Source organism: Lontra canadensis, unplaced genomic scaffold, assembly GCF_010015895.1.
Source record: "Lontra canadensis isolate GAN:19392208 unplaced genomic scaffold, GSC_riverotter_1.0 scaffold47, whole genome shotgun sequence".
Lineage (NCBI taxonomy): Eukaryota > Metazoa > Chordata > Mammalia > Carnivora > Mustelidae > Lontra > Lontra canadensis.
Genome location: NW_022631041.1, coordinates 14875948 through 15020126, shown reverse-complemented (window position 1 = coordinate 15020126; position 144179 = coordinate 14875948). Strand labels below are relative to the sequence as shown.

Below are 144179 nucleotides of genomic sequence, written 5' to 3'. Positions count from 1 at the left end.
TCTGTTTTTACACCATTTAAAGTATATCTGTATGGGTAAACTGATTTGGTTTATTTCAGCCATGCATCGATTTTAAACATTTCCTATTTGTGTGTGTGTGTGTGTGTGTGTGCATATTTTATGTGAGTATGAATATATGTATATATGAGTTATATGTTGCCTAAATTAATGAATGGTCTCAGCTCAGAGATAATTTGACCAAGAGATTAGCTGGCTTGGTAGATAACCCATAAACATTTTTAACTATTTTTGTGCTATGATAGTCTGTTTAAGTTGTGGGTCCCTTTCCAGAATAGTGCATTGGAATGAATAAAATAAATTGTGTAAGATTATAAAAGAAACCCCATTATATTGAAATGTAGTTACAAATTATCTTTTTTTCAAAGATTTTGTTTATTTATTTGACAGATAGAGGTTACAAGTAGACAGGCAGGCAGAGAGAGGAAGGGAAGCAGGCTCCCCGCTGAGCAGAGAGCCCGATATGGGGCTCGATTCCAGGACCCTGGGATCATGACCTGAGCTGAAGGCAGAGGCTTTAACCCACTGAGCCACCCAGGTGCCCCTGTAGTTACAAATTATTAAAGTAAATGAATTTGTGGCATATTAGTACCTGTGTCTTAATTAAGGCATTGAACAATAAGATATATGTACCGCAGATAAAATAACTCATAATTTGCAAGTAGTGGCATCAAAGTCACAAATAATGCTTATACTATTATGGTTTGCTGTCCAAGTTCACAGTTAAAGGAAATGCTAAATTTCAGTCAGATGTTAGTCTACAGATCAAGGTCAAGACTATGATGAGGTGAGTGAACCAATCACATTTAGTGGAGAACTTAACAAGCACCAAATCCCTCATCTATCAATATATTTTAAAGCAATATTTTAAAAATTCAAATTAAGGCAAAAAAAAAAAAAAGATGAACAAAAATACCAAGCTTGTTAAATAAAGAGAGGTCAGTTAGAGATGCTCTGAATTCTATCCACAGACCCAAAAGATTCTACCCAAAAAATCCCTCTGCACTTTTTCCACTTTTCTACCACTTTTTGATATTGTTTGGGTAGATCTATCAAAATCTTCCAAATTTCATTTTGGCATCAATAATCTTTACATGTGACAATAGATACCAATTGTTTTTTTCTGTTTATGTGCTGCTTAAATTCCTTATAATAAAATTAAGTTTCAAAATCTAAAAAGTCTCTCTTGATTTTTTGGCAATGGTGGCAAAGATAAAAACAACAACAGGAAAAGTACTTTTGACATCTTATGGTTCCTGCTTTTAATCTAATAAAGGCAAATCATTTAAGAAATAATTCTGATTATTTCTTATAATGTGAGATTTTCTACTATAAAAATCAATAAGTCAGTGGTAGTGTCTTTATAAGGAGGGCAATGAGAAATGGTCAGGAGGGTGTGCTAACAGGTTAAGGACGCGTCTCCCTGATCACAACCCCAACAGAGAGAGAACACTGGCTGATGTACTTTCGTTTTATTAGGGAACACGCTCTTTTGAGAGTTATTCTTAAACAGAACACACGTTTCTATATTCAGCTGTTTCCTATGCTAGAAGAACAACAACAGCAACATACACTATAAAATGCTATAATCCTCCCTGGTATTTCTGGAGGGCTTTGGTTTATTATATTTCCCATTTGCTCCTCCATTTGCCGCCACCAGTACTGAGGCTCCACCTAGGGCCCTTTTCTATAATTACATTCATAGTCATTAAAACTAATCTCTCTTATGACGGCAATATGGAAAACAGTTATGCAAATAAGAAAGTGCGGTTGAGTCTTTGTTTTATTCTGGGCATGTGTCTAACACGTACAGATTATATTCGGTCACTCCTAGGAACCGATCGCTGAGGCAGCAAACCTTCGCGGGCTACTGGCCAGGCAAGGACGTGGTTAACATCTCCTCTCTGGCCTTGGACCGGTGCCCTCCAGGAATGCAGCCGGCTAACCTTTGTAACGGGTGATCCTAGTCCAAGCGGGGACCATGAAGCCGAGAAACAATAAACTTGTGCATCACAGGGCAGGCCAGCTAGGAAAGGTGGGAAAGGCTTAAGTCAGAGAAAGGCAGAAAGGCGGAGGCGGAGAAAGATCAATGAATCTGGTTTGTGAAGTTACAAAACAACACCTAAACCCGACTCCCCCATCTTTTACATTTCCATTAGTTGGGTTTTCAGCATTTTCCTCCTAGTCCAATGGGCGATTTGGTTTTTGATTCCGTCTCTCTCCAGCAGTGAGTAATATAGAGTGATTTGAGTTAACACCCCAGAGTGTTTTGACTCACACCTGCCATCTGTCTGCTTAGTCACTGTGCAACCATCCCTCCCCCAAGTGATGATTTCTATTTGATATAAGAACTGGCAGGCAACAGTGGTTGTGTTAGGAGATCGCTGGATTCCCAGTTTTCTTCATTCTTGTGATGATAGCAGCATAGCGCATTAATGTCTCAGATATTCATTTGGCTTTTTCTGGGAACTACCATATGTTCCCAAGTTGTAAAAATGGAGGGGGACAGGGAATTATTTTTGAAAATGTTATTTTAAAATTGTAGACATATAGACCATTACCACTCAAGACAGGGCAAAGTAGAACTCTCCCAATTTATTCATATGCAGAGCTAATGTAAATACCGCCCTCAATTTCAGCCAAATTACCCCTATTTTCTGCGTATTCCCACTGATAGTATCACTCTGTAGAGTTCGGGTGTAAGTTCTCTATGAAGGAATATAGAGCTGTAAAGAAGGAGTTCTGTCTATATACAGTCATTAGGACCATGAGTAGGAAGCAGAAATTATGCTTAAGGTGACCATTGTAGGTATACATCCAGACTACTTAAACAAATCCACATTAGAATCATAAAACAACCAGAAGTCCAGTTATTTAGCTGAACACCTGTTACATGGTAACCAAAGATTCATTTTGAATTATTTCCATATATGCAAAGAATACATGATATACACATATAGGGTATGACTAAGAGAAATTTAATAAATATGCCCACCACTCAGCATAACAATGAAAACTGTAACACTGCCTAGGATCACCATTCTTCTCAACTTACTCCATTCTTTGCTTTCTAGGTAACCATTATCTTGATTTGTGGGTTATTATTTCTTTATTTTTCTTCATAGTTTAAAAAATATGTGTCCCTAAATAGCATGTTTGTTCAGTTTTGCATGTGGTTGAATTTTATATGAATGGAACTGCAATCTATGTATTCTTGTCACCTTTTTCATCAGCATTATGTTTCTTTCATGCAGATGCATGAAACTGTAGCCCATTTGTCTTCATGGCCGTATATTAAGTATTCCGTTATGTATATCTACTACGACTTACTTATCCAGTCTCTTGTCATTGGTCCTTTGGGTTGGTTGGTTTTTCACTGGTAAAAACAGTGCTGTGATGAATACTTTAACACCTGCCCCCCCTTGTACAAACATGAAGGTTTCTTTAGGGTAGATATCTAGGGTTAATTTGTTGGGTGTGAGGCAGAAGCAACTTCAATGTTACTGGTTAATGTCAAATTGTTCTCAAAGGGTGTTTAACAAATTCACTCTCTCATTAGCAGTTCCTGTTGTCCCTCATCTTCACAAACATGTTGATTGCTCAGGCCTTTAACATTTTTGCCAACATTTGGGGTATAGAAAGGTATTTCAGCCTTTTCTTGATGATGAGTGGAATTGGACATCTTTATATGTTTACTAATCATTGGTTTTTTTCTCTTCTGTAAAATAGGCATCTACTTTTTTTGCCCATTTTTTTATTAGTTTGAATGTGTTTTTTTTGGAGAGTGTTTTTATATATGGAGAAAGAGAATACTAATACTTTGTTCTAACTAATTTGTGTTGGAAATATATTCTCCTGACTTGTGTATTGTCTTTTCACATTTTTAAAATAGTCTTTTTCAATAAATGGTCGTTCTCATTTTAATAGACTTGTTATAGATTCTGCCCCTTTTATGATCTTAAATCCTTTTTGTAACACAAGTTTGCAAAGATAATCTCCTATGTTTTCTTCAGAAGTTAAAAATTTAAATATATTTATATCCATCAGGAATTTATTCTTTTTTTTTTTTAAAGATTTTATTTATTTATTTGACAGAGAGATCACAAGCAGGCAGAGAGGCAGGCAGAGAGAGAGGAGGAAGCAGGCTCCCTGCTGAGCAGAGAGCCCGATACGGGGCTCGATCCCAGGACTCCGAGATCATGACCTGAGCCGAAGGCAGCAGCTTAACCCACTGAGCCACCCAGGTGCCCCATCAGGAATTTATTCTTTGGGTGAGATGTGGTCCATATAGGAAAAGATTGCCCAGGCATTAATAAGGTGTCCATTCCTCCAACACTACTCTAAAATTGTAGCTCTAACTTCTTTCATGTATGTGAAGATCTGCTTCTGAGGTTCCAATTTTTGTTTTATCACTATATTTGTCTGTTTCTGCACCAGTAACACATTAGTGAAACTTTAAATAATCCTGGAAATCTGGTAGGGCAAATTCTCTCTCTCCCCATATGCACATTTTTTCTCCAATAGTGTATTGATCATTCTTCTTCCTACTTGGCTATTCTTGCTCTTTTGCTGTTTTGTATAAATTTTGCCATTAGCTTATCAGATTTCACAAAAACAATTCAATAAACTTTTTGCAGGTTTACTTTCTTTCCTTATAACTTCTCTATAACATGGGCTGAGTCTGCACAAATTAGTGTTAAACCATTTCAAAGGAATGATGAGAGACTAAGGAATGAATTTACTCAGTAGCATCAATCCCGAAATATTTATTTAGTGAGATTTCATTCTGTGTAAAAGACATGGAACATCATAGCCTATAGGAAACCATCCAAGATCAATGAATAGAGATATATACTCTATTTCAGCTAATTCATTTTTGAATCAGGTCTATCTTGGGAGAATCTAAGCTTTTAATAAAATCAGCAAACAAGTATTTATTCATAAGCAATTATAATGTACCCAGCCCGGTTCTAGATACTATAGAAAACATATAAATAGAGTAAAATTTGATTTAGGTCTTCTAAGGACTTAAAATTTATTGTGGAAACAATAGATAAAAAATAAAATTCCAAACTTTAGTTCTGACTATGAGCTTTAATGGAGTAAGTTCAGAGAAAAGAGAGAACAGTGTGGATTAAAGTAATCGGCATAAATTTCATACTAAATAAGTAGGATTTTTTTTTAAAGATTTTATTTATTTATTTATTTATTTATTTTATTTATTTATATATACAGAGATTACAGTAGGCAGAAAGGCGGTGGGGGGGGCGGGGAGCAGGCTCCCTGCCGAGCAGAGAGCCCCATGTGGGGCTCGATTCCAGGTCCCTGAGATGACCTGAGCCAAAGGCAGAGGCTTAACCCACTGAGCCACCCAGGCACCCCAATAAGTAGGATTTTTTAAAAATAGGAAAGGAAGAGCAGTTTGGGCACAGACTAGACATCCAGTAAATATTTGTCAAATGAGTGACATCAAGGATTATTTGGCCAAATTGGTACAGAAGGTATATATGGCACTCCAGGGGAAAGTCCATTTGATAGATTAGAGGGCAGAGTGAACAGAGGAGAAACTGAACTACAAGGTAGTGAATTCATCCAGTTTTAAGGCAACGAAGTTCTGAAAAACACATCCTGGCAAAGTGAATAGAACATAACTTGACAAATAAAGAAAAATTTATCAAATAATCAATGAAATTAGTGACATATTAGGTCACTAAAAAGGAATTATTATGTTAATTAGTATCTAATAAGAAAGGGAAGAGTCAAAGATTACCTCAGATTTTCTCACCTAGGATCCATAAGTATGATTAAACTGCTGATTTCCTCTCCCCTCCCCCACAAATTAAGAAGTTAGAAAGACTTTCTAGCAGGTTTGTGGGGGTTGTTAATATTTTTATTCTGGGTATATTGAGTTTGGAACAATAGAAAAATGTAAGCAATTGGAAGCATGAGATGAGAATATAGTTGAGATGTCAGCTAAGGTTTTAAAAACTAAAATTATAGTGGGATCTCTCAACCCAAGGCTTTGAATAGGGCTCTGTTTGGATGGGGCACTTCCGAATTACTTAGAGATTGATAGAGGCTGTGGCTCAATTCCAGAGGTTTGTTGGATGAATTCAATATGATTCCAAGCCTCAAATATTTGGGACCAGCAAGCAGCTTGATATTATTCCAGAGGTCCTTCCTGTCATGGAATCCAAAATATGGTAGGCACTGAGATGCTTTTGGGAAGTAACTCATTCAGAGGGAGGAGAGTGTTGAACACAAATTCTGGGATGAAAGGAGAAAGCCCTCAGGTTCACTGCTCCTCTACCTTTCTCCTCACCCCAAAACTCACCATGGCCATACCACTCATCTCGCTTAATACTAACTATAGGAATGTCAAGGAAACATGCAAGTTTCAAGAAGCAAGTTGTACCAGGATCTATCTGGAAAGAGCTAGAGCAGGAAAAATCACCAGCAATGATGAACCGGATGTCATTGCAGAAAGTTAAAGCAGGAAGAAGGCAAATAGGTGCAGGCAGGTGGGAGTGCAGAAGACTATTTCATGATAGCAAGATGACCCCTACAGGTTCCATAATTAGTTGGTAGAAATCTAGAAGGGAGAAGGAGAGAGTTTTGGCTTTATCAAATTTGCCTATACCAATGAATCTCACACAGTTAGGGACGATATCATACCCCCAGAGTATCTGTAATGGGTGTAGGCATTTTTGCTCATCATGATGATTCTGGGGCCCCGCAGGCATTTAGTGTGTTGGGACCAGGGTTGGCAAGCCAATGCAATGCTCAGAATAATCTCACACAAGGAATTATTTTTCTGCCCCAAATGCAAATAAATACTGCCTCTATTGAGAAATCATATATTGTAACGATACCGAATATAAGCTATGAGGCTGTATTCTAATTATCTTTGTTCCACAATATTTAAGATACTTTGGTAAATGATGAAACATCAAGTACATTTAATGACCTTTTTTTTTTTCTAAAGAGTTGCCAATTTCACTTTGCATTTCAGTGTATTTTATTTTTTTTAATTTAATTTAATTTTTTTTTCAGTGTTCCAAAATTCATTGTTTATGCACCATACCCAGTGCTCCATGCAATACGTGCCTCCTTAATACCCATCACTGGGCTCACCCAAACCCCAACCCCTCTCTCCTCCAAAACCCTCAGATTGTTTCTCAGAGTCCGCAGTCTCTCGTGGTTTGTCTCCCCCTCTGATTTCCCCCAACTCACTTCTCCTCTCCATCTTCCATTCATTTTTTTTTAACAAAACAACATGGCACAAGTGGTAAAAGATGTAATTTGTGAAATCAAGGAAAATACAAACAAATGTTGAATTAAAAAAAATGTAATACGGAATAAAATACAGTGCAGTTTTATATTCTTGAAGTTTCTTCTGCCACACATAATGGTCATTGTAGTAGGCCTGATTATTATTGTATTCATGTTTTAAATAGAGAATTTTCTTTTTTCCAAATCCCAAGAGAATGAAGATTATGAGGAAATTGAGCCAATGAGGGCTTAAAGAAATTTATCATCTGTGTTCTCTAATTCCAGGGAAAATAACATATAAATTGTTCCAAGAATAGAGTTTTCTTCCCTTTGTGGAAGGGAAAAAGAAAGAGCAATTATCTTAACTGAATGTATTCCTCCCTTCCTAAGTAAGTTTCATGTTATATCCTCCTGTTGTTGAAAATCCATTTCTTCCTTGTTCTCCTGCCAAGGAAAATTTCATTTCATTAATCTAAATGGGAATGTTCCAAATAAAAAGGGAGAGAAAGCTTATCCAGAAAAAGAGGACGACGCTAAGCCAGAAGCAGCAGGAGATCCACCAGGAGAGCGTCACGGGTCACATATCAAAGAGAGTCCACCTTCAGCCGGGCACACTGCTGGGACACCATCATTTCCTCTCTATTATAATTACAAAAGTGGAAAACATAGTCTAGCCCTTCATACATAATGTATCATTCTATTGCCCATCTTGAATATTAAAAGGATTCACTTCTCTGAAATTTGGGTATTTTTTGAAAATCCTTATAAATGAAAACAGAGTAGACATTTTATTTTAAGTTAAATAACGTACATTGGAACGTTCTCCTTTTGGAAAAAATTTGGAAAATAAGGAGGAAGAAAAGGTGTTCTGAAGAAAATACTAATTTGGGATCCAGATAGCTTGAGATCAGATCACAGCCTTATTACTTGCTGTGCAACTGAGCAAATTTCTCAGCTTGGAGCTCATCAGAAGCCTCAGAGATTCACATTTTCTAATAAAACGTCATGACAAAATTAGTAAAAAAACCAGAATTTACAAACTCAAGAAAAGCACAAATTAATACTAGATTTAAAAATCTAAAAAACTGAGGGGCACCTGGCTGGTCAGTCGGAGGAATGTGTGACTTGACTTAGGGGTTGTGAGTTCGACCCGAACTTGGGTGTAGAGATTACCTAAAAAAACAATCTTCAAAAAAAAAAAAAAAAATCTAAAAATTGAATAAAATATAGTATAGTTTTACATTCAAGGTTTCTCCTTAAGGTCATTATCTTCTAAATTCTATTTATAAACTGAACAGTTCCTACTTGACCTCATCTCTCTTTGATATACAGTGACCAGAAACTAGTTGGCACTGCCTAGAAGTCTCTTTAGTCAGATTCAAAGGGTTTGTGAGACATATTTTCTATTTTCCAAGGTACCACAGGTGACAGTAGTAAAAATGGTTTCACTGATACCTCGCAAGGGTCACCTTTTTTTTCAGCCTGCCATAGCAGTTTACTTACAGTTGTTCCAACCTTTACTCTGCTCAACATTTACTTACCGTTGTTCCAACCTTTACTCTGCTCAACATTTTTCCAGCCTCTGCTAATACTTTTCTTGCTACTATTCCTGTCTTTGCTAACAGCCTTGGTCCACAGCTTTCCCAACTTCCACTTGCTGCTACTGTTGTACATTTTAGAAATTTGCTCTGGCAACACCCCACTTATAGATACAAATTTTTAGATCAGTTAATTTTTGCTTATAACAGCCCACCCACAAAATAGTCCTTCAATAACATAATTAGTTATTAGCTCACAAGTCGTAGATTAGTAATTTTGGCTGGCTATATCCAGATGTTCATGTCTGGATGGTCTCTCCCAGATTCACTCATGAGTCTACATTCACCCAGTGTATCACTGGGATCTGGTTGTTTATGAACGTCCTCACTCACATATATGGTAGGTGAATGGTAGGTCTCCCACATGGTGCGAGCTAGCCTAGGCTTTTTCACATGGTTTCTGAGTTCCAAAAGCAAAAAGAGAAAGTAAGTTTCAATGCGTAATCACTTTACAAGTCTCTGTTTGTGTCACATTTGCTATTTTCTCATTGGACAAGCAAGACATTTCGGCCAAGGCAAAAGTCAGTGGTCAATATGGGACTTCTTTTGAAGGTCATGGGTGTAAGGGAGGAAATTAAAAACAAAAAATCTATAACAGGTAGTGATGTCTGAGCTTGGTTTTAAAGGATATATAGGATATTGCAAATAGTCAAGTGGGAAAGAAATTCATTGCAAGAAGAGGGAAAAATAGGGGTGCCTGGGTGGCTCAGTGTGTTAAGCCTCTGCCTTCAGCTCGGGTCATGATCTCAGGGTCCTAGGATCAAGACCTGCATCGGGCTCTGCTCAGCGGGGAACTTGCTTCCCCCTCTCTCTCTGTCTGCCTACCTCTCTGCTTCCTTGTGAGTTCTCTCTCTGTCAAATAAATAAATAAAATCTTAAAAAAAAAAAAAAGAAGAGGGAAAATTTTATTGAAAGCCACGGAGGAACAAACATCATAACCTTTTCTGAAAATATGTGTTTCTACCCTTTCTTCATTTTGCTACCATTCAACCTTGCATATTTCAATCTTCAAAAAAAGAACCTAGACAATTTTAATGTAAAATTTGAATTCCCACCCCAAATTTGCTCACCCCCATGAAGAGAACAGTAAAAAAATGCAATTTGTATTGTTGAACCAACTTGCCTATCAAACTTCAAACTGTCACTGTTTTCTAAATATGCTAATATTTCAAGTCCGCTCACTAACAACAATTAATGAGTCATTAATATTTCTTCCATTCAAAGTCAAGTCAGATTGGGAGTGGTGGTGGGCAGGGTATGAAAACAATAAGCGCACCTGTGGAATCCCTTGAAAAAACCAGACTGTTGGCTATGATGGATTTTACAACTATAACTAGGTAGAAGGGATGAGTGAGTAAATTTAGTTTATGACTAAGTAAAGTTTATTAGTGATGGTCATTTTTATGCAGAAAATGACTTAACCAGTTATAATAGTTGACCTTTTGTGTCACATACGCTACTATGTGCTTAAGTGACATTATACAACTCTCCCTATTCTGATGTTCTGAGTTGAAAGAAGCATCTGCATGGAGATGCATTTCACCTTTAGCTGCAGGAGCCAGAATGTTTTGCTACCAAATCTCTTTCATGCCACTGCCAAAGTGTCTCTTTTTTAACATTTTACCTCTGTGATCTTGATGTTGGAAATTCTTGCTCAGAGCACTTGTAACCCAAATTTATGTCTTGACTCTCCCTCATGACCTATGTGATATAGTGAGAGTTCTCAGATGAATGCCATACATTTGGGAATCAGTGAATTACTAAGCTATTATATCTGGAGTCTTGCAAAATTACTAATTTTTTTGGCAAAGGTATGGGGAAATTAATCTTAGAGTTAAACTGGAGATTGGAAATATGGTTCAAACTTTCATTTTGGCACTGCCCAGAGAACTGAAGGATATTATCCACAGCTCCACAGCCAGTTAATTGCAGAATTGAGAACTTAACCTAGACTACCTGTCTTGGTCTAGTGCTCTTGGTCTCCACATCATGCTGCCTCTGATCAAAATTAAATTTGTGGCACAAATAAATGACCTTGTATAAATATTTCAAAAAAGTGCTTAACCACTGATGAGACCAAGTGATAAGTGCTTAAGGTAGAACAGTGAACAAAACAGTACCTGCCATTGTATAGCCTGGTTAAAATAATCACAGAGCTGACGATTATGACATCTTGTAATTGTTTGCTCCTGTATTCATTCATTCAACAAATATTTCATAAGCACCTAGTATTATGTCATCATTTTTCCAAGCACTGGGAAAGTGTCAGTGGGTTGGAAAAAAAAAATTCCTGTTCCCATGGAACTTATAAATATTCATTTAAAAATGTATTTTTTTTTATAAATAAATATAAAATAGTCTAAGTTAAAATATTAAATTAAATATAAAATGGAGGGGCACCTGGGTGGTTCCGTGGGTTAAGCCTCTGCCTTCAGCTTAGGTCATGATTTCAGGGTCCTGGGATCAAGCCCTGCATCGGGCTCTCTGCTCGGCGGGGAGTCTGCTTCCCCTTCTCTCTCTGCCTGCCTCTCTGCCTACTTGTGATCTCTCTCTGTGTCAAATAAATAAATAAAATCTCCAAAAAAATATAAAATGGAATATGAAGTAAACAAAATAAATACTGTATAACTAAAAATGTATATATAAGTAATATGGCATAGAGCAAAGGAAATTTTCTAGTAATCAGGAGATGTGAAATATATATATATATATATAACATATATATATCTGTATATATGTGTGTGTGTGTATGTGTGTGTATATATATGTGTGTGTGTGTATATATATATATATATATATATATATATACATATTTTTTTTTTAATTAGAAAGAGAGAGCATGAGCATGCGGGGTAGGGGCAGAAGGAGATGGGGAGAGAATCCCAAACTGAGCACAGAGCCCGATGCAGGGCTCGATCTCACCATCCGAGATCATGACCTGAGCAGAAATGAAGAGTCCAACACTTAACTGACTGAGCCACCCAGGCATCCCAGAAGATGTGAATTTTAATTTTGATTTTTGCTTGTAAACAGTGTGACTTTTAGCAAATTTGCATAACTTTGCTGGGTCCCTGGAAACAAGGGGAATAGACTAATCCCACACTATCTTCTATGGTAGCCACATGCCAGGCCCTGGAATCTACTAATCCTTTGGGAAGCCCTGGTTCCTTTCAGCAGAGTATGACATTAAAGACCAAGATCTGGGCACCAGGTTTACTTGTGGTTACTGGAAAGTACTGTTTCCAGGCTTTTTCACAGGACAGATCTGCTCCTGTTTCTTTTCCTCCCGTCTTCCCCTATTTACCTCAGTTATCCCTAACTCTTTCTGCATCTTTCAGCCTAGTTGCCTTACTTTTGCACCTGCAATACACTGTTATTCTACCAATCAACCCTCATTCCTGATTTGCCTTTCTTTTACAGATCCAAATAGATACATGTTGACTTATTTCTTTTTTTTTTCCTTTCATTCTGCCTTGGAAATAGAATCAATCTACCTTTTTATATGGGTGTAAGTGTATAGTTGGATTGTGATTTTTATTTTACACTTCTTTTTAAAAAGATTTTAATTAATTGAGAAAAAGAGCACAAGCTATGGGGGGGGGGGTTGGGGCAGGGAAACAACAGAGGAAGAGGGGGAAGCAGGCCCTCTGCTGAGCAGGGGAGCCTGAAGCAGGGCTGGATCCTAGAAACCTGGGATCATGACCTGAGCTTAAGGCAGCTGCTTAACTGACTGAGCCACCCAGGCATCCCTCATTTTACACTTCCATTTTAATAGTTCTTACATCATTGTAAGAACTCATTGTACTCTCAGAGTACAATATTCTTCCAGCAGCTTCCTTAGTCCTTTTCTCCTGTTAAAACTTTCTGGACTAAATCCTTTTATTTCTTTTAATTTGAACTTTGTTCATTAAATCGTTCATTTGTATGTGAGTCGTGACTATGCTTGGTATTCCAGATAATGAGATGAAAGAGTCACACATCCCCTGCAGTAGTAATTCTAATCAAAGTCTATGCCACCAAAACATTGTTTTTACTTGGTGATAGCTACATGGAGATTCATTATATTAATCTATTTTTGCATACGCTTGAACATTTTTACAATAATGAGTTAAATTAAAATACACTCCAAGTGCCAAGACTGCATCTTACAGGTTCACCTCAGTTTATTATCAGAATCTTTTGCTGAGCAACCACTATCTCACCATCAGTCAGAAGGTCAATTAGGGATATTTCTTATATCATGGAAAACTCATGTGGGGTTTTCATTTTTTAAAGTAAATGTATCACTGTATTTAGTTCATAGATTCTGTGGTTTAAATACCTTCACGTAGGGGTGCCTGGGTGGCTCAGTGGGTTTAAGCCTCTGCCTTCCACTCAGGTCATGATCCCAGGATTCGGGGATCAAGCCCCGCATTGGGCTCTCTGCTCAGCATGGAGCCTGCTTCCCCCTCTCTTTCTGCCTGCCTTTCTGCCTACTTGTGATCTCTGTCAAATAAAAAAAATAAATAAAAATAAATAAATAAATAAATACCTTCACATAAATTGCTTCCCTCTTTCCAAAGGGACTCTATAAATCAGGTTTATTCTATATATTTATGCAACTATGGAAAGATCCGTCCTGATACCAGGATGTAATTCTATCTTTATATGAGCAAAATCCTAAACCATTGCTCATTTTACTGTGGTTGACACTTTTGTGTATAGATGACCTGTGCCCAAACTGCCAATTTAGAGTCTATCCATCTCTGGAGCCAAGCTGACTGCAGGACCAGCAGCAGCAGGCTCTACACACACCCTCTCTCCTGTTATTTGCCTCTCTTGCATGTGTCACTCATTCACGTGAAACTCGTTTGACACTCATAGCAAGACAATGTGTTGATGTGTTTAAATTAGTTTCCTCTCTTAGGAGAGTCTCATTTAAGGTATTAATTTGCATCATCAGTGTTTTCTTTCTTGATGATTTCAAGAAACACAAGACCCCAGTTAGATCTGAAAGATCACAAGTCCTAAATCACAGGGGTTCAAAACAATAAACTGTAATATACATAATAGTCTTTCCATTCCAACCTGGTTAATTCCAAATTCCCCGCAGTCAGGGTAACTTTTCTGGATGCACTTTGGGAAAAGTTTTGCATGCCAAATGAGACACATAGCTGAATAATTGTCTCATAAAATATTAAAATTTACTTAGAAAAAAGACATGCTCTGGACATCTAATGTTTTCTGGCTGAAGCAAGGTTGTGTCCTAGCAAGCTTATTTGCTGCTAATTACGATGCTCTTTCCTCCAGTGCGCATTTAGTCCAAATGTAAATATTCCAAACATAATTACTCTTGGAAGGCTATTGCATGGTAATGGTTGTGACAATCTGGGAACATTCCCAGTGGAATAGCTCCAGTTTTCTCATTTATCTATTAATAGTTCCACCCATTTTTTTTTATGTACAGATGTTCTTTGAAAACCTTGCTGGATGTTTTCTGTTGCTAATAAGAATTTAAATCTTTAATATTTTGATAACTTGGATAATTCAGTATCTTCTCCTTAGTCACAAATTTTAATTTTTCTTGTCCTGAACCACTAAAATAATCATGACATTAATAGGCAAAAAGATTACGGGTAGGGATTCATTTTAATAAAAATTAAAGCATAACCCACAGTTGTAATCTTTATTTCTTCTTTTTTCCCCAATCATCTTATTTATCATCAGTTAGTTTTGCAATGCTCTATAGGGTATTATAAAAAATATTAATTGCAGATATTGTATATCTGTTGATTAAACTAAAGAGACTTTCTTTTTTTTAGTCAAAGTTTGTTGAAATGTATATATCCTTCTACTTAGACACCCAGGAATGTGGTTAGGGAAGAAAAAAACCTGACAATCGTTATTTTGTATATTTCTCACATAGGCAGAAACGTATGAGTTATTATAAAGTAAACATGCTACTTTCAGTTTTCAAAAGTACTTTGTCTCTTTCTAATCATAAAAGTTAAACATGTTCATGATAGACAAATCAGAACATACATTTAAAAAATAAGTAAAAAAGTTATTGTAGTTCCACTACCCAAAGACAAAGGTATATTTTTGCACATTTATGATACTTCTGTATAGAAGTGTATTTCTTTTGAAAAAATTACTATATTTCTTCTCATCATTATAAATTTTATAAACATTTTAAATGTTTTCCAAAGTTTAATCATATACTGTAATATATGTAATCACATTGCTATCTATGGTATGTTCAATTTTCTTTTATAAATGAATTTGTGATAATTATATATACATTACAATTTTTGTATTTAGGAATTTCTTTAAGGAAAGTAATTTTAAAAGTAAAATTACTGGGTAAGAAAATACAGTCATTTTAAGACTTTTATATATTACTAACAGAAAGGTTTAAACCAGTTTATACTCCTACCCAGTATGAGTGTGCCTTTTTAAATTATTATTATTCAAGTATAATCAGTGTACAGAGTTCTATTAGTTTCAGGTGTACAATATGATGATTCAACAAGTCTATATATTTCTCAGCACTCATCAAGATAAGTGTATTCTTAATTCCTTTAGTCTATTTCACTCATTCCCTACCCCCTCCCCTTTAGCAACCACCAGCTTGTTCTATTTAAGAGTCTGTTTTTTTAATTTGTCTCTTTTTTACTTTGTTCATCTGTTTTGTTTCTTAAATTCCACATATGAGTGAAATCATATGGCATTTGTCTTTCTCTGACTTATTTCACTTAGTATCATATCCTCTAAGTCCATCTATGTTGTTGCAAATGGCAAGAGTTCATTCTTTTTTTTATAGATTCTATGATGTGAAAAACAACATCTTTATCCATTCATCTATGGATGGACACAGGTTGTTTCCGTATCTTGGCTATTGTAAATAAAGTTGCAATAAACATAAGGGTGCATTTGTCTTTCTGAATTACTATTTTCATTTTCTTTGTGTAAAAACCCAGTAATAGGATTAGTGAATCATATGGTAATTCTATTTTTAATTTTTTGAGGAACCTCCATAGTGCCTACAAGACTTTGCACTCCCACCAACAGGGCACAAGGGCTCCTTTTTCTCCATATCTTTGCCAACATTTCTTATTTCTTGTGTTTTTGATTTTAGCCATTATGACATGCATAAAGTGATATCTCATTGTGTTTTTAATTTGCATTTCCTTGATGACTAGTGATATTGAGCATCTTTCTATGTATCTGTTGGCCATCTGTACGTATTCTTTGGAAGAATGTCTCCTTAAGTCCTTTGCCCATTTTTTAATTTTTTTTTTTTTTTTTTTTTTTTTTTTGGTGTTGACTTATACAAGTTCTTTATATACCTTGGATATTAACCTTTTATCAGATACATCATTTGCTAATTTCTTTTCCCATTCAATAGGTTGCCTTGTTGGTTTATTTGTGATTTCCTTCACTGTGCAAAAGCTTTTTATTCTGGTGTAGCCCCAATAGTTTAACTTTGCTTTTGTTTCCCTTGCCAGAGGTGGTAGAAAAATGTTTCTGTGGCCAATGTCAAAAAAATTACTGCTTATGTTTTCTTTTGGAATTTCATGGTTTCAGGTTTAACATTTAGGTCTTTAATCAATTTTGAGTTTATTTTTATGGGTGGTATAGATAGTGGTTTAATTTTGTTTGTATGCATGCAGCTGTCCAATTCTCCCAACACCGTTTATTGAAAAGACTGTCTTTTTCCCATTGCATATTTTTGCCTCCTTTGTCATCTATTAATTGATCATAAAAGCATGGGTTTATTTCTGGACTCTCTATTCTGTTTCATTGATCTATGTTTCTATTTTTGTGCCAGTACCATACTATTTTAATTACTACAGATTTGTAGTGTATCTTGAAATCTGGGATTGTGATATCTCCAGCTTTGTTCTGAGCATGGCTTTTGTCATCTTCTTACAAGCATTCGGTATTTTTATTTTTGAAATGTGAAATAAGTGGTGAAATGAAAATGGAACCTACCTGGATCTAATTTTAAAGGCTTCTAATAATGTTAGACTTTTTCACATTTGTTAACATGTATTAATTTCTCTTTAGGCAATTATCTATTCATACCCTTTGTTTTTTTGTGCTTAGTGGAGACTTTCTTTCCCTATTTTTAATCTTAAGAAGTTTCCTCTTTGGAGAAATTTGATAAGTATTTACTTTAGTTTTATGCTTGCTTTTTATATTTTGAATTTCAAATTTAATTCTTAAATTCGTTGATATGTATTTAATGAAATGGTATAAAATTCTGATTAGAAATAAAGATCTCTAAGCCTACAACTTTTCCCAGAATCACTTAATGAATAATTCTTTGTTTTTTTTTCCTTTGACTTGGGACATTTAGTTTATCATATATTTTAATTTTGTGTTAGTACTATCTTAATATCTGGACATTTTATATCTCTCCTCATAATTATTATTTTTCATTTTTAAAAACTCATTTTGTGTGTTTTTTCATCTAAAAAAATTTAAGGTTATTTTGAATAACTTAAATTGTTTTGAAATGTCAGTGAGTCTATAATTCAATTTGGGATGATTCAACACCTTTAAATTATTCAGTTTCCTTTTCTAGGGGCATGGTGTATTTTTAGTTTTTTTCCTTATGTAGGTCACAGAATGTGACTACTGTGAATGAAATATCTTGTCTTTTACATTACCTAGCCAGATATTGGCAGATATATAATGACAATATCTGTATTAGTTATATTTGTCTATATAAGAATATCTATCTCTTTCATTATCTACCTTGTTATTACCAGGTATATAATAATAATATAATTATACCTACATTCATTAGTCTTGGGCTTTACTAAGCAATTGTCTTATTTAACTTTCAAAACAATCTGAGGAAGTGGGCATCATGTTTTCCACTTTATAGGCAAGGAAAGTAAAACAGAGAATTGAGTAACCTGCCTCCATTTGCATCTTCTGAATGACAAAGTCAAGTCTCTCTGACCTCTGACTTGATAGTCTTTGCTCTTAACCACACCACTTTATAATATGAAAGCTATTAAATTTTATATTTTTCACTTATATTCTGACTGACTGAATTTCAGGATTTAGAGAAAAGTGTATTTGAATAACAAATTTCAAGTCAGCATTCTTTATTCCCTATTGCAGACTCCTCAATAAATCCTCTATTGAATTTCAAAGACTACTCCAGAAACAAGAACTCTCAAATGACTGTCAGTAGAATGTCAAAAGAAGATTAGAAAAGCTCTATTAATATTTTTGCATATATTATGTCCTAAGCACAAACTTTGCAATTTAAAAATTATGTCTCCCTCCCACCCTGGAATTAAAAGCCTTCTGGACACTTCTAGAAACTCTTATTTAATTTTTGCATACATTAGAAAACCATTATAATGATACAGTATTAATACAACAACTGTAGGTACAACAGGAAAAATAAGAGGGAGAGATAGGTCATTTCCTCTCCAAAGTCCATTGAAGAATTGTAGTTATGAGCTGGAGGTTCTCAGCACAGCTCAAGTGACCACCTAACTAAAATGACCATTAAAAAATGGATGATAACATATCAAATAGTAGCTTGTGAACAACAACTATAGTATTTCCTCAGAATGGAAAAAGACCAGACCATATAATTTTCTCAGAAAACTAGGTATTATCAAAGATACTCAGTGGAAGAAGAAAGAAAATGACTCTGTCTTACAAGATTAAGTCACCCAAGTTCTTTGGTATTCTGATGATATTGATAGGGTTTTGGAATATAGGTGAGGTTCAGTGGGGTAGAGTCCAGAGCCTACAACCAAGAGAGAATTCTTGAGACGTTTTTGGTGCAAAAAAAGGTGATTTTACTAAAGCACAGGGACAGGACCCGTGGGCAGGAAGAGCTGCTGCACCAAGCTTGTGAGGGGTGGCTGATTATATACTCTAGGGTTAGGGGAGGTAAGGAAAAAGGGAGGTTTTGAAAGAACTTTCAGGTATTAAAGAAGACCTACAAGATACAAAGGGGTGGTGGAGCTTGCCCCTGTCAAGTTAAGGTTGTTTACCCCTCTAGTAAGGCATTAACATTAAGATAGTTGGGAGCTTCCTGGAGTAATGTTACATTCCTCCTATCCTGCATCCTTATCAATAGGCTGCAGGCTTAAAAGAAATTCAATTTTGTTTACATTTCCTTCTGCCTCAGCCTCCCTCAATTTAATGGAGGAGAGGGTGATGGTAGGGCTTCAGGAAACGGAGTTATAGGTCTCTGGAAGTTAGGCTATTGACAAGAAAGTTTCTTCCTTATAAGTCACTAGGAAATTTGTAAACTGAGGGAGACTCAGGTCTTGCAGGATTGTGATTCCCATTAATTATTTGTTTTTCCTTTAGGGCATCCAGGAGTCCCTGAGGAATATCGCTTATATCCCATGGTGGGGGTGGGGGTGGTATCAGCTTCTGCTTTGTCCTCAGGTAGCTTTCAGTTCCCTCATCAGTTTCTATCCATCATGGCTACAAACATCACCCTTGTTTTGATACATCATGTTTGCATGTCCATCCAAATGGTAAAACAAAACAAAACAAACAAACAAACAAACAAACAAAAAACAATAACCCCCCCCCCCACACACACACACATACACAAATCAAAACCAAAACACACATTGAATTTTTAGGTTCCTTCTATACAACGGAGTCACAGCATGGATTATTTTCATTTAGATGATGAAATTCTTCATGAAACTCATTTGAACATGTGAGTATCTTATCCAAAACTGAGTTTTTGTTGTGATTTTGAAGGGGTTCATCAGAATTCAGACTTGCAAAGTATTTCCACATGTAAGAAAACATACAAACACCATATTCTTTCCTTTATATTTTTGATCAGAGTAATATCAGGACTGGCTGGTATAAACTCAGAGGCAAGGCAGATAAGAGGCTGAGATGAGAAATTTGTTCCTTGACTTGCTTCAGCTGTGAACTCTGTTTTTTCTTTCTTCATTTGGTTGTGTAAAACATGTAAATGCTTCTCAAAGGAAAATTCCAACCAAGAACTGGAAAGCAGCTTCCATATGAAAAACTCTTTGGGAGTTGGAATCCTCTCTGGGTTAGGCAATCCCAATTAAAAGGGTGTGAATCACTAAGACAATGAAGGGGTTGATTCCATACCCCAGGGCAGAGCATCCTATGCTTAGAGTAACTGCTATTTGAAATAAATACTACTGTCATTATGAGAAGCATCCAATCTATTTTAAATATCAAATAATCAGTATAGCATGTCCAGAAGTTAATTGTGAAATTTGTAAGATATAAAGTCTCTGTTTTGACAGCTGTGAATATTCCTAAAACAACCATGAATTTTCCCAAACCAGTACCTTTCAAACTTTATTGTGCAGACAAATCACCTGTGATGAAGATTCTTACTCTGTAGGTCTGGTTTGGGACCTGAGATCCTGACTGATTCTCAGCAATGCTGACATTGTTTGTTCATGGACCCCACTTTGAGAAGCAAGACTGAGGCCAAAAAAAGATCCTAGCTGACTTTTGGACATCCCACTGGGAAGACAGCCATGGCCTCTAACTGCTCCATTATAGTAAAGAATTAGGGATGAGGCTTTGTAATTCCAACGAACTTTTACATAGTTTAATCATTACAGCCTGCAATGAAAAAAGCCCACCAGAAGAATCAGTAGAAAGGTGTTTCAAAAAGTAAAAATCTGGGGTACCTGGGTGGCTCAGTCTGTTAAGCGGCTGCCTTTGCCTCAAGTCATGATCCCAGGGTCCTGTGATGGAGTCCAGCATCAGGCTCCCTGCTCAGTGGAGAGCCTGCTTCTCCCTCTCCCTCTGCCTGCCGCTCTGCCTACTTGGGCTCTCTCTCTGTTTCTCTGTCAATTAATTAATTAATTCTTTTAAAAAAGTGAAAATCCTTCAAATTTTGGAAACATTGCACAAAACTCTCAAATGGTCTTTATTAGTGGTCCTTGAAATGTGGCTCCTTCCTTCCTTCCTTCCTTCCTTCCTTCCTTCCTTCCTTCCTTCCTTCCTTCCTTCCTTTCTTTCTTTCTTTCTTTCTTTCTTTCTTTCTTTCTTTCCTTTCTTCCTTGATTGTATTTATTTGACAGAGAGCAAGCGAGCACAACCAGGGGGAGCAGTAGGCAGAGGAAGAAGCAGGCTTCTCGCTGAGGAGGGAGCCTGATGTGGGGTTCCATCCCAGGACTGCGGGATCATGACCTGAACCGAAGGCAGACGCTTAACCAACTAAGCCATCCAGGTGTCCTGGAATGTGGATATTTCTGAAGGAACTCTTTTCATGTAGTAGGCTGGCGTGCTACCCTTTTGACGTTCCATTAACACTGCATCCTTGACCACTGACTTTTGTAGCAAATCTTTGTTGGATGTTGCATAAAAGAATATGCTCTTCTGAGACACTGGCAGAAAAAGTATAAAAAGAAAGGCACAGAGACAGATGCCATGGTCATGACCTTGAAGTACAAGTACCAGAGATTTGCTGAAGGCACAAGCGTTGTGGCTGCATGAAGGCTGCTATGCAGATGTACCTTCCACAGTAACCAGGTTCTCTCTGGTCACACTCTATTAACCGCACCGTATGTGACAAGCTCTTCTTGTGGAAGAACTCAACAGCCTGCATGGTCCTGACTCCCTGACCAAGTAAGAACAGTGTAAGGTCATGTCTGATTTGTAGGGACATGATCAGCAAGTATATGATCAGGAAGCAACAGCATCAGGTGGAGTGGTGGAGTGGAACCTAATGGAAAAGGTCTCATCTGTGATCTCTGCAGTAGTTGGATTTGTATGTGGTTGTAATAAATAGGAGAGGGAAAATGGATATGCATGCTCCTCATCATACAGAAAAATCTAGATAAATAGGATCACAGTGGACCAAAATTCAGGAGTGGCTCCGTAAGCTCCATGGCTGGTCAAACTTTCCATTCTAGTGTACATTCCGAATTTATTCCTTTCTGAAAGTGGTGCCAGCTTCCTCTCTTCAATCCCAACTTTTGCTTCTTCCAATTACCAGTGATTGTAAAGTCAAGCCTTCCTTCTTGGCCTCCTTTATTCTCTTTTATTCAGTAAATATTGTTCTAAATTCTTTATTTGTTTGTATAATACTTTAGAGCAACCCCATGGCCGTGACATTTAATGATTTTTTTCTACTATAGAAATAATGAAGATAGGAAACTTGGAAAATGTACAATTGTAGAATCCACCCGCCACCATTGTCCATAATTCTTATCATCCCAAAATAACCACTATTAACATTTTAAAGTAACATTTTACACTTTCTAATTACTACCATTTAAAAATTAGTTTGTTTTTAATTAAAGCAATATCAAAACTTAGAAGCCCTTTAAAATTATACAAATGTGTCTGATACTCACAGCCCCTCCTCCCACTTCTTATGCCAAGTCTCATACCCCAGACAAAATTATTTTCATCAAATAATCATGCCCATTGAATATTTTTAAGGGATTTTTGTTTGTTCCTTTGTTTGAGGCAGCTATTCTTTAAAAGAATATATTTTACTTCTATTTCTTGACTTACTGATTTTAGTAGTATTCATCAACTTGTTATGAAAGATGAGGAAATTAGGATACTTCCACCTCTGTTCTTCCCAACTTTTGTTATACTTCTTAAATTGTTGATGTTTACATTTATTGTCTCATTGTTTTCATTTTCAAAAATAGCTCTTCTCTGCTATGTTTATAGATTGAGTTCAAAAATGTAAACCCGGGGGAAAAATAGAGAAAGAGAGGGAAAGGGGAAAGGGAAAATGGTCTCAGCACTTCTTTATTGATTGTTCTGATGAGACCCCCTAACTGAACTGACTTTTGCAAATGATGCCTCTGAACTTGGAATTCCTCTGGACCTCCTTCAGAAAGGAGTTTTGAGGCTATAGTGTTTCACTCCTCTATGTGTTCCTTTAGTCAGAGCCTGTTTATGTTTTTGTTTATTTATTTGTTTTTTCCCCATTAAAAAAATTTGAATTCAAGTAATTAACATATAATACATTATTCATGTCAGTGACACGTCAATATTATATAATACCCAGTGCTTATTACATCACAAGCCCTCCTTAATCTCCATCACCCAGTTACTCCATCACCCTACCTCTCTCCCCTCCAGCAACCCTCAGTTTGTTTCCTATGATTAGGAGTCTCTTATGATTTGTCTCCCTCTCTAGGTTTCGTCTTGTTTTATTGTTTCCTCTTTTCCCCTATGATCCTCTGTTTTGTTTCTTAAATTCCACAAATCAGTGAGAGCATATGATAATTGTCTTTCTCTGACTGACTTATTTTGCTTAATATAATACCCTCTAGTTCCACCCACGTTGTTGCAAATGGCAAGATTTCATTTTTTTTATGGCTGAGTAACATATATATATATATGCACATACACACACACACACACACACAGAAGAATAGGTAAAGATTCCATATATATATGGAATCTTTACCTATTCTTCTGTTGATAGATATCTGGGCTCTTTCCATAATTTGGCTATTGTGGACATTGCTACTATAAACATTAGGGTGCGGGTGCCCCTTCTGATCAGTATATTTGTATCTTTGGGGTAAATACCCAGTAGTGAAGTTACTGGGCTGAAGGGTAGCTCAATTTTCAACTATTTGAGGAACATCCATATTGTTTTCCAGAGTGGCTGCACCACACTAGAAAACAGTGTAAGAAAATTCCCCTTTCTCTGCACCCTCGCCAACATTTGTTGTTTCCTGACTTATTAATTTTAGGCATTCGGACAGATGTGAGGTGGTATCTCATTGTGGTTTTGATTTGTATTTCCCTGAAGATAAGTGATATGGAGCATTTTTTCATGTGTCTGTTGGCCATTTGTATGTCTTCTTTGTAGAAATGTCTGTTTATGTCTTCTGCCCATTTCTTTGATTGAATTATTTGTTCTTTGCCTGTTGAGATTGGTAAGTTCTTAATAGATTTTTGGATACTACCCTTTATCTCATAAGACATTTGCAACTATCTTCTCCCATTCCGTCGGTTGTCTTTTGGTTTTGTTAACTGTTTCTTTTGCTGTGCAAAAGCTTTTTATCTTGATGAAGTTCCAATAGTTCATTTTTGCCTTTGTTTCCCTTGCCTTTAGAGACATGTCTAGCCAGAAGTTGCTGTGACCGAGGTCTAAGAGGTTGCTGCCTATGTTCTCTTCAAGGATTTTGACGCGTGCATTCTTTTTTCACATTTAGGTCTTTCATCTATTTGAGTCTATTTTTGTGTATGGTGTAAGGAAATGGTCCAGTTTCATTCTTCTGGATGTAGCTGTCCAATTTTCCCAACGCCATTTTTGAAGAGAATGTCTTTTTTCCATTAGATATTCCTTCCTGCTTTGTTGAACATTAGTTGGCCATAGCATTGAGGGTCCATTTCTAGGTTCTCTATTCTGTTCCACTGATCTATGTGTCTGTTTTTGTGCCATTACTATACTGTCTTGATGGTTACAGCCCTGTAATAGAGCTTGAAGTCTGGAATTGTGATGCCACCAGCTTTGACTTTCTTTTTCAACATTCCTTTGGATGCTCGGGGTCTTTTCTGATTCCATACAAATTTTAGGATTATTTGGTCAGCTCTGTGAAAAAAGTCGATGGTATTTTGATAGGGATTGGACTGAATGTATAGATTGCTCTAGGTAGCATAGACATTTTCACAGTATTTGTTCTTTCAATCCATGAGCATGGAACATTTTTCCATTTCTTTGTGTCTTCCTCAATTCCTTTCCTGGGTGTTCTATGGTTTTCAGAGTACAGACCCTTTGCCTCTTTGGTTAGGTTTATTTAGGTATGTTATGGTTTTTGGTGAAACTGTAAATGGGATTAACTCCATAATTTCTCTTTCTTCTGTATCATCGTCTGTGTATAGAAATGCAACTGATTTCTGCATATTCATTTTATATCCTGCCACTTTACTGAATTCCTGTATGAGTTCTAGCTATTTTAGGATGGAATCTTTTGGGTTTTCCACATTGAGTATCCTGTAATCTGCAAATAGTGAGAGTTCAACTTCTTTGCTGATTCAGATGTCTTTTATTTCTTTTTGTTGTCTGATTGCTGAGGCTAGGACTTCTAGTACTATGTTGAATAGCAGTGCTGATAGTGGACATCCCTGCCATGTTCCTGACCTTAGGGGAGAAGCTCTCAGTATTTCCTCACGGAGAATGGATTCACTGTGGGCTTTTTCATATATGGCTGTTATGATATTGAGGTATATTCCCTCTATTCCTACACTGGGAAGAAAGGATGCTATACTTTGTCATATGCTTTTTTTGCCTCTATTCAGAGGATCAGATAGTTCTTGCATTTTCTTTTATTAATGTAGTGTATCACATAGATTGATTTGAGTATGTTAAATCACGCTTGCAACCCAGGAATAAATCCCACTTGGTTGTGGTGAATAATTCTTTTAATGTACTGTCAGATCTTATTGGCTAGTGTTTTAATGAGAAATTTTGCGTCCATATTCATCAGGGATATTGGTCTGTAATTCTCATTTTTGGTGGGGGTCTTTGGTTTTAGGATCAAGGTAATGTTGGCCTCATAGAAAGAGTTTGGAAATTTTCCTTCCATTTCTATTTTTTGAAATAGCTTCAGAAGAATAGGTATTAACTCATCTTTAAATGTCTGGTAGAATTCACTGGTGAATCCATTTGGCCCTGGCCTTTTGTTTGTTGTGAGTTTTTTTATTACTGCTTCAATTTCCTGGCTGGTTATGGATTTGTTCATGTTTCTCTTTCTTCTTATTTCAGTTTTGATAGATTGTATGTCTCTAGGAATGTATCCATTTCTTCCAGATTGCCCAATTTGTTGGCATATAGTTGCTCATAATATGTTTTTATAATTGTATTTCTTCAGTGTTGGTTGTGATCTCTCCTCTTTCATTCATAATTTCATCTATTTGGGACCTTTCTCTTTTCTTTTTGGTAAATCTGGCCAGGGGTTTATTAATCTTATTAATTCTTTCAAAGAACCAGCTCTTAGTTTCATTGATCTGTTCTACTGTTCTTTTGGTTTCCAGTTCATTGGTTTCTGCTCTAATCTTTATTATTTCTTTGCTCCTGCTGGGTTTAGGCTTTATTTGTTGTTCTTCCTCCAGCTCTTTTAGGTGTAGAGTTAGGTTGTGTATTTGAGAACTTTCTTCCTTTCTTGAGAAAGGTTTGTATTGCTATATACTTCCCTCTTAAATACCACCTTTGCTGCATCCCAAAGGTTTTGAACATTTGTGTTTTCATTTACATTTATTTCCATGAATTTTTAAAAATTCTTCTTTAATTTCCTAGTTGACCCATTCATTCCTTAATAGAATGCTCTTTAGCCTCCTATGTATTTGAGTTCTTTCCAAATTTCCTCTTGTGATTGAGTTCTAGGTTCAAAGCATTGTGGTCTAAAAATATGCAGGAAATGATCCCAATCTTTTGGTACCAGTTGAGACCCAATTTGTAATCCAAAATATGATCTATTCTAGAGAAGGTTCCATGTGCACTTAAGAAGAATATGTATTCTGTTGCTTTATGATGGAAAGTTCTGAATATATCTGTGAAGTCCATCTGGTCCAATGTGTCATTCAAAGTCCTTGTTTCCTTGTTGATGTTCTGCTTAGATGATCTGTCCATTGCAGCAAGTGGGGTGTTAAAGTCCCCTACTATTATTGTATTATTATCAATTTGTTTTTAATTTTAGTATTAATTGGCTTATATAACTGGCTGTTCCCAGGTTAGGGTCATCAATATTTACAATTGTTAGATCTTCTTGTTGGATAGACCCTTTAATCATGAAATAGTGTCCTTTCTCATCTCTTAATACAGACTTTGGTTTAAAATCTAATTTGCCTGATAAGAGGATTGCAACCCCAGCTTTCTTTTGATGTCCATTACCTTGATAAATGGTTTTCCACCTCCTTGCCTTAAATCTGGAAGTGTCTTTGGGTATAAAAAGAGTCTCTTGCAGAGAGCATATTGTTGTGTCCTATTGTTTTATTCAATCTGATAACTTGCATCTTTTGATTGGGGCATTTAGCCCTTTTACATTCAGAGTATCTACTGAAAGATATGAATTTAGTGCTGTTGTATTACCTGTAAAGTGACTGTTTCAGTATATATTGTCTCTGGTCCTTTCTGGTCTATGTTACTTTTGGGCTCTCTCTTTGCTAAGAGGATCTCTTTTAATATTTCTTATAGGGCTGGTTTGGTGATCACAACTTTAAGTTTCTGTTCATCCTAGAAGCTTTTTATCACTCCTTCTATTTTGAATGACATCCTAGCTGAATAAAGTATTCTTGGCTGCATATTTTTCTCATTTAGCACCCTGAGTATATCACGCCAGTCTTTTCTGGCCTGCCAGATCTCTGTGGATAGGTCTGCTGCCAATCTAATATTTCTACTTTTGTAGGTTACAGACCTCTTGTCCCCAGCTGCTTTCAGGATTTCCTCTTTGTCTCTGAGACTTGTAAGTTTCACTATTATATGTAGAGGTGTTGACCTATTTTTATTGATTTTTGATAGGGGTTCTGTGTACCTCCTGGACTTGGATGCCTGTTTCTTTCCCCAGATTAGGGAGTTCTCGGCTATAATTTGTTGCAATATACCTTCTCCGCCCCCCCCGCCTTTCCTCTTCTTCTGGGATCCCAATTATTCTAATATTGTTTCACTTTATGATGTCACTTATCTTTTAAATTCTCCCCTCATGATGCAGTAGTTATTTCTCTCTTTTTCTCAGCTTCTTTATTCTCCATCATTTGTCTTCTATATTACTAATTATCTCTTTGCTCATTTATCCTAGCAGTTAGAGCCTCCATTTTTTTACTGCATCTCATTAATAACCTTTTTGATTTTTGACTTTAGTCAAATTCATTTTAGATGAATTTTAGTTCTTTCATTTCTTTAGAAAGGGATTCTTTAGTGTCTTCTATGCTTTTTTCAAGCCTGGCTAGTATTTTTATAATTGTTATTCTGCACTCTAATTCTGACATCTTATTATGTCCATAATTGTTAGGTCCCTGGAAGTCAGTCTGTCCTCTTGTTCTCTTTTTTGAGGTGAGTTTTTCTGTCTTGTCATTCTGTCCAGAAAAGAAAAGATACATAAGAGAACAAAATACTAAAATGGCAACAATGACCCCAGAGAAATGTGCACTAAGCCAATCAGAAGAGACCAGAAAGCAAATATAAATAAATAAATAAATAAATAAATAATAAAAATTGTTAAAAAAAGAAAGAAAAAAGAGTGTATTCAGACAGGTGAACTGAAAAGAGCAATACACTAGATCCTGTGTGTATTTTGGTCCTTTTGTTAGAAAACTAGATCCCAAAATTGTAAAGTAAGAAAAACATATATGTACAAAAATAAAATTAAATACAATGAAGGCATGGAATGTAACTGTAAAAGTGAAAATTAAAAGACAAGAAAAAACAGAAGAGAAAAACAACAACAACAACAACAACAACGAAAGGGATATAAACAGACAGGTGAACAAAACAGAACAATACACTGTATCCTGTGTGTATTTTGGTTGGTTTGTTAGAAGAAAATACATCTCCAAATTGTAAAGAAAGAAAAACTTATATTTACAAAAATAAAATTAAATACATTGAAATGATCGAATGTAATTGTAGAGGTGAAAATTAAAAAAGACTTTAATAAAACAAAACCAAAAAAAAAAAAGGAAGAAAGAAAAAAAAAGCAAATATGATGAAACAGATGAATTGAACAGAACCATATACTAGATTTTGGGTATATTTCCATCTGTTAGAAGACACTGCATCCCAAAATTATAGAGAAAGAAAATATATGTGCGTGTGTGTGTGTGTGTGGGTGTGTATAAAAATTAAATATAATGAAGAGATTGAAAGTTACTGCAAAAATAAAAATGAAAAAAGATTAAAAAATAGTAATAAAATAAGAAATTGGTTGAAAGTAAAGATAAATAAATTAAAAATTAAAATTGAAAGACTAAAGAATCTTGGTAAAAAAGTCATGAATTCTGTATATGCTGTGTTACCCACCACTGCACTTTTGCAGCTCTCATTGATCAGTAAACTTGGTCTTGGCTGGATGTCCTTGCTGATCTTCTGGGGGAGGGGCTTGTTGCTTTGATTCTCAAGTGTATTCCCCAGTGGAATTGTCAGGGAGCCAGGCTATGTCATCTGCTCAGGTTTGCTCTCTGTGATCTTTTTTCCGTGAAGGCTTTCCACATAGCTTTAGAGGATGAGAATAAATATGGCAGCCTCCCAATCTCCAACCCCAGAGTCAAAACCTCAGGGCCCCACTCCTCAGTGTGCTCTCAGAGAAAAGCAGTCAGTTGCTTCTGTCTCCTTGGTCTCTGTCCACACTCCATGCTCACCTGGCCTGTGACCCAGAGTTTCTATCATCTGTTTAGACCCTGTTTAGAGTCTCCAAACCCTGCAGACCCCTGTGGTGCACTCCTACACTGCTCCTCCAGGGGGAGATAGGAGAGTCTTGTGGTTCTGCTGCTTGTTGGTCCCTTGCTCAGAGAGCAGTTGCCTGACTGTGCCATGGTTTGCAATTTATGGCAACCCCAAGCTAAGGGCCCTCTCCTGGGCTTGCTGATTGGAGCTGGCTTCCCCACTCTGATGTCTGGGAGCTCTGCCACACTCAGGCACCCCTGTCTTCCTGTGATCCCAAGGATCTTGAGACCACATTGTTCAAGCAAGGGTTCTGATCCCACTTAGTCACCTGAGCAATTTCCTCACCAGAGCAGACTTCTAAAAGTTCAGATTGTACTTCCTGCTGCTATATAACTTTCTGGTAGCTGGCTTAAAGAGGGTCCCTCCCCCCTCTAGTTTATCTTCCTGTCTATCACCTAGGATTCACTTCTTAGATCTCTGGTTGAGTTCACAGTTGTTTGGAATGATTTGATAGCTATCTAGCTGAATGCCTGTGACCAGATGCGACTACGGTCTCCTACTCCTCTACCATCTTGGACTCCTTCTCATGTTTAGGTTTTATCTTCCAGGATTTCTTCAAATTTGTGGTCCATGGCTATGTCTATTCTGTGCCTCCTCCCTTAATGGTATGTTCTTAATCTTTAAAAAAACTTTTAAAAATGTATTTAATGGCTCTTCCATTATTTTATTGAGACTGAGAGTCCAGGGGTTAGAGAGGTATGTGCAATCCACCACTTAGCAACAGTAGAAATAATTTCTCCCATATATCCATTGCTTGATTTCAACCATCTTATTATGAGCCTGATGTCTTATGAATTGTATTAATCAATTTAAATCTTAATGAAAACAAAGACATAGGATTCCATTAATATATATTTAGATGCCAGGGACCCAGAGCTCCCTTTTCCTCTTTGTCCCTATCTTCTGCTATATGCCTTGCATTCTTCATTATTTGTTTTGTATCCATTCTTGCCCTAATCACCTACTTATGTGATTCCCATAAACCCACTCTGCAAAAACCAAAGGGAAATTGAGGAGTAATTATGTCCCACTCCTACTCAAAATTGTTTTCATTTTTTTCTTAATTATTTTTTTAGTGCCTACTCTGTTCTGGGTCCTATTCTAGGTGTTAGGCATACAGCAGAGAATGAAACAGAGATGAACTCCCACCCTTGGTGATTATATTCTAGAAGGCAGGGATATGTTACATCCTGTAGAATTATAGTCATGGGCTCCACACAAACTGGCAAACACTAGCAGGATAAAATGTGTAATGCTGCCAAGTTAAACATATCATCAAAACTCCTGGCTGTCTTCTAACAAATTACTCGGTAATTAGAATTACTTTGGTCTACAGATCAGTGGATATTTAATAATGATAATAATAATCACATAAAGGAACAAATAAATATTAAAATTCAATTCTTAACATTTGAAAACAACATCACTGTCTTAGAGTAATGGTTGAATAAATTATGACATATCTGTAAAGTGGAAATATGAGACTATTATAAGTGATACTAATGAAGACTTTTTAAGATAGATGACAAAATTGTTACTATTAAGCAAAAAATCATGTTATAAAATTATGTATATAGTTTGACTCTGTATGTTAATGGGGCAGCCTCAGCTCAGTGGGTTATTAATAAAAATAGTATCACTCCCACCCATCACTGTTTTCAACTATGTTCTACTGCAGTCCAGATTAACATATTTGATGAGTTGGACTCCAAGCGCATGAAGTGTGCCTCCCTTGGGATAATGCTCAGTTTTATCTAGCTCCTTTTAGTTGTGAGGAAGAGAGGGCAAAGTAGACTTCCCTCAGTTTGACTAGGAGTTCATCCTCTCAGCTTCCTCTCTGGGTTGTACATCTACTGCCCAGCAACCTCCTAGGCAGCCCTGTGCTCTTCTGCCTCTCCTCTCACTTGTCACTCCTTTATATGGAATCACGAAACTCGGACATCTTTGCCATGGCCTTTAAGGTGATGAAGAACCAGGAAGCCAGGAGCCCTCATTTTCTCAGCTATACTGCATCTTTAAACGTTACTTGCAGTGGTTTTTTGACTCCAATTTTTGGACATTTCTAGAGCAGGAATGGAGATTAGCGTCTTAGAGATGCCACCATGAACAATGGAAAACTCTCCTAAGAACTGTTTCAAATGCTTTACTCCAATGGCAGCACAGAGTTTCAAAGAAGCTGCAACAAAGGAGCAGATACAAGTCAGGAATCTAGATGCTAGTCTCTCCTTCTTCATGGCACCTTATGAATCTCTATGAATTCTTCTCTTGGAGTTCCTCCCCTCACCCTGACCCACTAGGCCATTCCGTTGGTGAGGTGAAGGTGAAGAGAAGAGTTTTCTAGGGGTGTGTTTGACGATAGGAAGGTTAATTCTACACTTTTTAGTAAGATTTGGTAGATTTTGAGTCCTAATTATTTATGGCTTTTAAGAGAATGATCTAAGCTTCAGACAGTAGCCACAGTTTTAGGGCAACAAGAAAAACTCCAAGCAAGATTCCATTTGGCAGGAAGTGGGGTGGGAGAGACTAAAGACACTTTCAAATTTAGCAATTTTTTACTTCATTATTTATATAATTTAATTTGTATTATCTGAATATCTTAATTCACTCAACTGTTATGATTTTCCTAAATATCTTGGATTGTATCATGTTGTTAGAGTCTACTTGGCTTCTGTTCCCATTTATTAATTTTGGTGTCATAAACCAGATCAAAACACACAAAATTGCTACCCTGTTCTCCCTACCTTGCCACTGATTCCAGAAACCATGACCTTGACCTCACCTCTTTTCCATCATTACAAGCAGGGAATTGGTCACTATGCCCTTGATGAGAAGAAAACAGAGTTCAGTGATATCAAACAGGCCAAGTGGGATCATGCTTCCCGTGGTCTGATTTCTTACCTGAGTCTACATAGCCAGGTCCCTTGCTCTTGTCTCAGGATCCAATATAGTGAATCACTAGGTTATTGATACTCAACCACAGCCTAGACTTGTCAAAGATCCGTTGTTGCATCTGAGTATTCAAAGAGGATATCCTGTGTATCAGCTTCACTAAACTCTAATGGCAGAGTGTGACCCGTGACCCATCACTAGTTTCTGCCTAGGTCAATTCACTAAGATTTCTTTCAGCAAGAATAACGACAGCTATAAATTGCAATAGTTTAAGCTTGTGGTAAAACACACATAAAAATGCAGAAAAGCTACTGTTTTAACCATTTTTAAGCATACATTTCAGTGGTATTAAGTATATTCTAAGTATGTATATCCAGCACTACTCTCCATTTCTAGAATTTTTTTTACCATCCCAAACAAAATTTCTGTAACCATTAGATGGTAACTTCCATTCCCTCCTCTCCCCAGTTCCTGGTTACCTCTACTTTCTGTCTCTAGGAGACTGGATATCCTAGATATTTTATATAATATTAATGTTTTTCCCAAGGCTAATCACCTCTGGTTACACTGAACGTTGCGGGTCCAGACTTCTGAAGCAGGAAGATGAGAGGTTATAGTTAACTTAAGAAAAGTGTATGAATGCATGTTTCCCTTTGTCCCACAGAAAGAGAGGCAGGATCTTGGCTGTTAATACAGCACAACTGTAGACAACTGAATTTCCTTGCTATTTGTTTGTATTGATTGATCATTTTTTAATAGAAAGGAACTTTGTATCACTAGAAAGTCAGTGTTATTTATAAATGGAAGACACTATAAAAATTGTTAGAGTTTAAACATAATTCTTACATTTCAGCTAGAAACTACTGCATGCAGTTTGCATGCAAAAAGCAGTTCTCATTTTTCATAAAAAAGTGATTAACAAGTATTAGCAAGGTGCTAAAGACTACTGACAGATTGAGATGTTTTCTGAATTCAAAAAAAAATCAAAGCCAGTTACTTAATACTGTATCAATAGATCACTAAAGTGATTTCAAGTACTGCTAGTGTTAAGTGATCAACATTTTGGGCAACACCACTTAGTAAATGTTTTATAGCTTTCGTTATGTTTCCCTTGTGTTATGTAAGCCCTCCACACTTTACTCAGCCTAATAAAAATTCCTTATAAGTGTGTAGGGAGAAGGAACTTCAAATAATATCTTTTATAATTTCTTTTCCTTTGGAATCATATTTCTAAAATTGTTTTCCTATTGGCTTAATTATCAAGAAAAAAATTTCAGGTGCTGACATCAAAGAAGATTATTTAAATTTACCAAGGCATAAAAGGTTAAAAAAAAAAAAACAAAGAAAGAGAAGGCATGTTAATTCCTCTTTAATAATTCAAGATTTCAGTGATCTGAAAGTATTGGGGGGAAAAATCACCTGAGTAATAAAGCATGCATCATTTGAATGGATTAAAGTTCAAATCACTGCAAAGCAGCTTATTTTTCATCCATCACCATGGATACGAAAGGACAGCTGAAATGCAGGCATCTGACATCACAAGCATGCCCAAACAGGCCCAGGAGGAGAGCTGCTGCTTGCAAAGCCAGCGCCACAAGGGACAGAAGAAAAGCAGTGAAGGGCGGGGAGAGAGAGGCAGAGGGAGAGGGTCATTGTTAAGGCGATGAATCAGAAGTTCAGTTGGGAGGATTAAATGCGGGGAGGTTCAAGGCCATCGGAGAAGCTTGGAGACCAGCAGTTGTTTACCCCGACCTTTTAATACCTTCTTAGCCAGAAATAGAACCGGAGGGGACTGAGAGAGAAGGTATATCAGATAATTCGCAACTCAAACGGCAGTTTCGATAATTTCTTTTAGGTTTTTCTTCTGTTTAGGGATTAATTTAACTAATGTTCTTTGAACTGCCTGGCTCACTTAATACTAAAAACCAATCCCCAAAGTGACGGAGGACTCCAAATAACAGCTTGAAAGACAATGGAACCCGTACCCACAGGACAATAGAAAGTGGTAAATATGGAGAAAAATGGCTATTTTTGGTATTAAGTCATTTTTTCATAAACAGACACTTTTTTAAAAACTTTATTTTAAATTTTTTATTAACTTAAAATTGTGTTTCCTATCAAAAGACAGTGCATCTATTCCCAGTTTGCTATGTAGGGTATAAAGACTTGGGCCCAGGAACCCTGGATACCAGTGTACTGGGAAAAGGCTTTAACAGCAAGTTCTCTGGGGAAAACCCTGATTTATAGCATTTGCTGATGTCTGTGGTGTCAATATTCTCTCTATGGCTGATTTCCAGCCACCAATATGATGTCAGCTGGCTTGCAAAATTTCTGAAGATCTAATAATGGGCCCTTGTGAGCCAGTTGCCAGCTAGCTCTAGCATATCAATGACTTGGGTTCTGGGTCAGCTCTGCCAGGAGGTTGGGGTGAGATTTTGAACACCTCCCTGGCCCTCTGTTTCCCCATCAGATGAAAGGGTTGGAGCTAGGGTTAAACTCTAGCTGTTCAAAGTCTCCACAAGTTTGGCCTGGCGGTTGGAAGGAGGATTCTTGGGGCTTCTTTTGGGAAACGGTATTTGAGCGATGCTCTTCCATTAGGGTTGTACCTCCTCACATCCTCTTCAACTTTGCGGACCCATGCTGACTCTCTCAGAGAGGATTTTAGATTTCTATGTCAGGTACCGTTTGAAGAGAAGCTTCAGAAAGCCATTTGAATAATTGATCTCAAAGTGTAGCTTCCATTTATGAAAATCAATACTATGAAACTTAAATTGTGAGTCAAACACCAACATAAGGATGTCTGTGGATAGTACTGGACTTTCTCTTACCTCTCAGTTAAGTGTTAAACTAAACGCTGGTTGAAAGAGTCAACCATGCCTGAGTGGAATTATATGCATGGAATCATAGACTTTTTACAATAAGTATCTTAGAGAAGACTTGTTCCAAGCGTTTTCAAATGTGCCCAAAGTGTTCATTAGAACCCCCTCAGAAAAATGCCTCTGTGTGTACGCATGTGTGTGTGTGTACAAACGGGTGTGCATTAACATGGTAATCCACTTCCCTCCCCACTACCATGTCTCTTTAGATGGAGAAGCAGCCCTTCCTATACATCCTATGAAATCATGCTTTTGTTTTTTGTTTTTAAAATACTGGGTTTCCATACAAAGTTTCTTTAGAAGAATCCGTTCTGCTGGAGGGTGAAAGGGGAAGTAAAGGCATAGGATTAGTGCTGTTTGCTTTGTTTAACAAACCAGAAACCAAGCTTTAAAGAAAACAAATATCTTGTCACTATCCCACAACCAGTAACAGGCAGAGGCATGTCTGGAATTCAGGTCTGTGAATTTAGGTTTCCAGACTGGTCATTCCCTTTTCAGAAGCTGGCTACCGAGGAACACTACTTCCCATTATATGTCTCTGGGTAAATAATCTAATCATGTGTTGTCCCAGTAGGGTAGTCACAACCCAAATGTGACTGCTGAGGTACATGAAATGTGGCTCGTCTGAATTGAGATGTGTTGTAACTGCAAAATACATACCAAGTGTCAAATTCTTGGCACAAAACAACAGTGTGAAATAGCTCATTGATAATTTTAAAATATTGATTACATGTTGAAATAATACTTTGGATATATTGTGTTACATAAAATATATGGTAAATTTAATTTCATTTCTTAAAACTTACATTAATGTGACTGGCTACTAGACAATTTAAAATGAAATATGTGGCTCACATATTGTGTTTCTGTTAGGCAAATCTAATCTAACCAAAAGGTCAGTTTGCACACTAAGTACCGTGGGAAATATCTGCCCTTCCTATTTTTCAGGGTTTTAAAAAAATTTTTATTAAAAACTTCTATTTTACTCATCTCTATACCCAGCGTAGGGCTCAAACTCACTACCCTGAGATCAAGAGTCGCACACACTTCTAACTGAGCCAGCTAGAGGCATCCCTCTCAAGGTTGTTTTAAAATCAAATGAAGTAATCTTTGTGAGTGCTATGCAAAACACTGCTCAAATATGATCATATTCTGAAGCATTTTAAACATTTAAGTTTGCTGTGTTAATTGCTCCCTGGAAGGCAAGAAAAGTTTTGTGGAGTTTTTTCTTTGTTGTTGTTTGTATGTTTTGGGGGGAAGGAGGTAGATCATAGTGTAGGCTGCAAACATTATAAAGAACACATTCATTCAGACTTATTTATATGCTGTGTATGTGCTGAGCCCATCTACTCATTAGCCTCAGTGCAGAGCCATATAGATTGTAGATGCTACTTACATGCAGTGAGAATCTCAGTTTGAGTGATAGGCCTTAGAATCCTCCCAAAAAAGAACTTTTCTAAGGGGAAGAATCAAGCATGGTTATCTTGATCAAGAGCTATCAAAGAAGGTAGTGTCTGACTATATAACACAGTGACTTATTCAAAGATATACCAGATCATCTCTCTACTGGTTTGTGTCATAATGCATGAGAAATGAAAGCACTGTTTCACTAACTTACATGAAACATCTGGGCATAACAAATGTCTTAGTTCAGGCTACTCTAACAAAGTATGATAATGAAGCCTCGGTGGATTAAACAACAGAAATTTATTCCTCACAGTTCTAGAGGCTGGGAGGTTCAAGATCATGATGCTAGCAGCTCTTTTGTGTGGTGAGAACCCAGCTCCTGGGTTGCAGATGGTTGTCGTGTTGTACCCTTACATGACAGAGAGCAGAGAGCAGAGAGCTAGCTTTCTGGTGTCTTCTTTAAGGGTACTAATCCCATTCGTGAGGGCTTCTTCCTCATGGTGTCATTACCTCTCAAAGGCCCCATCTCTTAATACTATCTCACTGGGGATCTGATTTCAACATATAAATGTTTTTGAGGGGGAAAGCACAAACATTTAGTCTATAATAACAAGTAACACTTTACTGGGATCCATTTAATAGAGAATAATACATAGGAAAGGGGCATTTCACATTCACCTCCAAAACTTGGTTCTAGAACACTAGATCAGTCAGGCTACTGTCAGGAAAAGAGAAACCACACTAGGTTTGAACAGAGGTTATTTAATACAGGGAATTAGAACATAGGTGGTGAAAGGCTAAAATATCACAAAGGGAACACTGAGATAACCTGGATATCTGTATTGTAGAAAGCAGTTAATTTGTTAAGGGAACAAAATAATTGAGATTGGGGGTCACTGGAGCCTAGGTACTCAGAGGAGAGGCCCTACAGAGCTGATGTCTACACCCCTAGGGGACAGTTCCAGGTATGTAGACCTAAGAACAGCAAAAGACATGTTAGAATAGAGCCAGCTGCTGGTGTCATAGTCACACTGATAGAAGCAGGGACATGAAAAAGGAACTTTGCTCTCACCAACTCCCACCTTGCCACCTTTTCCTAATGTGTTCTATCAGCAGAACCTAACAATGAACCAACTAGCAAAGAGACTGGGAAATGTAGTTTGTTGAGTCCTCAGCACTACATAACAGAATATAGAAAGGCAGGTTTGGATCTGAGAAACAATAGGTATACTTCTGGCATAATTCCAATTCAACTGTGGCCCTGACATGGTGGTGGCACTCAGAGAGCTAGTGATAGCCACCAGTGGAAACTGCTGGCTTCTGGAAAGAAATGGGATAGACTGTTGCATGATATAGCAGTGGTCCTGGTGTCTTTCCTAGGAAGGACTACCAATGAAGGTTGGTGTGTTTGTAAGTATGAGACACTCTCTGGGAGGTCCCAGAAATTACTGTGGGAAAGTCTTTTGACAATATAAGTATTATAAATTAGAAGGGGTCAAAAGACAGCCATATATGGTTGCTATTATCTATATTTACAGCCTACATAATTACATACGTTTTTCTTAAATGAACTTTAAATTAAGTATGCCAGACTGGTTTACAAACCTATTTGAATAAAATTGTCATTGTCACTTTTGGGGACTTTTTAAAGTTTTGTCTGGTATTCTTTTTTCTAGTAACAACATTCCAGTTTTCCTTTGGGGAACCATTTCTCTCAGCTCTTCTGGAAGAACATGAAAATTCAGGAGACTTGATCTTACCCTTTCTACTTCCCCTACCGCAAGCAACCCCTTGGCCGCAGTAATTAGCTCATGTCCTGGTATGAGAAGTCAGAATGAATACCAGGATTTCTGTTGGACCAATCAGAAAAGAGGTGTTCTTTTCTCCATGGGGTTGTTAGGTGAATAGAGTATAAGTCTGGAGCTTAGGTGTTAATACCTAGCATTTCCTATAGCCTACCTGGTATAAAACCAACACATAGGGGAGTATGTGCAAGATAAAGAGATCATTTTTTTAAAGAGAAAACAATTTTAATAACATTGAATGTATGGATCTAACCATATTTGGAAATAGGTCACCTTCTAGATTTTTCTATTTATATAAGTCAATGCAATTTTTTAAAATGAAGTCATTGAAAACGTTGAAATAACACACAGTGAAAAACACCTATTGTAAGTTTACATTTTGATGAGTTTTGATAGAGGAAACACTCATTTAAGTCCACCTCAGTCAAGATACAACCTGTTTACAACACTCTAAAAAATCTCTCATTTTTTCCCAGTCAATTGCTACCCTGTTCCCGTAGTCAAATGTTCTGATTTTCACCAGTATAAATGAACTCTGCCTGCTTTTGAGCTGATTATTGGGGGTAATATACAGAATATATTCTTTTGTGGTTGACTTCTGCTTAACATACCTTGGAAATTTATCATGTTGATCAGTTAATTTTCTTGATACCCAGCATTACATTGTAAGGATATACATTTTTGTTTTTTTAAAGTTTTTATTTAAATTCCAGTTAGTTAACATACAGTGTAATATTGGTTTCAGGAGTACAATTTAGTGATTCAACAGTTCCATATAACACCTAAGTGCTCATCACCTATTTCACCCATCCCCCACTCACCTCCCCTCTGGTAATCATCATTTTGTTCTCTATAGCTGAGTCTGTTTCTTGGTTTGCCTGTCTCTCTTTTCCCCATGATCATTTGTTTTGTTTCTTAAATTCCACATGAGTGAAAAAAATAAACACATTTTTTTAACATGACCTAAAGATATAATCACTTATTGTGTATAAAAAAAAAAAAAGAAAAACCCCAAAGTTAAAATCATGTGTAGTAATCACTGTTCAATATTCAGCCTTACAAATGTTTTAGGTATCAAAAGATGATTCATTAATTAACTTGATGTACTATCAATCCAAGTTCTTAAGTTTCCTAAGGATTTTGGAAATTATGTTTAAACTGAACTACTATAAAACATAATTACTGTTATAAAACATTAGTTGAAATTATGATTCAATTTAGTTGAACACAAAGGGATATACATTTTAGCAATTTATGCTCATGTTGATGGATAATTAGGTTGTTTCCTATTTCATAATATTAACAAATCAATACTGTTGATTAAGTATTTTTGGATATCTGCTTTTGTTTCTCCTGTTTTACCTTGGAGTAAAATTACTAGGATATGCTGGAGATGTGTGCTTGTCTACATAAGAAACACCATCTGCATTCTTACTTGGATGTCCTGTAGATATCTCAAACAAATTACTCCTTACTGTTCTTTACCTCTCACTTGCATTCTGTACTCACTGTCTTGGTGAAGGGTGCCACGTGTCTTACTCAGGAATCTGGGCTCAACCTAGCTTCCTTCTTCCCTCTACACCCTCCTACATGCAATCAGTCTGGTAACACAGGTAGTACATACCCATTTTCTTTCTCTCTTTGTTATGATTGCAATATGGTGATTTTTCAAACTTTTTTTTTTACCTTTGAGATATAGTAAAAAAATACACATTACATGTATATAAAAGTAACTGAAACAAAAACTTCACGGTACTTATCTGTTCCACTCTATATCTATTTAAAAAATGTGATCATAAACCATAAATTGATTTGATGATTCATTAATGAGTTACAAACACAGTTTGGAAAAAAGATGGATGAAAGCTCAGGTCCCAGAGTCAGACAAGAGTTTAAATCCCTACTCCTCTATTTAACTGTAACCTTGGGCCAAGTTCTTAACTGCCATCCCCACCCCAACCATGGCTTCACTTGCAACAACAACAACAAAATAATAAAAATAATATGGTATCATAGAATTGTAACAAGGGTTAAAATGGGTTGTAGCAAGGATAAAGGGAGTTTATAAAACTTTAAGCTCAGGTCCAGGAATAGAAGGTGCTCAACTGATACTAGCTGATGCAGGCCTCCTCATTTCTTGCCTATATTACTCACCCCTTTCTGAAGTTTTAAAGCCCTTAGCTGACTTTCTGCTTCTGGTCTCACCCTGCATGATGCCACTGAGATAATCTTTCTCCAATGCAGATCAAATCGTATCAATCCTCTCTGTTCAAAAGCTCATTTGTCACTCCTTGGCTTTTGGTATTAAATATATGCTTCTTAAAAAGGCATTTAAACATTCAGCCTTTGCTCCCTCTCAGGTCATATCTTGGGCCGTTCCCTTTCTAAGTGTTCCCCATCGTGTCTTCCTCAGTGATTTGTCCTGCCCCTCTAATGCTGTATACTGATTTGTTTCTATCTTATCAATCTTCCCACCTCCAGTTAGCTTTTATGTAACATAAGCTACAATTCGAGAGTTAGTTTTTCTGGGAAGCATATCTGGGCCACCAGGCTGAGCTAAGAGTCACTCTTGCAAGTCCCCTTAACACCCTAAAGATACCTTTATAATAGCCCTTAATACACAGTAACTGCAATTTGAGAAACTTATTTTTCTTGTTCATTAGACAGTAATCAGCTAGAAGACAAGGACTTTATTTTTCATATCTGTATTCTCTAACAGTGTGTAGTAAGTACTCAATATGTATTTAGTGAATGAATGAAAGTGTTTAACTTAGTTTTCCACTGTGATTCTGCCATTTTCCTGTCTTTACTGGAGAAATAACTGGCTGTTTTATGCTAGAATCCTGAAGTAGTAAAAACACTTTTTTCAATAAATAATATTGATTTACCTAACATATCTGTCAATTAAAATTAAAAATCACCTAGCACATTAACTAAATTATTACTTAGCAATAATTTAATATTAATTAAAATTACCTAGCATACTTATTGTAAATTAAAAATATAGTCACTGATATTAACAGAATTTCCTATGGATTATTTTCAGTTAAGAACAGGCAATTGCCTACTAAGAAAATTGTACTGACATTCTCCCTTTCAAATCTAACAATGTGAATACAAATAGAATTATGTTTTCCTTCAGTGCTATTTCTACTGCTTTGGAGATAGCACTTAGTCTGTAGGTCAAATTACTTAAAGATGTAGTTGTGGAGTAATGAAACCCAAAAACATGTATTAAAAACTAACTTAAACCAATTTTTGGCTTAACTCTTTTTATGCAAAACAAAAGTAAAAGATCCTCACGTTCAAATAAATTCCATGAAATTGAGAAACTATCAATGATTTACTCACCGGTTATGAAAGAAGAAAAATCCTAGTAAACATCTCAATGGTTTTATTTCTTTCTCCACTAATAAAATAATAAACTTGCAAATTTCATATAGCGATCAAAAAAGATTTATCCTTTAAACAAAGCAATAATCAAAGGGTATCAGCCTTCTGTACTGCAAGGGCAAATAATAATAATCAACTAGACTAAATTTGTTTCTGGAAGATCAAATCACCGTATGTGTCTCCAATTTTACTATTATTTACACCTGGCTCAAGTTTTCTTAAGCCATTCAATTTCTTTTGAACACCTAGCATATAAGATGCTGTTTAAAAGTTAGTATTATATGCTGACAATCTATTTACCTGTAATTTCTTTTTTTAAGAAGATTTTACTTATTTATTAGAGAGAGAGAGCACATGCACATGTACCCATGAGCATAACTGGGGTGTGGGGAGGGAGGGCAGAGGGAGAGGGAGAAGCAGACTCCCTGCTTTAAAGCAGGGAGTCCACTAAGCCCTGGATCCCGGGACCCTGAAATGGTGACCTGAGCTGAAGATAGACGCTTAAACCAACTGAACCACCCAGGAGCCCCAACCTGTAATTTCTTAATAAGTTTAAAATTTTTTAGCAATATGGACACCAGAAGTTTGATTTAAAAGTTTTAAATTTTTTATTTTTATTTTTTAAGAACATCTTTTATTATTTTTTAAAGATTTTATTTATTTATTCGAGATCGAGAGATAGTGAGAGAGTGCAAGATAAAGCACAAGTGGGAGGGAGGAGCCCCATATGGGGCTCAATGCCAGGACCCTGGGATCCTGACCTGAGCCAAAGGCAGACACTTAATCGACAGAGCCCCCCAGGCCCCCAATTTTTTTTATTATCACCTATCTAGGTAAGATATGTAAAATTGTGACAATGCTTTTTTTTTTTTTTTCCAAAGAATGGTGCTAAATGGACAACTAAACTTTATTTTTTAATTTAATTTTTTAAAAACGATTTTATTTATTTATTTGAGAGAAAGAGAGAGAGTATGGGGGGGGAGGGTCAGAGGGAGAAGCAGATTCCCCACTGAACGGGGAACCCTATGTAGGACTTGATCCTGGGACTCCAGGATCATGACATAAGCTAAAGGCAGTCGCTCATCCAACTGAGCCACCCAGGCACTCACAACCAAACTTTAGCTAAGGATGATTATACTGGTGTGCTTTCTAAGATATGATTTCTTATAGTATGTTCCTTTTAAAATGCAGTCATTGTAATTTCTGGATTGTCTACAGAAGGAAGTCTACCTATTAATTTTATGAAACTTCTGATTTATTGCTCAAACTTCTTAGTTTCTTCACATGGAAAATGGGAATAATTTCATTGGTAAGCACTCTAGGAAGAGTTTAATTAACAATATCTGTATCATCACATGGTATTAATTAAGGCAATCAAAATCTTGCAGAAAGGGAACATTCAGCTAGCAAAATGATTAATCTGGAGATATTGCAATATTGTGTAAGGCCAAAATACTAAAAATAAAACTACAGTGTTATATGAAAATATATTAAAAATATATTTAATATATTTTAAAAATAAAACTCCAATCATACTGATTATTATAATATATATAGTATAATTCCTTTCATAAATATAATCTTAAATAATAAGAAGGCTTATTCCTATTAAATATAATTTCAAGTGTCATAATATAGAAATATACTTTTGTTGGCTTTCTCTTTTTCTGAAAAGCAGAATAGAAATTATTTCATGTTTTGGGATAGATTTTAAAGAATTAGTTCAATAAGCTGGTTTTTAGTCCTGGAGATTTAGAAATCCTTTGGGTCTTTATTCAATGTCAAGTAAATTGATAGTCACTGTTACTCCAAATATGATAGAATGAATAAAAGTGCACATTGTAAACATCTTGAAAATGTGTTATATACAATTAGATAATTTTTTGGAGACGACTAACCTTTTAAGTACTTTCTTGCTTTCTAGCAACTCTATTAACCTGTAGGTGAAACATATTAAAGGCATTCAATTTGAATCCTGGAATTTAGCTGACCTAGACTTCATTCTTGCCTCTACCACTTACTACTTTCGTATTTCCTAGTGGATTCTTTCATTTCTCTGAATCTGATTCCTCAGGTATAACAATGAATAACACCCGTCTAGAATCAGCAATGAAGATGGAATGAGATTACATTGCCTAGCACATTGCTAGTGCAGAATGAATGTTAGTTTCATTCTCAGCTGTCCTTGAAAGCTAGCAACCTTCATTTGACTCCTTGGAGAGAGAAGTTTGTTCTTTCACCTAAACACAGCATGTTTCTTCACCCTTTATAGCTATTTCCTTTAAAAGTACTCTACCAATGCGCTTATTAAACTACGTAATATTAACTCTAATGGAGTCAGTAATAACCAGTGAGCTATTTTAACGAAGAGTATTAGCAGATTTAAACTGATGAAATGTTATTTAAGTGCACTTTAGGTATTACTCATCTTTATTTTTCACTAACAGACGATTCCTATCTTCTACTTTCTATACAGAAAATTGCATTTAATTACAGTATTGTTTAGGTGGGTTAGTCTGTAACTTGAAGTGAAAGATATTGACAGGATAAAATGAAAGCTTTGAAATAGGACAAAATTGGGAAAACGAGGTCAGGCAAGAAACAGAATTACCATAATTCATGGTGAGAGGATTGACTACAATGCATTTGCCTTCAAGATTTAGACACTGCAGAATGGAGGTAAAGCCCAGTTTTGAAGAAATTACCAATGGCGAAAAAAGCGGGGTGCGGTGTTAAGCCATCTTGGTAATCAGAACCTTTAGAATTGCTTAAAATAACCTTCACCGAAGAGAGCATTTTCTTTTTACTTTCCCTGCCTCCCGCAATTAATGCCGTTTAACGCACTGTCAGTTTTTTAAAAAGGGAAAATGCCATACTGCAATTCTCAATAGGTTACTGACTGCACCACGACATTTACTTTTTTTTTTTTTAATGTGCAAATCTCTCAAATGTCATTCCGCCTCGAACCCTTTCCAAAACCTTAAAAAAACCCACTTTCAAGCCAAACTTGCTGCGCGTTCGTGAATTACAAAGGTCAGGACCTCAAGGAAGGATCCTTAGTACACTAGCTCCACCAACTCCTGAAAACAAGCAATCTCGGTGCTAACCAAGAAGTAACTAGCTATTTGTTTATAATTAATTTCTTCCTAATTTAAAATCAATTGATTTCCAAGAAGGACTCAAAACAGTTTCCAACGTTTTCCATCACGCATTTGCCAATTTCTACAACTCATTACACCAATCCCCTTTCCCCTCCGCCCACATCCTCCCCGAACCATCCAAGGCCCTTGAAGCTGTGCGGTCGCGTAAAGCCCTGCACTGCCCACCGAGGCCCGCCGCACCCCGCAGAGCTTGGGCGGGAACCACTTCCCCACTCCCGGCTGCCGCTACAACTGAAGCGGTCAACCAATGGCTGCCTTCTCCCGTACTCATTGTCCCGCCTTCCAGTTCCACTGACCCCAATAGGAATGGTCGTCTGGTGCCGGAGGCCAATGGGAGATTGGGGGCGGGAATCATTGGCTGCAGTCTTGCCGCAGTGCAGTATGGTCCTCCGTCTCGGTTACCCTGGTGCCGAAGTCGCCGCGTCGCCGCCGCCAGGGAACTACGGTCCCCGCCCCTAACCTGGCCCTGTGTTCAAACTTCCCGCACCCCGGCAACCTTGGCTCCCGCCCCTCAATCTTCGCAGCAACCCGGCACCCACTCTTGGGCGGCTAGACGGGGAGTTTGTTCCGCTGAGAGAAGGCAAGGAGGCGGGACGCCGCGTCGAATCTGAGGAGGGGCCGGGGCGGGTTGGGGGGTGGGCTTTTGGCGTGGGCGTGGAAACTGGGGTTCGGGGTGCGAAGTGAGATTGGGACTGAAGCGTGGGGGGCTGGCTATTCTTGGATGGAGGTATGAGAGTGGAGTTGTTAAAGCAGGGAGGATGAGCGGATTAGGGATAGGGAGTGTTTGGGGACGCGGGGAGAACAGAGTCCTAAGCAAATAAGTGAGGAGCACGGCAGCCGGGAAAGGACAGGGAGGAAGGGAGGTTGGCTACAGGTGGGGGATTGGGAATTTAGGAGGAGACGAAGTTATAGAAGGTTTAGTTATTTGTTGGAATCGAGAAAAGGAGGAAGGGAGCTCATTGCAGGAGAATCTAGAGATAGGGTTAGGAATTATTAGGAAACCGTAGAGGCCTGTGGAGACTGAAGATGGGAAAGGAGGGACAGAGGCAAGAAGGGGAAGGAGACTGCGAAACTTTCGGTATCTCTGGGATAATAATTGGAGATTAAAGACAGTTTGGTTAAAGCGGAAAGGCTCATTTATCCTGGCTGTGAAATTTTTACATGTCCATCAAGGCTGGGATGAGAGGAAAGATGTTTGGCAAAAAATGCGCCAGGTGAGTCGGAGTGCTCTGGCTGGTGTTCTGCGTGGGCAGGACCAAAAGGATACCGGTTTTGTGGTGGTGAAGACCATGGGCCAGGTTCACCTTAGTTTAAACCCCCTCTCATTCACTTTGTGACCTTGGACAAATTACTAATATCAACTAGTAACAAATTGTTGGCTAGTAACAAGGGGCATATATATTTTTTTCCATTTGGGAATGGGAATAGTAGATACTGTTGTGAGGATTAATTTCGTGTGATGTTCCTACCTATAGTGAGATAACTGAAGAAAAAATTGGATGGTTCTGTTAAAGTGGATTTGTTCTTGAAATTTTGTGTGAGCAGTTCGATGGGCTGCAATTACTGGAGATTTTCTTAATCTTTTGCTTGTTGGATCCTCCTCTGAAAGTCTGAAGAACGTTTTGGCTCCTCTCCATAGGAAAGTACACTTGGGCACAAACATTTTTATGCTGGTCCTTTACCATCAACTTGGATTAAAAATATCTTTGAGATCAAAAGTCACCATTTAAATGATTTTTATGTATTTATCTTTTTTGGCGGGAGGGGTCTACATGCAGATTTGAAAAAAGGGTACAGTTCTGGAGATTATTATGTTATTTTAATTAATATTTTTTCAAGTTATAGTTCCACGTTTGAATTTTATATTACAAATATATACAGAGAATCATTTTATTTTTTTTATAATTTTATTTATTTATTTGACAGAGAGAGAGAGAGAGAGATCACAAGTAGGCAGAGAGACAGGCAGAGAGAGGAGGAAGCAGGCTCCCCGCTGAGCAGAGAGCCGGAAGCGGGCCTTGATCCCAGGATCCTGAGATCATGACCTGAGCCCAAGGCAGAGGCTTTAACCCACTGAGCCACCCAGGCGCCCGAGAATCATTTTAAATATCAAAAAGAGTTGGTGATTTTTGGAAAAGATTTTTCTTTTTTTTTGTCAGCATCACATTTTTTCTATTAAGCAGTCATGGAATAGCAGACACAGAAGTCCATTAGAAGATGCTACTTTTGGGATGCCTGGGTGGCTCAGTTGGTTAAGCTTCTGATTTCAGCTCAGGTCATGATCTCCAGATGGGGAGATCAAGCCCTGCATCAAGCTCTGGCCTGGGCATGGAGCCTGCTTGATTCTGTCTCTCCCTCTGCCCACAACACCCCCCCCCCCCCCCGCCACGCCCCAAAGAAGATTCTGCTCTTTCACCTGGTTCTTCTTCTGCCTGTTGTTATTGATCTTCTTTGCTTCTTTGTGGGATGATGCTCCTCCTCTGCTCACCAGTATTGCGTTTCCTCTTAATTTAGTCTTCTGCCTTCTCTTCACTCTGTTCTTTTTTTGGCTGAGTTCATCTTCAGGCTTCTGGTCATCTTGGCTTTCACCATCTATATTTTATTAATGCACAATCAGTTTTTGTCTCTGTCCTGGAACTCTTGAATTAGTTCTAAATTTATATAGCTAATTTTTGATGTTTCCACATAGATTTCTTACAGGCATCCTAAACTCGATGTATCTAATATGAAACCATCACCTTTCTCCACCAGACCTGTCCTATTGAATGGTGCCATATTTACCCAATTTTGTAAGCCCAAAACTTTGAAATTCATTTTCTGAATTTGGAAGAATTTGGAATTCTCTGTTCTCATAGTCCACATATAATGTCATCAAGTCCAATTTGTTTTATTTGATAAACATTTCTTAATTCTGTACTCTACATCTCTAGTTACCCTCTGTTAGTTCAAAGCACTATCACTTGTCACCTGATTTCAAGACCAGCTGTTTTTCTGCCTTAAGCCTTATTGGGCCTCCAGTTCTTGGGCTGAAGATGGATCTTTGTAAATGTGGATCTGATCATTTTAATCCTACTGAAGATCCTTTTTTTTCTAACCAACTTCTTTGTATGATATAAAGATCCTTCTTGTAACAGTCTCTTCCACTTGATCCAGTCTCCTTTGTTACTTTATCACTGCCCTCCAGCCAGTGCAGTCATTCTAAACCAGCATTGTCTAAAAGAAATATAATGTGAACCATGTACATAATTTAAAACATTTTTTCAGTAGTCACAGGAAAATACAAACAGGTGAAATTAATTTTAATAGTATATCTTATTTAAACCAGTACATCCAAAATAATATTTTAATGTGATGTATATTTATTTTTTTTTACTTTTTAAAGATTTTATTTATTCACTTGACAGAGATCACAAGCAGGCAGACAGGCAAGCAGAGAGAGAGGAGGAAGCAGGCTCCCTGCTAAGCAGAGAGCCCAATGCGGGGCTCGATCCCACGACCCAGAGATCATGACCCGAGCTGAAGGCAGAGGCCCAGCCCACTGAGCCACCCAGGCAACCCTAACGTGATGAATATTTAAAAATATATTCAAGTAGATAGTTTATGTTCTTTTTTATGTAGTAAGTTTTCAAAATGCCATGTGTATTTTACACTTACAGCATATCTCATTTCTGACTAGTACATTTCACGTTTTCAGTAGCCGCTGTTTGAATAGCACAATTGCATACTTTTTTGCGGTTTGATGATATGCCTCACCTATCTCATGCCTTTTACGTTTGCACATGCTGCTCTCTTTTCCTGAAATAGACTCTTCTGTCATGAACTGTGTTCTTTTAGTAACCTCACCTACCATTATCCACCCCCTGCGCCAAAAAAAAAAAAACCCCAAAACACCCATACTTGTGTTTAGCCTCAGGTAATACCTAAAGACTTAATTTAGGCATTATTTCCTCTGGAAGTCTTTCCAAATTCCCTCTGTCCTCTCAATCTTAGTTTTAAGTGTACTTAGCCTACTTTATTTTTTTTGTCATTAGTACTCATACTCTTGCATTATCTTTTTCTTCCTGTGTTGGAGTTTCTAAATGGTAAGGTGTCAGTTGTATCTTATTTTTTGTATCTCCATTCATAGTTTAGTGCCTCACATAGTAGGTGTTCAGTAAATGCCTTATACATGTATGAATGAATATTCTGTGATGTTTTCATTTGACTGACTACACTTTGGGAATGCATATTGTAGTTAAGATGCTTTAATTTGAACCACTGTTTCAAAATGCTGTTTAAATGAAGCTGATTATGCCTTAAATTTTAAGTCTAGCATATGCTGTGCTCTGCCCTAGAGTCCAGAAAACCATATTTAAAATCTAAACATAGTTTGATTTTAAAGCAGGAGTAGGTGTTGTGTAAATAAAGGTAGGCTAAAAAAATGCTTAGGAATATAGCGGAACATATCGGTAGAAGGGTAGAAAAATGACTTGGCTTTATCTGTTTCTAATAATTTTTTCTCCTTTGTAAGAGAGTAGTAGTTGCAGTTTTAAATGCAACAAAATTGTTTTTAACTTTGTCTCATCTTCAGTTATTTATATTCCTTTTTGAGGAGAGAAATCTTATTTATACCTTTCTCTCTTAGTTTATTTTTATTTTACTTATCTAGTTGCTTGTTTTGAGTTCTTTTGCTGGCAGCAGAGGTGGCCAGGCAGCAATGTTTTTATACAAAGAAGCTGAACACAAGATATGAACAGTTCTTTGATTTTATATAGTTTTTTCCTTAAAACCAAGAACCTTTATTCAAGTCTTGTAAATCAGATAATTATTATGCTATTCCATATATAGTAAGCTTTTTTAGCTTAGACCTAGTTTTGATTCATTTGAAATGATATAAAGGGGGCATTCTGGTACTGAAGTGGCTTATGGTCATCTTTTTTCTGACCTGTTACATGCGAACTATACTATTTGGGACTTTTTAGAAGTTTATTTTTGGATGAAAAATGACATGTTAGATTTGCTAGTTTTCTAGCATTGCCATGGTAGCACTCCTGGCTATTTTTAGAAAATAAACAATTCTTAGGAATTGAAATTGGGCAAGACTTGTAGTTTTTCTTTTTTGCTTTTATGTAGTTACCTTCTTACAGATAGGGGTGACAGATGAACCAAGTGTTAGTTGATTTACTCTCCATCACAAAGAATTAGCTTAAATTAGCTGGAGAACTGTACATGGAATATAAATCTTCAGTGTTCTGTTAATCTAGGTAACTTTTTTCTTTTAAGAGAAAATAATATTTATTCATTTAGTAATGTTGTGACCATATTAGTCAAATGGAAAATATTATTGTAAGTATAGGTGAAATTTATTTTGTCTGGAGTCATATTAGTTCATCTCAGTTATTTAAAATTAACTGAGTTAGAATATTCCAACTTTACTGTGGTAATGGCTCTGAGCAGACCTTTTTGATTTGCTAACTTTTCTCCCTTCTAAGGAATTTTAGAGATTTAAGTAAGTCTTGCTTAGTTATCTAAAAGAGGGAAAATTTAACACTTCCTTTGAAACAGAAAGACAAACTTTATAGAATGAAATTATTAATGTTCTATTTGGAATAGCTTTATAGAATAATCATTCAGTCCATAAAAAATTAGTGAGTGGTGGTGTTACCATGGTGAACTAGGCAGACAAGATTTCTGGTCTTACAGGCTTTCTATTTAGTAGGAAGAGAAAGATGAATGTAAGATTATTTCTAATAGTAACAAGGTCTATGAAGAAAATAAAACAGTAATTAAGATAGAGTGACTGGGCTTACTTTAATAAAAATGTTAGGAGAGCTATCTTTGAGAAGTTGACATTTGTGCTGAGAGCAGGAGGAAGAGAAGGAGCAAAGTTCTAAGAAGGACCTCTTAGGGTTAAAGGATGAAGCAAGTTCAAAGTCTGTGAGTTGGCAGAAGGTTGGCATGTTGGAGGCAACAAAGAAGGCCACTTTAGCTGAAAAAGTATATGAGTGGCATGAGATAAGGATGGAGAAGTAGGCTGAGGGGTTAGATCTTGTATGAGTTTGCAGGTCTGGTTGTGGAATCTGATGGCTGTAAAAAGCCATTGAAGAGTATTAAGCAGGAGCAATGCTACCTGCTTCTGTGTCATAGCTTTCTCTGTGGAAGCAAGGATAAAAGCAGGTATCACTAGGAGACAATTGCAGAAGTTGAAGTGAAAAAAGATGGTGGCTTGGTCTAGGGCAGTAGCAGTGGGAATGATAAAAAATAATGTGGAATGTATTTTGGGAGATAAAACCATCTGATTTCATAGATGGCTTGGATGTGGGATGTGAGGTTAAGAAGGAATCCAGGATGATCCTTAGGTTTGCGACAGGAGTAATTTAGTAGATGGAAGTGGCATTTAATGAAATTAGAAAAATAGGAAAGAGTGGGGATAGAAAAAGGACAAATTATAATTTTGGCTTTGGACATATAAGTTTGAAATGATTTTTGGATACCCAGATAGAGTTGTCACATATGAAGGTGGATATGTGAATCTGAAAGAGTAAATGAAGCCTAGATGAGACCACCTAAGGAGAGAGTGTAGATGAAGAAAAGAGAACCAATATGTGGTGCCTTGGGTTTTCCAACATTTAGATAAGGAAGAGGAGGCAGATTCAACAAAGTAGAGATAACATTCTAGATTCTAGATTACTCTTCAAAAGAGATTTATTGGAAAATTAGAATAGAGCAACTGGGTCATAGATGTATTAGGACATGGAGTCAAGCAACAGCTTTATTAGAGCCTCTTTGTTGGTAGGAATGATCCTGTGCAGAGTACAGTAGCAGGGGCACAGTCCTGAGATGGAGAGAAGATATGGGAAAGGAGACAGGTGAAAGGTTTAGCTCTGAAAAGGAACAGAAATGCTTCTTAAGTTTTAGTGGCAGGAAGGCAACAATATTGATAGATGCAAATGGAGATGATTTCAAAGATGAGGTAGTTTTCATCTGATTGTTGATACTGAAATACCTAATGGGATACTCAACCAAGAGAAAACTTGTACAGGGATACCTTGTTTAATTGGACTTTGATTTATTGTGCTTTGCAGAAATTGCTTTTTTTTTTTTTTAACAATTTGAGTGGTGGCAATCCTGCATTGAGCAAGTCTCTTGGCGCCATTTTTGTCTAATAGCATTTGTTCACTTTCTGTCTGTGTCACATTTTCTAAATTCTCATAATATTTCAGACTTTTTTGATATAGTATTTCTTACGGTAATCTCTGATTAGTTGGTTATCTTTGATGTTACTGTTGTAATTGTTTTGGGGTGCCATGAACTGCATCCATTTAAGACAGTGGACTTAATTGATAAATGTGTGCATTCTGACTCCTCCACCAAGCAGCCGTTCTCCCTCTCTCTCTCTGTCCTTGGGCCTTTCTATTCCCTGAGAAACAGGATGGAAATTAGGCCAATTAATAACCCTGTGATGGCCTGTAAGAGTTCAAGTGAAAGTCAGACATTTCTCACTTTAAATCAAAGCTAGAAATGATGTAAGCTTAATAAGGAAAGCATGTTGAAAGCCAAGAAAAGCCAAAAGTAGACCTGTGCATCAAACAGCCAAGTTGCAAGTGCAAAGGCAAAGTTCTTTAAGGAAATTAAAAGTGCTACTGAAATGAACACATAAAGTAAGATAAGAAAAAGAAAACAGCTTTATTGCTGATGTGGATAAAGTTTTGGTGGTCTGGGTAGAAGATCAAACCAGCCCCAACAGTCTCGTAAGCCAAAGCCTATTCCAGAGTATAGCCCAAGCTCCCTTCAGTTGTATGAAGGCTGAGAGAAGTGAGGAAGCTGCAAAAGAAAACTTTTGCAGCCTTGGAAGCTGCAAGAACTTGGTTTATGAGGTTTAAGGACAGAAACCATCCCAGTAACGTCAAAGTACAAAGTGAAGCAGTAGGTGCTGTTGTAGAAGCTACATCAAGTTATCCAGAAGATCTATCTCAGATAATAAAGATGGTTCCTTCTCCAAACAACAGATTTTCAATGTAGACACAGCAGCCTTCTAGTGGAAGAAGATGTCATCTAGGACTTTCATAGCTACAAAGGAGAAGTCAGTGCTTGTCATCAAAGCTTCAAAGGCAGACTGATTCTCGTGCAGGCTAATGTAGCTGGTGACTTTTAGTTGAACCGGTGTTCATTTACCATTTCAAAAATTCTAGAGCCATTTGAAGCATTATGCTGAATCTATTCTGCCTGTGCTCTATAAATACAACAACAAAGCCTGGATGACAGCACATGTGTTTACAACATGGTTTACTGAATTTAAATTTTAAGCCCACTGTTGAGGCCTACTACTCAGGAAAGAGAAAAAAAAAATCATTTCAAAATACTACTGCTCATTGACAACGCACCAGATCACCCAAAAGCTGATGGAGATATACAGTGAGATTCATGTTGTCGTCATGCCTGCTAACACAGCATCTATTCTGCAGCTTGTAGATCAAGGAGTAATTTTGACTTTCAAGTTCTCTTATTTAAGAAATATGTAGCTGCCATAGGTAATGATTCCTTTGATGGATCTGGGCAAAGTAAATTGAAAACATTCTAGAAAAGATTCACCATTCTAGATGCCTTTAAGAACATTTGTGATTTGTGGGAAGAGGTGAATATATTCATATTAATGGCAGTTTAGAAGAAGTTGATTCCATCACTCATGGGATGACTTTGAGGGTTTCAAGACTTCAGTGGGGGAGGTAACCATAAGTGTGGTGGCAATAGCAAGAGAACTAGAAGTAGAGCCTGAAGATATGACTGCATTACTGTAATCTCATGATCAAACTTGAACAGAAGAGTTGTTGTTTCTTATGGATGCACAAAGAAAGTGGTTTCTTGGGATGGATTCTCCTGGTAAAGATGCTGTGAAGATTGTTGAAGTGACAAGAAAGGATTTAGAATACTATAGAAACTTAATTGACAAAGCAGTGGCAGGATTTTAGAGGACTGACCCCAATTCTGAAAGTTCTTCTGTGAGTAAGTGCTTTCAAACAGCTTTGCATGCTCCAGAAAAATTGTTTGTGGAAGGAAGAATCAATCAATGAAACAAACTTTATTGTCTTATTTTAAGAAATAACCACAGCCACCCAGCTTTCAGCAATCATCACCCTGATCAGTTAGCAGCCATCAACACTGTGGCAAGGCTCCACCAGCAAGAAGATTACAACTCACTGAGAGCTCAGATGATGATTAACATTTCTTAATTCTTAGCAATGAAACATTTTTAAATTAAGGTATGTACATTTTTTTAAAACAATGCTCTTGCACAGTTAGTAGACTCATATGGTATGGTTCAAACATTCATATGCATTGGGAAACCAAAAAATTCATTTGACTATTTTTATTGTAGTCTGCTTTATTGCAATATTAACTTTGTTTTGGTGGTCTGGAACTAAACCTGCAATATCTCTGAGGTGTGCCTGGATCCATTTCAAGGCTTATTAACTTAATTCTGTCACCTTAGGTAAATTGTACTCTTGGGTAAGTCAGTTTGTTTTTCTAGGTATTAGTTTCCTTATTCTATTCAGAGAAAAAAGTGATTCCTCAGGGTTCCTTCCAGTGCAAAGTTGGTATGTTAAGCTACAGTACTTATTTTTATTTGCATACACACACACACACACACACACACACACACACACACACACATTTTTTAATTGAGGTCCAAATGACACACTTTACATTAGTTTTAAGCATACAGCGTAGAGATTTAACTCTATAGGTTATGCTATGCTTATTATAAGTGAGTCTGTTACTAACCAATGCACCAATTTACATTCCTGCCACCAGTGTGTGGTGGTGTGTGCCTCACCAGTGTGAGGTATTCCTCCACATCCTCTCCAGCATTTGTAATTTACTCTTTTTTTGATACTAACTGTTCTGAATGGTGTGAGTTGATAACCTTATTGTGGTTTTGATTTGCATTTCCATGATGATTAGTGATGTTGAGCATCTTTTCTTTTGTCAGTTGGCTATCTATATGTCTTCTTTGGAAAAACGTCTATTAAGGTTTTCTGCTTACTTTTTAAATTGGATTTTTTTTTTTTTTTTTTTTTTGTGTTGAGTTAGATAAGTTCTTTATATATTTTTGATAGTAACCCTTTAACAGATGTACTAGGTTGCCTTTTTGTTTATGGTTTCTTTTGCTGGGCAAAAATTTTAATTTTGGCGGAATCCCAATAGTTTAGTTTTGCTTTTTTGTTTTCCTAGCCAAGGAGAAATATCTAAAAAACGTTCTTAAGGTCTATATCAAAGAGATTACTGCCTATATTCTTTAGGAGTTTTATGGTTTCAGGTCTCACATTTAGGTCTTTAATTATTGTGAGTTTATTTTTTTGTGTAGTTTAAGAAAGTGGTACAGTTTCATTCTTTTGCATGTTGCTGTTCAGTTTTCCCAGCACCATTTATTGAGAAGGATATCTTTCCCATTATATATTCTTATCTTCTTTGTCATAGATTAATTGACCACACAAGGGTGGGTTTATTTCTGGGCTCTCTGTACTGTTCCATTGATTTATGGGTCTATTTTTGTACCAGTACTCTCTGGGATTGTGATACGCCCATCTTTTTTCTTCTTTCTCAAAATTGTTTTGGCTGTTCAGGGTCTTTGTATTTCTATACAAATTTTAGGATTACTTGTACTAGTTATGTAAAAAATATTACTGGTATTTTGATAGGGTTTGCATTGAATCTGTAGACTGCTCTGAGTAGTATGGACATTTAAACAATATTGGGGCGCCTGGGTGGCTCAGTGGATTAAGCCTCTGCCTTCGGCTCAGGTCATGATCCCTGGGTCCTGGGATTGAGCCCCACATCGGGCTCTCTGCTCAGTAGGGAGCTTGCTTCCCCTTCTCTGTCTGCCTGCCTCTCTGCCTATTTGTGATCTCTCTCTCTCTCTGTCAAATGAATAAATAAAATCTTTAAGAAAACCAATATTAATTCTTCTAACCCATGAGCATGGTATATCTTTCCATTTGTTTGTGTCATCTTCAATTTTTTTCCTCAGAGTTTAATAGTTTTGAGAGTACAGTTCTTTCACGTTCTTGGTTAAGTTTATTCCTAAGCATTTTGTTATTTGTGGAACAATTGTAAATGGAATTTAAAAGAATTTCTCTTTCTGCTGCTTTGTTATTAATGTATAGAAATGCAACAGATTTCTGTGTATTCATTTTGTATCCTGCACCTTTATTGAATTAATGTATTCTAATGGTGTTTTGGTGGCGTCTCTAGGGTTTTCTATATATAGTATCATTATCTACAGTTATTGACTGTTTTACTTTTTCCTTTACCAGTTTGGATGCCTTTTCTTTAATTTTTTTGTCTGATTGAGGTGGCTAGGACTTCCAGTGTCATTTTCAGTAAGAATGGCAAGAGTGGACATCCTTGTCATGTTCCTGATCTTGGAGGAAAAGTTTTCAATTTTTCATCATTGAATGTACTGTTAGCTGTGGGTTTATATTATATTGCCTTAATTATGTTGCAGTATGTTTTCTGCCAGCCCACTTTGTTGACAGTTTCGTTCAGTAGATGGATTGAATGGATTTTGAATTTTGTCAGATGTTTTTTCTGCATCTAATGAGATGATCATATGATTTTTATCCCTCTGTTATGTGGTGTGTCATGTTGATGGTTTGTAGTTGTTGAACTGTTCTGGTGTTCCTGCAGTAAATCCCACTTAATGGTACTAAATTATTCTTTTAATGTATTATTGAATGTAGTTTGCTAATATTTTGTTGACATTTTGCATCTATGTTCATTAGGTATATCGGCTTATAGTTTTCTTTTTTTGGTATTGTCTTTGCTTTTAGTATCAACATAATGCTGACCTTGTAGAATGTATCTGGAAGCTTTCCCTCCTTGGTTTTATTTAAATTCCAGTTAGTTAACATACAGTGTAATATTAGTTTAGTTGTACAGTATAGTGATTCAGCACTTCCATACAACACCTAGTGCTTAATCACAACAGGTACACTTCTTAGTCCCCATCACCTGTTTAACCCATTCCCCCACCCACCTCTCCTTTGGTAACCATTAGTTTGTTCTTTATAGTTAAGAGTTTATTTCCTGATTTGTCTCTCTTTTCCCCCCGCTAAGCTCGTTTGTTTTGTTTCTGAAATTCCACATTTGAGTGAAATCATATGGTATTTGTCTTTATCTGACTTATTTTGTTTAGTATAATACTCTCTTGTTCCATTCACATCATGGCAAACAGCAAGACTTCTCTTTTATAGCTGAGTAATATTACATTATACACCCCCCCCCCCCACATCTTTTCCCATTCATCGGTCAATGAATATTTGGGCTGTTTCCATAGTTTGGCTATAGTAGATAATGCAGCTATAAATATCAGGGTGCATGTATTCCTTTGAGTTAGTTGGTTTTTTTTTTTTTTTTTTTTTGTATTCTTTGGTAAATACCTAGTAGTACAATGTCTGGATCATAAGGTAGATTTTTTTGTTTTTCATTTTTTGTTTTGAGAGAGAGTGGGGATAGGGAGGTGCAAAGGGAGAGGGGGAGAGAGAATTTTAAGCAGGCTCCAGTGTCTTAACACAGAGCCCAACATAGGGCTCAGCCTCATGACCCTGAGATCATGACCTGTGCCAAAATCAAGAGTCAGACACTTAACTGACTGAGTCATCCAGGTGCCCCAGGTAGTTCTATTTTTAGCTTTTTGAGGAATGTCCATAGTGTTTTCCACAGTGGCTGTACCAGCTTGCATTCCCACTAGTAGAGCAAGAATGTTCCCTTTTTTCTACCACCTCACCAACATCTGTTGTTTCTTGTGCTTTTGATTTTAGCCATTCTGACAGGTGTGAGGTGACATCTCATTGTAGTTTTGATTTATATTTCTCTAATGATTAGTGATATTGAGCATCTTTTCATGTGTCTGTTGGCCATCTATATGTCTTTGGAAAAATGTCGAGAATAGGTATTCTTTAAATGTTTGGTAGAATTCACCTGTGAATTTATATGATCCCAGATTTTTGTTCTTGGGAGTTTCTTGAGTACCAATTCAATTTCTTACTAGTAATGAGGTGTTTAGGGTACTGTCTGTAGATAAGACATCACAGCACATTTCTGAAAGAGGAAAAGAGTAATGATAGATGAAACACATTGAAACAGAGAAAGCTGTGTCTGAAAATATTCAGGAGGGAACTACAGCAAAGAAAGATTCAAGTATATCTAAAAGAATCTCAGAGGATCTTAGAATTTGAAAAGTCAGGGAGAAAGGATAATTGAAAATGGGAAGGAAGAATAGTTGAAAAACTGTGTAATAGTTATGCCTCCTTTCCTACCCAGTCCCATACACAGTGACTCAGTGTAATAGTCCTTGCCCTTCACCATTCCCTTTCTTTCCCATCAAAAAATATAGAAGCAATTTCTTCAGAAAATCAAAATAAAGACAACCCTAAAAGAGAAGTAGAGTTGCCATGGTGGATATTTGTATCTGAAGATTATCCCTTGTAATTCTAGCTTTTTAGGAGCCCCCTGGAAAATGGCTGATTCTCTGCTATTCATCCTAAAGCAAAGTGTGCATATCAGGAAGCCTTATTTATAAATACCTGCTTTCCATTTATTCTTTTTCTTTCTTTTTCCTTTTTAAAATATCAATGGACAACCAAAAATTACTTTCAAAGAAATAAAATCGTATATAAATGAGAAAAACTGTCACCATGTGAGACGGGAGGTCCTGGATCAGGAGAGACTTTAAAGCAAACAAAATGTCTATTTAGTGTTCTCAGAGGAATGAAAATATATTGCATCAGTAAATCAGGAACAGGATAGTTATTTAAAAAACCAGAACGAGAAAGAATTCTTGGGAATTAAGGTGTTTGCACAAAGTAAATAAAAACACAACAATCCTGGATAGTTAAAAGATAAGTTGAGTGAAAATAGAAATACAGAGAGAACAGTTTGTTTTAGCCAGTAGAAATCTCAAAAAGAATAAATAGGAAAGCCAGTTATCAGAAAAGTAACATAAAAACATTTCTAGTGCTCAAAGGTACTTGTTTCAATATTAAAAGGAAGAGGAAGGTAAAGGGGCGACACAATCAGTGAAAAAAGACTCGCACCTATGCATGTTGTGGGATTGCAGTATAAGAGGAGTTAAAATCCTAAAAACTCCTAGGAAGGAAAAGAAAAAGATAATCTATAAGGGAATGAGAATCAGATACAGATACACATAACTAGAGTGTAAACTCCGTAATGGCAGGGATTTTTGAGGTTGTTGTTTTCATTATGGTTGCATGGTGAGAGCTTAGAAGAAGTATATGTTGGATAAAAGAGAGAGTATAACATCTTCTAAGAACCTCTGAGGGTTTAGAAGACAGTGGAGTAGTGTCTTTAAAGTTCTGAGAGAAAATAACTTAGATGGCAGAACTTAAAAAAACTACCAGATTGGAGGGCAAAATAAAGACCTTCTCAGGCATACAAAGACTCAGAACATTTTTCTCAACCTATTTACCCTTTTTTTTTTGTAATTTAGTTTTATTTTTTCAGTGTTCCAATATTCATTGTTTATACACCACACCCAGTGCTCCATTCAATACATGCCCTCCTTAATACCCACACTAGGCTCACCATCCCGCCACCCCCTCTTCTCCAAAACCCTCAGTTTGTTTTTCAGAGTCACAGTCTCTGATGTCAACCTACTTACCCTTTCTGTAGGAGTTACTTGAGAATATAGACCAGAAAAGTGATGATCAAAACTAATAAAGATGATGACATGAGCTGTTAGAAATGGTGGATTATCCCAGAAGTACTACAAAAATGATTCCAGAATGACAGTGGTACCACAGAGCTACAGAATAATTGGTTTAAATTAGAATTGGAAATAATTGATCTCCAAGAAAAATGTTTTTAAGAGGAGGAAAGAAGTGGAATTCAGGCTACAGATAGAATGACTAGCAAGCTAGGTAAATATTAGTGATATAGGAAGGTTGTTTTTTCTTTTCAGTAAGAAAAAAGGACTATTAGGAATCTGAAGGAAAAAAACTTCCAAACAAGTCATTACATGTTGTAACCATTTAAAAATGAGTCACAAGTTAAATCCTCATCTTACATAGTCTTAAGTTGCTAATTCAAGAAATAGCATAAGCATAAAAGTATAAGCCACTAAAATAGCTATCCCAGGGAGAGGGACTCGAGTAATGGGGCAGTGGATGGTTCCTTTTTTTTTTTTTTTTTTTAAATAAACTATATGCATATATTTGAGGCGTGGATGGGGAAGGGTAATTGCTGGTGCATAGAAGATGAATGGCTGGTAATGTTTTGTGGGATATATCTTTTGCAGTGAACGGTTAGGTGGCACCACTGATTAAGATGGGACAGGTCATAGGGAGCTACTTCTGCTATAGGCATATAAACAAATAATCCTCATTTATACCATATGATCAGCTTTTAATTATATTGTAATTAAAACTGAGTCTTTGACAAGGAATATCAATTTACTGAGCATCTTGTATGTTTGAATTGTAAATGTAATTGATTTTTACTGAATGCTTATGGTGTCATAGTTCTTGAATTAACCTAGTTAACTTGTCCCAGCAGTTCTCCAAGGAAATTACTATTACTATTCCCTTTAAAAATGAGATCATTGAAATTCAGAGAGCCAAACACCATTATGTATAGCTTTTAAAACTTAAGTTAATTAAAATACAACAAAATTAAAAATTAGTCACATTTGCCACATTTCAGGTGCTCAGGTGCTCATATGTGGCCAGTTACCATGCCAGATAGCACAGATTATAAAACATTTCCATTCTCTTTTTTTTTTTTTTTTTTGTCATGATGCAGTCGAAGTTTATGTAAATAAGGACACTATGTGAAGGAAAATACAGAAACCTTGAAATCAGTGCTTATTCTTCTACTTGGGTCAGAGTTTCAGAACGCTGGGCTGTAGATCTTGTCATTATCAATTCAGAGCATACGCTGCTTTCATAAAAGTTCTCCTTTGAGTGCAGCAGGCGCTGACGCCCCATGAAAAAACATTTCCATTCTTGCTGGAAGTTTTATTGGGCAGCCTTGCCCTACAGAACCCCTCCCCCCCTTTTTTTTTTCATTAAGTGTTTAGTTTGTCCTTTTACTTTTTAAAAACATGAAACATTATGTATGTATACAAGTTTGTAATCTTTTTTTTGATAAATGGTAATATACTATAATGTTTTGTCCATATTCCTTAATATTTTGTGGAGATCGCTCTAGACTGCAGAAAGTAAACAGAGGTAGTGCTCATTCCTTTAGTAGCTTCATAGTACAGTACTTCATTATGTGGTTATATTATGTCGCCAGTACCTTATTTATGGTCCTTCTAATTGTTTTAGTCCTCTACCACTATAATACTGCAGTGAACATTAGTACCACTGCCTTGTCTGCATATCTTTTTCCATATAGTACTAGAACCACTATACTTGAAATAATTAATTTTGTCAGTGGGACTTTTTTTCTGAATATTAAATACAATTATTCCAATTAAAAAGATAATCCAGTTTTATTTTATTATAAAATAAAAATTTATAAAGAGAGGAAAAAAACCATCTAAAATTCTTGTGGGCCAAACACTATTTTGGTGTTTATGTATCTCGCACTTCACAAATTTTTTTCAGTTTCTGAGGGAAGAATACTCAGTATTTTCAGTATTTTCTTTTCAATGAATATGTATAGTTGAGACCATATTGTATTCACTAGTTTGAATTTTGTCTTTACCATAGTACTATAAACATCTCCTCTAGTAATAAACTTTTTGTGTTTCTAATAATAGCATGATATTATGCTGTATTGATTTTTACAATATTCTTTTTTTTTTTTTTTTAAGATTTTATTTATTTGTCAGAGAGAGAGGGAAAGAGAGCGAGCACAGGCAGACAGAATGGCAGGCAGAGGCAGAGAGAGAAGCAGGCTCCCCGCCGAGCAAGGAGCCCGATGTGGGACTCGATCCCAGGACGCTGGGATCATGACCTGAGCTGAAGGCAGCCGCTTAACCAACTGAGCCACCCAGGCGTCCCGATTTTTACAATATTCTTAATTATTCTGCAGTTAGACATTTACATTGCTTCCCTTTTTAAAAAAAAATTGTACTGTAGGGGCACCTGGGTGCCACAGTTGGTTGCATGCTCTCTCTTTCTCAAATAAATAAATAAATCTTTAAAAAAGTTGTTCTCTATAACCATTTGTACATAACTTTTCCTCTACTTTTAGGATTCTTTTCTTGTTATTTTAGGCATAGAATTACCGGATCAAAGGTTAAAAGTGCAATTAAAGTTTTAATATATCTTGCCAACTTTCCAAAAATCTTGTGGATCTTTTCTTGATAGGCATTCTAGCAGCATTGAGTGTTATTTTGAAAAAAACTTAGGTAATTGGTAAGTTTAAAAATGGTATCTGAAGTTGAATATTTTTATGTGCCTATCATTTGTATTGCCCACTGTGGGTCTTAATATGTAATTGCCCTTTTAACTTTTGGCCTCTTATTTTTCATATGGGATGGTATGAGTTATTTATATGTAAAGGATGGTAACCATTTTTCTGTCATGTTGCAAATGTTTTTCATTAGGTATTTTAATTTGATTTTTTCCCCATACTTTAGTTTTACACTTTTATGTAGGTTGGTTTTTGTTGTTAGTGTTCCTGTTAGGCTTGCCTTAACCACCACTGCCCCCCCAGAAAAAAAAAATGGTGATTTGGTCATTATACGCCTGTAAAAAATAAGCATTTGTCTTTATTATAAATCTTAAGATTCAGGGGAGTCAAATTCAGTTAACTTTTATTCAAAAAGAATTATATGTTAGGCATTTTACATGTTCTCTGTCTAAGCTCATTCTGTCTTTTCCCCAACAATGTGAAAAATATAGGTGAATCGAATTATAGCTTCTTTTAGAAATTATAAATAGTATACTATTTACTTTTAGTATCTTTAATTGTAATTAACTATAAAACCTATTTCACGAAATATAATGAGTTTCCTTTCCTCTTCCTTAATTGTAGGGGCAAAAGTGTATCTTCTGTTTGCTAATGTTCTAATCTCTACTACAGATACCTAGAGAAAACAAAGTGCAGACATGAATATTATCACCAGGATCTGAAGACTCTAAACACTGCTATTCAGGCTTGTCATGGAGTTTTTGGAGAAAGGAGTTTGTGAAATTATGTGAATAGAGACTATTTTACAAAACCATGGGGGAAAGAGAAAGAAGTCCAGATAATGATCAAGAAAGTAAGGCAGGAAAACACCGTTATTCTTCATCTGATTTTGAAACTACCCCACAGTCTTCTGGCCGGTCTTCGCTGGTCAATTCTTCACCCACAAGTATTAAGGGAAAAAATCCTAAAAGACAAATTTCAGATAGCCAAGTGCATCATCAAGGTAAGCATTCTTTAAGAGTCCGGTGGACCTTGAAGACTCATTTTAAGTGTTTAGGCAAGTTGTATGAATGAAATTTCCATTGCTATATATATATTGATATACACATGGAAATGGGCTGATCGTCGTTTTGAATAAGATGTATTTTTGTATGTATAGTTGTTATATATATAGTTGTATATATAGTGTTATATATAGTTGTTGCCTTTGGTGCTGTGTATTATCCTTTGTTATAATTAAAATCATACTATATACAGAAGAAGGAACTATTAATAAACCTTATTTTGTTCTCTTCTTCCTAAATGAATGTCTTGCTGTTTCTGAGGTACTGTAAAGGCAAAAAAAAAAAAAAAGTCAGAAAATGTTTATCCCTTTTTAAATCTTCACCTCTAAAAAGCAGCAAAAGACATTGCTACAAGGTAGTTAAGGGACATTTTTATAAAACTACTTCCTCTAGGATACACAATGCTTACTGCAAAAGCTCAAATTAAATCTAGAAATGGAATTTGGAACTTGGGACTACCACTTGGTTTTCTGTAAAATTATGTTATAATGGAAACAAGGTTAATTATTAGAAATGATTTGTTTTATTAAAATTTTCCTAGTTTGGATCTACATATTAATACATATTTGACAAGGCAGTGTTCTAGAAATCTCTTCTTCATCTTAATGAATTTTCGGTCAAAAAGCCCCAGATGTACTTAGTAACAAAATATCTAAGGACAACCGTAGAAAAATACACCATAGAAAATTAAGCCAAGGTAAATGAGGTCATTATAGTATGCATTAATGAATGCAGCATTAGGTTAGAATGCTTATATAGAGGTTTTTTAAAAAAAGATTTTATTTATTTATTTATTTGACACAGAGAGAGAGAGAGAGAGAGAGAACGAGAACACAAGCAGGGGGAGTGAGAGAGGGAGAAGCAGGCTTCCCGCTGAGTAGGGAGCCTGATGGGGGGGCTTGATCCCAGAACCCTGGGATCAGGTCCTGAGCCGAAGGCAGATGCTTAATAACTGAGCCACCCAGGCATCCTGCTTATATAGAGATTAGATTGCATGGCAGGGAGGGGTAAAATCGGAAGCCAAAAAGGAAAACGGGACCTTGAAACCTATAATAATATATTGGCTCTCTTTTTCAGGAAATAGTTGGCTATTGAACAGATTTAAGCAGGGGTATAATTAAATTTGCCTTTATAAATTTTTACTTTGGAAAGTAATATTTGCTTTAAATAAATCTGCAAAGAATGTGTTACTTTTGAAAGCAGCCCTCTCGTGGACCTCTGATCTAACTTCCCAGAGATGTCCGTTCTTATAACAATTGGGTGCTTTTTCTTTTTCTTTCTTTTGCCTATGTAGTGCTCAGGGTTTTTGGTCTTTTGCTCCAAATCTGTCTCAGCAAGAACCTCTTGTTTTGATTTTGTGGTTGAATGCATGATCTGATACTAAACTTTTGCTATCTAATTAAGAAAAAACAGACCGTAGGGTTGAACCTTAGAAAGTGCTTGTTTGTTCCTAAGAAATAACATACATATTTGAGGAATTATTGGTATTATTGGTAGGAATACTTTAATTTTTCACTACTTCCCCAGAAGCAGTTTAGGAGGCCACCTAATCAAGGAGTCAGAAATTCTTAAACCTTACATTCTTAAGGAAAATAATTGAGAAAAAGCTTTGAAAAACATTTCCAACATCACCCAGAAAATTTCAGTTATTAATCTTTAATCTGACTTGTTTGTTTTGTCTTCTGAATTAAAATCTGTGGTAATTTGTCTGCCTTAGATCAATCAACAGGACCACACCAGCTATAGTTAAACACTTTAGTGTTTCCTTAAACACTGAATTAGTTTCTTGTTAGGCTGGCAACCACCAGTGTTCTAAGGACAGAACAAATGTGATTAAAATAGCATCTTAAACACTTGAATTCGTGTATTTGCATGTTTGATACCATATTTTTCCTTTTTAATTTTCAGCATATTAAATATTTTTAAAAATAAAATTGTTGCTTTATCAAAAATTATATGCACAATAAAATTTAATAGTTTCATTTATACATGTTTATATATTACATGTTATGTATTGTATTTCATGTTTTGTCAATAGTATAACATCTTAAGTCTTTTATAGATGCATAATTCATCTTTACTACGTGTTTTTTAAAGGAGTCATATTTTAGTTTTATCACCCGAAGCTAGAAACAAAGCAATATTTTCTCACCCTCTTTTTCATAATGACTTAACAAGAAGTAGATGAAGAGTGATACACATGATAGTCAGTCATCTTTTCTCACTCTTACTAGCACTATATTTCATCTTGATAGTTTTAAAAATGAAAATAAAAAAGTAAATGGCAGCTAGGAAATCTTTTTGAGTTCAGGTTAAGTGTACTTTTTATGATCAGTTTGTAGTCATGCTAATAGAATATGCTAAAAATAAATGTTCAGATTTTTAGGATGTGAAAAAGTTGGTTTTGGAAGCCCTTCCTATCTGACTGAACAATCGAAGTAAGGTATTAGTGGAAAATTCTATCCTGATTCTTATATAGGCTTTAACTTTTCAAATAAAATAAGTTTCTATTTGTATTTTGTAATTTGTAATTTTGTTTGCTGAGAAATACAATTTTATACATAAAAATTAGAGATTTGGAATAATTAACATTTGTCTTTATGTATAATCATTTTTATGTGTAAAGTTTCTGTCATTCCAAGAATTGAATACATGGTCTATAAAAGTATATGGGTACCAAAACTGTTAACTCAGTATGTTGGGAAGGAATGAAAATTGAAATGATGGATGCCCCAATTTAAAATTGGAGCAGTGCCGTCCAGGGGAAATATAATGCAAGTCTCAAACACAAGCCACACATGTAATTTTATATTGTCTGATAACCACGTTAAAAAAAGAAAAATAGGTATAATTAATTTTAATAGTATATTTTATTTGACCCAAAATATTCAAAATATTATCTTTTTAAAATGTAGTTAATATAAAACACTGTGTTTAAAACATTACACATTTTTTTGAACAAGTGTTTGAAATTCAGTATGTATTTCAGTTATGGCATATCTCAGTTTGGACTGTCCACATTTCGAATCTCTCGAGCCACATGTGGCTAGTGACTACTACTGTATTGGAAAGTGTAGCTCAAAGTTGTAGGCCTTTCCCCATTTCTTAGTATTACTGCTTCCTTTTGTGTATTCAAACAATTATAGAACTGAAATCCCAAATCAGTACACAGTCAAAACACATTCTTTAGAGTTGTCCATTTTTTAAATGAACTTGTATAATGTAAACTGTAAATATTACCTGTTACTCTTTACTTGGTTTACATAATGGAGTCAAGGTATCCACAGCTGGAGGGAGGATAAGGAAGGGTTGAATTTTCTAGTTTTTCTTTTTTTTTTTTCCCCCCTCTGGAATGCATTTCCTTCTTGGAAAAAAATGCGTCACCTTGGAGATTAAAGTTCATTATTCTCAACTGTGGCAGACTTCCAGATGTCTCTTTTTAAAGGGCAGGTGCTTTGTGTATTGGGGCCTAAGTTTAATGAACTTTTAGTAAAAATAATGACATTCCACAGTCTTATGAAATGTTATTTAATATGTACAATTTAAAGATTTCATATGCCTATATTTTTTAGGGTGTAGGTTTTTGTTTTTATCTTGTTCTCAAATTACTTCAAATGTTTTTGTTTTGAACCTCACACAAAAAGCTCCTGAGCAAGCATTTGAAATAATGCAGTAACATCTGTATTGCTAAAAGTGTTTTTCATTTTCAGTCACTGATAAATGGGATTAAGTTCTTATTACTGACAGAGAATATGTGTGGAGAACTTCCTGTTTTATGTGCATTCTTTGTTTAATCCTCACAACAACCTAGTTATATAGGTGGTGTTATGCTCATTATACGGGTGGGGAAAATAGACCTGGAAAGGTTTAGCTGAATTGCCCAAGGAGTTATTAAGTGGTAAATCAAAGTCCCAAACTCAGATCTTCTCACTGTACAATGTGGTATTGTCTTGTTTCCCCAAATAAAGAAAAAAGAGTTCTAATTAATTTAGAGAAAACATATGTTTCACATTCCAAATTATAATCCCAAATATCTTGGCATAAATTATTTGAATATCCCATTATTTTGTCCAGTGTTTATTACACCCCCTGCTAATGCTCATAATGTCGTGCTTGAATTCTGGCTTGCCATCTTATCTATAAGGTTAAAAATGGTAAAGCCTGATGCTGTTATTTTTTTTAAAGCAATGTAAAAATAATTTCCTATAAGGTTAAAAATGGTAAAGCCTGATGCTGTTATTTTTTTTAAAGCAATGTAAAAATAATTTCCTATAAACTATTGGGGTATCATTTTGATAAGTCCGAATGTTCCCGACCTTTCTTAAGAAAAGATTCTGGACCTGTCTTAATAAAAACATACTGAAACCTCTAAATAAAACCTGATACTTAAATATTGTAAGATCGTTTTTTAAGGAAGAAACTAAAGAATGTTATAGATTCATTTATATTAGAATGAATAAGTAATATTACATTAGTACAGCTTTCACTTTACATCATTACTGTTTCTTTTTTAGCCCCTAGGAAGCCAAGCCCTAAGGGTCCACCAAACAGAAAGGGAGTACGAGTGGGATTTCGCTCCCAGAGCCTCAATAGGGAGCCACTCCGGAAAGATACTGATCTTGTTACAAAACGGGTTCTTTCTGCAAGACTGCTAAAAATCAATGAATTGCAGAATGAAGTAACTGAACTCCAGGTCAAGTTAGCTGAGCTGCTAAAAGAAAATAAGGCTTTGAAAAGGCTTCAGTACAGACAGGAGAAAGCCCTGAATAAGTTTGAAGATACAGAAAATGAAATCTCACAACTTATTGCTCGTCATAACAATGAGATTACAGCACTCAAAGAACGCTTAAGAAAATCTCAAGAGAAAGAACGGGCAACTGAAAAAAGGGTGAAAGATACAGAAGGTGAACTATTTAGGACAAAATTTTCCTTACAGAAACTGAAAAAGATCTCTGAAGCTAGACACCTACCTGAGCGAGATGATTTGGCAAAGAAACTAGTTTCAGCAGAGTTAAAATTAGATGACACCGAGAGAAGAATTAAGGTAAAACTAATACAGCCTCTCATTGTGCTGTTTTGTGTTGGTTTTTCATTGGGTATTTAATGTGCTCTGGTAAGATTGCTTATTGTAGTTCAGTGTATTCTTGGAAATGAAAACTATTTCTTTTAATATTTGTAAAATTATCTTTGAGTAAGATTAGGAAAAAATTAAAATTGTATACTTAAGAGCAAGATAAAAAAAATGTACACGTTAATGGGCCACCTGTTAATGAATGAGTGTTTAATTCCATGAATCTTCATGATTTTGGGGAAATACATTATTTGATTATCTGTTTCTCTAAAATTGAAAATGATACACTAAGAGATATAGTTTATAAAACTGACATTTGGGGGCGTTGTGTAAGAAATGTCACATAAAAAATTCTTTGTTTTTATTTCTTTGAACATTTGTAAAAGACTTTTTGGGGACAGGGCTTACCCTTATTCCTCCAGATAGAAACTAATACGCGAGGTAGGTATAAGAAGAGTCACTAGTCTGAGAATATAGCAGAGTTTTTAAAAAGATACTTTTCTTGGAACAAGTTGAAAAAAAGAGTACTACCCCATGATATTTGCACAAAGAATTTGTATTAGATGCTACCTTATACTTGTGTGTGTGAGTATGTATGTATATATATATATCACATACACGTGGTAAAATTGCATAAAACTAAATACAAAATCAGTGTATATATATATATGTGTGTGTGTGTGTGTGTGTGTGTGTGTGTGTGTACATATGTATATCAAAGAGAAGCCCTGAGTCAGGGCTTATGAAAATCAATGAGTAGTTTGGAAAACAAAGCTGAGGAAAAGTATAGGAATAATGCCTGCTGTGAGAGCTCTCTGAACAAGTGCAAGTCAGAACTACAAATAAATTAACTTTCTGCAAAGTATTAATTAGGTGTTTTTAATATATGGTATGTTATAGTGCTTCTTTGTATAGGATACCATGTTTAGTACACCAGTGCTAAGCCCAGGGGCAGTGGCTTACTAATACTGTGTACATCAATGATTAGAAAAAGTAGCTAACTTACTCTATACAATTAACAATCATTATTCTGTTTCAGTGCACAGAAGGTACCCTATTGTGTAGGCTTTACCAGTAATCAACCCAAACTGCAGAGAAAGCATATGGAAACTTTTTTTTTTAAAGGGCTACTTACCTTGAGGTGGAGTGGGAGTAGGATCTGAAAGCAATTATTGTCACAAAAAACAAAACATTTTAATTAATTTTTATTTTTTATTTTTATTTTATTTCTATTTGTTGTTGTTTTTTAAGGATTTTATTTATTTATGACAGAGATAGCGAGAGAGGGAACACAAGCAGGGGGAACAGCAGGCAAAGGGAGAAGCAGGCCTCCTACTGGGCAGGGAGCCTGAAGGATGCTGGGATCATGACCTGAGCCGAAGGCAGATGCTTAATGACTGAGCCACCCAAGCACCCCATTTCAATTATTTTTAAAGGGGAAATGGAAAATATTCCATATCATGGATTTTTAAAATTGGGAACCACGAGCACAGAATGCTAATAATGATTTTAAAGAAAAAAATACCTCTGTGTATGTATAAAACTAGAGAGAACATGGTGTCGCAGTCTAGACACACACACATATACTGTGGTTCTCTATTATAGCCAATTATGAAGGAGGTTTATGAGTGTTGAGGGGAAGAGGAGAAAAAAGAAAGAGAGGAAAAACAGAAGTCGTTGGATTCTGAGTAATAGATTGAGGTTGATTATGTAGCTGCTCACTTAGCAAGAAAATCATCTGTAGTAAAGTCTTTGAAATAGTTGGTAACTGAATAGTGTCCTCAATTTTTTTTTTTTCTTACTGGGTGTAAAAAAAGTTTTTAACTTTTTATTTTGAGTTAATTATAGATTCATATGCTGTTGTATAAAAATTATATGTAGAGATCCCATATATGCTTCATTCAGTTTCTGCAGTGGTAACATACTGCATAACTGCAATATAATACTGCAACCAGGAAATTGTTTTTGATATAATGATTCAATCCATGAACCTTACTCAGGTTTCACTGGTTTTACATGCATTCATTTGTGTTTGCATGTGTGTATGTGTTTAGTTCTCTGCAGTTTTATCCCATGTGTGGAAAAATTTATGTGACCACCACCAGAATCAAGATGCAGAACAGTTCCATCACAAGGATCCCGAGTTACCAGCTTTTATAGGCACAACTGCCTTATTGCCTTCTCTCTCACCTGTGGCATCCACTAATTTGTTCACTATTTGTATAATTTTGTCATTTTAAGAATGTTATATAAGTGGAATCATGTAGTATTTACCTTTTGAGATGAATAGATTTCATTTTTTTTTTTTCCTTGAGCTCCATCCAAGCTGTATATATCAATAGTGTGTTCCTTTTTTATTCCTGAGTAATATGCTATGGTATGGATATATCATGGAATGTTATGGTACATCCCATTGAAGGACATCAGGGTTGTTATCCAGTTTTTAACTATTAACTAATAATGCTGCTATGACCCTTCATACACAGTTTTTTGTGTGAACATATATATTCATTTTTCTGGGATATATGTCTAAAAGTGCTTGATGGGTTGTATGATAAATGCATTTTTGGTTTTTTAAGAAACACCATTCTCTTTCTTTCTTTCTTTATTTTAAAAGATCTTATTTATTTATTTGACAGAGGGAGAACACAAGTAGGCAGAGAGGCAGGCAGAGAGAAGGGGAAGCAGGCTCCCTGCTGAGCAGAGAGCCCCATGCGGGGCATGATCCCAGGACCCTGAGACTGACCTGAGCCGGAGGCAGAGGCTTAACCCGCTGAACCACCCAGGTGCCCCCACCGTTCTCTTTCTAGAGTGGCATTGCTATTTTACATTTCTACCAGCAATGTATAATTGATCCAGTATCTCTACATCCTTGCCAGCTTTTGATGTTACTATTCTTTTATATTGTAGCCATTCTGGTAGGTGTTTAGTGCTATCTCATGGTTTTAATTTGTATCATTCCTAACGGCTAATGATGTATATCTTTTTGTGTGCTTATTTGCCAACTGTTGATTCTATTCATGTTCATTTAAAAAAATTTTTTTTGGCCCATTTCCTTATTGGCTTGTTGGTGTATTTACTAATTTTTAAAGTTCTTTATATATTCTGATTACAAGTCCTTTGTCAGATATGTGGTTTGCAAATATCTTCTCCCAGTCTGTAGTTGTCTTTTCATCTTCATCACAGGGGCTTTCAGAGGGAAAGTTTTAAATTTTGATGTAATGTAGTTTATCAGATTTTTCTTTTTTGGATAAAGTCTCAGAATTCTTTGTCTATTTCTATCACCCTTTGCCTATAGCCCCCGAGATTTTCTACTGTACTTTTATCCAAAGGTCTTATGGTTTTGTGTTTTACTTTCATGTCCATTTTGAGTTTTTGTATCTGATGTGAGATTCAGGTTGAGGTGTTTTTGTTTTGTTTTGTTTTGTTTTGTTTTGTTTTGTTTTTTTGTCCTTGTTTTGTTTTTTTTTTTTTTCGCCTGTTGTGCCCAGTTACTCCAGTAACCATTTGTTGAAAAGGTACCCTTCTTCTGTTGAATTTGGCACCTTTTTCAAAAATCAGTTGGGCATATTTTTATTGGTCTATTTCTGCATTCTTCAGTCTGTTCTGTTGATCTGTGTGTCTGTCCCCCTGACAATACACACATTCTTCATTATAGGCAAAATAATAAGGTTTAACATTAGGTAGATTGATTTGTCTCGTTATGCTTTATTTTTTAAAAGTTTGGCTATTTTAACTAATCTGGGTCCTCTGCCTTTCCATGTAAACTTTAAGACAAGCTTGTCTTTGTCTACAAACACTTTCCTGGGATTTTAATGGGAAATGCATTAAACATGGATCATTTGTGGAGAATTCCTACTCGAACACAGTATATTCTTCCATTTATTTAGGTCATCTTTCATTTCTTCCATCATCAATTTGTCATTCTTGGGATATAATCCATATAGGTTTTGTTAGATTATACAGAAACATTTTATTTTCTTTAGAACAGTTGTAAATAATCTCAGTTCTTTCTGGATGAGAAAATTATATTTGAACTTGTATTTTCAAATTTCAAAGCTTATTTTTTTGGTAATTATTTTTCACAAGGGGTTATAAATGTTTTATGTACATGAAGGAGTAACTTTTTTTAGAAGTTTATTCTCAGATTTTAGGAGTATTGAGTTAATTACCTACAGGCCTCAGAGTTTGGTTGGGAGATCTAAACTACTTCATTTCTGTTGTGTTTGAAGTTTTATTAGAATTGACATTTAATATGTTATTATGAACCTCCTTTTCTCAAATCAATCTCATTTCAGCTGTCACACGATATACTAGCTCTCTTCTAAATGGAGGAGCCTCGGCAACCCACCTGAGGGTAATTCTCTACTTTCTAGCTTACCTTTTCATACTTCCTAAAGTCTTTGGCCCATTATGTCTAATTTTATCTTTCATAATCTCAGTAATCAACCCAGAATTTGAAATATTTACCATTGAGTTTCTTAATTCAGTGTGAAATTCAGCTTTTGTTTTTGTGCCTCATTCATTTACTCAATTTTATTACTTTATCCAACACTAAAGTTGATCTTTTTTCTTCAAACTCAGTAGGTTATAGTCACTACCATTTATTAGGCAAAGGAGAAATCAAAAAGAAATCTAGAAGCGTAATTGCAGTGTTTCATTTTGCACATTAACTAAAACCCAGGACAGTCCCAAGTATCCCTTAAAATTGCAGTGAAATATTAGTAGTGCTATCTTTTAGTTCTGTGCCACTCTGCTAAGAATGGTGTTTTTTCTTTATCTCATTTGGTGTAGCTTTTTCTTTTAAGAGTCTGCCCTTAAGCTGAAACTTGGAGCAGCTTTGTTAGTTTACAGATTGTCTCATTCCAGGAAGGATTTCCAGCTACTCTCTTACTCCCTTTTTGAGTTACCTTTTCTTCTTAGGGGAGGGACAGAAAGCAGTTTTCAAGGTTACCTATAAATAATTTAGCTGTGAAAAAACTTCCCTCTGAATATTATCCTCTAAGTTGGGTGCAGGCTTAGTTTGTAGGTTGATGGAACTGAGTGAATGCAGTGTCTCTGTGATTTAAGAGCGGGTAGTTCAGAAATGGATACATGATTACTGAAACAAACAGCCCAAGGTATGAACGGAGAAAAGGACCCATGACTGCTGTTTTTCTCTTGTGTGATATGGTCTGCCCATCCTGGACTGGACACCAGGGATGAAGAACTGCTTGATGAGGTTAAATTTGTTGAATTCTATACTAGGGGTAGGCAGCTAAATCAGACTACATATTTCTTTACTTATAGTTGTTTTTGTACTGTTATTTTGACTTTTACATCAGTAAATTTATTGAATAGAGTTTTGTCATGGTAGCAGCCTTGTTTTAATATATTTATTTACTTTAATATTAATAGTTAAATGTATTTTAATGTTTAAATAAAATTATGACAAAGTATAAAGCTGCAAAAAAATGTAGAGGTGTGCTAACTTTTACAGCAAAAAAACATTTTTAGTTCTATAATTCAGTGATTCCCAAAGTTTGTGGTCTTAAGACCTGTTAAATGTTTAAAAATTATTGCAGACCCCCCCCGACCCGGCCTAGGAGCTTTTGTTTATGTGGGTAGGTCTCTTGATATTTACCATTTCAGAAATAAAAACAGAACATTTAAAAATATTTCTTAATCTGCCTAAAAATAATAACTCCTATATGTTATCATAAAATTTTTTCAAGAAAAGTATTTTCTAAACCAGAAATAAATTGGGAGAAGAGTGGCATCGTTCTATATATTTGCAAATTTCTTTAATATCAGGCTTAATAGAGGACAGCTGGGTACTTAGAACTGTTTCTGCATTCAATCTGTTGCAATATGTTATTATGGTTGATAAATATTTTAAAAATGCAGCCTTACACAGATGTCTGTAGGGGTTAGAAATGGAAGAATATTTTAATAGACTTTCCAGATAACTAGATATGCCTCTTTAATACTACATCAAAACTTAGTAAGTGGTATTTATTTCTTAATAGGTTTTTTACAGTGTGATATCTGAAGCCGTAATCAAGGAACTTTTTGTACTGTGTCACATCACTTTTGTACTTGTTCGTTGTGTTAGGCAGATTTTCTGGATGTTGACACTTTTCTTTATATAATATCATAGCCTTTGGAAAATTCCACTTTATGTTCATGACAATGACTGAAAATAGCAAATAATACTGCATTATAAATGTGTTCTGAATTTTCAGACTCCTGAAGGTGTCTAAGGGACCTTTAGGTGACCCTTGTACCACCCTTTGAGAATCGCTGATTTAACATAAGCAGTTCTGGAGTGCCAGGGTGGCTCAGTCGATTAAGCATTCAACTCTTGTTTTTGGCTTAGGTCATGATCTCAGGGTTGTGAGATGGAGCCCTACACACTCTGCACTTAGCAGGGAGTCTGCTTGAGATTCTCTCTCTCCCTCTACCTCTATGCCCCCCTGCCTGCTCACGCTTTCTCTCTCTCAAATAAATAAATATTTAAAAAAAAAAAAAAGCAGTTCTTTATTAGTGGCTTCATTAGTGACTTCCCCAAAATGCAGTTTCTTTCTTTCTTTCTTTTTTAAAAAGATTTTATTTATTTATTTGAGAGAGAGTGAGCATAAGTGGGGGGAGCAGCAGAGGGAGAGGGAGAAGAAGGTTCCCCACTGAGCGAGAAGCCCGGATATGGGGCTCCATCCCAGGACCCCAGGATCATGACCTGAGCCAAAGGCAGAAGTTTAACCAACTGAGCCATCCAGGTGCCCCTAAAAATGCAGTTTCTTTTAATAACTGCCAAACTGCACCATTGCTACTAGGCCTGTGACTGGCCTCCAGTAGGGGCTGAAGGTAAAGTCACCAATTCTGTCCAACCCCTCATAAGAAAGACTTAGAGTTGGGGGTTGCATTCCTGATCTAAGGATGCAGTAGCATATTAGTCATAGATAAGACCAATAAAACAAATACCATGAATTGTAACTATCATAAGAATCCTTAATCATTAAATGAGAAATTATCTACTAAGTTTTGGAAAAGATCATACATGTAATACCATATACATATTATTAAAAGGACCAAGGGTGCACATTTAATATATTAAAAAAATCCAGCTCTATTTTAACATTGAATTGCCACAGACTGAATTACCATGTTAGAAAAACATAAACTATTAACAAGGCTTTCTCTCCCTTTTTAGAAATTTGTAAAGATTTTGGGGAATTATTTGAGTAGCCTGAGTACCATACAGTTGTGAAATAAAGTTTCAAGCCTTTTCTTTTGATAGATTTTCCTGTAAGAGAGTGGCATTCAAATTTCCTTGACCCTAGAGCTGCCCTCAAGTAGCTGTTTCTTGGTGATAAAAACAGTATTGTCCTCCACTGTAAGCCTTTTCAGAAGGCCTTTTCCACTGTAAACTTTTCAGAAATAAGAATTGATTCATCATTATCTTCTTTTACCCTTCCTAATTTAATCAGAACCAGAATTGAACTATCTAATAATAGGCCCTTTTCCTGCATCTTTCCCTGCTATTTTGTACTCTAAGGCCAGGTATCTGCTCTAAGCATTTTTCTGTGTACTCTTCAGAAACTCAAATCCGGAAGGCCTGCCTTGGCCTCACTTACCTGTTCTGTATTATTTCTAAAAAATGAAGCTAATTAGGAGAGATGGAAGTCAAACCAAGAGTTCAGTTTTGTTCTTGTCCTATTCTGACTTTGAGCAGCTCTCTTAACCAATAGGTTTCAGTTGCTTCATTGAGGAATGAAATGGAATGATTCTGAGGCCCCTTCGGTTTCTGAAACCTGATGAGTATAAATCATATTTTATATCTTTTATGAGCCAAAAGTGTTTTTAGCATGGTAAACCATATTCATTCCCCCCAAAATTAAGTCCTTATTATACCTATTATTGAATATTGGGAGAATGGAAGATTTCTAATGTTGAAAAAAAGGAACTACTTATAAAATAAAATAGCACTTGTTGAGGTCCTAATAATTTTTCATCTATAATAATTCAAGGAATTGGCTAGATTTTATTGTTTATAAATTTTTTTTTTTACCAGTTTTGTTGGGGGAAGATTTACAATGAAATTATGAGATCTGTGATTGAAGGGTAAAATTTAAAAACATTCCAGAGAATACATTTTACAAAATCCTTTGAAACTACCCATTGAGAACAATTGTTACAACAATTTTATATTAATATTTAAAGTAATTTATCTGTTGGAAAGTAATACAAGCATTATAAAAGGCCTAAAAATTCAAGTAATACAAAGAAATATACAGTGAAACATTAGTATCCCTTTTATGCTATCCTTGTAGACTGCTTCCCATGAAATAAGCACTGTTAAAAATCATCTCAACATGTACAAATTCATATATGTATATGCTTTTTTTAATTCTCTAACTATAAATGGGAGTGTACCATGCACATTGGTTAGTATGTTTTTTTGTTTTTTTACTGAAACATATTTTGGTACTCTTTATGTATTATCATATATATATATATATATATATATATATATATATATATATATATACTATGTTTATGTATAAACTCACATGTATATAAAATCTGCCTCATTCTTTTTTTAATTTTCCAGATACATTGAGATGTATCTTGCGGTAAAGGGTGTACAACCTAATGGTTTGCATTTATCGTGAAATAATTACCAAAATAAGTTTTGTAAGCATGCATCATCTTATATAGACTCAGTAAAAAGAGAAAGAAACTTTATTACCTGTGATTCTCTTAGGATTCATTCTTTTAACAACCTTCATGTATATTGTACAGCATGTTAACTATAGTCACCATGTTATATATTACATATCTAGTACTTACTTACCTTATAACTGTAAGTTTATACCTTTTGACTGTCTTTCTCCAATTCCCTGTTCTCCCCTCCCCATTTCCCTCCTGCTAACCCCAAGTGTGATCTCTTTTTCTGGGATTTTTAAAAAATTATATATTCCACGTGTAAGTGAGAACATACAGTAATTGTCTCTTTGTGACTTATTTTACCTAGCATAATGACTTCAAGGTCCATTCATACTGTCCCAAATGGAAGGATTTCCTCATTTTTTATAGCTGAATAATATTCTATTGTGTATGTATGTATACATCACAATAGCTTTATCCAGTCATCCATTGATGGACACTGGGATGTTTTCATGTCTTGGCTATTATAAATAATGCTGCTATGAACATAGGGGTGCAGATATTCTTTAGAGCTAGTGTATTTGTCTCCTTTGGATATATTCTCAAAAGTGGAATTGCTAGATCATGGAGTCAATGTAATTTTAGTTTTTTGAGGATCCTCCCTACTGTGTTCCATAGCGGCTATACTAGCATACAGTCTCAGCAATCGTGTATAAGGGTTCCCTTTTATATTCACATCCTTACCAATATTTGTAATCTCTTGTCTTTAGTGATGGCCATTCTAATGGGCATGAAGATAATATCTCATTGTGGTTTTGATTTGCATTTCCTTAATGACTGGTGATGTTGAGCATCTTCTTGTTGGCTTTTCGTATACCTTCTTTGGAAAATGTCTATTCAGGTCTTTTGACCATTTTTAATTGGGTTTTTAATTTTTATTTATTTTTTGCTGTTGAGTTGTTGGATTTCCTTATATATTTTGGATATGACACTTTATCTGATACATGGCCTGCAAATATTTTTTCTCATTCAGTAGGGTGTCTTCTTAATTTGCTGATGGTTTCTTTTGCTGTGCAGAAGCTTTTTAATTTGATGTTGTCCCACTTGTTTATTTTTATATTTTATATTGTTGCTTATGCTTTTGTGTCCTATCGAAAAAAAATCATCACCAAGACCCATGTCAAGGATCTTTTTTCCTATGTTCTGGGAGTTTCATCATTTTGCTTCTTACGCTTAAGTCTTTAATCCATTTTGTTAATTTTTGAGAGTGGTGTAAGATAGGGGTCCAGTTTCACTCTTTTTACATGTGAATCTACAGTTTCTATTGAAAAGACTGCTTTTCTCCATTAAGTATTTTTGGCTCCCTTGACAAATATTAACTGACAGTATATACTTGGATTTATTTCTGGGCTTTCATTTCTGCTCCATTGATCTCTTTGTTTTTATGCCAATACCATACTATTTTGATTACTATAGCTTTTTATAGTACACCTTGAAATACGGAAGTGTGATGCTTCCTGCTTTGTTCTCTTTCTCAGGAGTGCTTTGGCTATTGGCTTTTGGCTATTGGCTATTTGGCTTTTGGCTATTGTTTTTGTGGTTCCATGTAAATTTTAGGATTTTTTTTCTACTCCTTTAAGAAATGCCATTGGAATTTGATAGTGATTGTATTGAATCTATAGATAGTTTTGGGTGGTATGGACATTTGAACAAATATTATTAATTCTTCCCCTGTATGAATACAGGTTACTTCTTCCCATTTATTTGTGCCCTCTTCGATTTCTTTTGACAATGTCTTATATTGAGATCTTTCACCTCCTTGGTTAAGATTATTCCTAAGTATTACAGAGAACAAACTGACAGTTGCCAGAGAGGAGGTGGATCAGGGAATGGGTGAAACAGCAACGGGAATCAAAAGTATTCTTTTTTTTTTTTTTTTAAGATTATTTATTTATTTATTTATTTGACACAGAGAGAGAAATATCACAAGTAGGCAGAGACACAGGCAGAGAGAGGAAGGGAAGCAGGCTCCCTGCTGAGCAGAGAGCCCAATGCGGGGCTCTATCCCAGGACCCTGGGATCATGACCTGAGCCGAAGGCAGAGGCTTTAACCCACTGAGCCACCCAGGCGCCCCGGAATCAAGAGTATTCTTACCTTGATGAGCACTTACCTTGATGCGTAATGTATAGAATTGCTGAATCGTTAGATATACCTAAAACTAATATAATCCTGTATGTTAATCATCCTTGAATAAAAATTATTTCTAAATTAAAAAGAAGATTATTCCAAAGTATTTTATTGTGTTGGTGTTATTGTAAATGGGATTATTTTCTTTCTTTCTTAGATAATTCATTGTTAGTGTAGATAATTTTTTTGTATCCTACAACTTTCTTAAATTTGTTTATTCATTCTAAGAGCTTTTTGGTTGAGTCTTTAGGATTATTTATGTAAAATCATGTCATCTCAAATAGAGACAGTTTTGCTTTTTCCTCTCTAATTCTGATGTCTTTTATTTCCTTTTTTTTTTTTTTTTAACCTGATTGCTCTAGGTAGGACTTCTGTTAAATAGGAGTGGTGAGAGTGGTTACCCTTGTCTTGTTCCAGATCTTAGAGGAAAAGCTAAAGCTTTCATCCTTTCAGTATTGAGTATGGTATTAGCTATGGGATTACATGTGGCCTTTATTATGTTGAGGTACGTTTCTTCTGTATCTAATTTGTTAAGAGTTTTTATTAACATATGTTGAATTTTGACAGATGCTTTTTCTGTATCTATTGAGATGATTATATGATTTTTTTTCTTTCATTTTATTAATCTGATGTATCACATTGTTGATTTCTGAATGTTGAACTATCCTTGCTTGCATCCCAGGTGTAAATCCCACTTGGTCATGGTAAATGATTCCTTAATGTGCTGCTAAATTTGGTGTGTGAATATTTTATTGAGAATTTTTGCATCTGTTTTCACTGAGATATTGTCTGTATTTTTTTTTTTCCTGGTAGTATCCTTTTCTGGCTTTGATTTATTGGTTATTCTAGAGTGTTAATGTCCTTGTATCTGTGAATTATCCAGTTTTCCTCTTGTTAATGATTTCGAGTTTCATACCATTGTGCCTAGAGAAAATACCTGGTATGATTTTAATCTCAAATTTGCTAAGGTTTGTTTCGTGGCCTCAAATATGGTTTATCTTAAAAAAATGTTCTATTTTTCACTTGAGAAGAAAGTGTATTTTGCTGTTGTTGGATATGCGTGTGTTAGGCCTGTTTGGTCTATAGTGTTGTTCAAATCTCTTTCTGTATTTTCTGTCTAGGTGATCTGTTCATTGTTGAGAGTGGGGTGTTAAAGTCCCCATCTGGGATGCCTGGGTGGCTCAGTCAGTTAAGTGGCTGCCTTTGGCTCAGGTCATGATCTCAGGGTCCTGGGATCGAGTCCTTTATGGGGCTCCTTGCTCAGTGGGGAGTCTGCTTCTCTCTCTGTCTCTGCCTGCCTCTGCCTGTTTGTGCTCTCTCTCTCTCTCTGACAAATAAATAAATAAAATCTTAAAAAAAAAAAACAAAAACTCCCCAACTATTATTATTATTGTATTACTCATTATTTCTCCTTTTAGTTCTGTTAGTTTTTATTTTATGTATTTAGGTAATCTGGTCCTGGGTGCATAAATACTTATAATTGTTGTATCTTTTGATAAATTGACCCTGTTATCATTATATAATAATTGTCTCTCCTTTTTTTTTTTTTTAAGATTTTATTTATTTATTTGACAGAGATCACAAGTAGGCAGAGAGGCAGGCAGAGAGAGAGGAAGGGAAGCAGGCTCCCCACTGAGCAGAGAGCCCCATGCGGGGCTCAATCCCAGGACCCTGGGATCATGACCTGAGCCGAAGGCAGAGGCTTTAACCCACTGAGCCACCCAGGCGCCCCAATTGTCTCTTTTTATAATTTTTAGTTTAAGGTCTACTTTGTCTGTAGTTACCACTGCTTTTTTTTTTGGTTGTCATTTTCTTGAAATGACTTTTTCCATCCCTTCTCTCAATCTGTATGTGTCTTTAAGGCTGTAGTTGGGTCTCTTGTAAGCTGCATATCAGTGGATCTTTTTTTTTTTTTTAATGTATTCCACCATCATTTCCATATCTTTTGATTGGTGAACTTGATCCATTTACATTTAAAGTAAATATTGATAAATAACAACTTGTGCCATTTTGTTAATTGTTTTCTGGAGTTTTATGGATCTCTTTTTCCTTGTTTCCTATCCTTTTTGTGTGTTTTGATGTCTTGTGATATCAGTATGCTTTGACTTTATCATATCCTTTTGTGTAATTAGTACAGATTTTTCCCTTATGGTTATTTATCATGATATTTTATTTATACATAAAAATATCTTTAAACTGGGGCACCTGGGGTGGCTCAGTCGCTTAAGCAGCTGCCTTTAGCTCAGGTCATGATCCCACAGTCCTGGGATTGAGCCCGGCATCGGGCTCCCTGCTCAGCTGAGAGCCTGCTTCTCTCTCTCCCTCTGCCTGCTGTTCTCCTACTTGTGCTTTCTCTTTATTTCTCTGTCAAATAAATAAATGGAATCTTTAAAAAAAAATCTTTAAACTATAACACTGTATTTTAAACTAATAACAAGTAAAAGTTAACTTCAGTAGAATTCTTAAGCTTTACACTTTCACTTCTCCTTGCCCTCACATTTTAGGTTGATGTTACAACTTAATATTTTTAAATATTGTGTAACTAATAAGATTATTGTAGTTATGGTTATTTTTACTGTGTGTTTTTTTTTTTTTTAAGATTTTATTTATTTATTTGACAGAGAGCTAGAGAGCACAAGTAGGCAGAGCAGCAGGCAGAGGGAGAAGGGGAATTAGGCTCTCTGCTGAGCAGGGAGCCCAACTCAGGGCTTGCTTCCAGGACCCTGGGATCACGACCTGAGCCAAAGACAGCCGTGTAACTGACTGAGCCATCCAGGCACCCTTTACTGTGTTTTTATAAACTTCTAATCTAGAGCTGCAATTGAATTATGCATCAAAATTGCCATATTATAGGATTGAACTTTGACTTACTCTACCTTCTTATGTTTTTAGGATATTAATTAGTGTTCTTTTATTTGCAATCAAAGATCCTGCTTCAGTATTTCTTATAAGGCAGGTTTAGTGATGATGAATTCCCTCAGATTTTGTTTGTTGGGCAGAGTCCTTATCCCTCCATTTCTGAAGGACAGCTTTGCCAGGTAGCATTCTTGGTTGACAGTTTTTTCTTTCAGTATTTTGAATATGTCCAGACATCTGGGTGGCATAGTCCGTTAAGCGTCCGACTCTTGGTTCTCAGGGTCATGAGATCAAGCCCCTTGTGGGGTTCCACACTTAGCATGGAGTCTGCTTGGGATTTTCTCTCCCTCTCCCTCTGCCCCTCTGGTCATGCACTTGCACTCTCTCTCCTCTCTCAAATTAATAAATAAATCTTTAAAAAATATTTTGAACGTCATCCTATTCTTTTCTGTCCTGAAAAGTTTCTGTTGAGAAATCTGCTGATTGTCTTATGGGGGTTCCCTGGTGTGTAACTTCTCTTTTCTCTTTATGTTTTTAAAATTCTGTCTTTGACTTTTTACAGTTTCATTATAACATCTCTTGATGTAGCCTTATTTGGGTTCAACCTATTTGCAGTCCTTTGGGCTTCCTTTGGGTCTATGTCTGTCCCTAGGGTTGGGAAGTTTTCAGCCAGTATCTCCTTAAATATACTTTGTCTTTTTCTCTTTCTCTTCTTGGAATCCCCATTATGTGTGTATTATTTCTTTTTATTGTGTCCCATAACTCCCATAGGCTTTTTCTTCACCCTTTTCCATTCTTTTTTCTTATGCTTCTCTGACTGGATATTTTTGAAATATCCTATATCCCAACCTATTTAGTTCACTAAACTTTAAGTAAATTATTCTTTTTTCAGATTTTTTTCTATTTAAATTCAGGGGCACCTGGGTGGCTCAGTTGATTAAGCAGGGTGCCTTTGGCTCAGGTCATGATCTCAGGGACCTGGGGTTGAGCCCCACATCAGACTCCCTCCTCAGTGGGGAGCCTGTTTTTCCCTCTCCCTCTGCCCTTCCTCCCTGCTTGTTCTTTCTCTCTCTTTCAGAAAAAATAAATTAAATCTTTAAAAAAATTTTTTTAAATTTAAATTCAATTTAGTTAACATATAGTATATTATTAGTTTCAGGGGTAGAATTTAGTGATTCATCAGTTGCATATAACACCCAGTGCTCATTACATCAAGTGCCCTCCTTAATGCCCATCATGCATTTATTCCATCCCCCAACACAGTTCCTCTCCAGCAACCCTCAGTTTATTTCTCATAGTTAAGAGTCTTTTATGGTTTGCCGCCCTCTCTTTTTATCTTATTTTTCCTTCCTTTCCCCTGTGTTCATCTCCCTTGTTTTTAAATTACACATATGAGTAAAAACATATGGTATTTGCCTTCCTTTATCTGATTTATTTCACTTAGCATAATATCCTCCAGTTCTATCCACATTGTTGCAAATGGCAAGATTTCATTCCTTTTGATGGCTGAGAAAAATACTCCATTGTGTGTGTGTGTGTGTGTGTGTGTGTACACACCACATCCTCTTTATCCATTCATCTGTCAGTGGACATCTGGGCTTTTCCCGTATTTTGGCTGTTGTGGATATTGCTGCTATAAACATTGCAGTGCAGGTGCCCCTTTGAATCACTATTTTTGTATCTTTTGGATAAATACCTAGTACTGTAGTTGCTGTGATGTAGAGTAGTTCTATTTTTAACTTTTTGAGGAACCTCCACACTGTTTTCTAGAGTGGCTGTACCAGTTTCCATTCTCACCAACAGTGTAAGAGGGTTCCCCTTTGTCAAGAGGATTATTCTGAGTCATAGTTTATAGATCTTCATTTCTTTATATAAATTATTAGAACTTTATTCGTTTCCTTCAGTGGTGTGATATTTGATTTCTTGTAATCTTTGATTCTTATACTGGTATTCCACATTTGAGTAAGTAGTCTCTTCCAGACTTTGCAGTTTCACGTTGTCAGAGACAGTTCTTCACCGGTTAGCTTGGCTTGAGTTTCTGCTGGGAATGTCCTTAGGCAGATGGGGCCTGCTAAGAGGGTCTAATTTGGGGCAAGGCAACTGTTTGCTCTCTGAGTCAGGGCTGGTGGGACATGCCACTGGCTGAGAACGGCTGCTAGGACTGCTGGCTTGATTCCCCGCCCAAGTGAGGTTGTAGGATGGGCTCTGCTATTGCCTAGACTCTCTGATCAGGCTTCTTAGATAGTGGGGCTTGAGTATTATAGTCAGTATCAGGTGGGGCATCAGGACAGGACCCAGGGCCTGCACAGCTCATTGTTTGGGGACCCAAATAAAGCAAGAGTGTGTATCAGATATCCTGTTCTGGTGAAGCCACTGGTTTTGCTCTGCAGGCAAGGAAGGTCTCAGGCTGTTCAAGTGCAACTTTAAGCACAGCTGTGGGATGTGTTACACAGCTTTGCATGTGGTCTCGGAAGTTTTCCTGGTCAGGCGGGCTGAAGGCTGTATTCGGAAATATGGGCGACTATGAATTGATTCCCTGTCCAGGCACAGCAGGAGAAGCAGCTCCAAGGCCACTAATGCTCTTTGTTTATGGTCATGACTCAACCTGACCTCTGCCAAAGTCTCCTGGCTGAACAGGGCCATTAGCTTTGTCTACAGGTCATCAGCTCTGCTTACCCACCTCTCAGCTTGAGATTTACTTAGTTACTATACATCCTCTAGCTGTTCTTGCAAACTCTTACTGGCGGATGGGACTATGGACTATGTTCTGCAGGAAGAGGGGTATGACTAAGGCTTCTACTTGGGCAGGATTAGACAACTTTCTTTCTAGACAACTGCTAAATTTTCCAGAGCAGGCTTTCTGGCTCCCAGCCACAATCTGCAATAGGGTAGGTCTGTGACTCAGCTCTGCTGGTCTTGGGAAGACCAAACCCCAGGGCTGGCAAAATTCCTCATTTAGGAATCCAAAGTGGGCAGACCTGCACCCCACTGAGTTTCCTAGTCAGACTTCACCCTAGACTTCATCTACAGATGAGCAGAGCTGCTGCTTGGGGTTACTACTTGGGCTGTGCAGATAGGAATTTGGTCTGCCAAGATCTGAGTGCTGGTTGTTAGAAGTCTTTCTCCACTTCTCTCACAGTTACAGTCCCAGTGCTTGAGTCCTGCAGTTTCCTGTGGTCCTTGTGAAGTAAAACCAGAGTAAGGGCTCCCACAAAGCATCCCACAATTCTGTAGGGCTCTCCCTCTGGGCTCTCTTTTCCCACTGGAGGAACTAGAGACATAGGGGAAGGGCAGTGGTATCAGAGTGTAGCTGTTTCTCTCACCCTTCTAATGCAATCTGTCTTGGTCTCTAGTGCAGGGGTTGCTTCAGCCTCACTCCTGTATTCTAGAATTGTCTTAATGGTGTCTTGTCCTTGAGTAGTTGTTAGTTGTTCTTATAAGAGGGAGTGATGTCAGGAATGATGTATGTCATTATTTTGGTAACATCACTTTCTCCTGCCTTATTCTTTTTTTCCCCCATTTTATTTTATTTTATTTCTTTTCAGTGTTCCAAAATTCATTGTTTATGCACCATACCCAGTGCTCCATGCAATACATGCCTTCCATAATACCCACCACCAGGCTCACCCATTCCCCCACTCCCGTCCCGTCCAGAACTCTCAGTTTGTTTCTTAGAGTCCTCAGTCTCTCATGGTTTGTCTCCCTCTTCAATTTCCCCCATCTCACTTCTCCTCTCCACCTCCCAGTGTCCTCTGTATTATTCCTTATGCTCCACAAGTAAGTGAAACCACATTATACTTCACTCTCTCTGCTTGACTTATTTCACTCAGCATAATCTCTTCCAGTCCCGTCCATGCTGATATAAAAGTTGGGTATTCGTCCTTTCTGATGGAGGCATAATACTCCATTGTATATATGGACCATATCTTTTTTATCCATTTGTCTGTTGAAGGGCATCTTGGTTCTTTCAACAGTTTGGCGACTGTGGCCATTGCTACTATGATACATCTGTATCTTTGGGGTAAATACCCAGTAGTGCAATTGCAGGGTCATAGGGTAGCTCTATTTTTAATTTTTTGAGGAATCTCCACACTGTTTTCCAAAGTCTGCCTTATTCTTTTTGAAGGTGATTTACTATTCCATTGTGTAGATATATGATAATATGTTGAATCTCTTCCCTTACTATCACATATATTAGGAACTTGTTTTGGTGTAGAATAAATATACATTATGGCAATGAAGTTAAGTCTTTGCATGCATATGTAAATATACTAATGGAAAATTCCTGGAAGTGGAAATCAATAAAGCATTTTCAGATCATTTTTGGTTATTTGGTGATGTAAGGAATCTAAAGAATGCTCCTGAATAATAGTTTTTCTTATAGTAATAAAGTTAAATTCTTTTATTTTAAATATTATAAAGTTAAATTTTATAAAATATTTTTAAATTCTTTTATTTTAAAGATATTATTCCTTAAGCTAAAATAATTTAACTTTATTACTACAAGAAAAACTGATTAAATTTACTTTCCTTGTGATTAATATCACTCAAGAAGATTTTAAAATACATGCATTTTTGGAATGCCTGGGTGGCTCAGTCGGTTAAGCTGCTGCTGCCTTTGGCTCAGGTCATGATCCCAGGATTCTGGGACCGAGTCCTGCATCAGGCTTCTTGCTTAGCGGGGAGCCTGCTTTTCTCTCTGCCACTGCCTGCCACTCTTCCTGCGTTTGCTCTCGCTCTCTCTGACAAGTAAATAAATAAATAAATAAATAAATAAAATCTTTAAAAAAATAAAAAATAGGGGTGCCTGGGTGGCTCAGTGGGTTAAGGCCTCTGCCTTCGGCTCAGGTCATGATCCCAGGGTCCTGGGATTGAGCCCTGCATTGGGCTCTCTGCTCAGCAGGGAGCCTGCTTCCTCCTATCTCTGCCTGCCTCTCTGCCGACTTGTGATCTCTGTCTGTCAAATAAATAAATAAAATCTTTAAAAAAAAATAAAATAAATACATGCATTTTCATGAATGCATCTTTAATATGGAAGCGGTGATGACTTTTGCTAACTTGTCAAAAATTATTGGCTCACAATTTAAGACCAAATAAAAAAATTACTTAGTTTCTATTTAATTATGCTGTCAACTAATACTACTTCCCAAGGTGTTGAGTTTCTAATGAAATGGAATTGTATATATGCATACAGATACTCAACCTAGGTTCAAATTCTGGGCTACCTTTGTGATTTTCAATACCACTTAGATTATCTGAACTCAAGTTTTCAGTCTGTAAAAGCTTGCAGGTGGTGATAGTGTTAGAGAAAAGTTCAGGATGGTTCTAGCTCAGTGCCTGGTACTTTTTAGGCACCTGTTGTATAACTGAAAAATAAAGTGCACTCAAAGTACATTATTTAAAAGTAAACATCACAGAATAGAAGTATTCGAGACTTTGAAAGGACCATAGAAATTGCTTTTGCATTGGTTTTCACAAGAGCTCAGTGTACTTCAAGGATTTTATTGTTTTCCAAAAATATTTAAAAACTACCAATTTCATCCATTGGTTTTTTCAAATTTTAGCATTTGTTCACAGGCAGCCAGAGAAAAGCTGAACTGTATACTTTGTGGTGACTGGTGAGTTAGGCTACAGAAACTCGGTTGCCCAGCAATCTGATGCAGCCCTGAAACACCTTCTTGGGAAACTTTCCAGTTCAACTCAAGCATTTAACAGTTGAGGAAAGTAGGACAGAAAGATGTTATCTTTCTTCTCTTAGGTCACATAGAATCACACAGGACACTAGAACCACATGTCTGGAACTAGAGCTGCAGTCTGCTGTCTCTCATTCTGTTGCTCTTTTTTTTCTATTACCATTTAGTAAAATCCTTGTAATTTTATCACATTTCTAAAAGCTGAGTAATATGATATTCTTTCTTGTAATAATACATTTGAGGTTTTTCATAATTTTATGGAAGCATGAATTAAAATATTAAAATTAACTTTGGCTATATTATCAGTGTCTTCTGATAAGATGGATAAATGATGCACACAATGGAGAAGAAAGAAATTGTTTTTTTCAAAATCTGTCATATCATGCTGATTCTTTATATGCAGTTTATTGAGCAGGAACCACTTCTGAAATGTGTTTTATTTTTGGTACTAGCTGTGCTAAATACTGTGGAGTAAAATCTAGTTATATGTTTGAAGACAAAAACTCGAGAGTGAGCAAAGGCTTGTTGTAAACACTTTAAAACAAAACAGCAGAGTTTTCATTAGAGTAATAAGACCAAAGCCCACTGTTTGTAATGCACAAAGTATAACTATTAGATTCCAAGCTTGTTTCTATCTTGTCCTGCTCAAAGCAGATGAAGAAATAATAAGATATAGATAACTTATTTAAATGAACTCAGTCTCCACATCCTAATGAATTATCCCCCAGAGGACTGAAGAACCTTATGAATGTGATTTCACAGACTTTGTCAGTGTACACTAGGGAGTTAGGAAAACTAGGGCCAGATAAGAAAAGTGAGAAAAAGGAAGTACCAATGTGTTCAAAAGTAGGCAGAGGTAAATATTAGAAACTATTAATCAGTAAACTTAATGCCAATCTCTACCAAATTTTTGAATGTTTTGGAACATATTTCTCAGAACTATGCTTACTCTTTTCCTCATAAGATTACAAGTACAACAAAGTATACTATACCTATTAATTTTTCTCTATACAAAGAATAGTTAAAGTATATCCTAGTAGATATATTTTCATGTATAGTAGATATAGTGTATATAGTAGATATGGGAAATCTTTCTTGTTTGTGTTTTGTTTTGTTTTGTTTTGTTTAGATTTTATTTATTTATTAGACAGAGATCACAAGTAGGCAGAGAGGCAGGCAGAGAGAGAGAGAGGAGGAAGCAGGCTCCTCGCGGAGCAGAGAGCCTGACGTGGGGCTTGATCCCAGGACGCTGGGATCATGACCTGAGCCAAAGGCAGAGGCTTTAAGCCACTGAGCCACCCAGGCGCCCCCTTGTTTATGTTTTAATGGAGAAATGACTGGTTGAAAATATTAGAAAGCTTTACAATTAGATCAGCAACTGAACCCAGAGGGTTCAAATAAATAGCTATCAGTTTTGAGAGAACATTTCTAGGTAGGTGCTTTGGGGTGCCATCTTAGGCCCTGGCCCTTTGTCAGCATATTTATCAGTGAATTTGACTGGGCTCCTTTTAGAATAAGTATTGTTTCATTTTGTATTTGTAACATTTGACTATCTGGCTAGAATTAATGTTTTTTTAAAGGAATGAGTGGATAGATGGATCAGTGAAAGAAAGTGGCATTCATGACAGGTTTAGAAATAGGAGGGGCAGCTAATTTCATCGTAACAAGATTAAGATCTCCCCGGGCTCAAAATCTGGCCCAAAACAAGCAAGATAAAATTTAATCTGGTTAACTGTTGAGTCCTCAGTTTTTTCCCATCTATTTTATGGGTACCGCATGGGGGTACCTGATTTGAAAGTAATTCAAGTTTTAAAAAAAAAGCATAGTGTTTTAGTTGTTGAACCTATGGTCATACAGCTGCTTAAAAAGTTAACAGAAGGAAAAAAACAGTTAACCAGTTATGCTGCTGCCCAGGCCCTAGGAATTAATAACAACTGATTTTACCAGCCAGCTCACATCTGAAAACAGGCACTGTATTTTAGGTAACAAACTGACATGTAGAGATCAAGCACAGAACCAGGGGGTGAAAAAATAGGAATATAAGAAACCGTGGAAGAACCATGGAACCATGAATAAGATTCAAATTAAGGGAAAATGTAATATATTTCAGTATTTAAAGAGCTGTTTTGGGGCACCTGGGTGGCTCCCCCTCTCTCTCTGCCTGCCTCTCTGCCTACTTGTGATCTCTGTCTGTCAAATAAATAAATAAAATCTTTGAAAAAAAAAAAGCTATTTTGTTGGAAAAGGAGAAATAGATATGCTCTTGGATGCTCCTGAAGGCAGTACAAAGATAACAGATATTTCTGGGAGCAGGTTTCTGCTTATTCATAAGAAAGACCTTTGAAATAATAGGAATTGTCTAATGACAGTGAAATCAAACTCTTTGAATTACTGAACTTTCTGCCACCAGAATTATTTGTACAGAGGCTAAATGATCACCTGCTAGCACTGTTGTTAAAAAAAAAAAAAATACTATAAGTGGGGCTATGGTTCTTGTTTACCCAAGTGTGTAAATCTCAAGGATTGAGTTACAATAACTCAGCAGAGATGAAAACAGCTGACATTTATAGACTTTTCTAAACAAATACAATATTGTTATGTAAGTGTATATTGCTTTATTAATTAATAAGCAGTAAGTGGAGGTAAGATTAGTTATCATTTGGGTTTGCTTGCAAAAGTTGCTAAATTATATAAATCTTTATTTCTTTTAGAGTTACAGTTCTGTGATACTTCCTTTTGGTGAAATATCAGTTAAGTATTTAAATTTTTGTTTAAAGACATTTTGAAATTGACAGTAAAGTAGGGAAAGAAATACCTGTAGTCCTTCCAGCAAAAGATAACCACTATTTATATTTTTTCAGTTCCGTATCTTTAATTTCTAAAAGCACTTTTAATTTTTTTCTTATGAAATATTTTGAACATACAGAAAAGGGAATATTTAAAAGTCATTAATCTACTTATTATTTTGCTACTTTTCCTATAGATCATGTACTTCAGATGTTACTTTAAGGCTTCCTTGTACACTTTTTTCCAAAATATCTCCTTTTCTGCTTTTCTCTCCTCAGAAGTAATTATTTTTCTGAAGTTGATAGGTATATCTCCTTCCTATTTTATTTTCATTGAGTCATATTTTTAGAAATTATCTTATTTTTAAGTAGCACATGTGTATTACAAAAAATGAGGAAAATTACTAAAAAAACATTCTTACTGAGATATCACCAATTTTAGCATTTTGGTATATACCCTGTATGTTTTCTGTGTGTACATATTATGTATATTATATGTGAGGAAATTTGCTTTCTATTATTAGCTTTTAGGAATTTCATTTTAATTGAATAATTGAATTTCATTAAATATTTAGATGCTTTTCTTCTATTAAAATGATTTTTTTTCTCATTTAACACAGAAAATTACATTTTTACATTATTATTAAACTACTCTTAGCCTTTGCTTTCTTGGTATAAATGGTATAGTTGTGATATATTTTTTATACAGAGCTCTATTTCTTTGGCTAATATTTGGGATTTTTACAACATTCGCATATAAGAATGGCTTGGGGCGCTTGGGTGGCTCAGTGGGTTAAAAACTCTGCCTTCGGCTCAGGTCACAGATCTCAGGGTCCTGGGATTGAGTCCCGCATCCCGCTCTCTGCTCAGCAGGGAGCCTGCTTCCTCCTCTTTCTCTCTCTGCCTGCCTCTCTGCCAACATGTGATCTCTGTCTGTTAAATAAATAAATAAAATCTTAAAAAAAAAAAAAAAGAATGGCTTATGATTTATTTTTCAGGCTCTCCTTATCCAGTTTTGGTATCAAGATTATAAAAATTCTCAAAGAATGACTTAATTCAAATTAGTGTTTTCATTTTCTTTGGATAAGTAGTGGAATTACTGAATCAAATGGTATTTCTGTTTTTAAGTTTTTGAGGAACGTGCATACTGTTTTCTACAGTGATTGTACCAATTTACATTTCCATCAACAGTGTAGTGTATGAGTATACATCTGTGCCAACACTTGTTATTTCTTGATTTTTTTTATTCTAGCCATTCTGACAGGTGTAAGATGATATGTTATTGTGGTTTTGGTTTGCATTTCCCTTATTATAAAGGATGTTGAGGATCTTTTCGTGGGTCTGTTGACCATCTGTTTATTTTCTGGAAAAATGTTCGGGTTCTCTGTATATTTTAATCAGATTGTTTTTGTGGTGTTGGATTTTATATCTTTATATGCTTTGGATATTAAACCCCTCATCAGATATATTACTTGCAAATATCATCTCCCACTTATTAGGTAACCCTTTCATTTTGTTGCTTTCCTTCTCTGTGTAAGAGTTTTTTATTTTGGTATAGTCACAATGGTTCATTTTTGCTTTTGTTTCCTTTGTCTGAGAGACATCTAGAAAAATGTTGGAACAACCAATGTGAAAGAGATTACTACTTATGTTATCTTATAGGAGTTTTATGGTTTCAAGTCTCATATTTAGATCTTTAATTCCTTATGACTTTATTTTTGTGTATGGTATAAGAAAATGGTCCAGTTTTCCCAGCACTATTTTTTGACAGACTGTCTTTTCCCCATTCTACACTCTGGACTCCTTTATTGTAGGTTAATTGGCCAAGTAAGTGTGGGTTTATTTCTAGGCTCTATCCAGTTCCATTGATTTATGTGTCTACTTTTGTACTGGTACCATACTGTTTTGATTACTACATTTTTCTTACCAATCCAGATGCCTTTATTTCGTTGTTTGATTCCTGTGGCTAGGACTTCTAGTGCTATGTAGAATAAAGGTGGTGAGAGTGGACTTCTTGCGTTGTTCCTGTCCTTAGAGGAAAAGCTCTCAGTTTTTTCACCATTCAGTATGATGTTAGCTTTGGGTTTATATGGTCTTTATTATGTTGAGGTATGTTCCCTCTAAACTCATTTTGTAGAGGTTGGGGTTTTTTTTTTTTTTCTTAATCATAAATGGATTTTAAATTTTGTCAAATATTTTTTCTGTGTATTGAGATGATCATTTGATTTTTATCCTTGGTTTTGCTGATGTGGTGTATCACATTGGTTGATTTGCAAATATTGAACCACCTTTGCATTACTGGAATAAACTTCACTTGTTTGTGGCAAATCGTCCTTTTAATATGTTGTTAGGTTTGCTAATATTTTATTGGGGATTCATTGATGTATTTGGAAGCTTTCTCTCCCAAGAAAGAAAGGACCTACGTAAATAAATTCAGAAATGACAGAGAAGTAACAAATGATACCACAGAGATACAAAATATTATGAGAGGCTACTATGAAAAATTATATGCCAACAGATTGGATAACCTAGAAGAAATGGATAAATTCCTAGAAACATACAATCTTCTAAAACTGAATCAGGAAGAAATAGAAAATTTGAACAGACTGACTACTAGTAACAAAATTGAATCAGTAATATAAAAAACTCTGAACAAACAAAAGTCCAGGGCCAGATGAATTCACAGGTGAATTCTACCAGACATTTAAAGGGTTAATACCTATATTCCTCAAATTTCCAAAGAACAGAAGAGGAAGGAAAGCTTCAGATACATTCTACAAGGTCACATTATCTTGATACCAAAACCAGACAAAGGCACTACAAAAAAAGAAAACCATAGGCCAGTAAAATCCCTTATGAACATAGACACAAAAAAATTCTCAAAAAAATATTAGCAAACTTCATTCAATATATTTTTAAAAATTACCATAATCAAGGTGAGTAATTTATTCCAGGATATCAGGGTGGTCCAATATTAACTGGGGGCGCCTGGGTGGCTCAGTGGGTTAAAGCCTCTGCCTTCTGCTCAGGTCATAATCCCAGGGTCCTGGGATCCAGCCCCACATTGGGCTCTCTGCTCGGCAGGGAGCCTGCTTCCTCCTCTCTCTCTCTGCCTGCCTCTCTGCCTACTTGTGATCTCTGTCAAATAAATAAATAAAATCTTGAAAAAAAATCAGTCAGCATGACACACAGCATAAATAAAGTGATAGATGAAAATCATACAGTCTGCTCAATAGCTGAGAAAAAACTTTTGACAAAATTCAACATCCATTCATGATAAAACCTCTCAGCAAAGTAGGTATAAAGGGAACATAACTCACCATAGTAAAGGCCATATGTGACAAACTTAGAGCTAACTCTAATCATACTCAGGGAGGGGGAAAAAGCTTTAAGATTAGTAACAAGACAAGGATGTCTTGTTCTTACCACTTTTATATAACATAGTACTTGAAGACCTAGGCATAACAATCGGACAGGAAATAAAAATCATCTAAATTGGTAAGAAAAAAGTTAAACTTGTCACTGTTTGCAGATAACATGTTATCATATGTAGGAAACACTAAAGACTCCACCAAAAATTATTAGAAGTATTAAATGAATTCAGTAAAGTTGCAGAATACAAAATTAATAGCAGAAGTTAGTTTGTTTTTATACAGTAATAACAAAGTAGCAGAAAGTGAAATTAAGAAAACAATTCCATTTACAAATGAACATGGAAAAAAAGAGGGGGCAAACCATAAAACAGACTCTTAACTATAGAAAACAAATTGAGTATTGCTGAGGGGGCCGGTTTGGGGTGGGGGGGGTTAAATAGGTGATGGGGCCTAGGGAGGGCAGAAAAGATCCATAAAGACAGATCAGACTGATGGTTGCCAGAGGGGAGAGTGGTGATGAGAGGGGCAAAATGAATGAACTGGAATAAGAGATACAGGCTTCCAGTTATGGAATGGATAAGTCACAGGAATAAAAGGCACAGCACAGGAAATATAATCAATGGTATTGTAATAGCGTTGTATGGTGAGATGTTAGTTATGGTGGTGGTGAGCACAGCGTAAGGTATGGAATTGTGGAATTGCGATGTTGTACACTGGAAACTAATATAACATTATATGTCAACTATAGTAAAAAATTAAAACTTAAAAAAATGCCACCTTATAGAAAATATTTTTTCATATATACTCTCCTTCACCTCTCTGTATTATTTCAAAGTAGATCTTGAATATCCTATTATATTATTCATAAATATTTCACTTTTATCTCTCTAATATAGAAAGACTTTAAAAACAAAATGCCAATAACTGATACCAAGAATAACATCTAAGAAATAACAATTTTTTAGTATTTTCAAATATCTAGTTAGTGCTCAAGTTTCCAATTGTTTGAACTATTTAAAGACCTTAAGGCATCCCTAGGGTCAGAAGGGTCTACATATGTAACAGTCCTGAGACAATCAGGGGGCTTCAAATGAAATGCATATGAGAAAAAAAATTGTACAATTAAAAATAGCTAATGGGCTGGAAAGAAAAAGTGTGGTGACAGAGTGGAGGGAGGTCTGTGCTTACCACTTAATGCTTTGGCTGTGCCCATTTCCCACTAGGGAATCTCCTTGAGCTGGGGGATATTTCCTAGAGATTCATCGATGATCTTTTGTCAGACTCCTGGGCATACAGTGGGAAATGGTATTCCTTCAGTTTTCTTTACCTCCTTCTCTTTCCTTTTCCTCCCCTTAGTCACTGTGGTCTCTCTTCAGAGAGAGTGAGGCCCTCCAACTGCCGCACATGTGTCCTGGCAGGTCCCTGCTTAACACCTTTACCCTCCACCTCTTCTGCCAGAAAGGTCGGACGGGCCTGCCACTACCTCTGCCACCTATACCACCCCTGGCTCCACAGCCTCTGCTGATGTCCAGTCCATCCACTCTCAGGTGCAGAGATGGGTGGTTCTCTCAGGTGTCCTGGTGTGCTGTGCAGAAGTGCTTTTGTTTAGTTATGGATGTTTTATGGCTCTGATTAGTTGTAAATTGAAAGGTGGGGAAAAAAGAATGACTCATGCTACCATGATGTTGATGCACCTGGAAGAAAACATTTTAACCTAAATTTTTTCACAAACTTTATGAAAAACATTTGAATACTGTGGACATGACTGTTATTTTCATCTAGAAGTTTTACAAAGTAATCTCTGCACCTTGGATAGTGCTGTGTAGTTTTATGCAGCTGTCTTGGTATATATTTGCCTGAATTATGACTCCCAAAAGCCAGTGTTTCTCATCACATCCTTTGGCTGAATTTGCAACCAACTTAAGTAACTGTTCATATATGCTTCAGGCAAATGCTTAAGAATTTACAAATCATTGTGAAATTCAAAATAAGGAATAATAGGCTAAGTACCTTACTAAATTGTTGGTAAATCTGTTTTCCAGTTTATGTTCATGAACACAAAGCTCAGCCTGATTTGTAGGTCTTATATGGTACTACTAAAAACATTATTTCAATGCTAAGTGCAGTGTTTTACTCTTCAGTTATTTTCAAGTATTATTTTTATATGTTTCTATACACATCATAGGAACTATCCAAAAACCTTGAGCTGAGTACTAACAGTTTCCAACGACAGTTGCTTGCTGAAAGGAAAAGGGCATATGAGGCTCATGATGAAAATAAAGTCCTTCAGAAGGAGCTGCAACAACTGTATCACAAATTAAAAGTATGTATTTATTTATTTAATGGATAATAGATATGTGAACTATATTGAACACTCAGCATCTTAAAACACTTATTCATATTTGTAATTTGGAACAATGTAATTTACAAAATTCTATTCTTTTTGGTACTTTTAAAGAAAAGTTTTGGTAATATAATCACTATGACAAATGCCAAAAGTGAAATATTGAATCCTAATGGAATTGCTATAACTGAAATAAGTTATGGAATTTTGGAAGGAATTATGGGAACTAGTGTTTTTCTCTGTTGTGTGTTTGAATAATACAGTGTTCTTCCTCAGATAACCCTAGGATTATTTTAAAAGTTGTTTCGAATAATGCCCTTCATTGTCAGTGTTGAGAGGAAGCACTCACATTATTTAATTTTGTTGAAAGTGTTCTTAATTCTATTCAGAGGTTGTTGATGGGTGGAAATTTTGTGCAAAATTAAATGCTCATACATTATCTTACATAGAATTTTCATTTTGTTAATCAAATTCTCAGAAAGAATCATGGCCTCAAAATGATAAAGAACACTGTGTTTTTAAAAAGTCTGATTTTTAATGTGTCAGTAACTCAAAAGCCATGTTTGAAAGATACTAATGAAATTATTTTGGCCTCTGTTGCCAAGTTAGAAGACAGCTGAAGACACAGCTAGCTCTATTAGGTAGGAATGGGTAGAAAATGAATTTTGCCTTATTTACACTATTTTTTTGACTGTCAGTACATATTACACTTTTTAGGGAGAATCACTGTCCTAACCTAGATGTCCTAGAGATAATTCCTTTCTGTAGTTCAGTAGTTAAGAAGGGAAACTGAACTGGTATATATATTCTAATTTGATAAGGAAAATACTAGTTGACAAGGTGAGAATTTTTGTTTTATTGTAAAATGCTACTCTACATCCTTAATTGTATTGTTTTTTGTTTGTTTGTTTTTCAGGAAAAGGAGAGAGAACTGGATATAAAAAACATATATTCTAATCGTCTGCCAAAGTCTTCTCCAAAGAAAGAAAAAGAACTTAAGTCACGAAAAAATGGTATAATAGTTATTATTATTGATAAACATTGTAGCTGTCACTAATAATAAAATCAGATAATTCTAAAGTAGAAGGAAGGGGAAAGAACTTCATTGAAGTAAATTTAAATTTCCTTATAGTTAATTTTCAGAAATCCTCTTTCTCAGTTTTTCCTAAGGTTTAAATTTTTTCTTATAATTTATTTTTGTAACTTTGAAGATAAGTAAGAAGACTCCAGACTGGTGCTTGATTATATTTTAATGAACCTTTATTTATGCATCACTTAGCTTTAATAGTTACATATTTTACTAATCTTATTGCATCTATTTTTTTCTACTTCTAGAATATATTTTTTTATAAAGAGTATTTAATTTTTTTTTTAATTTTTTTTTTTATTTTTTATAAACATATATTTTTATCCCCAGGGGTACAGGTCTATGTATTGCCAGGTTTACGCACTTCACAGCACTCACCATAGCACATACCCTCCCCAATGTCCATAACCCCACCCCCCATCCCAACCCCCCTCCCCCCAGCAACCCTGTTTGTTTTGTGAGATTAAGAGTCACTTATAAAGAGTATTTTAAAGTTAATCCCAGCTGTCATTTCATTTCACCCATAAATATTATCTTTGGCATTATTATGCATGTCTTTACTTTTTTTTAAACAAAAGTATAAATTTTCATCTTATAAATTGCAGAAAGTTAAAATCAAACTTTGTAAAAGCTTAATAGGGTTTACCTATCTAAATTGTCTTCAAATTACATAATTGCCAGTAAATCCTAGAAATAAAAATGATAATAGTGAGTAGTCATAGAGCTCAGCAAAACGTGCATTATCTCATGTAGATGGTGAACATATACCAGTTAAATTCCATATATCTTAGCACTATTCAGTATGATTAGAAAAATTCTTCCGTACTTTTCATGGTAGCTGCATGCCAGAGTGATTTTACAGACCAGTGTACAAAAGGAGTACAAACCAGTGAAGACTTCGAGCTGGAAGAATTTCCTGTGACACCACAAACAGTTATGTGTTATGAAAACAAATGGGAAGAACCTGAACGTCTTACTTTGGTGAGTTTAGCAGCATGATTAGGTACTAAACTCTAGGTTTGAAGTTATTCCTAAAAACACAATATCGAACATTTTAAAAGTTAGCAATGATGCTAGTGCTGTATCTGTGTAAATATGCAAGTAGCCTTCTAAAGAGAGTATTTTATTAAATTCCTTTGGATTGATTCTTAGTTTTCATTGCATCTTCCAGATACATCAAGAAGGTTAGTTATACCTTCTGGGTTGGAGATAGAAGTTTTTCTTTTTCTTTCCTTTTTTTAGTGGTGGGAGAGGGAGAGAGAGAGAATCTTATGCAGGCCCCATGCTCAGTGCAGAGCTGGAAGCAGGGCTTGATCTCATAATCTTAAGATCATGACCTGTGCTAAAATCAAGAATCAGGTGCTTAACTGACTGAAGCCACCCAGGTGCCCCAAAGATAGAGGTTTCTTACCTTTTAGAAAATGAATTTTCTAAATTTTACCAGATAGTCTCTAAAAACCCTCTTTGCTTTTATACATAATAACAAATTTTACTAGTTTTCAAATAATTTTTTTAAGATTTGTCTTACGTATTTTTGGGCCTCCTATTATGTGAGAATTTTACAGATTAGCTGAATGTTGATCAAAGTATTGCAGTGGACTCTGACTTTATTGAGATCATTCAAATTAGAGTGAAATTCAGGGGAGTTTGTGTTTGGGCCTTCATTTAAAAGGACTTATAAACACAACACCAGATGTTCTTTTCTCTAAGAGGGTTCTATATTTTACATTCCAAAGAAAACAATATACTGGGGATCCAGCATATTTCATATATTCCTGGGTTTTTGTGCCTTAGAGTTTTCCCAGTGACCCTGAGATTTTTTTTCTTGTGGTATAAAACAGAAAGGATGGGCTGGTTTGGTTCCTGGGTAGCTGTACCTGCTGAGTGTCTTTCTTCTTATATTTTCACTATCATTGAAACTAAATCATGTTGTCTCTTTGAAAAGGGTAAAGTGTGGATAGCAAAGTCATTCTTAACTTTAAAAGGATTAAAAAAATGGTCTTTGTAAGATTCAGCATGAGGAGCAGCAACCTTATACAGTGAAAAGAGTAAAAGAGCCTTGGAGTTAGAACCAGAATTTAATTAAAAAGGCAGTACTAACATTTTAGTTGTGTGACTTTCTGGAGCCTCAATTTCCTAATCTATAAAACAGGGATGGTTTACCCATCAGCTTGTGGTGGTAACTAATCACAAAGTTTGTAAAGCTCTGCCACTCTGAGGGGTCTTCGCAAAAGGGAGCATTGTTCAAGTGCAAGCTAATTTGCTCTTGGAAAGAGATCCAGAATTCAGTGGCTCAAGAAATATATAAGTTTTCTTTCTTTTCGAATAGAGTGAAGGTCAGTGGGTAGTCCATTATAGGTAGATGGCTTTGTTCCTTGGTAGTCATCCTCTTACTGTTCTTACATCTGAAAGAGTGTAGTCTTCCTCTGTATGGTTGGAATTGGCTCATCACCTTTGTGAGAAGGAGAAACACGGAAGTGGAGGGCAAGCAGCTTTTATTTTTATAAATGTGATCAGAAGTTGCATACATACTTTCACTCAAATCCCTTTGGTCCTATTTAACTGCAAGCGAGACTAGCAGATGTAGTCTCCAGTTGAGCCGCCTTATACCCTGCTAAAACTCAAGGGATTCCTAACTAAAAGGAAGAAGAGGAAAAATGATACTAGGGGACAACACTCTGCTGTACTAATAATAGGTATTTTACTTTTAAATTACCTTATTACACCCACACATGAAAGGGACCATAAAAAACAAGTAATTTTAAGTTTATATTTTTATTTGATTTAAATATTATAAAATTTACTGGAGGCTTTGGACACAGTCTTAAGTATAAACTCGAAAGATTCAATGCAGTTGTTACTGCCTGTATTATAATTCAGCAGACCTTTCAACGTGGCCTCCATAATTGGCTAATAACCTTTCCTGGTTAACTGAATTAATCAGATTTTGTTGTGAAACATATAAAGCAAGGATACTTCCGAAACATGTCTCTTCAGAATTTTTTGTGGGTTATTGGCTTTAATTCCATGATACTGGTTCTGATATATGTTATACTTTTAAAAAAATTTTTTAAATAATCTTGTGTGCTTCTAAAGCATCTTTCAAAGGGTGGTAACTTGTGACTTACTCCTTTATTAAATTAAAATTGGCTTTAATTTCCAACTTACTTGGTGTCATATTTAATGCAAGATGACTCTGATATTTAAATAGCTTTTTCCCCTTTTGACATGTGAACTTGCATTTTTTTAAAAAAATATGTAATAGGACCTGGAACTGCAAGAGAGAGGTGAACATGAAGAAGCAAGGATTCTAACCCCAACTGTGAAAACAGAAGAAAAATTTGTTAAAGATCAAGGACTCCGTGTTGTAAATCAGGAAGTTGAAAAGCTGGAGAATGGTAAGAAAATTTGTTTAATCAAGTAATAAGTCAGCATCCTTTGGGAGAGAAAGGGTTAGCATCCCCTGATACTTTCCAGCTGAACAGTAAATTGGTTATACAGAATAAAAAAAGGTTGATACCATGGTAGGACATGGTCTATTAGGAATCACAAACATTTGAATAAAGTTACTAAGAAAAGAAAAATGCAACTGTTAAGTTGCTGTTTGGAGTTAGGGAATAAGGACAAGTTACGTTCAGAAAATCCAGATGAAGTAGAATTCAGATAAAAGAGGAAATTTTTGTGTGTTTGTTAACTAAAGCTTGATGAAGAGGTAACTGAAAGACAATGCACTCCATTGGCTTGACCTTGAGACTCTAATCTGTAGCCCAAACATTAAAATCAGTGAATTGTGAGGTCCTGAATATATTCCTGTATGTATTCTTTCATTTTGGTATGAAAGTTTAGTGAACCAACTCACATAGTTTCAGATACTGAAAATGAAGTTCAGGAATAAATTCATTTCCATCTGGATAAAAAGTCTTAAAGGTATGGGCAAGAGGGATCCCTGACTCTAATCCTCTGCACATATTTCGTTATAGAAGCTTCTTGCAGAGAAATCCTTTTTTTCCCTTTAAATTATGACTTAATTGTTGCTTAAATTAGTGAATGTATATTTGTGTGTGTGTACTTAAAACAGTTGAAATAGAAGATTTATTTATATTACTGTTGGCTAAGGCACAAAGGGAGATGCTTTCACAGTATTAAAACATAGAATAGAAAGGTATTATGGTCAGTTGGCTTTAAGAAGACTGGCCCCTTCTTTTCATCTCTATTTTTTCCTCCTGGAGTTTGTATGAAATAAGGACCTCAAACATCAGTGAGAATGTATGCCATTTACTAAAGTTACTCAGAGTAAGTGGTATTTCTCATGCCCATAACTTAAAATACTTGCATGTGTATTTTTCCAAAATAAGGACATTTTCTTAAATCATTCCAGTATATTTTCAACTTCAGAAAATTTAACTTTGATACATTTCTCTAATCTGCTGTCCATAGTACAGTTTTATTAGTTGACATAGTATTGTCCTTTATAGCATTTTCTTCTCACCAGAATATGATGATGAATTGCATTTAGTTCTCCTGTCTCTTTAGTTTTCTCTAGATATTTTGTGAGGTCAACATTTTTGATGAATAAAGACCTATTTTTTAAAAATAGAATGTTCATTTGAGGTTTATCTGAAGTGTTCTCTTAATTAGATTCAGTTTAATTTATCTTCAGTCAGAATACCAAATAAGGGATATTGTATCTTTTTCAGGGTATGACGTGCAGAGGTTCAATTTAAGTTTAAAATAAACTCCCATCTATCCATCACCTTTCATTCAGTGTATAGCACTATATTAAGTATAAAACATAGAGAACCTTCTTCCTCACCTCTACACTGAAGAACAAAATTTCTTCCATAAATGTGAATTTTAAATGCAATACACATTAAGTACATTCTTTCTGAATTCCAGAATATCAAGTGTAGCAATAAAATTGGTGTTCATTCTCACTATACAGATAACTAAATTAGACTATTTTGTAGAAGATGACAATTGAGTTTTCCTACTTAAAAATATTAACTGCTGTAAAATCCCATTTTTTTAAATTTGATTTTACAGAGTGGGAAAGAGAAGAACTTGTTAAAAAGCAAAAAGACAAAATATCTTTGTTAGAGAGAGAAGAAAAGCCCGCATTGGAAGCTGGAAGATACCAAATGGAAATGTGTCAAATTCAAAATATAGATAAATTAGAGGAAGAGGAAGAAGAAAGGCTGAAGAGAGAAATGCTACTTGCTAAACTGAATGAAATCAACAGAGAACTCCAAGACTCTCAGAATATAAAATGTCCTCCTCTGCCATTGCTGCCTGATTCAGAATCAAAACTGCATTCCCCGGAGAGAAGCCCCAAAACATACATGTTCTTAGAATCCTCGGAGAGAGTATTTAATGGGCATCATCTGCAAGACATCAGCGTTTTCACTACAAAAGGAGACGGTCAGAATCCAGGAAAGACTAGAAGCCCAGTCTCCCCAAGTGAGCTGGCATTTGGCAGCTATGTGCCGTCATTTGCAAAAACATCAGGGAAGTCAAATCCATTTAGCCAAAAGAGTGGCCTTTTGGATGTCCAAAGAAACAGTATAGAGAAACTTGGTAAAGACAGTGTGGATTTAATGACAAGAAGAGAGAAAAAAGCTAATCTGATGGAACAGCTGTTTGGTGCCAGTGGCAGCAGCACCATCTCCTCTAAAAGCAGTGACCCAAATTCTCTGGCTGCCAGCAAAGGAGACTTTGATCCTCTAAATTTTCTCTCAGGGGATAAGAGCAGCAGGGATAGAGAACATGATGAAGATGACGACTTTTTCCTCAGTGAAGGAAGAAGTTTTAATCCAAATAGACACCGATTAAAACATGCAAACAGTAAGCCAGCAGTAAAAGCAGTGGAATCTGTAGAAGATGAAATTGAAGAGGTAGCCCTGAGATGACTGACTGCAGTATACAGTTTTCCAATTGTAAATATTAAAATATTTTAATACAATATTTATTATAAACCTTTAGAATTTTTAATATTAAAAAGTCCTTATTAAGGAATAATTTTTAATAGACAAATACAGTGTAAATGAAAAAACGTAGATCATATCACACCACCTAGCTGGTCTGCAAAGAATGAAGGAGACTCTTGAATGAAACCAAAAAGAGAGCTATATCTTACTTGGTTTTGGCTTTTTTATTTACAAATAGGTTTTACCTCTTAATCAGCTCTATAGGAAGTTTTACTCCACTGGAGTTAATATTTATTTCCTATTTTTGATCCCTATTTATTTATTTACTTGTTTTTGGTCATGTCCTCACTGAGCTAATTATAGTCTTGTCGAGTGGAAATTAAAAGTGGGAGACTCTGGGTTGGGAAGCGTAGCTCCCAGATGGTGGAGCCCTGGTGCTACTTAGGAGCCCTGTGCTCTGTGGACAGGAAAGGGGTCCCTTACATAGCATAGTTGAGCTACACGTAAGTGGAAGCAGTGACAACAACATAGGGATTTCCCACTTAAGAGAACTGTGCTAACACAGGTTGAATTCAAAAGACATTTGTCTGTTTGCATGGATAATTCCCCTTTCATGGCTCCTAGAAGCTTGGGTATAGTATAATCAGTACTTCTTTTCCTCCCCCTCTTACACTTTATATCTCAGTGACTAGGTATGAGATTTCATACCCAAATACAGGAAATTAAATTTCATCCTAATATAGAAAGATTTTTTTCAACTCAATTATGTTTCCAGAGTAATCCAACTTGGAAATTTTAATATATATTTTTAAGGTTTGAACTTACTATCAAAACCAATGATAATGATATTGTAATACTATTGGACTTATAGGACTGATTTTAAAGCAACCTTTGGTTACAAATGTTTTAGAGATGGGGCTTCTGTCTTGCTGAGTAGGGCGGATATTTTTATGTTGAAATGCATGCGTTGGTCTTCTGCTGTTTGTGGTTTACTTCAGCTACAAAGGAGTTGATGACCTTGGATTATGTTGGGTATGATTGATCTTTAAGAAGTGGTAATATACCACCAACTGAGGAGAAACACTCTTAAAATGAAGAGTGGTGGAAACTTTGTCAGGGAAAGCATAAAAAAATGTAGGTTGACACTTACTTTAAAGTTAGTTCCTGCGCCCTGCCCCAGAATTTAGTATGATTCCTGATGGCCAAGCGTATATACTGATAAGGGGACCAAGTTACGTTTTGAGTTCTTATGAATGCTTATGATTGAATATAATTTCATAACTATTTGGCAAGACTTACCTGGATAGGTCTCTAATGAAAAGATATGCTATCCATCATCTTCTAAATTTTGTTACTGTCATTTATTGGGAACTGAATCTCCCAAAAGTGCTAAAGTACATTAAAAAATTGTTTTAGCAAAGAGATTTTTATGTCTGATATAAATAAGCTTTTAGTATGTTGCAAATCATTCTAATATATGTAAACCACAATATTGTAATGCAGTTCTTGATAAAATATTATGTAATATTTTGTTGATAGCTGCTAATTTTTCTGCCAAAAGTATTCTAATTCTTAGATTGTTTTAAGTGGCTTTTAAAAGCCTTTTAGTAAAAGTTTTATATTTAGGTCATTTAATTAGTCTTTTTTTTTTTTCTACATAATGTTTTCTAGTCTCTTTCACCAGATAAAATAAGACAGAATTATTAAAATTCAACCTAAAATTGATATTAAAATGTACAGAACAGGTTTTTCTTTATGAAGAAACTTCAGAGAGTAAATTTTTTTTTTCTTTTGTAAATGTCAAGTTAAATTTGTTATTTGTACTCAGAACTCTTAACTAATAAAAACTAAAAACACACTATGGCTCTTTGTTTGAGTGATACCTTGGGTCATTTAGGAAATTCATGGTAGAATGGTAGAAAGAGGACCTGCATAGTTAATTTTTATTATTCTTTTTTTTTCCTGCCCAGTATTTTTAATTGAAGTAGATGAATTTGCCCTAAATCAGGTTAGACAGTATGCTAGTCTTATCAGATAATTATAGTTTTAATTAATCCTTTCACCCTTAATAGCTATCCTAATGGCATATATTCTCATAATATAAAAAGGTGGGGGTAAGGAGGATTAAATTGAATCATAAAATAAACTTCATGGCTGACTCACTATTTTTCTGATCCTCCTCTTCATCTCCTATCAGACATACTCACCTTCTGGTAACCCTAGTTGGGTGTTGGATACAGCATGCAGATCTGCCTGGTGAAAAGGGGAAGGGAAATGTGTGTTACAGTGACAATGTGGAGTTTTTAGGATTAAAAAAGGAACTATAAATTATCAAGGAAAGATCTGCCTTTAAAGCTTTCTCCTTTCTACACAAGTGCCCCTTTTTGATTAAAGTCACCTTTTATATCATTTGAAAGTGCTCTCTTTTTAGTAAGGAGCTTATAGTTATTCATTAACTGGGTGCCCTGCATGTAGGAGGTGTTGGGAGAGTAAGATAGGCCCTGTGCTTGCCCTCAGAGTGAATGCAGAGCGCAGGAGGCCAGACCACACATAGCTCCATCCCTGCCCTCCCACCAGCTCTCTCAATGTCCTTGGGTTTGCTCAGCTGTTACTGCTCTTGTTTAATACTTTTAAGGTAGTTATGAAGGATGAATGAAATACTTAAGTTAATGCTTGGCAGGGTGCCTGGCACATTATAAGTGTTCAGTAAACATTAGCTGTTCTCATAGCTGATTGATGTTATTTTAGAGTATAATTGAAAAATAGAGCATAGGTATGTACATATATTGACACTACACTTTACACAAGATAACAAGCAAAAAAACCAAGTTATCATAAAACATCTATGCAAAATATATTGTGCCCCTTAGGTCTGCACTTGCTTTATTCAGCATTAACTGTGCAGTAAGCTTCACAGCAAAAATGAAATACAGAAAACACAGGCCTTTATGATTGCATAATGTGAAAATTTGTTCCTCAGCTCTCCCACAATGTGTGTATCCTTGGGTAAGCTACAAAACCTCTCTGTATCTCCTTTTCTCCCTCTATAAGATGGGGCTAATAATAGGACCTACCCCATGGTGACTGCATACGTTAAATGAGTTTATATGTGAAGAACAGAAATGTAAAGGCTCAGATTATTGCTGTTGATGTTTTGGAAAGGTAATGGAGAAACAAGAGATGTGATACTTGTTGAATGCCAGGCATGGCAGTTGGCGTTTTTATGCATGTGCTCCCCATAAAATTTTTTCTCAAGTAGATACTGTTACTCCCATTTTATAGTTGGGGTTAGTAGACTGTAATAATGAAAGTGATGGATACAGGTGATAGACTACATTCAGTAGTGTCAATTTAAGAAGTCCAAAGAAATAAGATATTTCAGAAAATAATCTTGCACTAGTGGTAAGTGACAGAAACCCAAATCAAACCAGCTTAAACAAAACGAGGAAATTATTTTTAGCTTGAATATGGAAAGCTCAGGAAAGTGTGGTTTGATCTGGAGGTTCAAATAGTAGTGTTTACTCTGCCCACCTTTTAGCTTGGCTCCCTTTAGCTGGGCACCTGCTTCAAAAAGAAAATCTCTATAGCTCTGGCAAAAGTCTGGTTGGCTAGTTTATGTTCTATGCCCACCTACAGGGCTGGTGGCATTGTGTAGAAGGAAGAAACTACTCTTCATGGAATGATCACAACTTCTATGGATAGGGGAGGCATTTTTCCCTGACGAAGAAATTTTAGACATAAAAAATCCATTTAGTTATTGTGGGTTTGGTTCTAGACCACCACAATGAAGCAAGTCAAATTATTTTTTTAGTTTTCCAGTGCATATAAAACCGAGGTTTACACTATAGTCTATTAAATGTCCAATGGCATTATGCCTAAAAGCAACATACATACTTTAATAAAAGTATTGCTAAGGGGCGCCTGGGTGGTTCAGTCAGGCCTCTGCCTTCGGCTCAGGTCATGATCCCAGGGTCCTGGGACCGAGTCCCACATCAGGCTTGCTGCTCAGCAGGGAGCCTGCTCCTCCCTCTCCCTCTGCCTGCTGGCTCTCCCTGTCAAATAAAATATTTTTTAAAATAATAAAAATATTACTAAAAAAGTGCTCACCATCATCTGAGATTTCAGCAGGTTGTACTTTTTTTGCTGGTAGAGGTCTTGCCTCAATGTTAATTGCACTGACTGATCAGGGTTATGGTTATTGAATGAGGGTGGATGACTGTGGCAATTTCTTAAGACAACAATGAGGTTTGCCAAATTAACTCTTCCTTTCATGGTTTCTCTGCAGCACGCAATGCTGTTTGACAGCATTTTACACACAGTAGAGCTTCTCACAGAATTAGAGACAATCCTTTCAAAACCTGCCACTGTTCTACCAAGTAAATTTATGTGATCTTCTAAATCCTTTGTTGTCATCTCAACAGTCTTCACACAATCTTTAGGAGTAAATTTCCATCCCAGGAAAACACTCTTTGCTTATCCATAAGCAGCAGCTCCTCATCCATTCAGGTTTGATCACAGGATTGCAGTAATGCAGTCATATCTTCAGGCTCCACTCCTAGTTCTCTTGCTATTTCCACCACATCTTCACTTACTCCCTCACTGAAGTCTTGAACACCTCCAAGTCATCCGTGGGGGCTGGAATCCGTATCTTCCAAACTCCTGTTCATGCTGACACTCTGAATTCCTCCCATGAATCACAAGTGCTCTTAATGGCATCTAGAATGGTCAATCTTTTCCAGAAGGTTTTCAACTTGCTTTGCCCAGATCCTTCAGAGGAATCATGACCTATGGCAGCTACAACCTTACAAAATGTATTTCTTAAATAAGATTTGAGTGTGAAAATGACTCCTTGATCCATGGCTACAGAATGGATGCTGTGTTAGGCATGAAAACAGCATGAATCTCACTGCACATCAGCAGAGTTCCTGGGTGACCTGATATGTTGTCGAGCAGTAATAATTTGAAAGGAATCTTTTTTCTGAGTACTAGGTGTCAACAGTGGGCTTAAAATATTTTGTAAATGATGTTGTAAGCAGATGTGCCGTCATCCAGGCTTTATTGTTCTACTTACAGAGCACAGGCAGAATAGATTTAGCACATTCTTAAGGACTCTAGGATTTTCAGAATGGTAAATGGGCATTGGCTTCAACCCCAAGTCACCAGTTTCATTGGCTCCTAACAGAGTGTGTTGGCCTGTCTTTTGAAGCTTTGAGAACAGACACTTTTTAATAGCTCTGAATGTTCTAGATGGTGTTTTCCAGTATAACGGTTTCATTTGCATTGAAAATCTGTTTACTTTAGCTTCCATTAATGATCTTAGCTGGATCTCTTGGATAACTTACTGTAGCTTCTACATCAACACTTGCTGCTTCACCTTGCATTTTTATGTTAGAGAGATGGCTTCTGTCCTTAGACTTCACGAACCATTATTTGCTAGCTTCAGACTTTTCTTCTGCAGCTTTAACACCTCTCTCAGCCTTCACAGAACTGAAGAGAGTTAGGGCCTTGCTTTGGATTAGGCGTTGGCTGAAGGGAATGTTATGGCTGGTTTGATCTTTCCAGACCACTAAAACTTCGAATATCAGCAGTAAGGCTGTTTTACTTTTTTTTTTTTTTTTTTTTTTTTTTACCATTCATGTGTTCAGTGCAGTCGAATTTTTAATTTCCTTCAAGAACTTTTCCTTCACATTCACAGCTTGGCTCTTTGGCACACGAAGCCTAGCTTTTGCTCTCTGTCAGTATCCAACATGCCTTTCTCACTAAGCATAATCATTTCTAGCTTTTGATTCAAAGTGAGAGACATGTTTCCTTTCACTTGAACACTTAGAGACTATTGTAGGATTATTAATTGGCCTAATTTCAATATTGTTGTGTCTTAAGGAATAAGAATGCCCAAGGGGGGGAACAAAGGGAATGACCAATCTTTGACTGCTCCACAGTCAGAACACACAACAGTTACTGATTAAGTTTGTTATCTTATATGGGAGCAGTTTGCGTCCCAAAACAATTACAATAGTAACATCAAAGATCACAGATTAGATATTTTTGTATGGTTCCAGATGGTAGCTACACTTGCTGGGAGCACAGCAGAGTATATCGACTTGTTGAATCACTATGTTGTACACCTGAAATTGGTGTAACATTGTGTGCCAGCTGTACCTTGATTAAAAAAAATCACTGATTAAAGATCACCAAATAAATGAAAAAGGTTAAAATCCATTATTAACAAGAATCATTAAAATGTGACACAGAAATGAAGTGAGCAAATACTGTTGGAGAAATCACACGAACTTGTTCAATGCAGGGTTGCAACAAAACTTCAAATTATAAAGCAATTTTTTTTAAAAAAAGTAGTATTTGTGCAGTGTGCAACAAAGTGAAGCATAATAAAAGGAGGTATGCCTGTATTTTCCAATTAAAAATATTTAAACTAATGGCTCTTAGGGAAAAACATTGAAAGGTTCTTTATGGAACAAGTGTTAGTTAATCACAACACCTTATTCCTAGGAACAAGCTACTTTTGTGATATGATTGTAATCATGGGGTTCCATTACGAGTTCGCTGTTACTGAGGGGTGAGCTGTTTCATCATTATGTAAGATAAGTATGCAAGACAATTAAACTATACTTTGGGATTCACAGAAAAGTTCCTGATAAGTATTTTTTCATACTAGCTGCTACATTTGTGAAATATATTAATATATAAATGAACATTCTAGCTCAATATAGAATAAAACAAAAATTAGAAATGGGTAGCCAGGATAGGGTTGAAAGAATACTGGCTTTTCAGTCAGGAGTTGAGTTGGGGTTTACCACTTACTAATTACAACCTTGGTCAAATAATCTAATTTTTCTTAAGGTTCCTCAGATGTGAAATGGGGCTGATGATATTTTACAAATGAGGATTAAATGAGATGATGTTTTCTTGAGAGAAGAGAATAGATAATATAAGCACATCACTAGAGGGAAAGCATTACCTACCTATTAGCATTTTCTTTTGTTTCTGTATCAGCACCCCAAGCTTTTTTTTTTTTTTTTTTAAACAACAGAATCTTGTCCTATAATCTGGCATTTTTGAAATCGTCCTGTCTTTATGGACCCATGCAGAAATTGCAGTCCCCCACAGAAGGCACGTTGCTGCTGCCATGAACAGGCAGCCTGTGGGAGAAGCAGTTTTACACACATAGTTTTGCTTCTCCAGCTGTTTCCATGGGGAGTAACAGAAATCAGGAGCCCATACTCTGGTCTGAAGGCAGAGTATTAGAATTCAGGAAGAAACCTCCCTGCTAGTATGGGGCGGTGGGGGGGGAAATGCCATGAATAGCATGGCCAAAGGCGCCTGCCTTCTTTCTCTGTTTAACTGACTTGAATATCAAATTTCTGAATTTTTGTCCCAGTTAATATGGATTCTGGTAAGGCCTACCTTTTGCACTATCTGTAATAGCACATCACAGACTTCGGTTTTTTCATCCTGGTAAAAAGAATCTGAGAATTACCATACACAGACAATCATGGATACTGAAAACTTCTGGGTACACCTAGAAACAAGGGTTTATTGCAGCTTTTTTTTCTTCTTCAAGAACTTCCCTCCAAATCTTAAATTTAGCTTCAATGTTTGTTTCTAATATCAGTGACATCCATAAAGTTTACTCTCCTAAGTATTTACAGAAGAGCTCATTCAAATAATCACTAATCTCTATGTTCCATACCCAAAATATTTTTCAGTAGAGAAATAGTAGAATCAAAGAATATATGCTAGGAAAATCTGTTAATGTTAACATCTCAAACATTATCACTGGGGTCCAGAGTCAATGGTACACATAACTCTGAAGTCTAGTTTTAAATAAACAAATTTGCTTTATATTTTAGGCAGTAGTTCTGAAAAGTTGTATCTTAACCCCAGCCCCTAAGCCTCACCAGTGTCCCCTGGGAGCTTGTTAGAAATGCCAATTCTCAGGACCCATCCCAGACCTCCTAAATCAGAAACTCTGGAGGTAAGAAACTCTGTATCTGTACAAGTCTTCTAGCGATTCTGTAGCAACTCAAGTTTGAAAACCAGTGCTCTAAGCGAACACTAGTAGGTGGTAGTTGGGGGCATTCCTGTTTAGAGTGGTTATCTGCAGGGTTTTGCAAATTGAAATTTAGCACAGCTTGGGATCACAGTGTGCATGTACAGTATATGAACTCACCTTTGCCCCCTCACACTGTACTTTCTGGACTAGAAACAAACCACTGTCTTTTTTATGGCTACAACAGTTTTGGTCTGTAACTGTCAGTTCTCTGTGGTTAATATATCAGAAGAGTTCAACTAGTCAGGGAAAGAGGAATGCCTTTGGAACAACCAGGACCAAAAGGATTGGGTGGTTCGTATGTCATTCCTCTATTATAGTCTATAATCCCCAAGCTTCCTGAAAAACCTTCAAAATGTCCTACAGCATTCCCTGAATTTCATATTCTTTGTAGAACATACATTTTGGTATAGCAACAAGCTTATTAAATTTAAAAGTTTAGCTTTTTCAACGTTTGAGAAAAGTGTGTGTGTGTGTGTGTGTGTGTGAATACTTAATGGTTCATGCAAGTACTTTCTGTGCTGAGGTTTGATAAATATTAAAATTACCTAAATGAAATTAGCCTAAAAACAGGGAATATGTTAAATAAAAGAAAAGTTAGAAGTATTCAAATTTCTCATGTGTCTACTTTTTGCATCTGTGAAGAGAGATGTATATAAATAAGAATTTCCATATACATCCCAGTGGTAGTGTTTACTTATAGATGAAGTAGGTCATGTTTTCATGAGTTTAGATTTTATATGCTATATAAAGTCTCCATCTGTCTTTCTCTGGCTTCCTTGATTTAGATGGCTATTATCAAAAAACCCCCACCTCATCAAGGATAGACCTGTTGCTATAAAATCTGCTATAAACATATAGATATAAACAGATAAATTTGGTGCCAAGAATTGGACCACGTAAAATAGTGGTGGTGGTAGTGGTGATAAGGTAGGAGGAGTGGTGGTTGGAGGAAATGGTAGCAATGAAATTAGCTATATTCCCAAATACGTACTCAGGAGAAACATTTTTCCAGGGTTTAGTTCCCATAAAATGCATTGCCACTAGTAGATGTAGTGGGGTTGCAAGTTTTCAATATATTCTTAAAGCTGTGATTATCCCAGTGTAATTTTGGTCCTGGACTAGCAATCTCATAGAGTAATCAATATGTTGGTTCTGACACCCCCATAGCAATCATCACTTTACCAATTTGTGAAATCATAATTTTACCAATTTCATTTCTACTCTATTGATAAACATGTTCCAAGCAAAGAGTTCTCCTTTAGTTATGAAATTCATCCCTTATGCTCCTTCACCAGTTCTCATTTTCAGCTGTGACTTAATTTCTGTTTCTGTTTTTAAGTATTTTTTTGATTAACTGCAAAGTTTGATAGAGCCAGCAGCATAATTAAATCGGCATATATTGTCAGTTGGGTCTTTCCTGAGCTGCTGAGAGGTTGCTAGGATACACTCTTAAAGATACAATTCTCTTGATTAATTGCAAAACCTGGATTACCCAAGTAACATTTTTATTAATTCATAAAAATACAGGTCAGGATTGCATTTAAATTTATAGCAAGATGAGTGCTATATATCTCTGGATGCTTTTAGCTTTACGGAAATGTGTTTAGGTACATTTACAAAGAACGTGTTTTGAATAACAATTTAGTGGATGAGAATTAGTCACTTTTATTTAAGAGAGAGTATTCCTTTGTGTTGCACAACATATATACATTTGGAGCTGAAAGAATTGTGAATTTTAAAGTGGCACTAGGAAATACATCTCCATGGTATCTGTAATACTGCAGAAATGCTATTGTAGTTATTAGGGTTATTATTATTGACATATTCAATTCCAAAATTTCATATAAAGTATGATCGTTGTTTCTGGCTGATTTAATAAAATCAAGAAACTTACAAAGAAAAACAACTTCATTTACAATAGTTCGATGTGATATGGCAGTTGTTTCAAAGGTTAAGAATCAGCAAATGTCTTTAAATGGTTGGCATTCTTCCAACAATTGTTTTATAGCTAATAAGTCTGAATATAACTGACTGAACCTACTCAACTGTCAATCATCGAGTTTATTTATTCATTCATTTTAAAACAGTTTATGGAGCTTCTATTGTAGACAATGCACTTTACTAGAAGTCAAAGTAGATTTTTAGATGACATGAGGTTTTCATTTTGGAAAAGCAACTTCTATACTAATATGGGAGATAGATTGCACCATTCAAGAATTGCAGATAAGAAATAAGAGAGAATTAAATAACCAGAAAACAATGAACAAAATGCCAGTAAGTACATGCCTATTAATAATTACTAAGTGTAAGGTCTAAATGCTCCACTCTAAAGATAGAATGGAGGAATGGATAAAAAACAAGACCCAACTATGCTGCTTATAAGAGACTCACTTTAGACCTAAAGACACATACAGACTAAAAGTGAAAGAGATGGAAAAAGATATTCCACATAAATGGAAGCAAAAACAAAAACAAGGATAGCAATACTTAGACAAAATAGAATTTAAAACAAAGACTATAATAAAAGACAAAGAAGGGCATTACATAGTGATAAATAAATCCATCCAATAGGATATAACAACTGTAGATATTTATGTACCCTAAATTGGAGTATCTAAATACATAAAGCAAGTATTAACAGACATAAAGAGAAAAAGTGACAGCAATACAATAATAGGAGGGGACTTTAACTCCCCACTTACATCATTGGATAGATCATCCAGGCAGAAAATAAAATGTCTTTGAAAGACACATTAGACCAGTTGGACATAAAAGAGATAGAACGTTCCATCAAAGACAGCAGAATACACATTCTTTTCAAGTGCACATGGAACTTTCTCCAGGACAGATCCCATGTTAGGCCACAAAACAACACTCAATAACCTTAAGAAGACTGAAATCATATCATACGTCTTTTCCAACTACAAGAGTATGAAACTAGAAATCAGTTACAAGAAAACAAAACAAAACAAAATCCCTGCAAACAAGTGGAGGCTACACAACATGCTAGTTAACGGCCAATGGAGAAATCAATGAGGAAATTAAAAAATACATGGAAACAAATGAAAACAAAACCACAATGTTTCAAAATCTGTGGGATGCAGTAAGAGCAGTTCTAAGATGGAAATATTTAGCAATAAAGGCCTACCTCGAGCAAGAAAAATCTCAGAGAAACAATCTAATCTTACACCTAAAGGAACTAGAAAAAGAAGAACAAAGCCTACAGCTAATAGAGGAAAGGATATTAAGAAAGATCAGAGCAGAAATAAATAAAATGAGACTAAAAAAATAGGAAAAAAGTCAAGGAAAACAAGAATTTGTTTTTTTAAAAGACAAAATTGATAAACCTTTAGCTAGACTCATCAAAAAATTAAGAGAGGACCCAAATAAATAAATCAGAAATGAAAGAGGAGAAGTAACAGCTGATACCACAGAAATACAAAGGATTATAAGAGACTATGACAAAAAAATTATATGCCAGCAAACTGGACAAGTTAAAAGAAATAGATAAATCCCTGGAAACACAATCTTCCAAAACTGAACCAGGAAGAAATAGAAAATCTGAACAGACCAATTACAAATAACAAAATTGAATCAGTAATTTTAAAACTCCCAAGGAACAAAACCAGATTGATTCATAGGTGAATTATACCAAACATTCTCCTTAAACTAATCCAAAAAATAAAAGAGGAAAGAAAGCTTCCAAATACATCAATGAATCCTCAATAATCCTCAATAAAATATTAGCAAACCTAATTTAATAATACATTAAAAGGACCATTCATCACAAACAAGTGGAAATTATTCCAGGAATATAAAGATGGTTCAATATTCACAAATCAACCAATGTGATACATTGCATCAATAAAACAAAAGATAAAAATCAAATGATCATCTCAATAGATTTGGGAAAAGCATTTGATAAAATTCAGTATCTATTCATGATAAAAACTTTGAACAAAATGGGTTTAGAGGGAACATATCTCAACATTTTAAGACCACATATGACAAACCAAAGCTAACATCATATCAGTGGGGAAAAACTAAGAGCCTTTTCTCTAAGATCAGGAACAAGACTAGGAGGTCCACGCACCACCATTATTCAACATAACACTGGAAATCCTTGCCACAGCAATCAGATGACCAAAAGAAATAAAAGGCATCCTTGTTGCTAAGGAAGAAGTCACTATTTGCAGATGACATGATACCATACGTAGAAAACTCTAAAGACTCTACCAAAAAACTATTGGAAGTTATAAATAAAATTAGGAAAGTTGTAGAATATAAAATTAATACCCAGAAATCAGTAGTGAAAGATTTATACCCTGAAAACTATAAAACATTGATGAAAGAAATTGAAGATGACCCAAACAAATGGAAAGATATTCCATCCTTATGTACTGAAACAATTAATATTGTTAAAATGTCCATACTACCTAAAGCAATCTAAAGATTCAACGCAATCCCTATCAAAATACCAACAGTATTTTGCGCAGAACTAGAAGAATCCTAAAATTTCTGGGGAACCACAAAAGACTCCAAGCAGCCAAAGCAATCTTGAGAAAGAACAAAACAATTCTAGATTTTGAGATTTATTTTAAAGCTGTAGTAATCAAAATAGTATGGTACTGGCACAAAAATAAATACATAGACCAATAGAAGGCCCAGAAATAAACCCACATGTATATGGTTGATTAATCTATGACAAAGGGGGAAGAATATACAATGAGGAAAAGATAGTCTCTTTAATAAATGGTGCTAAGAAAATTGGACAGTTACATGCAAGAGAATGAAACTGGACCACTTTTTACACCACACACAAAAGGACTGGAGACCTGAAACCATAAAACTCCTAAAAGAGAACATAGACAGTAATTTCTTTGACACTGGCAATAGCAGTACGTTTTTTTAGAGGTATCTCCTTAGGTAAGGAAAACAAAAGCAAAAATAAACTATTGCGACAGCACCAAAATGAAAAGTTCTGCACTTTCGTGAAGAAAACTATCAACAAAACTAAAAGGCAACCTACTGAATGGAAGAAGATATTTACAAGTGATATATTTGCTAAGGAGTTAATACCCAAAATATATAAATAAGGTACATAACTGAACACCAAAAAAAGCAAATAATCTGATTAAAATTTTTTTTCCATTAATCGTTGGAGAAATGCCAATCAAAACCACCATGAGATATCTTCTTATACCTCTCAGAATGGTAAAATAAAAAAGACAATACAAGTGTTGGCAAAAATCTTGAGAAAAGGGACCCCTCATGCACTGTGGTGGGAATGTAAATTGGCACAGCCACTGTGAAAAACAGTACAGAAGTATCTCAAATTTTTTAGAATAGAAATACCATATGATCCAGTAATTGGGTAAACAAAAAACAATTAGATAAAATATATGCAACCCTATGTTTATTGCAGCATCATTTATAGTAGGTAAGACGTGGAAACAACCCAAGTGTCCATTGACAGATGGATAAAGAAGATGTGATATATATAAATAAACAAATAATGAACTATTAACTATAAAAAAGAATGAAATCCTGTCATTTGTGACAATACAAATGCACCTAGACTATTTTATGCTAAGTGAAATGTCAGAGAAAGACAAATACCATAAGATTTCATTTATATGTGGAACCTAAAAAGCCAGTAAAAAAAAAAACCAAAAGCAGAAACAGATACATAAAAACAGATAACTAGTGGTTGCCAGAGGGAAGGGGGTGGGGGAATCTGCAAAATGGGTGAAGGGGAGTGGGAGTACAGGCTTCCAGTTAAGGAATGAGTAAGTCACAAGGATGGAAGGTACAGCATAGGGAATAGAGTCAACGGTATTTTAACAGTCTTGTGTGGTGACAGGTGGTGAGCACAGCATAGCCTATAAACTTGTTGAATCATGATGTACACCTGAAACTACCTAATGGGGTCAAATATACTTCATTAAAAAAAAGAGAGAGAGGATGAAAAAGTGATGTTACCAAATGGTAAGTTAGCTTCCTCCTGACTTTGCTCCTTCTCATAAGAACGAGTAACAGCTACTCATGGACAGAACACCATTTAGACGATCCTAGAACACAAGAGTGAGCCTGAAGCATCGCCCCCTCTGCACTGCTCCCTAGAAACCAAGACAAACTGCATTAGAAAAGTAAGAGGAATGGCCACTCTTCTTCCAGGCAACCACAGCACCGTGCTTAGAGTTCCTCCAGTGGGAAGAGAGCCCGGTGAGTACATTCAGGAACCCCAGCATCATGGATCATTTTGTGGAAGCCCCTACGCTGGTTTTGCCCCATGGAGACTGCAGGGTCATGTGCTAGGCTCAACAGCTGAGAATTTAATTGTGATGAAGTAGTGTTGAGGGGACTTTTTTTTTTTTTTTTTTTGAGGGGTTTTTAATAACCACCACTCAAGATCCTGACAGAGTTCCTACCAGCACAGCCCATCTAGTAATCCTGACTGGCAGTTCTGCTAGTCTGCTGACCAAGTCAGAGGGGAGCGGGGGAGCAGTCCGGCCAGGGAACACAGTGGGGTGCAAGTCTGCACAACTTGGGTCCACAAACAAGGATTTTTGCCAGCCCTGTAGGATGGTCTTCCCACATGCAGCAGAGGTACTGACTCACAGCCGTACCTTCCATGGATTTGGCTCCGAGTTCTCCCTATCAGAAAGCCTCTTCAGGAAAATTTAGGACTTGCTGGAGTGGGCCTTCCTAGTCCTCCCAGGTAAGGAGGTATTATAAAACCCCACTTGCTATACCTGGACAGGGAACCAATTCATAGTCACCCATATTTCCGAATACAGCCTTCAGCCCGCCTGACCAGGAAAACTTCCAAGACCACATGCGAAGCTGTGTAACACATCCCACAGCCGTGCTTACAGTTGCACTTGAACAGCCTGGGACCTTCCTTGCCTGCAGAGCAAAACCAGTGGCTTCACCAGAACGGGATATCTGATACACACTCTTGCTTTATTTGGGTCCCCAAACAATGAGCTGTGCAGGCCCTGGGTCCTGTCCTGATGCCCCACCTGATACTGACTATATTACTCAAGCCCCACTATCTCAGAAGCCTGATCAGAGAGTCTAGGCAATAGCAGAGCCCATCCTACAACCTCACTGGGGCAGGGAATCAAGCCAGCAGTCCTAGCAGCCAGTGGCATGTCCCACCAGCCCTGACTCAGAGAGCAAACAGTTGCCTTGCCCCAAATTAGACCCTCTTAGCAGGCCCCATCTGCCTAAGGACATTCCCAGCAGAAACTCAAGCCAAGCTAACTAGTGAAGGACTGTCTCTGCCAACGTGAACCTGTAAAGTCTGGAAGAGGAGGCCACTTACCCAAATGCACAGCTACCAGCATAGGAATCAAGGATCATGAAATATCAGGCAAATATATCACCACAAAAGGAAACCTTTAAAATTCTAATAACAGATCCTAATGAAGAGATCCATGGACGACTACAAAGAATTCAGAATAATCCTCCTAAAGAAGTTTAGTGTACTCCAAGAGCACACAGAAAACAACATAAATTAGGAAAACAATGCATAAATAATGAGAGGTTCAACAAAGAAATAAAAAAAATTACAAAAACCCCAGAATTCCTAGAGTTATAAAATATAATAGCTGAACTGGAAAATTAAGAGAGTAAATCCTAAGAGTTCTTATTATGAGAAAAAACACATTTTTTTCTTCTTCTTCCTAACATATCTTTATAAGAAAATGGATGTTCACTAAACTTACTGCAGTAATTAATTTACAATATGTGTAAGTTAATAGTTATGCTATACACCTTAATTTATACAGTGATGTATGTCAATTAAAAACTGCAAAAAATGAAAGAGTCAGTGAAAATACACTCTAGATGAATTGTAGAGGTATTCAGGAGAGGGAATTAGTAAGTGGTTGGGTACCAAATACATGTGGGAGAGCGGGGAGCAAGAAGAGGCTGAGAAGGTGCCAGTGATACAGACCTTTATGAACAGAGCAGATTTGAGAGGTAGGAGACAAGATGAGTAGCTCCTTGGTAAGCCTATTGAGTTTGTTATGGGACATCCCTTAGGACATGTTGAGCCAACAAAAGGAAGATCTGCACCAGAGATACTGACTTAGGTCTCGGTCACATGTGGAATTTGTAGCCATGGGTCTAAACAGGATTACTCAGTGTGTTAAAAAAAAAAAAAAAAGTGTCAACGGAAATAAATCAATAATAGCAGAGGATGATCATGTCAGTTTCCCTAAAGATCATATCTCACTTATAATTCTGAATTTCATAAATACCTGAAATATCCCTGAGATTCCTGAAATAAACATACATGAAATTCGTTCTCCTTTCTTTCTTCCCTCCAAATCCTTCAAGATAAGAAACGTATCTTTAAAAAAAAAAATGAGAGGCTTCAGTGTTTAAACATTTTAAAGAGGAAGAAATAAGCTCACCGAGGAAATAGATAATACAGATAAGCAAAAGAATACAAAATTAACCTCTAGTTCTACCGCTCATTTGAAAAAACAATTTTAGTGTGTGTGTCTATTCTGAGACTTTGTCTTGTTCTAATAATCAACCTTTTCCCACACCAGAACCTACTGTTACATCTTTAAAAAAAAAAAAATTAAACATTTTGCCTATGTAGTACATTTCATGGTTCAAATATCAAATAACAGTAAAAGGTATTCAATAAATTCTTGTTCCTTTCCTTGTCCGCAACCAGATACACATGCACACATGAGAATCCTTCCAGAATTCATGCCAATTTATGCCAATGCAAGCAATATCAATTCTTACTCATCCTCTTTGGTAAATGAAAGGTATACACTATTTTGTACCTTGACTTATTTTACATTCAATACATACCTTGGCAATTCTGATGGTTAGTTTTACATGTGAACTTGGCTACCTATGACACCCAGTTACTTAACTGAACGCCATTAAAGAGGAGAACACCACATGGAGATGGAGATACATACTGGAGTGAAGGCTGCAAGTTAAGGAATGGGAAGCATTGCTGGAAGCCATGAGAAGCTAGGAGAAAAGAATGGAGCAGATCATTTCTAGGGCCTTCAGAGGAAATGTGGTGCTGCCAACACCTTGATTCAAGACTTTTCTCTCCAGAATGGTGGAAGAATAAATTTCTGTTGTTTTGAAGCTCCCCACTTTATGGTGATTTGTTATAGTGCCCTGAAAAACTAGTACGACGATCTTTTCATATCACATAGAAAGTATCCTCACTTAAAAAATAGCCTCATGTTATCCAAAATTAATTCGCCAGTCCTCTATTGATGGACATTTGGATTGTTTCCAGTCTTTGCTATTACAAACAATGCTTTGTTGAATGACTTTGTACATCAATTTCACATATATCTAAGTATATCTGTAGGACAAATTCCCAGCAGTGGAACTGATGGGCTAGAGGTATAGCATTTGTTATTTTGACAGATACTACAATATTATCCTCCATGGTTTTAACCAATTTATACACGCATAAGCAATACAAGTGCCTGTTTTGCCCTTCTGAGAGATATCTCAATATAGTTTTTATTTATGATTTCCTTACTAAGTGTGGGATTGTGTTTAAAAGCCATTTACATTTCTGAGCTGCCTGTTCATATTCTTTTCTCATTTTTCTGTTAGGTTATTAATCTTTATTTCTAGGATTTATTTCTACATTGGAGAGATTAGCCCTTTATCTATTATATGACTTGGAAACAATTCCCTCCAATTTGTCACTGTCTTTTGATTTTGCTTATTTTATGTGTGTGTGTCTGTGTGTGTTTGCTTATTGTTTTTCTTTTCACGATGAATAATTGATTTTTATGAAAAATTTATTAGTTTATTTTTAATCACTACAGGGTTATGAAAGAATTCTCCTTTATTTTAATGTAACAATTCTTTTAGTTTCATTTTCTGTAGAATTTATACTTGTATATACTGTGAGATAATTTCAACTTAATTTTTTCCAAATGGTTATCCAATTGTCTTGACACTATTTTTTTTTTGTTTTATTTTTTATAAACATATATTTTTCCCCAGGGGTACAGGTCTGTGAATCGCCAGGTTTACACACTTCACAGCACTCACCATAGCACATACCCTCCCCAATGTTCATAACCCCACTCCTCCTCTCCCAACCCCCCTCCCCCCAGCAACCCTCAGTTTGTATTGTGAGATTAAGAGTCACTTATGGTTATTCTCCCTCCCAATCGCATCTTGCTTCATTTACTCTTCTCCTACACCCTTAACCCCCCATGTTGCATCTCCTCTCCCTCATATCAGGGAGATCATATGATAATTGTCTTTCTCCGATTGACTTACTTCACTAAGCATAATACCCTCTAGTTCCATCCACGTCGTCGCAAATGGCAAGATTTCATTTCTTTTGATGGTTGCATAGTATTCCATTGTGTATATATACCACCTCTTCTTTATCCAATCGTCTGTTGATGGACATCTAGGTTCTTTCCATAGTTTGGCTATTGTAGACATTGCTGCTATAAACATTCGGGTGCACGTGCCCCTTCGGATCACTACGTTTGTATCTTTAGGGTAAATACCCAGCAGTGCAATTGCTGGGTCATAGGGTAGTTCTATTTTCAACATTTTGAGGAACCTCCATGCTGTTTTCCAGAGTGGTTGCACCAGCTTGCATTCCCACCAACAGTGTAGGAGGGTTCCCCTCTCTCCGCATCCTTGCCAGCATCTGTCATTTCCGGACTTGTTAATTTTAGCCATTCTGACTGGTGTGAGGTGGTATCTCATTGTGGTTTTGATTTGTATTTCCCTGATGCCGAGTGATATGGAGCACTTTTTCATGTGTCTGTTGGCCATCTGGATGTCTTCTTTGCAGAAATGTCTGTTCATGTCTTCTGCCCATTTCTTGATTGGATTATTTGTTCTTTGGGTGTTGAGTTTGCTAAGTTCTTTATAGATTCTGGACACTAGCCCTTTATCTGATATGTCGTTTGCAAATATCTTCTCCCATTCTGTCAATTGTCTTTTGGTTTTGTTCACTGTTTCCTTTGTTGTGCAAAAGCTTTTGATCTTGATAAAATCCCAATAGTTCATTTTTGCCCTTGCTTCCCTTGCCTTTGGCGATGTTCCTAGGAAGATGTTGCTGTGGCTGAGGTCGAAGACGTTGCTGCCTGTGTTCTCCTCAAGGATTCTGATGGATTCCTTTCTCACATTGAGGTCCTTCATCCATTTTGAGTCTATTTTCGTGTGTGGTGTAAGGAAATGATCCAATTTCATTTTTCTGCATGTGGCTGTCCAATTTTCCCAACACCATTTATTGAAGAGGCTGTCTTTTTCCCATTGGACATTCTTTCCTGCTTTGTCGAAGATTAGTTGACCATAGAGTTGAGGGTCTATTTCTGGGCTCTCTATTCTGTTCCATTGATCTATGTGTCTGTTTTTGTGCCAGTACCATGCTGTCTTGATGATGACAGCTTTGTAATAGAGCTTGAAGTCTGGAATTGTGATGCCACCAACTTTGGCTTTCTTTTTCAATATTCCTTTGGCTATTCGTGGTCTTTTCTGGTTCCATATAAATTTTAGGATTATTTGTTCCATTTCTTTGAAAAAAATGGATGGTACTTTGATAGGAATTGCATTAAATGTGTAGATTGCTTTAGGTAGCATAGACATTTTCACAATATTTATTCTTCCAATCCAGGAGCATGGAACATTTTTCCATTTCTTTGTGTCTTCCTCAATTTCTTTCATGAGTACTTTAGAGTTTTCTGTGTATAGATTCTTAGTCTCTTTGGTTAGGTTTATTCCTAGGTATCTTATAGTTTTGGGTGCAATTGTAAATGGGATGGACTCCTTAATTTCTCTTTCTTCTGTCTTGTTGTTGGTGTAGAGAAATGCGACTGATTTCTGTGCATTGATTTTATATCCTGACACTTTACTGAATTCCTGTACAAGTTCTAGCAGTTTTGGAGTGGAGTCTTTTGGGTTTTCCACATATAGTATCATATCATCTGCGAAGAGTGATAGTTTGACTTCTTCTTTGCTGATTTGGATGCCTTTAATTTCTTTTTGTTGTCTGATTGCTGAGGCTAGGACTTCTAGTACTATGTTGAATAGCAGTGGTGATAACGGACATCCCTGCCGTGTTCCTGACCTTGGCGGAAAAGCTTTCAGTTTTTCTCCATTGAGAATGATATTTGCGATGGGTTTTTCATAGATGGCTTTGATAATATTGAGGTATGTGCCCTCTATCCCTACACTTTGAAGAGTTTTGATCAGGAAGGGATGCTGTACTTTGTCAAATGCTTTTTCAGCATCTATGGAGAGTATCATATGGTTCCTGTTCTTTCTTTTATTAATGTGTTTTATCACATTGATTGATTTGCAGATGTTGAACCAATCTTGCAGCCCTGGAATAAATCCCACTTGGTCGTGGTGAATAATCTTTTTAATGTACTGTTGAATCCTATTGGCTAGTATTTTGGTGAGAATTTTTGCATCTGTGCTCATCAAGGATATTGGTCTGTAGTTCTCTTTTTTGATGGGATCCTTGTCTGGTTTGGGGATCAAGGTGATGCTGGCCTCATAAAATGAGTTTGGAAATTTTCCTTCCATTTCTATTTTTTGGAACAGTTTCAGGAGAATAGGAATTAGTTCTTCTTTAAATGTTTGGTAGAATTCCCCCGGGAAGCCATCTGGCCCTGGGCTTTTGTTTGTTTGGAGATTTTTTTTTTTTTTTTAAGATTTTATTTATTTATTTGACAGAGAGAGATCACAAGTAGACAGAGAGGCAGGCAGAGAGAGAGAGAGAGAGAAGCAGGCTCCCTGCTGAGCAGAGAGCCCGATGTGGGACTCGATCCCAGGACCCTGAGATCATGACCTGAGCCGAAGGCAGCGGCTTAACCCACTGAGCCACCCAGGCGCCCCTGTTTGGAGATTTTTGATGACTGTTTCAATCTCCTTACTGGTTATGGGTCTGTTCAGGCTTTCTATTTCTTCCTGGTTCAGTTGTGGTAGTTTATATGTCTCTAGGAATGCATCCATTTCTTCCAGATTGTCAAATTTGTTGGCATAGAGTTGCTCATAATATGTTCTTATAATTGTCTGTATTTCTTTGGTGTTAGTTGTGATCTCTCCTCTTTCATTCATGATTTTATTTATTTGGGTCCTTTCTCTTCTCTTTTTGATAAGTCTGGCCAGGGGTTTATCAATCTCATTAATTCTTTCAAAGAACCAGCTCCTAGTTTCGTTGATTTGTTCTATTGTTTTTTGGGTTTCTATTTCATTGATTTCTGCTCTAATCTTTATGATTTCTCTTCTCCTGCTGGGTTTAGGGTTTCTTTCTTATTCTTTCTCCAGCTCCTTTAGGTGTAGGGTTAGGTTGTGTACCTGAGACCTTTCTTGTTTCTTGAGAAAGGCTTGTACCGCTATATATTTTCCTCTCAGGACTGCCTTTGTTGTATCCCACAGATTTTGAACCGTTGTATTTTCATTATCATTTGTTTCCATGACTTTTTTCAATTCTTCTTTAATTTCCTGGTTGACCCATTCATTCTTTAGAAGGATGCTGTTTAGTCTCCATGTATTTGGGTTCTTTCCAAATTTCCTCTTGTGATTGAGTTCTAGCTTCAGAGCATTGTGGTCTGAAAATATGCAGGGAATGATCCCAATCTTTTGATACCGGTTGAGGGCTGATTTAGGACCGAGGATGTGATCTATTCTGGAGAATGTTCCATGTGCACTAGAGATTGACTCTATTTTTTAAGAGTCCATCTTTAAACTTTGATTTGAAATTCCACCTTCATCACATATAAAATTATGTGTTACACATATGCAAATTATATACATTTGGTTCCATTGCCAAAATTTCTATTATGTTCCTTCAGTTGTCTATTTATGTCTATTACACTGTTTTATTTTTTGAAATTATAAAATAAACATATCTAGTGGTGTATCTAGTGGCACTAGACCTTTTACTTCTTCAGTCATCTCACATTACCCAGAGTTTTTCTTATTTTGCCTTATAAACTTCAGAATCATTTTGTCTAGTTTTTGGGTTTTTTTTTTTTTAAGTTTTGGTGGTTTTTTTTTTTTAAGATTTTATTTATTTGAGAGAGAGAGCACACGTAAGTGAGCACAAGCTGGAGGAGCAGGAGAAAGAGAAGCAGGTTCCACACTGAGCAGGGAGCCTGAGGCAGGGCTTGATCCCAGGACTCCAGATCATGACCTGACCGGACACTTAACCCATTGAGCCCCCCAAGTACCTCAAAGTTTGGGTGTTTTAAAATAATATTTGGCTGAAATCTCAGAATGTGTTTCCCTTGGTTCTGTATCCTTCAGTGATGTTCTAAAGTGTTATTGTTTCTGTATAGTCTTACACATTTCTTGTTAAATTCATCCCTAGGTTTTTAAGCTTTTTGTTGTTATTATAAATATCAACTTTACATTCATATTTTTTTTTCTGATTACCTTTGTATATGTGAAGCTATTTTTTTCAGTTTCCATTGGATAGTTTTAGCTGTTCATTTCCATGTCTCCTGTCTCTACTTTTTTCTCTTGGTTGATAGCGTTGGCTCTTTCCTCTAGTACAGTATAATATATAATAGTAGTGACAGCAGTCATAATTGTTTTACATATAATTTTTGGTGGAGATGCTTCTATTGTTTTCTCTTTAAGCATGATGCTGACTTTGGGCTGAGACAAATTTACCATATGAAATAATCATCTCTTCCAATTTTACTTATTTATATCAAGAGTGGCTATCTAGTTGTTTTCCAAATGTTTTCGTGATAATAGGATTATATAATTGTATAGACCTTTTTAGGTCTAATAATGTGATAGAATATATTTTTGCTTCTCCTTACAGGTTCAGTAATTTTTTGCTTTATAAAATTTGCAGAAGCATTATTTGGGATGTGAAAGATTCATAATTATTTACTCGCTGTGAATTTTGGCCATCAGGTTTAAGAAAGTTCTCATTTTTATGCATAGTTCATTGCTCTTTGGTCTGACTTCCACCTTTTTTAATATTTACATCATGAACCTATTTTTATTTTGGCAGATGTTTGCCTCGTATTTATTTTTAAAACTTTCTGGTTTTTTTGTTTGTTTGTTTTGTTTTAGTATGTCTCTTGTATACAGCATAAAATTGGGTTTTATTTTGTGATCCAGTCTGTAAATCTTTCTTTCAGTATATACATTTATTTTATTGATATTCAGATAAGCTTGATCTTTGTTCCATTGTTTTATTTTATGTGCTCTGTTCTAGCAGTTTTTTTAAAATGTCTTTGACTAAGTGGTTAGTTTCCTTTGCACATGCATATGCACATGTGTATTTTTTTTATTATATTAAGAATGGTTTTTGATTTTGTTTTTTCTAGTACCTAATACCCTTAGTCCTCTACTACTTTGGACAGTATCTAATAATTCCCTAATCCACCATGTTAAAATTTAGCACATTTCTTTCCTCTAACCCTTCTTCTCCAATATGATTTTTTTAAAAAAGATTTTATTTATTTATTTATTTGACAGACAGAGATCACAAGTAGGCAGAGAGGCAAGCAGAGAGAGAGGAGGAAACAGGGTCCCTGCTGAGCAGAGAGCTCGACATGGGGCTCGATCCCAGCACCCTGGGATCATGACCTGAACTGAAGGCAGAGGCTTTAACCCACTGAGCCACCCAGGCGCCCCTCCAATGAGATTTTTGTTGATAATATTACTTCTTACTCTTTATATTGTTAAATATCATTACATTTCTCCTTCTTGGATTGTCAGCTTTAAATGATATCTTTCAACTCTATAAAGTATTACAGATGAAGCAATTAATATACTTACCATAGGTCCTATTTATTTTTCCTTTTTCTTCTCAAGTTTTATTGGTCTTATAATTCTCATACTATCAGGACATAAAACATTTTCACTCTGTTCTGAGATCCTATTATGCATTTACTTTATTCTTAATTCTGTAGTTAAATGTATTCAGCACACATAAGCATCCTTTTGGGTTACGTTTCTAATCATCTCTCAGTTACCTGAAGTTTGTTTCACCACAGTGGGATTCTCATTGTCATCTGATTGGTGAATTGGGTTCCAGATACCATCCCAAGGTGGGCTTTCCAGGACCATGCTTGACTCACCTTGTGTTCCTGTAAGATAAGAGCTTACATTCAAGGAATTTATTTGAAAAGTGATAACAGGAAGAAGGAGTGAGAGACCAGGGAGACTGAAACAGGGAAAGGAGGGAAATCCAATTCATAGATACATCATTGGGTTGATGACTCTTCATGGGAGAGTGGTCTTTGATACCATAAGGATATTCTGAGGACTATACTAAATGTGTTATAGCATTTCTCCTTAAGGGACAAAAGAAAAAGTATTTCTCCATTGATTTCCATCTCCATTGGTTAACGGCCTTAACTTCCCCTATTTCCTGATATAGAATCCATGAATGCTAAGTATGCCTCATCCTTGAGTTATACTGCTATATGCACAAAATATGTTGAAACCTATGTGGAAATATACTTTAACATCCTGAAACTGATTTTATCTGACTAGAAGGTTAGCATTATTTAATATTTTTAATCTATTTTAAATTTTATTTTATTGTTCCTTTGTCTTGTTAATTTCCAGTTTTATTTTTATAGCCAGAGAATATGGCAGGTACAACTCTCACTTTTTTATTATAACTTTTAAAATTATGTTATGTTAGTCACCATACAGTACATCATTAGTTTTTGATGTAGTGTTCCATGATTCATTGTTTGTATATAACACCCAGTGCTCCATGCAATACATGCCCTTCTTGATACCCAGCACGGGGCTCACCCCCACCCTCCCAAAACCCTCAGTTTGATTCCCAGAGTCCATAGTTTCTCATGGTTCATCTCCTCTGATTCCCCCCTTCATTTTTCCCTTCCTTCTCCTAATGTCTTCCATGCTATTCCTTATGTTCCACAAATAAGTGAAGCCATATGATAATTGTCTTTCTCTGTGACTTATTTCACTCAGCATAATCTCCTCCAGTTCCATCCATGTTGATGCAAAAGTTGGGTATTCATCCTTTCTGATGGCTGAGTAATATTCTATTGTGTATATGAACCATATCTTCTTTATCCATTAGTCTGTTGAAGGGCATCTCAGCTCTTCCCACAGTTTGACTGTTGTGGACATTGCTGCTATGAACACTGGAATACACATGGCCCTTCATTTCACTACATCTGTATCTTTGCGGTAAAAACCCAGTAGTGCAATTGCCAGGTCATAGGGTAGCTTTATTTTTAACTTTTTGAGGAATTTCCTCACTGTTTTCCAAAGCTGCTGTACCAACTTGCATTCCCTCCAACAGTGTAAGAGGGTTCCTCTTTCTTCACAACCTCTCCAACGTTTCTTATTTCTTGTCTTGTCAGTTTTTGCCATTCTAACTGGCGTAAGGTGGTATCTCATTGTGGTTTTAATTTGAATCTCCCTGATGGCTAATGACGTTGAACATTTTTTCATCTCTTAGCCATTAGTATGTCTTCTTTGGGGAAGTGTCTGTTCCTGTCTTCTGCCCAATTTTAAACTTGATTATTTGTTTTTTGGGTGTTGAGTTTGAGAAGTTCTTTATGGATCTTGGATACTAGCCCTTAATCTGTTGTATCATTTGGAAATACCTTTTCCCATTCCATGGGTTGTTGCTGTGTTTGTTTGTTCTTTGTTTTAAGATTTTATTTATTTATTTGACAGAGAGAGACATAGTGAGAGAGGGACCACAAGTAGAGGGAGTGGGAGAGGGAGAAGCAGGCTTCCCACCAAGCAGGGAGTCCGATGTGGGGCTCGATCCCAGGACCCTGGGATCATAACCTGAGCTGAAGGCAGTCGCTTAACTGATTAAGCCACCCAGGCGCCCCTGTCCTTGTGTTTTGTTGACTTTTTCCTTTGCTGTCCAGAAGTTTTTTATCTTGATGAAGTCCCAGGACTTCATTTTTTCTTTTGTTTCCCTTGTCTTTGGAATCATGTTTTGAATGTATTTTCCTTGCCTTTGGAATCATGTTTTGAAGGAAGTTGCCATGACTGATGTGGAAGAGGTTACAGTCTCCTCTAGGATTTTGATGGATTCCTGTCTCACATTGAGGTCTTTTATCCATTTGGAGTTTATCTTTGTGTATGGTGTAAGAGAATGGTCAAGTTTCATTCTTCTGCATATAGCTGTCCAATTTCCCTAGCACCATTTATTGAAGAGACTGTCATTTTTCTTTTTTCTTTTTCTTTTTTTTTTTTTTTAAAGATTTTATTTATTTATTTGACAGAGATCACAAGTAGGCAGAGAGGCAGGCAGAGAGAAGGGGAGGCAGGCTCCCTGTGGAGCAGAGAGCCCGATGTGGGGCTCGATCCCAGGACCCTGGGATCATGACCTGAGCTGAAGGCAGAGGCTTAACCCACTGAGCCACCCAGGCGCCCCGAGACTGTCATTTTTCCATTGGATATTTTTCCTGCTTTTTCGAAGATTAGTTGACCATAGAGTTGAAGGTCCATATCTGTGCTCTCTACTCTGTTCCATTGGTCTATGTGTCTGTTTTTGTGCCAGTACCATGCTGTCTTGGTGATCATGGCTTTGTAGTAGAGCTTGAAATCAGGCAATGTGATGCCCCCAGCTTTATTTTTCTTTTTAACATTTTCTTGGTGATTCAGGGTCTTTTCTGGTTCCATACAAATTTTAGGATTGTTTGTTCCAGCACTTTGAAAAATATCATTTGTATTTTGATCAGAATGGTATTGAAAGTATAGATTGCTCTGGGCAGCATAGACATTTTAAAAATGTTTATTCTTCCCATCCATGATCACGGAATGTTTTTCCATCTTTTTGTGTCTTCTTCAATTTCCTTCATAAGTGTTCTGTATTTCTAGAGTATAGATAGATAGCTTATCTCTTTGGTTAGGTTTATTCCAAGGTATCTTAAGGTTTTTGGTGCTATTGTAAATGGAATTGATTCCTTGATTTCTCTTTTCACAGTTACATTGTTAATGTATAGGAAAGCAACTGATTTCTATGCATTGATTTTGTATCCTGCCACATTACTGAATTGCTGTATGAGTTCTAATAACTTGGGGTGGAGTCTTTTGGGTTTTCCACATAAAGCATCATGTCATCTGCAAAGAGAGTTTGACTTCTTCTTTGCCAATTTGAATACCTTTTATTTCTTTTTGTTGTCTGACTGCTGTTGCTAGGTCTTCTAATACAATGTTGAACAACAGTGGTGAGAGTAGGTATCCTTCTCGTGTTCCTCATCTTAAGGGAAAGGCTCTCAGCTTTTTCCCATTGAAGATATTTGTTATGGGCTTTTCATAGATGGATTTTATGAAATTGAGGAATGTTCCCCCTCTCCTTACATTCTAGAGTTTTAATTAGGAAAGGATGCTGTATTGTGTCAAATATTTTCTCTGCATCAGTTGAGAGGACCATGTGATTCTTATCTCTTTTATTTATGTGTTCTCTTACAGTGATTGATTTGTGAATGGTGAACCACCCTTGCATCCCAGGGATAAATTCCTGGTCATGATGGATAATCCTTTTAATGTCTGTAGGATCCTATTAGCTAGGATCTTGGCAAGAATTTTGGTATCCATATTCATCAGGGATATTGGTCTGTAATTCTTCTTTTTGATGGGATCTTTGCTTGGTTTTGGGATCAAGGTAATGCTGGCTTCATAGAAAGAGTTTGGAAGTTTTCCTTCTGTTTCTATTTTTTGAAACAGCTTCATGAGAATAGGTATTATTTCTTCTTTGAATGTTTGGTAGAATTGCCCAGGGAATCCATCAGGCCCTGGACTCTTGTTTTTTTGGGAGGTCTTTGATCACTGCTTCAATCTTTTTACAGGTTATTCATCTATCCAAGTTGTCAGTTTCTTCCTGTTTCAGTCTTGGTAGTTTATAGGTTTCCAGGAATGTATCCATTTCTTCCAGGTTACTTACTTTATTGGCATAGAGTTGTTGATAATCATTTCTAATAATTGTTTCTTTTTCCTTGGTGTTAGTCATGATCTCTCCCCTTTCATTCATAATTTTATTAATTTGTGTCCTTTCTTTTTTCTTTTGGATAAGTCTGGCCAGTGGTTTATTGATCTTATTAATTCTTTCAAAGAACCAGCTTCTATTTTTGTTGATCTGCTCTACTGTATTTCTGGTTTCTAATTCATTCATCTCTGCTTCATTCTTAATTATTTCTCTTCTTATGCATGGCTTCTTATGCATGCATATTTGTTGTTCTTTCTCCAGTTCTTTAAGGTGTAAAGTTAATTTGTATATTCACGATTTTTCTATTTTTTTGAGTGAGGCTTGGATGGTTATGTATTTCCCCCTTAAGACCACTTTTGCAGTATCCCATAGGTTTTTGGATCAATGTGTTTTCATTCTCCTTGGTTTCCATGAGATGTTTAAGTTCTACTTTTACTTCCTGGTTGACCTAAACATTCTTAAGCAGGATGGTCTTTAACTTCTAAGTGTTTGAATTTCTTCCAAATTTTTTCTTGTGATTGAGTTCCAGTTTTAAAGCATTATGATCTGAGAATATGTAGGGAATAGTCTCAGTCTTTTTGTATCAGTTGAGACCTGATTTGTGACCCAGTATCTGGTTTATTCTGTAGAAATTTCCGCGTGCATTCAAGAATGAGTATTCTGTTGTTTTAGGGTGGAATGTTCTGTATATATCTATGAGGTCCATCTGGTCCAGTGTGTCATTCAAAGCTCTTGTTTCTTTGTTGATTTTCTGCTTTGATGATCTGTCTATTGCTGAGAGTGGCATGTTGAGGTCTACTATTAGTGTATTATTATCAATATGTCTCTTTGGTTGGGTTAACAGTTGGCTTATGTAGTTGTCTGCTCCTATGTTGGGAGCATAGATATTTGCAGTCGTTAGATCCTCTTGTTAGATAGACCCTTTAAGCATGATATACTGTCTGTATCTCTAACTAGAGTCTTTAGCTTAAAGTCTAATTAGTTTGTTATGAGAATTGTTTTCCCAGCTTTCTTTTGAGGTCCATTGGCATGAAAAATGGTTCTCCATCCCTTCACTTTCAGAATATATCTTTAGGTTCAAAATGAATCTCTTGTAGATAGCATATGGATGGATCTTGTCTTTTAATCCAATCTGCAATCCTGTGCCATTTTATGGGAGCATTTAGGCCATTCACGTTAAGAGTGATTATTAAAAGATATGATTTTATGGTCATCATGTTGCTTGTGAAGTCCTTGTTTCTATAGATTGTATCTGTAAATTTCTGTTCTGTATCACTCTTGGGGTCTTCTTTTATAGAACCCCCCTTCATATTTCTTCCAGGTCCAGCTTGGTGGTCACATATTCTTTCAATTTTGCCAGTCTTGGAAGTTCTTATCTCTCCAACTATTCTGAATGAGAGCCTTGATGGATAATGTACTCTAGGCTTCATGTTCTTCTCATTTAGTACCCTGAATAAGTCTTGCCAGCCCTTACTGGCTTGCCAGTTCTCTGTGGACAGGTCTGACATTATTGGGATGCTCCTCCCTCTGTACATAAAAAATCTCTTCCCTCTTGCCACTTTTGAGATTGTTTCCTTGGATCTAAGATTTGCAAATTGTACTATTATGTGTCCTGATGTTTCTCTGTTCTAACTGATCTTGGGAGGGGTCCTCTTTGCCTTTTGGACATAAATGCCTGTTTCCTTCTCCAGATTAAGAACGTTCTTAGCTATAATTTGCTCAAATATATCTTCTAGATCTCTCTCTCTCTCCACCCCCTCAGAGATCCCAATAATTCTGATACTGGAACATTTCATCCTGTCACTAGTCTTTCTCAGTTTGAGTCCTTGGATTTTAATTTGTTTTTCCCATGCCACCTCTATTTCCATCTTTTCTGTCATCTTATCCTCTATCTCACTAATTCATTTTTCTGCCTCATTTACCCTGGCGGTCAGCATATCCAGCTTTGACTGCATTTTTCTTTTTTTTTTTTTTTTTTTTTTAAGATTTTATTGATTTATTTGACAGAGATCACAAGTAGTCAGAGAGGCAGGTAGAGAGAGGGGGGAAGCAGGCTCCCCGCTGAGCAGAGAGCCCAATTTGGGGCTTGATCCCAGGATCTGAGCTGAAGGCAGGTCATGAGCCACCCAGGTGCCCCTAGACTGCATTTCATTCATAGCATTTTTAAGTTCAGCATGATTAGATCTCATTTCTTCCCTTAGAGATTCTATATTTTTGTTAATATTTTTCTCAAGCCTAGATATCACCTTGATAATTGCTATTATGAAGTCAATTTCTGACGTCTTGGTTATATCTATATCTAGTAGTTCTGTGGCAGAAGCCACATTTTCTGGTTCTTCCTTTGTTGGGGGTTCCTCCTCTTAGTCATTCTGTTGAGGGGTGGTTGAGGGAATGTACAGAGTCCAAATTATTGACCACAACCCAAGTGAGATGCACGTGTTTTATAGGGAACGTAGGTTGTTGGCTTCTTGTTCTTCCAGCCTGTCTTCTGGGGGTGGGGTTTGACATGCTGTTACTTGGGCAATCCTGTCTGGGCAGAGTTGCTCTGCCCCCTGTTGGGGGGGAATGGGCTCAGTGAAAACTTTTGGGGAGGGGCTTTTGTTCTTTGGTGGCTTTCCTTGGTGGCTTTCTGCATCTCTTCTGAGAGTCAGAGTAGAAGTGACTGTATCCAAACCTCTGTCTCAGAAGAGGGAGATTGCAGTCTGATTGTCACTGAGCTCTCCAGGCCACGCTGTCTCTGTTTCTGTGTTGTTAAAAACCGCAGCATCCTAAGTTGTGTGCCCCACACCACTCCCATCCCTTGCTTCCAGTTCCAGGCCCGTCTCTGCCCTTTGTGCTTCTAAAACTGCCAGCTGTTCCCAGTTGACATGCTTCACATACGTGCCTCCATAGCTCCAGATTTTGGACAGGGGGGCTGCACTAAAGCCCTTCCCTGCTGCTACAGGTCTGCGAGCCTGTGCCTGGCCTCCAGTATAGGAGGCTTTTGCACTCCTATGTTATTTCACCTTCCTGGTGCCAGCACTTATGGCGGCTCCTTCTCCCTTCTGTTTATCTTCTGATAGCTGCCCACAGAATCAGGGCTCCCAACTTCATACCTTGAGACCAGCTGCTGGAGATATTCTGTTTGTAGAGATCCGGATAGATCTTCTTACTTCTCAGGCTGATTTCATGGGTGTTCAGAATGGTCTGGTAGATATCTAGCTCAATTCAGGGACTGGTTGAAATAGGGTCTCCTACTCCCCCACCATCTTTGTCCTCCTCCTTCCAAACTGTCGCTTTTGCAAGCAAGGGCAAGCAGGGGAGGGGTAAAAGGAGGGGATAGAGAGAATTCCAAGCAGGCTCCACACTGGGTGGAGTCCCCGATATGGGATTCAATCTCATGAAAGTAAAATCATGACCTGAGCTGAAATCTAGAGTCGGATACTTAACCAACTGAGCCATCCAGGCACCCCAGAACTGTCACTTTATTTTGTTGAGATTCTATTTGAGACAATATACGATCAAATTTTGTGGATTTTTTCATGAATATGTGAAAAGAAGGCCTAGTCTCTCTGTAGAACACAAATTTCAGTGTATCTTTTCATTAAAGCTCTTATTATTTGTTCAAATTCTCTATCTCCTATTCTAGTCTTTGTCCTTTTGTTCAGTTAAGAATTGAAAGAGAACATTTAAGTGTCCCTTTGGAATGTGGTTTTGTCAATTTCTTCTTATATATTCCTTTAATGTATTTTCATTAAAGTTAATGGCCTCCAGTTTGGAGGTTTGGAAGGTGTCATTACCCACAGCTCTCTCCTTTCCAGTTTATAAACTATTGAGAAAGATACTCAGAAATCAGATTGGGATGAAATATGAGCTTCATTGCATGTTAAATTGCACTGGAAGATTAAGCTTGGATTTCTAGCCAAAATTGACTTTCTATAACTTAATGTAGTTATAAATGGGGTAGCTAGGATGGGAAAAGGCAGTAGCCCCAAACTTTCTAAGTGGTGGGTGGGGGTAGGGACAACAATGAGGTTGGAAGGGCATCCTAGGGATGTCTGAATAGCAAACACACTGTTTTATTGTTCATTCTAGTGGCTTGAGTAGGGAAGACTGAATTTCTCTGAAGTCACACATTAATGGTACCATTCTATGTTCCATGGAGCTTTCCACCTAGAACTCACTTTAAGTAGGTAGCTCTAAGAGAGCTTGCAAAAGAGAGGAGCCCATGAATGCACAATGATCCTTTTCTGATTTCACTGATCGCATAAGTCATCCCTGTGGAAGGAACATAGGAGAGCTACAGGGGATGAACTTCTGGAGGCCTGGGACTTCATTCTGAGAGGTGGGAGAGTTTCTATTTCAAGGGAGACAGGCACTCAGAGAAGGGGAAAATGGTTTCTCTCCCCTTTGACATTAGTGTGCAATTTTTGGCATTATTAAAATCTTCTTTATCTCTAGCTAACTTCTTTTAATTTAAATTTTATTTGGTTATTGATATCAAGACTCCCTACTTTGGTTTGAATTTCTTGTTACATATTTGTCTATCCCTTGGTTTATTTTATGTTTTCCACATAATGCTTTACATAGATTGTTTATAAAGAGCATATAGTTTCGGGGCACCTGGATGGATCACTGAGTTGAGCCTCTGCCTTTGGCTCAGGTCATGATCTCAGGATCCTGGGATGGAGCCCCAAATCGGGCTCTCTGCTCAGCAGGAAACCTGCTTCCCCCCTCTCTCAGCCTGCTGCTCTGCCTACTTGTGATCTTTCTCTCTCTCTCTCTCTGTGTCAAATAAGTAAAATCTAAAAAAAAAAAAAAGCATACAGTTTGGAATTTTTTAAAAGTCAATAGAGTGTTTTAGCTTTTAACACTTATAGTTGTCACTACTGGGTTTTGTTTTATATTTGTCTTCTAATAATAGGATTTCTTGATTTTTTTTCTTTATCAGGTTTTTGTCTTTCTCTGTTAATGTGAAAGCTACTAATCTTAATACTTTCATGTTATCCTAAAATTAATTATGTATGTATGTATTCATTTGTTCATTTATTTTCTATCAGTGGTCAAGAATAAATTTAAATCTGTTGACTTCCCTCAATGTAGAATAGAAAAATTAGCATACTTTTTTCATTCTTCCTTTTCCACTTCTTAGTTTTTTGTTAAAACATTATAGGCTTTTAAATTAATTGCTACTATTTTACTTTATCTTCCTTTTCAAGACTTTTGCCTAATATGAATATTAAGTTTAGTAACCAAAAATAACAATTACTTAGATGTTAATAATTTTATTGGTTTTACTGCTTGCTGACTTTTCTTATATATCCTGCCTTTGCTTTTCAAATTTTGGTATCTTAAATATGCTTTAGTAAGTTCCTATAAAGTACTATGTTACTTTAAGAATAGTTACTAGGACTGTATTTTCCCCCTCAAATTGAAGTAAACTAGCATTCCCCAAATAATGACTATCTTTCTGAGTCTGGGAAATATGAGCATGAACAAAATTAAGCATGCTTTCTTATTGCAAGCTTCTCAGAATATGTAGTACACAATTACATATTATGAATCTTTAAGAGAAGTAGGCATCAATTTCCTAAACTTGATACCGCTCTAATTCTTTTGGTATTCAATGTTATAGAGAAGAACTATTATTCTAATTCAAAGGTCCTCCCCTTGGTAATGTCTTTGTCCAGATTTTACTTTACTACTAAAATGAAACATCAACAGGACATGTTTACTGTACTTACTATGGGTCTTTTATTTTCTTTAATCTTTTGTGGTCCTCTATATCAGACAAGAGTTCAGTGCATAAAACAGAAACTATTCTAGGTATTTTGAACAGAAAGGATTTAATATCAGGAACAAAGTGCTTAAGAAATTAGAACTGGAGGAGCAGTCTCTAGATGGGGCTTCTGTAACTGACTTCCAGAACACTCCTGACTGGCTCACCCAGGGCACCACTTCCTCTGCAGTAATCAGGAGGTCACCTGACTTCAAGGATGCCTAAATGCAGCTCCAATTCAGAGAATTAAAAGCCAGGATCAGAAAGCTACCACTACCTCAATTGCTGGGACTGGAGCCCAGCGTCTGGTTCCTGCTATCCCTGCAGCCATTAGAGACTGTATACTCCAAAGTCTTGGTTGTTAGCAGAAAAGAAATGCCCCAAGTTGAAGGAAGAAAGCCTTCACCCCATTGCGTCTAGAACTGGTATGGGGAATGTCGTTTTTAGCTTTCTAGTTTTGGAGCCCAGAAAAATAATGGTTTCCTGATTGGTGGCATCTTGGACTGCTGGCTGGACTAGTCCGATGGAGATCAAATGTCTCCAGTGACTGACACTGTAATAGGACTTCAGAAATAGTCCTCAGGATTTATTTTCTTTATCAGAAGACCAGTAAGCAATTCAACTGGCGATGAACATTCTGGACCAATGTTCACTTAGGTAAACAATCCCACTGACTCCTGCCAGTTCTTCTTTCCTTGTCCTATCTCACAGCACTTTAAACCTGCTCCCAAAACTGCTCCTGTTGTTCTGGTCACCTGAACAATGCTCAAATCCAGGGAAAACAGAAACGAAATTTGCAAGAATAATTGTCCCTCTGTATAAAAGAAACTTCCCAAATGACGCTACAATCAAATGACTATTATGTTCTGGCAGAGAGTTTTCATACATACCGGTCAAGTTCCTTTACCTAACAGATATAATACCCAAGCTCTGTCTCCCAGTACCCCTAACTGGCACAAAGCAGAATCCTATTACCTTGACCTTTTTTTTTTTTTTTGAATAACCAAAAGATTCATGGGCATGCTCCCAAGCATCCTATATGAGACCCATCAAAAGATACACATTAACTCATAGCTTTCATCAGCCCCAAAGCCATGAGAAAATTCTGTCCTTTCTAGCCAAAAATTCTTATCAAGTCAGTGAACATTTTAAGATATTATTTCCAGAAAGATCTTAGATGAGAGAGACCAAGAGGAAATACTTCTGATCTCCTACTGGTGTTAGTTATTTTATCAGATTGCCTTCTTGACATATGGCACAGGACCAAAGGGAGAATGGATAAATGATACAAAGCAAAGAGCATTGGGTTACAGGGAGGGAGCCAAGGGTTGTTAGCTAGCAGAGTACAGTCAAGCCCAAGCACTTAATTTCTCCCTAGCAGCAAGATGGGGTTAATAATACTCATCCTGCCTACTTTGTGGGGTTACTGTACATGCTAAGTGTTTCTATGTCCAAGTACTAACAACCCTACAGAGAAACATAATAATTAACAGGATAAATGGAGCTGGTTTGTGAAAGTGAGAAGACTCAGTGGTTATGGGTCATTAGGAACTCAACAGCACCCTCCGTAGGGCCACAGGCAGAGTTTAGCTCATAATATAGAAACCACCATTTCTGTTCAGTGACCAAGGCACTGAGGGTAGATGCTTCTGACCTTCAGTTGTACCCAGGTTATATCTGTCCTGCCCAGGCTCAAACTTTCTTACTCCACTATCCAGAAGCTCCTATGAGCAGCAAACTCTTCAAGGGCCGTTTTCCCCAAAGAGGGGCCTTGGTTCCAAAGAGAATTTTGAAACACAGAACATTTCCCATCACAGGCTGAGACAGGGCAGTCACACACAAGAGTGCTATGATTCATGCCCAGCCAGTTCCTGGGCCATGCTGTGGTGCTAATTAACCGTTGAGAAGTACCTCTTGGGCGCCTACTTTAAAATAGCTTCTTAGCTAACCCGAATAAATCAGAGGAGGAGACTTTTTTTGTTAACTTCCTGTGTTAACTTCCTGCTCTAGAGATTTAAAAGGATCTATACTTTCTTGGATCTTTTTCCAAGAACCATTCAGAAGGGAAATCTAAATGAACATTTAAACCCTTTTAATTCTATGGGTGCCTGGGTGGCTCAGTGGGTTAAAGCCTCTGCCTTCAGCTCAGGTTGTGATCTCAGGGTCCTGGGATTGAGTCCCACGTTGGGCTGCCTGCTTCCGCCCTCTCTGCCTGCCTCTCTGCCTATTTGTGATCTCTCTCTGACAAATAAATAAATAAAATCTTAAAAACAAACAAACAAAAAACCCTTTTAACTCTAGCCTGTGAAGCTCAAAATGCATCCTAGGAGGCCCATGAGTCGATGTGTTAGTGTAAATGAGCCAAGTGTTTCCACAAGCTTCTGCTCACCTGCTGCTCTGCTGAGGTACCTTCAGCTTTGGTGGTGGTTTGAGGAACCTGCTAAGGATGACTCTAAGTGCCATAAGTCTCTGATTTCTTCAGAGTGTTGTGTCCCATCTAGTTAATCTATTGTCACCTTGCTGTGCTAACTGCAGTTGTCTCTGCTGAAATGTGCCAGTTGACCTGGATTTTCCCAAAAGGTGGGGACCAGCTTTGCTATCGCTGATGTACCATCTTTGTCAATTTTTATTTCCATTAATATTTAACCTAATATCTCTTCAAGTGTTTTAATATTCCAATCAATCAGTAGAAAAAAAGGATATTTGAAAATTGATTTTCCTCCGTAACCCTACCCGTGTTCCATGAAGTTTTTTTTCCTGCTCTATTACAGTAATTGCCCTGCGACCTCACAAAGTTGATGTGAGGCTCAGGAGAAGTATGAGGCTTGTACATGCAGAGTAAGCTGGCAGGCAAGCCACGGGTGTATGTGTTAAGTGCTGATCTGTATCGCCTGACAAAGCTAGACCTGACTCTGAAGGAAGAGTCTTAAAAGCATACGTGGTGCTCTATATGTACAGCCTTGGTAACAGAACAACATATTTTAAACTTCATCCTCAACTATCTCATTATGACCGTAACTCTGCTGCATTACCTTATATCTGGGATTAACATTCATCTGTACTTACTGATTTTTTGTGCCTCTAAGGCAGATGTTAGTCTTTACAACTCAACTCACATCTAATAATGGTAATAATAATGCAATACTGATAATGCCCAGTATTTCTTGTAACATCACCAAGCAATTTGTGAATAGTTCTCTGCATATCATGCAAAATGGATAGAGAAAAGAAATGGGAGAATAAACCACAAAATCGGACTCTAAATAAAAATCCACAAGTGTTCATAGCACCTTTTTCTTTTAACTTTCATGTGTTTCACCCAAGCTACACTGAATCTAAATCAGCTGATGCAGCTGTTTTGCCAACATATAGGTTTTCCTAGCTGGCCCTGGGCAAAGAGCTGATGAGGACTCTTCAGTACTCAATTCTACACAAGTTTCCCCCAAGTGTAGCACATTTTCCCAAGACAGCTATCTAGATCCCTTTCTCAATTTCCCATCTCTCAGAATCCAGGATGTCCAGCCCTCAATTCAGAAACTATTGCCTTTCAAGCTTTCCACAGGGATGGTGACCATAGTTCACAGCGAGCAGATCAACTGGGGCTCAAGGATGATCTGTTTGCTCTACCAGTCTAAAATTTATGTGGGAAGCTACCTATGATACTTATGAGGAGGGCCAGCCCACACTTTTTATAATCTTGAATCCATTTTGTGAATTACAATTAAGTAACACTTGGGCAAAATGCATGCTGAATTAAACCTTGATATTGAATGTACCTCCCATGGACTTCCTTTAGAGGGCACTATTGATTCTCTGAAACCATGGAAACCTTTCTTCATGTTTCCTTGGTAAAGATGGCCAATTTTGAAATCATATTGGGTTTCAAATCTACTCATGTAGGATATTAGGACCATAATCATTATCAAATCTATTTTTTTAGTATATTGTCGAAGTATAGAGTAATTCAGAAGCTAAACCACAATGCTGGTTGTTAGGACAGGTCATCAGTATGACACATGTAGTTCTATATTTGGAAACTTCAACTGGTTTATTTGCTTTTGAAAATTCTTTAAGTGGGAATTCCCATTTGTAAATTAAACAATTCAGTCTTTTGTTTAGAAAGACAAATTAGCCCCTTTTTGGAAATTAATGCTCCATTCTAGAATTAGATAATTATTTACATATTTTTGGGAGAAACCATTACTTTCATTCAGACCTATCCATTAAGGTCTGGAGATAATTCTGCTAAAATTTCTTCTTTATGTTTCTTATGTTTCATAGACTCTGCTAATTCAAAGAATTTTGATCTAGTCCCTAGGAGAGAATTTTCTCTTTTCATTCTCTAAAGTTAACAGAAATAGCATTTTATAAGCTGGCTCACTGCAGTTTTTAATCTAATTTCAAAATAATGGCAAACCTGAAATATTTCAAAGCTCAGGAACATAATTTTTCAGATATAAGTACTTTCATGCCACCATCTATCAGGGTTTGCTTAGCTTTCATATCATAAGATACTATTTCAACACATGTGCATTGTATAATAACTTCTTAATTACCAAACCAATATTTAGGATAATAGCGGATAGTAGTCCCACAAAAATACAGTATCTTATAAACCAACAAATGAAGAAGCCATGTATGTACAAAGATAAGAGAAAAAAGCTGATGGTTTTCATCATTTAATGAAATTAAGTATAAATGATCATACCAGCCTTTAAGACTCTCAAAAAATGGTCCCAGTTTATCTTCCTAACCTCAGCTTCCTCTACCAGTAACCTAAGTTCCCAGCAAATGGCACCACGCACTATTATCTGGACATCTGTGCTTCCCCATCTTCTTCCCTTTACTCATCCAGAGTCTTCCACTTGGAATGCATTTTCCTTCCCAACTGTCCTCTCCAAACCTTATATATGTCCCGTCCACCCTTCAAGTGGCATTTTGAATACTGCTAACTCAATTGAGTCCTCTGCAGAAGGGATCTACCCTTCTGTGAGTTTCCATGGCTAGTTAAGCATAATATCTTTGTGGAATTTATCAATTTCATTTTGTATTTAAGTGGCTTAGGTGTTTATTTCATCACTCCTTCTGAACTACAAATTTTTTAGTTTGTTTTGGGATCTGTATCAAGTCTAGTGCCCAGCATGTGGTTAAAGCTCTCTACATATTCTTTCATTTGGGTTAAACTGAGACATTATTGCCATTTGTTTGGTGAGGGGGCATGGAAGACAGAATTTGGACAGTGTGGGATTGGAGGGGTAAGGATAAATGCCAGAGATATTAACGGTGAGGCAAAAGGCCTTACCAACTGATTGAATGTAGAACACACTCTGTCACTCTAATGTTCTGTATCCTATTTTATTTTAAATTATTATAGTTTTCTAATATAATACAATATGTATTCCTTCACTAAATAAAGCTCTATCTGGGCAAGACTTTGTTTAGGTCATCCACTATATCTGCATGGAGGAGTCCAAGATATATTTTAGGTGCTCAATATTTGATGGGTGAATAGACTAATAAGGGTACAAAGGTGACAGCAAACTGTCCTACTAGAAGGATAGCAGCAGCCATCAACAGATTAGGAAAAAGAGAAGTAATAAGTTTAGAGAGAATATGATGATTTCAATTTAGTTAGAGGTTTATACATGGACATCCCAGGAGAGATGCTGAGGAAGCAACTGAAAATTGGTGTTGGGATTTGAGAAGAAACTCAGACTCAGATACGTAGATTTGGGGTTTATGACATAGCTGCAATTGTTGAAACCTATGAGATTACATGGTGTTGTGAAGGGGAAAATGTAGGGAGGTCTGCTCTGGTTCTATTACTGGGAAGCACCTCAAATAAGAAATCCAGGGATATAGAGAATGCCCTTTTTTTTACTAACCTCTCTGCTATATTTGACATCATTGAATTTTTCTTCCCAGTTAGTTTTGCCATTCTTTACAATTCCATCCTTCCTACCCCATGCTAAATGCTGTAGATTTTTATCTTTTGAATTTATTCTACCTTCTTTTCTTTTCACCAACAATTATAATTGTAGTTCAGAAACATCAACATCTTTATCCAAATTCTTGAGTACCCTTCTTACCAGTCCACCAGCTTCTGGGTGCCTGCCTGCCTATTTCATCCTCCATTGTTACACAGAAATGATTTAGCAATGGCTCACTTTTTTGTGGCTACCTATGATCCATGTCACTTTGTCAAAACTCTTGAAATGGCTCTGCCTTCTTGAACAACTTCCCCTCTTGCCCTTCCCCTATATTCTCTACCATCCCCCAACCATACCAAGCCCCCTGTAGTTCTCTGGTTGCACCATGATATTCCCTGTGTCTTACACATTTTCCAATGGATAAACTCCTTAATTTTTCCTAAAAACAGTCCAAGAATTATCTCTTTCTGAAGCTCCACTAACTCCTTGATTTAGATGCTTACTCCTCTCCTCCTCTCACATGCCTCCATTATGGCTTTCGGCTGTTGTTTCACGGACTGTCTTCCCATTAGTCTTTATTAGTCTCCTTGAGGGGAAGGACTAAATTCTTTAATGTTTATATTCTCAGTATTTATCCCAGTGTGTGGCATGTGGCAGGTACATGATAAATTTTGATCAAATACATTGACGAAAAGGAGGAGAAAATTTCCAGGAGGAAGGACGTGGTGATCACAGAAGTTGGAGTTCATCAATGCATTTGGATTCATTTACAGAGAAATGGTTCAGAGAGTAGATTTGGGAGTATGGTTAAGGCAGAAGCAAGATGACCAAGTTGAGACAATGAAGATAGATTGTGTTTTCAATAACTGTGGTAGGGAAACAGCTTGGCAGAGTAGCAGGTTTGGGGAAGCTGATTTTTAAATTTTAATTTAACTTTTTGTTTATTATTTTGGATAAAAAAATGAGCATAAGTGACCCAATAAAAAGGGAGCTGTTGATAATTCAAAAAAAGGATAAAGTAACAGGAAAAATTTCCATAGGAAGGACTCAAAGGCACATGGTGAAGTAGACTTTGTGATGATATAACCAATATCCTGTAACCTTCCTTGCAGTCACTATCCTTAAGTTCAACCACCTCTTTCTAAGTCCAAGCCCACCAGATGACTAACTCCAGGAAGCTCTAGTCCCACTGTATTTTATGTGAAAGCCACAGAACAGAAAGCCACAGAACACAGTTCCAGAAGAGAAATCCGTATGAATC

The 144179-nt window shown here is 36.4% G+C and overlaps 1 protein-coding gene across 1 annotated transcript; it reads left to right on the top strand.

The window, feature by feature from the left end:
* The first annotated feature begins 45575 nt into the window (after positions 1 to 45575).
* LCA5 (lebercilin LCA5) lies at positions 45576 to 105069 on the top strand. Its single transcript, XM_032873209.1, has 8 exons — positions 45576 to 46031; positions 62851 to 63181; positions 67757 to 68286; positions 96042 to 96179; positions 97117 to 97213; positions 98126 to 98268; positions 100553 to 100685; positions 102331 to 105069. The coding sequence occupies exons 2-8, from the start codon at positions 62992 to 62994 to the stop codon at positions 103191 to 103193; spliced, it is 2094 nt and encodes a 697-aa protein (XP_032729100.1). The 5' UTR covers positions 45576 to 46031; positions 62851 to 62991; the 3' UTR covers positions 103194 to 105069.
* The last annotated feature ends 39110 nt before the right edge of the window (positions 105070 to 144179 follow it).

Excerpts from the sequence above, each read along its gene's own strand:
- LCA5 (XM_032873209.1), top strand. The coding sequence starts at position 62,992 with ATGGGGGAAAGAGAAAGAAGTCCAGATAATGATCAAGAAAGTAAGGCA. Across the intron at positions 96,180-97,116 it reads AACTGTATCACAAATTAAAA|GAAAAGGAGAGAGAACTGGA; the intron begins GTATGTATTTAT and ends TTTGTTTTTCAG. Across the intron at positions 97,214-98,125 it reads ACTTAAGTCACGAAAAAATG|CTGCATGCCAGAGTGATTTT; the intron begins GTATAATAGTTA and ends TTTTCATGGTAG.